Here is a 122771-nt window from a genome sequence, read left to right as displayed (position 1 = left end):
CGGCCGACGTCGCGGCTCCGTCCGACGCCGCGGCTCTGTCCGCGCCCCCCTCCGCCGGCCGGATCCGGCGACCCGGTCCTCTCCGGCGTTCCCCACGCTCCGGCCGACTCCTCCTCCGGCGAACCCAGCCGGTGAACCTCGGTTCGCGCGCCGCCCCGATCCGGATCTGGGAGGTTGACTTTTTCCCCTCGAGATTTCACCAAGTCCCTGAAATTTCCTAGTTCATATGCTCCTGTTCATCGCATCGTAACTCCTCATCCGTAGCTCCGTTTTGGGCATATAGCATATCAAAATGTTCGTCTCAGAGAGTACATCATTTCATTCCATTGCATCATTTTCATTTGAGTTCATCCTGATGCCCGAAATGCTGTTAGAAGAGTGCTACTTGAGATAATTGTCAGATCTGCTACTCCATTTAGATATTTGTCATTTTTGCCATGATTATTGTGTGCATGATATGTCCCTGAGTTCTACATATCTTTTGTTAAGGGTTTTTCCATCTTTCCAGAGGTGCAACCCATGTATTTTTGTGATGTGTGTGGTGACTAGCACAAGTTTGCAAAGTGAGGCACTTGGTAATGCTGATTTCAGGGACTTAGCATTTCCACTAAGTCCTTTACCTGTTTATCTCATATTGCCATATGTTCATGTTGTTTCTTAGTGATCCGTGCCTTTTTTGAGAATGATCAGTAAGGTTGTTTTGTTAATCTTGTAGTGCTCTATCCATCCATGTCTTTGTTTGCAATTATGGAGCACCCTAGCTTGAGTTAATCGAGCTCTACTTTTGCTACTTCGTGAATCTGGGCAGATTCTCTACTTGTTAGCGATTTTGCCGAGGACGTTGTAGTTGATCCGTGCATGATTTGCTATTGTTCTTGCCATGTCTAGCTTGCATTTTGTGTATTCTTGATGGATGTATGCTTAGTTTATCATGACATGCTCTTTAGTGAGTGCATCGAGCTCGTAAACATGTCTACTTGATATCTGTTCTCAGTATGCTCCAGTTTTCACTAAGTCTAAGAACTGATTATGTTTTTGCCATGTTCACATGCTTGCAATTGTATTTTCTGATCCCTTTTGGCTCAAGGTCACTAAGGGACTTTTGTTAAGCTCTTTGAGTAGCTCCATGCCATACTTTACTTTGTCATGTTCAGGTCCTGTATCATATAGTTTTGTTGCTCCGAAGAGTGCTATCTGATCTGAAATTCCAGACAAGTGTTAATTTCACTAAGTCTGAAATCTGTTTGTCATATGCATTTTTGCCATGCTTGTTTGAACCTGTTAATGGATGAATTGGCCGTATCTCAGTGCTAGACTTTTGTTAAGCATCATGAATGCATCCCTGCCATGTATTTTGTTGCCATGTTTGGATGCTGTAGCATGTTCATCTCATTGCATTTAGATGGCTACTTGATGTAAATCGCAGAACGTGGTCATATTTGAATTGCTTGCCATTTCCAAACTGTAACTCTGATTCCGGCGTTCTTTATATCGTTTTCAAGGGATTTCATCTCATCTCTCCAGTGGCACACTTCGATTTCCAAGTTGAGGCCAGGTTCATGCATCCCTTGTCAAATCTTGCATATGCATCCCGCATCGCATCCCGCATAGCATACCATCATTGCATCATATTGTTTGAGCTTTGCACGTGGTTGATTGTGTTCCGTTTGCTTGTTTGTCTTGTTTGGGTAGAGCCGGGAGACGAGTTCGCTAACGAGGAGCCCGTTGAGTTTGCTTTCGAGGATCCAGTCAACTCTGACAACTTTACAGGCAAGATGATCATACCCTCGAAATCACTACTATCTTTGCTATGCTAGATTGCTCGCTCTTTTGCCATGCTAATGCTACGATGCCTACCACTTGCTTTCAAGCCTCCCAAATTTCCATGTCAAACCTCTAACCCACCATGTCCTAGCAAACCATTGTTTGGCTATGTTACCGCTTTGCTCAACCCCTCTTATAGAGTTGCTAGTTGCAGGTGAAGATTGGAGGCCGATCCTTGTTGGAACATTTATTTACTTGTTGGGATATCATTATATTGCCATGTTATCTTAATGCATCTATATACTTGGTAAAGGGTGGAAGGCTCGGCCTCTCGCCTAGTGTTTTGTTCCACTCTTGCCGCCCTAGTTTCTGTCATATCGGTGTTATGTTCCCGGATTTTGCATTCCTTACGCGGTTGGGTTATAATGGGAACCCCTTGATAGTTCGCCTTGATTAAAGCTTTTCCAGCAATGCCCAACCTTGGTTTTACCATTTGCCACCTAGCCTCTTTTTCCCTTGGGTTTCCGAAGCCCGAGGGTCATCTTATTTTAACCCCCCCCCCCGGGCCAGTGCTCCTCTGAGTGTTGGTCCGAACCAAGCAGCCTGCGGGGCCACCTCGGGGAAACTCGAGGGTTGATTTTACTCGTAGCTTGACCTATCTGAGTGTGCCCTGGGAACGAGATATGTGCAGCTCCTATCGGGATTTGTCGGCACATTCGGGAGGTGTTGCTGGTTTTGTTTTAACCTGTCGAAGTGTCTTGAAGAACCGAGATACCGAGTCTGATCGGAACGTCTCGGGAGGAGGTCTATTCCTTCGTTGACCATGAGAGCTTGTCATGGGCTAAGTTGGGACTCCCCTGCAGGGATTTGAACTTTCGAAAGCCGTGCCCGCGGTTATGGGCAGATGGGAATTTGTTAATGTCTGGTTGTAGATAACTTGAACCTTAACTTAATTAAAATGAATCAACAGTGTGAGTTACCGTGATGGCCTCTTCTCGGCGGAGTCCGGGAAGTAGACACGGTGTTGGAGTAATGCTTGCGCATGCTGTCCTCTAGTTTCTCGCTCGCGCTTTGCCTCCTCTTCTCGCTCTCTTTTGCGAACATGATAGCCACCATATATGCTAGTCGCTTGCTGCAGCTCCACACATATTTATCTTGCCTTACCTATAAGCTTAAATAGTCTTGATCGCGAGGGTGCGAGATTGCTGAGTCCCTGTGGCTCACAGATTACTATTACACTAGATGCAGGGCCTGATGATTCCGCTCCAGGTGACGCGCTTGAGCTCAAGTGGGAGTTCGACGAGGACTCTCAACGTTACTATGTTTCCTTTCCTGATGATCAGTAGTGGTGCTCAGTTGGGGGTGATCGGGACCGTGTCGCATGTTGGGTATCTTTTATTTTGGCGCCGTAGTCGGGCCATGAGTGTTTGAATGATGTAATGTTATTTATGTACTTGATTGACGTGGCGAGTGTAAGCCAACTATGTTATCTCCCCTTTTATTATCTATATATTACATGGGATGTTGTGAAGATTGCCTAACTTGCGACATATGCCTTCAATGCGATTATGCCTCTAAGTCGTGCCTCGACACGTGGGAGATATAGTCGCATCGAGGGTGTTATACGAATATAGCCGTCCAATATATCGATCTTTACGTCTCGACCATTTCGAGACTCCTCGTCATGTCCGTGATCTCATCCGGGACTCCGGACAACCTTCGGTGCATCAAATCACATAACTCATAATACAAATCGTCATCGAACGTTAAGCGTGCGGACCCTACGGGTTTGAGAACTATGTAGACATAACCGAGACTCATCTCCGGTCAATAACCAATAAGGGAACCTAGATGCTCATATTGGCTCCTACATATTCTACGAAGATCTTTATAGGTCAAACCGCATAACAACATACGTTGTTCCCTTTGTCATCGGTATGTTACTTGCTCGAGATTCGATCGACGGTATCATCATACCTAGTTCAATCTCGTTACCGGCAAGTCTCTTTACTCGTTCCGTAATGCATCACCCCGTAACTAACTCATTAGTTACATTGTTTGCAAGGCTTATAGTGATGTTTATTACCGAGAGGGCCCAGAGATACCTCTCGGAAACACTGAGTGACAAATCCTGATCTCGATCTATGCCAACTCAACAAACACCATCAGAAACACTTGTAGAGCATCTTTATAATCACCCAGTTATGTTGTGACGTTTTATTGCACACAAGGTGTTCCTCCGGTATTCGGGAGTTGCATAATCTCATAGTCGTAGGAACATGTATAAGTCATGAAAAAGGCAATAGCAATAAACTAAACGATTATAGTGCTAAGCTAACGGATGGATCTTGCCCATCACATCATTCTCTAATGATGTGAACCCGTTCATCAAATGACAACACATGTCCATTGCTAGGAAATTTAACCATCTTTGATTAACGAGTTAGTCAAGTAGAGGCATACTAGGGACACTTTATTTGTCTATGTATCCACACATGTACTAAATTTCCGGTTAATACAATTCTAGCATGAATAATAAACATTTATCATGATATAAGAAAATATAAATAACAACTTTATTATTGCCTCTAGAGCATATTTCCTTTAGTAGTCACTTGTTGAAATCTTTAGAAAGACAAATATTTAGGAAAACGCAGAGAGTATATACTTTTAAAACTTCCCATATACCTAAATAAATTTTCGCATAATATCTTTGCCATCTAGTAGTAAAATAGAAAAAAAGAACTAGGATTCAAACTCAGGTCACTCATGTGGACGCTTGAGGTGCTAGCTAGTGCAGTGGGCAGGTGTATTTGGACAGAGAAGCGTTTATGTCATTTTCGTTCTCGGCAAACGAGTTTCCAAAGCTGATGTGTCTTCTCTCTGTGCTTCAAGATCCGTGCGACACGTCTGATGGCAACGAGCAGGTTCGCCGGAAGGGACGAAAATTCTGACGTTCGCCGGATATGATTTTTATTTTTTTTTCTTTTCCTTTTGAAGTATATATAAAATAATCTCAATGTACTCCCTCTCTTTCAGTTTACCGGGCGTGCGTGTACTTCTAGGTTATCAATTTGACCAACCTAATACAAGTTATATATTATAAAAAATATACCAATATAAACTTTTGATGTTCTATTTTCAAACGGTATAATTTTTTGTTATATACATTATATTAAGATGATAAAATTGACAATCTAGATATACGCACAAGACTTGTAAACTGAAACGGAGATAGTAAGATCAATGATATAGAACTTTAATGTGCAATACTTATGATCTAGATGTGTTTTAGCATAACTGTATAGAATATTTTATTCCTTACACAACTTTTGTGCAACGACGTATAGTAGTACAACTGAGAAAATTTGCAGGAAAAGGAAAACGAGAAAGATTTATGGGAGCACGAAGCGGAGGAGACGAGGAGTAGTCGAGTTCGAACCAGAATCTCGCACCGACTCCGGCGACCCAGGGCAGGGCTCCCCCCGCGACCTCGATTCTAACCATCGCCGAAACCCTCCAAAACCCTCGGAGCGCACGCCGACGCCATGCGTCCGTCTCAGGACCGCCGCCCCTTCCGCCCGCCGGACCGAGTCTCGCCGCCTCCCCACCTGCACCGCCAGCAGCGGCCCCGCCAGCCGCCCCCGCACGCGCGGCAGTTCGCGGTGATCCTCCTCCGCGCGGGCCCCAGCTCCTCCTCCCCGCCGGCCACGGAGGTCGACGCCCTCGTCGCGGGCCTCCAGTCGCCGCCCCCCGACAGCCTATCCGCCTGCTCCTCCGGCCGCCAGGCCGCCCGACTCCTCTTCCGCTCCCTCCCCGCCGCCGCGGCCGCCGCGCGCGAGCTCTGGTCGCTCCGCCTCGACGGCCTCCACCTCCTCACCCCGCACCTCCCCGACGCCGCCCTCGCCTCCCACGCCTACCCCCTCGTCGCCTCCCTCTTCGCCTCCCACGCGTCCCGCCTCCTCGACTCCGGCCTCGTCTCCCGCTCCGCCGCCCGCTCCGCTGAGCTCGCGGTCTCCATCCAGTCTGTGAAACGCCGCCTGCGCGGTCACAATAACTTCCGCGACTTCGATCAGTTCAATCTCCAGAAGAGAACACTGGAGGCTGAGAAGGAATTGATAGATGCCAAAATTGCCGAGTACAAAGCAGCCATGAGTTCGATAAGGCGTGCCATGTTACATGGGACGGATGACGAGGAGGAAGTGGATGAGGAAGAAGGGGTGGATGTGTTTGGGTTGGGGAAGGAGAGGATGTGGACTTTGTGAGGTTGCACATGATGATGCTGCGTGAGTGCAGGAGGCTCAACGAGGGGCTACCAATCTACGCATACCGCAGAAAGATTCTCAATCACATTTTCAATAATCAGGTGACTTATCTGCAGTTCTATTTGTGATGGCATAACAAATTTGCAATGCAGTGCGAGCCATTTGACAATTTATGATTATTCACAAAGTTAAAGAAAACGCTAGGCGTTTGTGCGTTTTGCCACCGCCTTGTGCTTTTCTGACTGTAGCGCACGCTTAATTAGCGTAATAAAGCGCCAGAAGTTTTTCTATAATGTAGGCACGCTTAAGCGCCTGCCTCGGTGTGCATTTTTAGCTATGGATTTGCATGCTTAGAATCAAGGAGAAAGAGCCGTGTCTGTGGAGCTTTGTCATGTGCATGTTATTATATTGCAGTGCACCATTTAGTTTCACTTGTTTATTTGAATTTGTCGGCCGTAACATGCTGATGCAAAAGTCAAGGTTTAATTATACGAGCTTTCTTCTCTACAGGTTATGATCTTAATTGGGGAAACTGGTTCTGGGAAAAGCACACAACTAGTTCAGTTTCTTGCTGACTCGGGTCTTTCTGGTAATGATTCAATTGTCTGTACGCAACCTCGGAAAATTGCTGCTTTATCATTGGCACACAGAGTAGATGAAGAAAGCAAGGGCTGCTATGCGGACAATTTTGTGTCGTCATATTCAAGCTTTTGGAATGATCAAAATTTCAGTTCGAAGATTATATTTTGCACAGATAGTTGTCTTTTATATCACTGTATGAATGATGCGGACCTGAATGGCATTTCCTATATCATTGTTGATGAAGCTCATGAAAGAAGCTTGAACACCGATCTTCTCTTAGCTTTGATCAAAAAGAAGCTGCTTGATAGGTTGGATTTGCGACTCATTATAATGTCTGCCACTGCTGATGCTAATAGACTTGCTGAATACTTTTATGGCTGCCAAACATTCCATGTGAAAGGGAGAAATTTTCCTGTTGAAATTAAATATGTACCTGATGTATCAGTTGATGCTTCTTTCAATATTGTGCCAAACTCTTTGCGTGGTCCTTGTGCTGCTGCTTCTTATGTCAATGATGTTATAAGGCAGGTAAGCATCATCCACAAGAATGAAGAAGAGGGTGCCATCCTTGCTTTCTTGACATCCCAGCTAGAAGTTGAATGGGCCTGTGAAAATTTCACCGATGCAAGTGCGGTGGTACTTCCTATGCATGGAAAGCTTTCCCCTGTGGAACAGAGTCGTGTTTTCAAAAGCTATTCTGGAATGAGAAAAATTATCTTCTGCACCAATATAGCTGAAACATCACTTACTATAAAAGAAGTGAAGTATGTTGTTGATTCTGGACTGGTCAAGGACAGCAGATTTGTGCCTAGCAGTGGTCTTAATGTTCTGAAAGTCAATTGGATTTCCCAAAGTTCAGCTAATCAACGCGCTGGCCAGGCAGGTCGAACGGGAGTGGGGAAGTGTTATAGGCTTTACTCCGAAGCCGACTTCAGTATGATGGAACTGCATCAAGAACCTGAAATCCAAAAAGTTCATCTTGGCACTGCTGTTCTAAGAATACTTGCTTTGGGTGTTAAAGATGCACAGAATTTTGAGTTTGTTGATGCCCCAAATCCAGAAGCGATCAATATGGCTGTGAAGAACCTTGAACAGTTGGGTGCTGTCAAATGTAATTGTAATTGCTATGAGCTGACTGATACTGGACGCCACTTGGTCAAATTGGGAATTCAGCCAAGGCTTGGAAAAATTATGCTTGATTGCTTTGGTTTTGGTTTGAGGAAGGAAGGTGTAGTTTTAGCTGCTGTTATGGCAAATTCTAGCAGCATCTTTTGTAGAGTGGGCACTGATGAGGAGAAACACAAAGCTGACCTTCAGAAAGTCCGTTTGTGTCACCAAGATGGAGATCTGTTCACTCTACTCGCTGTTTATAAGAAATGGGAGGATGGGCATGAGAACAGGAATATGTGGTGTTGGCAGAACAGCATCAATGCCAAAACCATGAGGAGGTGCCAGGAAACTATATCAGAACTTGAAAATTGTCTAAAGCATGAGTTGAAAATTATAATCCCAAGTTATTGGTGTTGGAATCCTGAGGCTCCCAGCGAGCATGATAAGTTGCTAAAAAGAATTATCTTGTCATCTCTTGCAGGTAATCTTGCTATGTTTTTAGGACATGAAAGGTTTGGTTACCAGGTGATTTCAACAGATCAGATTGTGAACCTTCATCCCTCATGCTCATTGCTCAATTATGGTACCAAGCCAGATTGGGTGGTCTTTTCAGAAATCTTATCCGTCCAAATCAATATCTGGTATGCGTAACTGCTGTTGATCATGATGCTTTGTATGCAATTCACCCAATGTCTTCCATTCAGCAACTGGAGAAACATAAATTACAAATAAAGGTGATTAGTGGGCTTGGTAATAACTTGCTGGCAAAATTTGTTGGCAAATCTGGCCAAAATCAGCAGAAGATCATCTCACATCTCAAGGAAGATTGCAAGGATGACCGAGTAACTGTTGAAGTTAACTTTAACAATAACGAAGTCGTGTTATTTGCTACCGCACAGCACATGGAAAAGGTCTTTTGCATTGTTAACAATGCTATGGAATGTGAAGGTAAGTTGATGAGGAACGAGTGCCTTGAGAGAAGTTTATTTCCCGAGAGGTCAGGCAGCTCTCCTATTGCACTATTTGGCTCAGGTGCTGAGGTCAAACATTTAGAACTTGGGAAGAGATATCTGACAGTAGAGGTTCTACATCAAAATGCAAGTGACATCAATGACAAGGAGCTTATTAGCTTGGTGGATAGTCTTGTCTCCGGTATTGCTAATTTTCATAAATCCAGTGGAAATTTCAGGCTAGGCTCAGATGAAACTAAATGGGGGAAGATTACATTCCTCAAACCTGAAAATGCTGAAGATGCTGTGTCAAAATTGAACGGGGTAGAATTTCATGGTTCCTCTCTAAAAATAGTTCCTGTATGTTCTCCTGATAATCAAGGTTTACGATTTCCTTCAGTAAGAGCTAAATTATGTTGGCCACGTAAGGAAAGCAGGGGCCTTGCACTTGTAACATGTGCCAGTGGGGAAGCTCAATCTGTTGTAGATGACTGCTTTGCCTTAGGAATCGATGGAAGGTGAGAGGTCAAAGGTGCTACTAAAAGGGGGCAATGAGATAACAGCTTGAAACAATAGGAGAGAAGTGGTAGCTTCATGTCGGGAGTGCTACTTCAATAACGTCAAAGGTATTAATAATGCTTGTAGCTATAACATACTGTTAAATAAATTATTAAAACAGGTGCAGCAGGCTAGTTATGAAGATTTTTTAATAAGACTTGCATCAGCATACGAAGGTTATCAATTCTATTTGCCAGCATTCATGGACTTCCGTGGTAGAATCTACCGTTCAGGTGTATTGCATTTTCATGAGCGTGATTTGTCAAAAAGTTTATTACTCTTTTCTGCCGATCATCCTCAACCTCCAGCACAAAACCACCTGTCGGAAAAAAAGAATCTCAGTCAACACTTAGCATGTGCTGCAGCCTTTAAGTATCCAAAGTTCTCGAACTTAGATGATGCCCTTAAATGGTATAACGAACACCAGACTGAAATGTTTACTTCGGACGAAAGTTTCATTCAATTTGCTGCGCAAGCTAGTGATCCATTTTTTTTCATAGCCAAGATCCTTTCTCAGGATGAAGGAGTGAGTAATTATCATCAGGTTCCAGTGACCCAAGATGCGAGTGCGAGTGCATATCAAATTATGAGTTATCTCTTGCTTAACTTAGAAATGGGTAGGAGAACGAATCTTCTTCCATCTTAAGACGGTAAAATCCAAGATGTGTACATGTGCTTGCGGGATGAGCTTAATAAATTCTTTATCAGTTGTAGGGTTAGTACGAAGGAGGAGAACTGTGTATTTGTCGAAAGAATTCCATTGCATGTCTCGGAGCGGGAACTATATGATGCTTTTCGCAGCGCAACAACAAGGAGAATCCTTAATATCCGCCTGCTCAGGGTCAAGGAAGCCACTATAGCTAGCCCCTCTGTTTCTGTATGCGAAGAAGTGCTGATTAGAGAAATTTCTCCATTCATGCCAAACAAGAGTTTTCCTGGAAAAAGTTTCCGTGTTGAAGTGTTCCCTCCCGAGGAAAATGACTCGATGATGAGAGCAACTTTAACTTTTGATGGAAATCTTCATCGAGAAGCTGCAAGAGCACTGGACCATCTTGAAGGAAGTATTCTTCCTTGTTGTCAACCTTGGCAGATAATACAGTGCAAGCATGTATTTCATAGCACTATGTCCTGTTCAGTGCGTGTTTACAATGTTATCAGCCAGGAAGTTACTTCTCTGCTTGAGAGCTTCCGAAGCCAAAAAGGTGTGCCTGCATTCCTCATTCGCTAAATGCATTGATTTTTTTCACTGTTCTATTGGTTGAACCTCTCATTCCTCAGTTGCGGTTGCTTTCATATTCCTTTTTGTCTTTCTTTTTTCACTTAGTTTAGTTTTATATGAGGTAGCCAGACTTTGTGAGCCATCTTTTCCGGAAACTCATCTAGGATCCTCATCTCCCTAGGGAGCAACTTACTGCTACTGGTGTTGCAGTGTTTTCTTTTTTGTGAAACTTCAAGATTTTTCATGCCTTTAGTACCTTTCCTTATTTGACACTAGGATAGTGATGACTTCCCTGTTTGACCCTGGAAAAAACTTTTTTTCCCTATTTGGCACCAGATCTTATTTTCATGCCTTTCGTGGCACCGTCAGCCACCCCTAGTATATAAGGTCTAAGACCTGTCATTTTTTGTTGCATGGACGAAACTACCGCTGGCTTTACAATACTAGAAAGGAAGAAAAAAACAGGCCATCGCGTCCAAGTTGCTCTCTCCCTCCCACTCTTTGTCCACTGATCCATCCCCTTCAATTTCTCCCCCAATCCCCACCCAAGATGGACTGAAGCGGTCATTGGTACTGCTGGAAGCAGCCGCCCGTGCCCTATGGCGCAGTGCCTGCACAGCCTCTGCAACCGCCTCCTCTGCCTCTGCGTGCACACACGACCCTGCCCCTGCCCCTGTGTGTCCTTGTCCTTGCTGTCCTCCTCTGCCTCCAGCACGGTCGTCCGCCAGGTGTGCAAACTCATTGAGCGGGAGTGCCAGATCGACAAACAGGAGGTGCAGGTATCGCCGGTCGCGGTCCGTGGCCGTTGGCGGAGGCAGCGGTACTGGTGAAGAGAGGTGGAGGTCCAGGGTCTGGGGGTGGGTGGTGTTGCGTGGAACGGCAGCGCGCTGGTGGTGGTGGTGGTGGTGGTGGTGTGTGGGTGTGTGTGGGTGTGGGGGCGGTGTCGAATGGCTGTCGGTGAGCTCATCTGTGTGGTCGGTCTACGGCGCTGCAGTGTCACAGCGCAGATGTAGGGGACAGCTAGGGCGTCAAGCACGGAGGTGTGCTGTTCCTGGAATGCCAGCTCCGGGTGCTGGTGGATACGCTGCCACGAATCCCAGCGTGTGCCTCCTCCAGCAGCTGTGCCACCACCGTGACCATCGTTCTTGCCGGAAGCGCACGTGTGGGAGATGGAGGAGGAATTAAGCTTCCGCCTTATGGCGCACCTTTGTGCGCACGTTGCAGTCTGGTCGGGGCGTGTAGTCGTGTACTGCTACTAGTGGCCGCCTGGCTGGCATGTAATGTTTGTGTGTACTACCTTTTTTTTAGGGGATGTGTGCGTGTACTACCTAATGTATGTATGCTCCTGCTATTGCGTCCGGACGGCTACTGTCGCTGACAGTGGAGGTGGGGCCCTCCCGCGTGCCGATGGTGCTGATGCCCTAGTCCCGGCTCTGATTCTTCGTCGTGCTGTCCTCACTTCGCGGTGCCGTGGTGAGACGGCGTGGAGGCCTCACGACCGCGTTGGCGCAGGGTGGTGGTTGGTTTGGTGGCGGGATCCGAAGCGCCCGAGGTGCGGGTTGGGATCGGGGGAAACCCCTGTCGGCGTGGCCGACTCCGGCGCGGTGGCGCCTGTGGGTGCCGCCTGTCCTTCCGGGAGGGCGTCGGGGGCTTCTCTTCCTCTCGCCTCGTCGTGTACCGGGGGAAACCCTTGGCAGCAGCGTCGTCATCGTCGCGATCCTTCTTGGAGGTGTTGATTGGTGCCGGCGCTTCGGAGTCTTGGAGCCTAGTGGATGAGCCCGGTGGGCCTAGCGATCGCGAGACTTCTTCGTTTTTGTTGATCCGCCGTTGTCGGCATTTGTTTCTTTTGCTCTTTCTCTGTTGTTTCTTTTGGGCGTGACTGTGCTGCTTCCGCCCCAGCACCTATCCCTGTATGATTCGGTTGGTTGCTTTGTATACAAAGCGGGGGGAAACCCTTTTTCGGGAATGTATGTATGTATCATCTGTCCATGTAACCATGAAAAAATCTAAAGGTCCTCCAAAATTCATCACAGTGCTTTAGTCAAAATTTTGGTCACATACTACATTAGAGGCAAAAGCGTCTTTTCAGGTGTTATTAACACCGTTAGTGGCCAAAATAGACGACAATGTCATAAAAGGCATACAAGTTAGAGGCAGTGTGAAATAGGAAAGTATTTTCTTTCCTGGCCCAAATAGGGAAGCACATTTTAATGTAGTGCCAAATAAGGAATTTCCTCATTAGGTCCCTTAGCTTGAATTCCTTTTACCTGTCCTTTAAGAGTGACAGGATTGATTTTTCTTGTACCGTAATAGACAAGCTCAAAAGAAAGACTAATTATATAAAAACATGACCATTCTTCAAAGAATTTATATTAGCTAATAGAGAATCTATATTAGGGGCAAAGCCATTTTTCTCAATTACATTTTTTCTAAGTCTTTGCTTGCTCCAGGGAGAAAACCATTATGAGTTGTGGCTCATATAAATTTGAACCGGGGAACATGAGTAGTTATATAACTCATTGTCTATTTTATCTCAATATCTTCATGAGAAGCATAAAATCCAGTGGCAGCGCCAGTGACCATTCTTCAAAGAATATATATTAGCTAATAAAGAATCTATATTAGGGGCAAAGCCATTTTTCTCAATTACATTTTTTCTAAGTCTTCGCTTGCTCCAGGGAGAAAACCATTATGAGTTGTGGCTCATATAAATTTGAACCGGGGAACATGAGTAGTTATATAACTCATTGTCTATTTTATCTCAATATCTTCATGAGAGCATAAAATCCAGTGGCAGCGCCAGTGACAAAAAGGCTGTGGGTTCAAGTGCATTAATCTCTCTGAAATTTTCTACTTTTTTGCACACATCTGAATGAAACTAAGAAAAAGCTGTGGGGTCAGCTGATCCCTCAGCTAACATGTGAATCTCCACTGATAAAATCATAACATCATCTGTTTCCGAATATCAATGTAAATTTTGTACCGAATTAATGTGTGTGCTACTTCATTGATGTTTTCAAAACCAGCAAACTCATCAGGTTCCAACTTATGTACAAGAAGAATGTTTAGCACATAATTTTATACCAGCTGGCAAGTTCGAAGTCTTAATCAGTGTACTTTATGCAGGTGTGTCTTACAATTATGAGAAGACCGAGAATGGTATTTTCCGAGTAAAGCTCACTGCAAATGCCACAAAAACAATAGCAGATCTGAGAAGGCCGCTTGAGATTTTGATGAAAGGGAAAACCATAGACCACCCTGATCTGACATTAAGTGCAGTTCAGATGCTCTTATCCCGTGATGGTGTAGCACATTTGAAATCAATTGAACAAGAAACTGGTACTTACATTTTGTATGACAGGCAAAGTCTAAATATTAAAGTCTTTGGACACCAGCATCACATGGCTGAAGCTGAAGCTAAATTGGTCCATGCACTTCCACAGCTCCTTGAGAAGCGGCCTCTTGAAATTTGTCTTCGTGGGCATAACCTCCCTCCAGACTTGATGAAGAAAACAGTAGAAAATTTTGGAGTTGATCTGGAAGGATTCAAGACTGTGATGCCCTCGGTAAAGGTTGAGTTACATAAACACCGCCATATACTTAAAGTTTGGGGCAGTAGAGAGGATAAGCGAAGGGTGGAGGGGATGATCTCTGAGCTGATAACCTCAGTTAAACACAATGTCCCGGTTCAACTTCCGTCAGAGAATGTTGGAGGCAGTAAAGATGATAATCAAAGGGTGGCTGACAATGAGCTTTCAATGGATGCATGCGCTATTTTCTTGTGTGAGACGGAAGATCCTTTTAAGCTTGAATCGTGTGGGCACATATTTTGTCGGGCTTGCTTGGTGGATCAGTGTGAAGTTGCCACAAAATCGTATGATGGGTTCCCTGTTTGTTGCCTCAAAACTGGGTGCAAGAAGCCATTCCTCATTGTTGATCTGAAGCACCTCGTGTCAAATGAGAAGCTGGAGGACCTATTCAGTGCTTCCTTAAGGGCATTTGTTGCATCTAGGGCAGGAATATACCGTTTCTGCCCAACACCGGATTGCCGATCCATCTACCAGGTGGCAGCTCCAGATGCAGAGACCAAACCTTTTGTCTGTGGGGCTTGCTATGTGGAGATCTGCACCAAGTGCCATCTTGAGTATCATCCTTTCATATCCTGTGAGGCTTACAAAGAATACAAGGAAGACCCAGACGCAACACTTCTTGAATGGCGCAAAGGGAAGGAGAATGTGAAGAACTGCCCTTCCTGTGGATACACGATCGAAAAAGCTGAAGGCTGCAACCATGTTGAGTGCAGATGCGGCTGCCACATTTGTTGGGCATGCTTGGCGAACTTCAAGAGCAGCGAAGAGTGTTATGGCCATCTCAGATCTGCGCACCAATCCTTTGTGGACATTGTGTAGAACCTAGGTGTATATTTGTACTGATGGCAGTCCTGCCTCCTGGAAAATCTGTATGTTAGCAAACTGTTGCCAAACCTTGGACATTGACACATTAGGCAAAATACGTGAATTGTTGGTGCTGAAGCATACAGTAATCCTCAAGCTGCGAAGGTATTGCGATTATTAAAACCATAAACTGTGCATGTAGGGGTGCATCCAGGAGGTATCCACGTCTCGCTGAATGCTTCTCTCCTGATTCCCTGCTGATCCACTCTAAGCTGCAAAGGGTGAGTGTTTGTTCCCCAGATGGCTTTGTTGTTTGATGCCATGGTACCATTTTTGGATTCATGCTTATTTCATAGTTCATACAATTTTTGGCTAGTTTGAAGAAAATGTGTGAATGGGAGATGAACGCTCTGAAGAAATAAGGGCACAGTTCCTTTTCAAAACCAGTGAAGCCCTCTTCCAGTATCCCAGCAATGCATAAGCGTTCTAGAGGTTGGATATGTGATTTTGCTTCTGTGAATTCTTTGTTTTTGTTGCTTTGGTGGTGCTTAGGGATGAGCATGCTGGTTTTCTTTTGTGTGGTTTCTGGAATGGTAGCTATCAAGGATACAAATTCTAAAGATGCACTGAGCTCTTCACAGAGAGCATGTAATCAACCCAAATTTGGAATTGTGCAACCTGCTGATTAGTTTGGATTTAATTATTCTGTACTGAAGTTTCTGAATTTAAGTAGGTGCTTTTACCTTTTAAAAAAATCCACCTTAGTATTTATTGCAGCATAGATTTTTTTAAAATGTGTTGCAGAGCGCATTGGAAATAAAAAAGGCAAGTTGTTGAGTTACATGGTAAATGCTTAGCATTTTTTATTTGATCTTACGTTGAGTGTACAGGTTCTAGATTTTGTGTTTTGAACTAGCAAAGTTTTTTGTGTTTTTAACTAGCAAAGTTGTGCACAGGTCTTGGTGCATCTCCAATTACAATTTAATTTAGTTTATTATTTACCGAAGGAGGGCCCTTGGGAGGAAGGAGGGGATGCGGACAATGTGTGGATGAAGATGGCGACTTGCATTCGTAAGGTGGCCTCGGAGGAGTTTGGAGTGTCTAGGGGAAGGAGAAGCGAAGATAAGGATACCTGGTGGTGGAATGATGACGTCCAGAAGGCGATTAAAGAGAAGAAAGATTGCTTCAGACGCCTATACCTGGATAGGAGTGCAGACAACATAGAGAAGTACAAGATGGCGAAGAAGGCTGCAAAGCGAGCTGTTGGTGAAGCAAGGGGTCGGGCATATGAGGACCTCTACCAACGGTTAGGCACGAAGGAAGGTGAAAGGGACATCTATAAGATGGCCAAGATCCGAGAGAGGAAGACGAGGGACATTGGCCAAGTCAAATGCATCAAGGACGGAGCAGGCCAACTCTTGGTGAAGGACGAGGAGATTAAGCATAGATGGCGGGAGTACTTCGACAAGCTGTTCAATGGGGAGAATGAGAGTTCTACCATTGAACTAGACGACTCCTTTGATGAGACCAGCATGCGTTTTGTGCGGCGAATCTAGGAGTCTGAGGTGAAGGAGGCTTTAAAAAGGATGAAAGGAGGCAAGGCGATGGGCCCTGATTGTATCCCCATTGAGGTGTGGAAAGGCCTCGGGGACATAGCAATAGTATGGCTAACCAAGCTTTTCAACCTCATTTTTCGGGCAAACAAGATGCCAGAAGAATGGAGACGGAGTATATTAGTACCAATCTTCAAGAACAAGGGGGATGCCCAGAGTTGTACTAATTACCGTGGAATTAAGCTGATGAGCCATACAATGAAGCTATGGGAGAGAGTCATTGAGCACCGCTTAAGAAGAATGACAAGCGTGACCAAAAATCAGTTTGGTTTCATGCCTGGGAGGTCGACCATGGAAGCCATTTTCTTGGTACGACAACTTATGGAGAGATATAGGGAGCAAAAGAAGGACTTGCATATGGTGTTCATTGACTTGGAGAAGGCCTATGATAAGATACCGCGGAATGTCATGTGGTGGGCCTTGGAGAAACACAAAGTCCCAGCAAAGTACATTACCCTCATTAAGGACATGTACGATAATGTTGTGACAAGTGTTCGAACAAGTGATGTCGACACCGATGACTTCCTGATTGAGATAGGACTGCATCAGGGGTCAGCTTTGAGCCCTTATCTTTTTGCGTTGGTGATGGATGAGGTCACAAGGGATATACAAGGAGATATCCATGGTGTATGCTCTTTGCGGATGATGTGGTGCTAGTTGACGATAGTCGGACGGGGGTAAATAGGAAGTTAGAGTTATGGAGACAAACCTTGGAATCGGAAGGGTTTAGGCTTAGTAGAACTAAAACCGAGTACATGATGTGCGGTTTCAGTACTACTAGGTGTGAGGAGGAGGAGGTTAGCCTTGATGGCCAGGTGGTACCTCGGAAGGACACCTTTCGGTATTTGGGGTCAATGTTGCAGGAGGATGGGGGTATTGATGAAGATGTGAACCATCGAATCAAAGCCGGATGGATGAAGTGGCGCCAAGCTTCTGGCATTCTCTGTGACAAGAGAGTGCCACAAAAGCTAAAAGGCAAGTTCTACAGGACGGCGGTTCGACCCGCAATGTTGTATGGCGCGGAGTGTTGGCCGACTAAAAGGCGACATGTTCAACAGTTAGGTGTGGCGGAGATGCGTATGTTGAGATGGATGTGTGGCCACACGAGGAAGGATCGAGTCCGGAATGATGATATACGAGATAGAGTTGGGGTAGCACCAATTGAGGAGAAGCTTGTCCAACATCGTCTGAGATGGTTTGGGCATATTCAGCGCAGGCCTCCAGAAGCTCCAGTGCATAGCGGACGGCTAAAGCGTGCGGAGAATGTCAAGAGAGGGCGGGGTAGACTGAATTTGACATGGGAGGAGTCCGTTAAGAGAGACCTGAAGGATTGGAGTATCACCAAAGAGCTAGCTATGGACAGGGGTGCGTGGAAGCTTGCTATCCATGTGCCAGAGCCATGAGTTGGTTGCGAGATCTTATGGGTTTCACCTCTAGCCTACCCCAACTTGTTTGGGACTAAAGGCTTTGTTGTTGTTGTTGATTTACCGAAGTATAGGGATTGAAAAGAAGCCAAGCCTAGACCCGGGCATCCTTCCGTTTAAGTATGGTGTTCTTGTATTATGTACATTAGTTATTTTCCCTGACTTCTCCCATTAATTGCTGACTTGATCATATGAACAAGGGGCACATTACAACTTGACCAGTAATATATAGATTACAGGCTTAAAGCTTGGGAGATTAGTCAAATGTTGGTGGATTAGAAAATAAAGATAATGTTAAATACGTAGGGGTTGGTTTCACCTTTTTCTGTCAGTTCTTAGAAACAGTAGTCAAGTTTCTGGCAAGTAAAAGATGGTTAGCTAGTCTTTGGAGTTGCATCTTATGGTATTGTTAAATTGCGTGGTGCTTATTTGATGGACGTGTCTACATATTGGTAGGTTGGGCATTTCTATGTTGATCGGTAGATTCCCCTCAGGTGAACTCAACAGACAATCTTATTTTGCTCATTAGTTCGGAATCTCATGGCCTGCTTTATAGATTGTGGTAATAGATACCCAGAAAGCAGCTTCATATATATGATCTAAAGTAAATAGTTTTGGTACTGTTTTGCAGCCCTAACAGATAAAGGAATTTCAACCGGTCGCTCAAAGATTGAGAATGGGCAGAATGACAGATACAGAATGTATCATCTCTTGGCTCTTATAACTCTGATGCTCTATATCCAGGAAGCAGTTCAGGTGTTAGAAACGTGAGGTGAGATCTAAACGTTCTGTAATGTTTATTTTTTTTGCTTGCTATTGGCAGATTTTTTTAATTAAATGTTGAGCAAGGTCACTAGAACTATGCTGTATTGTGTAGACGTAGGAACGAGGTGTTATGCCCATTCCTCTGATCCTCATTTTCATTGCTGCTATGTTCTTCCCAATTATGTTGTTACTGTTTGAATTGTGTGCTGGATGAATATCCCATCTCATTATTTCTGATAGTTAATTTGTCAATATATAGTTATATACTATAGCTGTGCATATGCATAGTCGTGTGTTGAGATTGCATCATGTACTGAAGAAACTTCTAGGAAATCTGTTAGCTGATTGTCTGCTTGTATGTAGGATTAAGGTAGAGTTATGGCCTGCCTAGCAAATCTGCTAGCTTATACTCTGCTTGTATGTAGGATTCATATTGCAATCCCATTTATGCCAATGGATTACTGCATGTTTATGTTCTTTCACATCAATACTTTGTTTTAGACCATTTGAATGAAAGGACCACAGAATTCTCTTTGACAATCTATGGCAAATTCTGTACTCTCCTGTCCTTTTTACTCTGCATATACTCCCTCCGTTCCTAAATATTTGTCTTTCTAGAGATTTCAAATGGTCACCACATACGGATGTATATAGACATATTTTAGAGTGTAGATTCACTCATTTTGCTCCGTATGTAGTCACCATTTGAAACCTCTAAAAAAACAAATATTTAGGAATGGAGGGAGTACTAAGGTTTGTGTGAAGTCAAACTTTGTAAAGTTTGACCAACTTTATAGAAAAAATACCAACATTCAGAATATGAAATCCATATCATTAGATGCGTGATGAATTTAATTTTCATATTGTATAACTTTAGTATTGTAGATGTTGATATTTTTTTCATATAAATATGGTCAAACTTTATGAAGTTTGACTTCGGACAATTCTTATATACAGAGTAAAAAGGACAGGAGGGAGTACCACAGTTCTGCAGTTCTAAGTCAGGCCTTTTCCCTGGCATGCTTGACTGCTTGATGGCTTGAGGGTGCATGCAGTTGCGGGGATGGACTCTGTGGCGATGATTCACGCTGCAGGTTTTGTTTGCTAGATGGTAAGATTAAATTTGCTCTTCTACAAATGTGGATTATAACAATTTATTTCTGAAGTGAACATTAAATTGTGCTCTCCTTTGACTGTGGGTTATACACATTTGTTTGCTGATCACATTGAAATAAGAAATAAAAACATCACCCCTTCTACAAATTTGTTATTCAGCTCTCTAATACTGATTTTATAATTGAATTTAACTACAATAGTTAAAATTAAGTTTCTAGTTTTGTATGTGTTATACTACCTCTGTTCCTTTATATAAGGTGTATTTGTTTTTTGAAAAGTCAAACAAGTGCAAGTTTGACCGAGTTTTTAGAAAAATATATCAACATTCACATTACGAAATTTATATCATTTCATCCATCATAAGTAGTTTCAGATTTTACTATATACTAGGCATTGCAGATATTGTTATTTTATTCTATAATCTTGGTCAAACATTCACATGGTTGACTTGCACGGAAACCAATACACCTTATATTCTGGAACGGAGGGGGTAATTATAAAGGAGCGTGCAAAGTATGTAGAGATAGTATATGCTTAATTGCCTGGTTACTTTGTTCGAAATCTAATTACTATGGATGGTAAACAGAACTTTTATGCAGCATATCAGTCAAGAAACAAAGGAAGAAGATCTGTCTCAAGGTGCGTCGGGTCGGCGATGGGTCTCTGTTAGGCATGAACTGAGCTATCAATAATTTGTATATGTTTAGTCTGTTTGTACAATTTGCCAGGTTATTTGGAGAAGGGAAACCAGTAGAAACAATTATAATTGATAAAAAATGCATGGTTGCATGTGCTTTCTCTTTACACTAAGCAATGGATAAATATTCCAGCTTTATTTTTCCTTTTGTATTTGCCTTTTTTTTCTTGGTGGCTAATCTATAACTATCCTGTAGTAATCACATTCTCTTTTTACATCAGCAGGATTTAATCGATGGAGTTCCGCTGCTAAAGGACGTGAGAGGCAGTCCCATCATTGGAAGTTTACTGTTTGAATCGCAAGGATCTGGGATTACATAAGCACATACTTTACTGAATTCTATAGTTCTATTCGTTGGCACATCGGTTGATCAATTTTGAGGTAAAGCGAAGTTGTTATCCGAAAAATACTTACCTACTTAAAGAAGGTCCAAATAGAAAAAATGTTGATTTTCAGGTATGCTAGCATTCAAATCTACTTCGGACACCAGATCACACATCAAAATTTTGATACCTGAAATGATAGCTTCAGAAGAAGGGTATCAAAATAGATTCATGGTCTCTTTGCTTAGTTCTATGCTTCTCAAAATGCTTTAGTATATGCCCATAGTATCATAGTACGAATTGTTCTGTGAGCAGTTTCCTTTGTCTACCATCAGGGATAGTAATTCATTCGGTAATCTGATACGTATATGTTCTGCATTTCTGACTGAAATAATGGTAAGTTTGGCTTTGGCAATTGGTGTGTGTAGTTTTTTCAGTTGATATAATTTGATCATGCTGAAGGCAAGATATACATCATGGTTGCTTCACGTAGCTTAAAGGTCCTGGGTCAGTGTTAAATGTGAAATAGCTTCACCGGGCAAGTTGTTTCACTTCTTTACATTCAAGAGTTAAAACCAGGGACGAAGCACAATCAGACACTCTGTTTTTGCAAAATATTTTCTACCTTCCTCTGTCGTTGAAGTGTATTGGCTTTCTTTCTTACAATACAAAACTGAAAAGTATTGTTTAATAAACTATAATAGAATTTTTCTAAGGTGGAGATGAGAAAATTGTGAACAAGATAGAACACAGTCAGTATGGTATCTGTGTTTCTTAATCAAGGTCCTGAATTTAGCTTGATGAACTATCAATTCAAATAGATCAAAGAACAATGGTTATAACTTTTGTAGGGCATTCTGTCCTGGAAATACAATTGTTGATAGATCTGCTTTCCTGCGATCAAGAGACAAAGAAAACTGGAACGAAGCAATCCTGTTACTGAATTTTCGTATATATACGTGCGTCATCCCTCAAGAGGAGAACTCTTAGTCAGAGTCGAACTCTGCATCCTCTCCGCCTTCCCTAACCCCTCTCATAAATATCGTCTTCGGTGGCTTGGGGGAGAGGAGCGGAGTGGGGTGTGGATCCCGTGGATGCGGACGAGAGAAGCAAAACATTGATGTCGGCGGCAAGGGCCTTCCCGAGACTCCGAACGTGCTGCTTGACAGAACCTGGGCATGTGCAACGAAGGCTCGCCGCCGTCGGGATCCGGCCACCACGGGCTCCCAGCGTCGGGTACCGGAACCAATCTTGCAGGCTCCGTTGGTTTCTCTCGGAGCAAGTGACGCCATTGGGATCCGGCTACCACGAGCTCCCCAGGGTTGGATCCGTCTGTCCTGGAGCCGACCCTGCACCCTGTGCTCCTTTCTCTAGGAGCAAGCAAGCGATTGCCGCAGCAGCGGCGCGAGGGAGCGAGCTCTGCCTTGAGGTGCCACTGGGGCAGACAACCACGAGCTCCTCCACCACCATCTGATCCCCTACCCGGGTTCATCTGCTCATCTGCACCGTTATGGCGGCTAGCATCAGTACCTCTCTATCCTCCTCACCAGTTACGTCATACACCGATATCAATAGGGACTGTACCTTGCTTCGTTCCGACGCGTGGAGGCTGGCCTCCTCGCCCACCCCGTACTGCACTGTTGCAAGGTCTGCATTGCTCAAAATTCTCTCTCTACACCTGCTCTCCCTCTATACCTATAGCATCAATAACCTAAACTTCCTTTTCATAATGGCAGGACAAACCAACCCAGGAGGAGGCAAATAATGTTGTCAAGCAAACGCACATAGTACTATAGGGTCTGATCACTTCCTGTGTGTACATTGGTACTGAGTTCAGAATGCATGCCATCCAACTCATGCATCATATATAAGTGATGGCATGCTGTTGCCGAATTGTGAACCATACATCTACAAAGAAAATCATGGGAAACTTCCTTCCGTGTAAATTGTGTTTGTACAGATCAACTGCAGCTGTGGTATGTATTGCAGAGGGTTGTACATACATATTTTCAAGGGGAGTAAAAGGGCAGTTGTTGTCAACCTGCTTGTGCTCTATAACAGACTTGCTTACTAATTATGTTGGAGGATGCCGATGCTGCCATAAACATGTCTATGATTTAATGTTGCATCCCAGCTCAAATCTTGTGCCTTAATTGATTTTGTTGTTTTTGCATAGCTTCTGAAGGTCAATGTAGCCAGTGAGTGTGCCCTCGAAATCAACGTCCTTCATATTAGCATCGTTGAAGGTTGGTCCTGGCAAGACGACGTTCTTAAAGATTGCAGCTTTGACATCAGCTTTTCAAAAAGAATTGAGGGCTTTCGGCTTTTCCAAAATTGGCAGCGTTTGTGAAGTTCGTGCCTGAAAGTATTTCGAAGAGAAGTGTTTATCTCCATGTTCATAATGAAACATGCTTGGAGCAAAATTATATCTCAAAGGGTTTGTATTTGGGAGAAATCACAACAATACACTGGTGAATAAACAAGCATTTTATGTCTGTCTATGATCAATGTAAGGGTACATATGAAAGGGTCAGTATTTGGAAGCAATGAAAACAATGAACAAAATAGTGTGGTATAAAACCAATTAACATGTGTAGTTATGTTTCTGTTACCCTTGAAACATGCACCAACAGCATAGGCCTTTAAAAATGACAACTTCTATCAAGTTCGCACCATCAAACTTTGCGTCCAACATCAAAGCCGTAGATAGAGTCTTGCCTTTCAGATTATCTTTATCGTTTGCGAAATTATAAAAACCGGAGATGGTGCTACACACCTACACCCCAGTTGCCTGACCAACCGTGTGACCATAAGATCCAGCCTCACATCTCTTTGGATTGGTTGATGGTAGAGGCAACCTCCAACAACCATAGCAATCAGGGAATAATGTTGCATCAGAAAAGATTTTCTACTTGACAAACTCATGATCTTTCATATAGTAGCTTGGATGGTTAAATTGGAGCCACAAATTGCTGCCCATCAACTTCAGGTACAACTGTTGTTCAATATTCAGTAGTCTGTATGCATGTTGGTTAAGAAACTGCAGGTTTGATATTTTGTTAGTTTTCTTTCAAATATTACGTGACCAAGTGAAAATGAAACACAATTATACATTTTAATTGGACTCTAGCATTTGCTCAGTAGCGTGTGATACATTTACTGTATTCTCCCGTTGCAACGCACGGGCACTTTTCCTAGTTTATATTCAAAAGGCGGATCGGCAGTCTAGCATTCTGCAGCGAGCAGCACCGGCGTTGCAAGGTAAGCCAGAGAAAGAAACAATATTCGAGGGCACAGGATTTTGTGGCCTGGAGAAGATGGTGTGATGTACGCATTCTAGAGACTAGAGCCAACCAGGGGTGGTGCCTTGATAGTGAGCGTTATTGTACCCACTTCACTTGTGTTGTCAAGAAAATGGAATAGTGCACTCTTGCTCACAGATATCTAGCGGATTTGTGATGACGGCTCACGCTGATCATGTTGTGCTTCGTAGCTGATACTAAAGACTGAAAGGCTATTTGTTCAGGCAATCAGAATTACTAGATAATCTTAAATGTACACTTAGGCCCTGTTCGGGAATCGTCCAACTCCATAGAATACGGGAACCGACGGAGCACCACTTTCACAACTCCCAGAAAATACACCGCAGGCCGCTCCGCTCCGGCCGCTTCAGGAGCGGAGCTGCGGAGCCGGAGAGCTGCCGAACAGGCTATTAATCATAACCCGGTGTTACCAGAACAATTTTTATTCTAGTTTTCACATTTACTGGCAGGAGTTGTGCCGTTGCATTTTATTATAGATTCGAAAAAAAGATGTAACCCCGCAGGAAAAAATGTTTGTGCTGGTGCCAAAACACAAGAGCAAATACAGAAAAAGGACAAAAGCCCTGGCTATACAAGGGATGAGTGAAAGGGCCATGTTTGCGCGATGGACACAACAGATGGTGAATGTTCGCCGGGGAGGATGGTATTTGCGAGTGCATTCACGGGAAGTTCCTTCTCAGTGAACTTTTAAAAAAATTGTCTTCGGCAAATACATTACCAAATACAATAGCGTTATGACATAACCAGACGTGCCGAAAAAACCACAGTAACCCTAAACAAATTACCGGGTGTAATGACTTGTGAAGCCTCCTAGTCCGAGTCTAAAATTATGTGATATACGACTTGGTGGCATAAGTTTAGACAATGCATGTACATCACGCCCATGCATTGTCTAAAATTAACACATCAAAGTAAATAGGTAAGATCTAAGTAAACGTCTATCATTTGGTATTGCGGCCAAAGTAGTAACCCATATTATCTATACAAAAGTAGTAACCCAATGTAGTAACCCAAATTGGTATTGCGGCCAAAGTAGTAACCCATATTATCGTGCTGTGCTTGTTGTATGCTGATACCAGGAGCGAAAGACATGTTCAAGAAATCCTAATTAGATCATCTAAGTTATGCACTTGATCATCACCCGGCGTTACCAGGACATTATTTTTACGTGAATTGGCAGGAGTTGTGCTGTTGCATTATACTCCCTTCGCCCGGAAATACTTGTCGGAGAAATAGATGAATTTAGACGTATTTTAATTATAGATACATTCAATTTTATTCATTTCTTCGATAAGTATTTTATCTATTTCTCCTATAAGTATTTCGGGATGGAAGGAGTACTACCTTCGTCCCAAAATAGTTGCATTAGATTTGTCTAGAGACAAATTTAAAGGCGGCTGCTACAAATAGGCCGACTGATTTCTCGCAGAAATCAGCCGCCTCGCTGGCCGTTCATTCTATTTCGATCTCGCCGTGTTCAACCGTTGGATAAGTGTACCCACTGACTGCTTCGTTCTCCTTGCCTCGCGAGTCGCGACCAAAAGCAGAGAGAAATCCCTTGCAGCTCACTCCCATCACGGTCACGCGGAAAAGTTTAACCCGAGGGCGGCGAGCTCCGGCGAAAATTTCGCAGTGTCCCACGATAGCCTACAGTGCAGCTCGAAGAGCCGCCGGCAATCGCTGCATCACAGACCAGGAGACACGGGGGTGCTGCTCCATAGCAACAGCAAGCGCCACAAAGAAGCTTCAAACGAAGCACAGACGACCCCTCCGGCGGCGAGTGCAGCTCCGACGACGCTTCAGTCCAGCTCCAGCGGCGCTCCATTGCAGCCCCGGACGGCGCTCCAGTGCAATTTGCGTCGGCGGCGAGCAGCGCTGCGTGCTGCACCGCATCACCGGCGGCGAGCGACGCTCCATTGCAACTCCGTCGGCGGCGAGCGGCGCTTCAGTGCAGCTCCGCGTGCTGCACCGCATCACCGGCGGCGAGCGGCGCTCAACTGCACTCCGGCCTCTATGCTGCCTTGCAACACCGGAGGCGAGCAGCCCAACCTCTCATGCGTGCTGCGTTGCAGCACCGGCGCCAACGAGCTTCGCGTTGCAACGACGGCAGCACCGCCGAGTCGTCGGGTCGCAGCACGACAAGGGCTGCGTTACTGCGTCACGGCGCAGGCGTGTGGGTCTTGAGGAGCAGCAAGTGAAGATTGGGAAGCAGGCCATGGCGGTTGGGACTTGGACGGGAGACCATGGGAAAGGGGATCGAGCTCGTTGGATTTTGACTGGTTCGTGTTCCAGCTGAAGAGATAAGGCCGGGCAGGTGGTGGGCGGCCCCCCACCAGGACGCGTGGCGTCCGTAGAGCGCGGCTTAAGAGAGGGAAAATTCATCCGGTAGAAAATAAACGTTTCCCAATTTAAAAGGTTTGTCTACGACACATCTAGATGTACCTTGATTATTGCACATCTAAGTGACACAAGCAAGCATATAAATGAAAAAAAAAATCCACACGAATCTTCATAATGATATAGGACTTAAATGTGCAATATTTATGACACATCTAGATGTGTTTTAACAAAACTGGATTTAAAATGATAATTTAGGATAGAGGGAGTACTAATTATAAGGGGAGACACTTTGCGCGGAAGCACAGGAGCAAAACAGAGAAAAGTGCTGGCTATACAAGCAACGGATGAGTGAAAGGCCACGTTTGCGCGATGGACCAGATGCAGATCAGTTTTCTTTTGTCTTCAGCCAATTGGGAGTAGAACAAACCTAAAACTTCAAATATTTGAAACAAAGGGAGTATAACCAAACGAGCCAGAAAAAAAAACATGGTAACCCCAACCAGATTACCGAGCGTGGTGACTTGTTCACCTGCTAGCCAAGCTCTAAAAATATGCGATTTACAGCATGGTGGCACAATTTTAGACAATGCATGGACATCACCCCGAGCAACCCGTGCTTGGAGAGCCTTATTCATAATTGCTCTTGCATGAACCTAAATTTGTGTAACGTGCAAAAGCCCCTGTCATGATGAACCTTGCAATATATTGGTGATGAGTATATAAAGCAGCTTGAGTAGTAAAGTCTTGTGCTATGAATGCATAAGGAGGTAAAGAGTACATATGTTGAGCTACTAAGGAAGTAATAAACCCTAAAGAAGCTAGAGCAAGACTTAACTGAAAATGAATTGAATTCTTGATTGTGTCATAAAGGCCCTTATGCCCACGCCCTAATCAACCCCCCCGGAGGAGTATGCGCTTCTAAAAGATCTTTAATACCGTGCCCAATTTCGAAGTTAGTTCGATACATGTGACCAGCAATGAGAAAAATAAATGCAATAGCTAAATGATGGTGAGCCATATCGGTCAGGCGCTCTACTTTTATAAAAAGAGTTGATTACAGCACATGTGCCTGAACTTGGCAAGAAAAGTCAGTTTGATGATAAAACTTACGATATACATTGAACTGGTGATAAATTTGATTTGGGTGTGCATCTATGGTACTTATCACGTTTGTATACGCTCCAAGGTGATGACGAGGCGCGCCGACGTGACTTGGGGACCGGAAGGCGGGGACAAGGGTTTGTGGCCTGTTTTTTGTGAAAAACACCTTGGAATTTCTTTCATCGCGAAAAAGCACCTTCATTTTTTCCTTAAAAGACCCGTGCTTGGAGAGCCAAACAATAAGCATTGAATTTCCTGTTCAAAATAGAAGTTGCAACGTGTGTGCCCTAACAGTCCTACTTAATCAAATTATTATTTTGAATATGACACCCTGGTACGAGAAATTTCTTTGATTTAATCAGTAATTTTAGTTTTCATAATTACTCTCGCCTGAACCTAAACTTGTGTATGTATCCTCACATGGAGTGTACTTTTCTTATAAAAAAGGGAGAGTAAATACTGGCCGATGGGTCTTTCTAACAGTAGTACTCCATCCATCCTTTTTCTACTTCACAAATTAGCTTCGTTTTAAGTCAAACTTCTTTGTAGTTTGACCAGAAAAATTATCAACATTCCCAACAACAAATCAAACTGTTATAGAACACGTCAAAAGAAATCCATCATAGAATACTTTTTCATAGTGTATTGTAATATACACTGGTCAAACTTTACTAAGTGTGACTTAAGGCAAAACAAAAGAAGCGGGGAAGTACGTAAATATCATTTGATCATAAATCAGATGGACCCCTAAAAACACATCGAAGTAAAGATAAGATCTAGGTAGCATCTATGATACTGTATGATATACCTACTTGGCATTGTGAGTTTGTGACCCAAACAGTAACCCAAATTGGTGCTGATTCAAGCTGTGGAGCAGAGTTATACCTCAGCCAGACAGAAAGTACGCCCAAACACGAGTTAATGCATTTCTTTTGAGCCAATACACGATATAATGCATGCATTAATTCTCCTGGCCTATTCAGATTTACATCACCAAAAGACGTACAAGTTGAAAGAAAAAGGCCACGACTAGGCAGACACAACAGAAAAGAAGAACAGGATTACACGAAGCAGCCTCTTGACGCACAAATGGACGGCCATCCATATCCCTTGAGTATATCCCGTGTTGGAATAAGCCACGGTATGGGTGGTGATCATGTGCGTATGTGCGCGATGATCGAGCCAGTCGCCGGTCCGTTGCCGTGTCGTGGCCGTGGCAAGGTGTACGTATGGGCGTACGTGTGTATCGTGTGTGCGTGCGCGCGCATGCATAGGGCGTGTAGGTGCACGAGTACGTGCTTGTGTTTGCGTCAAGGTCTAGATCGAGTCCGGACGTTGGTTTGGCCACGTTCGAGGATAGATTAGAGTCAAGCCAGGTTTGTAGCTAGCTCCGTTGTGTAACAACGGCGGGCGCGTGATGGCATCCAGGTCAAGCGGAGGAGTGGGCAGCTCACGTTGGATGACCGGATCGCCAGGAAGCGTACCTTTTTTTTTTTGAAGGCCAGGAAGCGTACCTGGGGTGACCGCGGCGTGCGTGGGCGCTATGTTCCGGTTAGCTACAAATAGGGCTGTATATCGAGTCAGTTGTAACAGTTCGAGCTGGAAAAAATCGTTGTTTGGCAGCGAGGCGTTCGTCGCCACAAAATCTCTGTGTGCTCACTTCTTCTACCTCCGTCCCTAGAGAGCTAGCTAGGGTTAGACCCAACATTTGGTATTCAGAGCCTCGTTGCGGGAGGTGATCGCCGGCGATGTCGATCGTGCCGTACGCCGGCGGGTCGGGGAGCTCGCTACCGACGCCCGTTCCCATGCTCATTGGTGACAATTACACCACGTGGGCAATCAAGGTAGAGGCCAACCTGGACGCGGCCGGGCTGTGGGAAGCGGTGGTCGTGCCAGAGGACGCGGCGGCGGCCGTCATCGCTAAGAAGGACAAGCCCGCGCGCGCCTACCTGCTCGGCGCACTCGCCGAGGACCTGCTGCTGCAGGTATCGTCGAAGAAGACCGCGGCGGAGGTGTGGAGCAGCCTCAAGGCCCGGTTCGTCGGGGTCGATCGTGTCAGGGCGGCGCGGCTGGGCACGTTGCGCAGCGAGTTCGAGCTCTTGCGGATGGACGGCGGTGAGTCGCTGGACGCCTTCGCGGGCAAGATCAGTGGCATGGCGGCGCGCTACGCCGGGCTGGGATCGACCCTCGACGACACGGCGATGGTGAAGAAGCTGCTGGACTGCGTCCCGGATCGCTTGTACGCGGCGGTCGCCGGGATGGAGCAGTTTTGCGACCTCTCGACGCTGATGTTCGAGGACGCGCTGGGACGCCTGAAGGCGTTCGACGAGCGGCTGCGTCGGCGTGGGCAGGCGGGCGGCGAGCGGGCAGGCGGCGAGCTGATGTTCACGGCAGCGCAGTGACGGGCGCGGGAGCGGCAGCAGGGCGGCACACGGGACGACGACGACGGCAGGAGCGTGGCGTCGGGAGGAGGAAGACGCCGCGGCCGGTGCTACAATTGCGGCGTGCCCGGCCACTTCTCGAGGGAGTGCACGAAGCCGAAGAAGGAGAAGAACGAGCAGGCTCTCCTCGCCGACATCGACGCCGAGGGGCCAGCCTTCCTGTAGTTCGTGGCTTAGGAGGAGAGTGTTGTAATAAGCCATGGTATGGGTGGTGATCATGTGCGTATGTGCGTGATGATCGAGCCAGTCGCCGGTCCGTTGCCGTGTCGCGGCCGTGGCAAGGTGTACGTATGGGCATACGTGTGTATTGTGTGTGCGTGCGCGCGCATGCATGGAGCGTGTAGGTGCATGAGTACGTGCTTGTGTTTGCGTCAAGGTCTAGATCGAGTCCGGACGTTGGTTTGGCCACGTTCGAGGATAGATTAGAGTCAAGCCAGGTTTGTAGCTAGCTCCGTTGTGTAACAACAGCGGGCGCGTGATGGCATCCAGGTCAAGCGGAGGAGTGGGCAGCTCACGTTGGATGACCGGATCGCCAGGAAGCGTACGTGGGGTGACCGCGGCGTGCGTGGGCGCTACGTTCCGGTTAGCTACAAATACGGCTATATATCGAGTCAGTTGTAACAGTTCGAGCTGGAAAAAATCGTTGTTTGGCAGCGAGGCGTTCGTCGTCACAAAATCTCTGTGTGCTCACTTCTTCTTCTACCTCCGTCCCTAGAGAGCTAGCTAGGGTTAGACCCAACATCCCGAGCGGTTGTTTCTCACCCAAAGTCCATGGATGCTCGGGCCTCCTCCCGACGAAGTTAGGAGCACGACGTACGGACTCACGGCAACGAAGATTCTCTCCAGGAATCGACCGAGAGGGTTCAAGGACGTTCCCAGCGAAGACGGCGCCCGACTCCTCCTCGATTACAAAGAAGGCAAACGGATGGTCAGCGACGAAATCCACGAGAACCGGCGGTGTTTTCGGTGGAGGACCGCAGCCGCACATTAGATCGGCGGTGACGGCCGCCGCCTCGGTACCGTCCTCGTTCACTTCGATGACAGCCTTGTGGACGACCCCGTTCAGAGCCAACGGCCTGCCAGTGCCGTCGTCCTCCATCATGTTGGACATGTCGGCTTCCGCCATATGGAGTCCCAACCGCTGGAGAATGCCAGATATGTCGGCCGAAAAGGTGAGCTTGAATCTAGGCCGCTTGAAGTCGCCCACCGAGACGAGGCTCGTCGGAAGGTGCGCGCGGATGAAGTTCGGGCTGGACGCGATCCTCTGGACAAGGCCTCGGAGCCCGTCGCGCTCGTCTGGGAGGAAGATGCACATGGAGAAGGACGCCGGCGGCGAAGACCACACGTGCCCTTGCCTGTAGTCGAGCTTGAGCACCTTGAACCCTTGGTGGCAGGCGATGTACTGCTCCTTGCCGCTCGCATGAAGGCGACATCAAAGGCGGTGCCGTCGAGGCGGTAGAACTTGTCGTCCTCGGTGTTGTGGCCGCTGAAGGGGGAGTCCCACATGGCCTTGAAGTAGACGGTGTTGGCGACGATGACATCCGTCTCGGTGGACACCTGCTGCTCGGTGAGCACCGAGTCGATGAGGTTGTTCGTCGCCGCCGCCGCCCAGGCGTTGATCTGCTTCACGGCTTCTCCTGGCTGCAGCGTCGAACACCCACGCGTGATTGGATAGAACTCAGAAAATAACAGTTTTACTAAAGCACATCTAAGTTCTATATCATTGATCTTACATAGAGATTCGTGTGGATTTTTTTTTACTTTTGATGCTTAATTAAATCACTTAAATGCGCAATAATTAGGGCAGATGTGCCCTAGACATTCCCAATAAATAGTTACCACTGCGTGTAAGAAAAAAACATGGCATAGGAAGAAGAAGGCACCGACCTTTTCATGAAGTTGACGGCGCCGGTTTCCGCCTTGTAGGACTGGGCGGCGGCTTCGCGGAAGGATGGCCTGAGCTTCCGGGTCTCGTCGTGCCACATGCCGCACGCGAAGGAGACGCGCGGCTCGCCGCCCAGCGTGCGGTCGGCGAGGGCCTGCTCCGCCATGCCGCGGACGATCTTGGCGAGGTCCTTGCGGGACTTGGCGCCGAGAAGGGCGAGCAGCTGCTGGAGAGTCACGCCCCGGGCGCCGGCGGACGTTAGGGCGAGCGCCGCGTAGATGGACAGCGGCGAGAAGACGAGGTTGCCGGTGCTGGTCGCGCTCGTCAAGGAGAGCTTGCTGATGAGGCGCAGGGCGAACGCCGTCAGGCCGGGGCACGCGAGCGCGGTGGTGCGGGCATTCATCGTGATTCGGGAGATCGAGATCGCGGTATCTTTGTGCGCTGATCTAGGTTACGATCGGTGCCAGGGTGCTCTACTATTTATATTAGCAAAATGCCCGTGCGTTGTCACGGGTTTTTTAATTTGTTTTCATCCGATTGCACCTATGAATATAATGCATATTTTATCTCGTTCCCCACTCTGTCTACCACCCTCCATCTCTATCCTACCCTTCTATTTCCCACCCCCGCTCCCTCTTTTTTTCTAGACCCCTCTATTTCTCCATGACACAATCCCCTAATGACGAAAACGCCCCCTGCTTTATATTATAAAGCAACAATCACTGTATACATCCGATAAGACCGATACAAACACACACCACCACCGCACTCAACACACACCCAAAGCAAGATACAAAGGTGCCGACAAACCACCCCAGCGACTACCAAGCATACTACGAATGAGCAAAGAAGAACCGCTTCTAGCCGACGGACCACCACATGAGTGATCCACCAAGAAGAGGTGAGGCAGCCAACGCCGGAGCGGGGACTCCAAAATGGTGCCTCCAAGAAGGGCAGGACCACTGATAGCCGCCATCATCTGATCCCGTGGATCAAGTTTTCACTTGGAGTAACACAAAGGGACTGAGAGCACCATGGCGGACCCTGCAAGGGGGAAACAACGTCTGCGGACGCCACCGCCGATGGCTAGTACAAAGATTGGGCAAGTGATGTACCCCGGTGCTCCGACCCCCTCCGTCGCACCCCCGCTCTGCCAACCACCCGCATCCATGCCGCCCGAGCAGCCTTGTCTGCTCTCCCGCTCCTGAGCCGCGCAAATCCGCCCAAGATCAACGCGCCTCCCACTGCCAGGGCCGCCACCTTGTACCCAAACCACCCTGAGAACATCAAAGGGGGTGGCTTTCTATAGCTTCTCCAAATCCAACCACCGCCGGAACCGACAACAACCATCCAACCTCAAGCATCGCCAGAAAGCACCAGGCTGACGAAAAGGGGAAGGGGAAGGACCGGCACACGACCATGACCGGCACACCCTACGTCGGCGACAGGCGACTCAACAACAGCAGAGCCCCATCCCTCCTACCGACTTTCCCCTCCCCCCGAAGCACCCCTGCTTCGCCCCACCACGGCTACTAGCGCGGACTGGCGAGAGGCCACCAACAGCCACATGTTCGCCGAAGAGGGGGTAGATCCACCGCCATCACCACCAAAGATGGGCACAAGAGAAGCCCGCCCGCGCCGCACGCTGTCGTCCAGAAGCCGGGGAGGAAGGCCCAACCGAACTCCAGGACGTGCACGCACCTCCACCACCTCAGCCACGCCACCAGCACTGCCCACCGATCCACGCCAGCGCCGGCCGCACACGGCCCTTGTTGGCCTCAGCCCTCGGCCGGACAGGCTGCCAGCACCAGATCTGTCTGGATCAGACCAGATCCATGTTGCACGATTTGCCTGAAGGACGAAGCCCCACCTCCACCGCACAACCACCACTACACTAATATAGCATCGACTGAGAGTATCAGTCATGAGACTGGAGACTGTATCACAATCCCCTAATTACTTCCAAGAAAGAAAAACAAAAAATCAGCATGCAATCCCCTAATGCCGTCAATTTGATTTGATTGAAGCATGGAATCAAAAGAGAAGCGCGCTACAGATAGGAAAGAAATAGAGCAAACAGTTACCGACGACATCACAGTAGAAGAAAACGAAGATATATGCGAAAAGCAGTACAGAGATGCTTGTGCAACTTATCATACGTACCTAGAAGAATATTGTGATCCGCTACAGCACGCCACACTGAGACATACATGCTGAAATGCATTGTTCTCTCTCTTTTTTATAGGAACCGAGACATACATGCTGAAATGCATTGTTCTCTCTCTTTTTTTATAGGAACACATACGTAATTTGGTTACAATTACGAATTTTAATGCTGGTTAGTCAATTCTAGCAGAATAAAAGAATAGGTTTCATGCTATCCTGAGAATTGCTGAATCAATATCGATATATGAGCAGGCTCACACAACTTGTAAATTAAGCTAAGGGGTAGATCCTAAATATACTGTTTTTTTTGCTTTAGCAAATGTGTCTTCCCGTCCTCTTCACCTTTTGAGGAATATGGTACGCAGGGTTTGCTTAAGAACATGACAAAATCAACGTCGACCGAGAGAATTTGGCTGCTGCATATTACCTTCTGATAATTATTATAGGCAAACCAGCATAGGCTGTACAACAAATATATACATGCAGAAATGTGGGCTCTTGGAAAGACGATAGTATAGAATGCCTGGCCATCCAGTGGCTTTATATTTTCAAGATACTCTTAACAACAAACTGACATAATACATGTAGGTTTAGACCAGCAAGCATAATATCATCAGTAACTCATCATTTTCTTACCACCCCATGTCTATCTCCAGCGTATCCTCGTCTTTCCAACAAAGGAAAACATCCTTTGTAAGTGTCAGCGGAGCCCTCTCCAAATTGTCATCAATGAAGCAATTCAGGACAGATCTGGGCAACCCAGTGGAGACTTCGCTGACAATGAAGCTCAAGTAGCTGATCAAGTTCTCAAAGGCACCTCCTGCAGACCTGCACAACCATGTTGACATTTAGTTTCTCACCCTGGCTCCCAGCAAGGCTGTGACTGTAGAAGCTAGTTTTTTTAAACGGAGGCATAAGCATAAGTTGTGAATCTAGAAGATAGTTTTGATGCTTACAACGACAACATTTAATTAGAAAACTAATGCATGTAAAACTAAGGTTGTTATCAAAGTGGTGACATGTTACTTCTTGATAAATATCCGCCGATAAAAGTATTTTGGTAACACAATTGAGTTGAACACATCGTAAATGGAAATAACACAAACTTTAGGCAAAGTAATTACTACAGTTCCTTTGGAATCAAGGACAGAAGAAACACAATAGATGATAACACGAGAAAAGTAATCGCTATTTTTGTTTTAACACTACCGATACACTATAAGATGTTAAGAGTTTTGAGAATCAACATCTTATCGACATAAGTACTTCACTTTTCTCAGGAACATGTGCAATAAGGAGAGCAAAAATATCCAATAGGAAGGAGTTATAGAGCACACACTTCATGCCCAAACAGTCCTAGTCAAGTAACTCAGACAACCATTAATGGTTTCAACCAAATAAAACCAACACATCATAATTCCTGAAACTCCTCGGGGTGCATGCTATATAACCAGATCATCTATTCAAGTGTATATACCCAGCCAATGTTTATTGTTGCAAAATTGTGCACATTGTAAGAAAACAATTGTGAGGAAACCCATAAGATAAGAGAAATAAAGATGGCACCTTCCAACATGTGCCATCAAGAAAATACTAAACCCCCTTCTCTTGTAGGCTAACTACCTTCCGAACCCAAACTCTCCACACTTTGTATTGGTGCAACTGAATAAATTAGTACAGTAAAACGAGTTGTAACACATACAATTAAGAAAAGTCACAGTTTAGGCCTTAGAGAACCTAAATACAACGACCCAGGATTAATGTAGAAGCACACAACAACAAAAAAACACATGTCAGAGGGAAGTGCTACTGCCAGCAGAAGTAGCTGCCCCAGTGGTGGTGATCGAGACTATGCACGGGATTCATGTAGAAGCACCTAAACACAGGATTCATTATTGGCACCTGGAACATGGGTGCAGGCATTCCGGCGAAGTCAGCGATAATGGAAGCTTCGGGTATGGCAAGAACTTGCAAAATTTTAATGAGTGATAAAAGGATCTTATGGAGAAAAAACAGTAAAGAAATGCATATTTCTATTATGCATCATCGATCAAAACGATGGTTAATTGAATGAAGAAAACAAAAAATCACTTTTACTGGGAAAAATTGGTACTGCTGCCTATTTTAATGTTATTAACTCGTTGATGAGAGAGCTGCTCACTTGCAGATCACATAACTCCACGTATTTTCTGTACAAATGTAATTTAATTTGGTAGTGACATTCAGCTATTTCCTTGGAGCTTAAAGGATTACCTACAAATAAAATTAGAGGAAATGCTTGTATTGCTAAATCTCATCAAGTGGTAGCTATCATTTTCATCAAGAAAAAACAACTTGCTCCGTTGGTCATTATGTCAGGCGAACCTTCTCTGCATATTACTGAAAAACACACAATTAGCATTATGTTATGTACTGTTTAAGAACCGTGAAATGATTGATTTGGCTCACCTGCCAGCTTGGTTTCAGACAGAACCAACCCTAAAATCACCTGTCTTGTTGGTGTGGCCGCGGGTGGAGATGGCGGCCAGCGCGCGGCTCCCCAGAAGACGGCCTTCTTCGGCCACCATGCCATCACTGCGCGCATGGGTGATAGCATCCGCACGGCGGCGCCCAGCCCCTCCAGCAGAAGTAGCTGCCCCGGTGGTGGTGATCGAGACTATGCACGAGATTGATGTAAGCACCTAAACACGAGATTGAAAATTGGCACTCTCTTTGGATTGTCAGTCAACTTCCCAATTGTGGCCATTGATTTTCTTGAGTTGAAGCAACGCCTTACAAACCTACTTCACTAAGGAGCTCAAATTGCCGTTGATGGTCTAGACATGCTGCACCGAAATCATTGAAGGCCGAACACTGATAACAATACCATTGTATATCTAGTCATAGTATTCCATTCCAACTATCCCAAGGAAAGAAAGATATCTGAAAGCTGCACTCCAACCTGCAAGGCTGCAACAGTAAGGGGAGAAAATTAGAATACACATAGGCTAGCAAAAATGATTACCATGATCTTAAATAAGCAAGCGATAGAGCAGTGTCGTTCTCACTAAGAAAAACGACAGAGTACAATAGATCGACCATGGATACAAGAAAGGAATTATATTCAATATTTAATAATCTCCTCACTCATCTCTGGTGCTCTGCAAGAAAGGAATTAAACTCAATATTGAATAGTTCTCCATTTTTCATCTTGACTTGATTCTGTTGTTAACTGCATTCCCAAAAAATAATGCTCGTGTTCTGAAATTTGAGTCATCTAGCAAAACGTAGTTCAACCTATAAAGTTGGTGCAGGCATCCACTCTGCCTCTAAACCTCCATTTATCTTTCTGTCATGGTCATATTTGCAGAATTTAGTTTGGACCATCAAGTTAGCATTAATTAACTCACAAGCTTATATGCATCTAGACATTTAAGTTTTACTCAAATCTCTACAGAAAGGTGGAAAAAGATGCAGGAACTAAAACCAGATCGTGAACTTCTAAGATATCTCAAAACTGGCACATGAGGGGACATATCCTAATATTAAACGTAAGTCGACATGAAGATATCCCCTAGATACAAACTTTCTGTAATTTATCATGAAAATTGTCACTGATATAGTCTAAAGTCCAAAATTTCATCATTCTTGATTATTATCAAAAACTTTTGTTTTGATTGATTAAATATACATACCAGACCTGAAGACAATGGTGCATCCCTTGCCGTTTTGAAGTTATAAGAAATTTTCCTGGCCTGAAGTGGAACTTGGTACCCAAATGATAGTTCTTCGTTACATGGACAAGCAACAATGAAATGATTCAGTTGCCTAGTTTACAAAGGTTATTCTGATCTGATCTTATTCCATTAAGTTCAACGAAGCGGGGTGACACTCTGGGAGGCATGGTGAACTTATCTTCAGAGGTGGCTTTACGTTTCTTGCTTTTCAGCTCTGCATTTTGAGCACCACCCAAATATATTTGATAAGAAAATAGTTACAGTACTAAACCTGACCATTCCTTGAGAATACACAACAGGAATCATCAATATGTTCAATAACGATCGGGTTGCCTCTAATCAGAATCACGCATGTTGAGTTTACTTATTGTAGGGGCCCAAGATAAGGTGCCTACAAAATAAATTCCAAACTAAGGTACAGTACGGAAACAAAATATCCAAAATCATATGAAAAAAATACGCTATAAAGCAGCGAGTGCAAACATCAGGAAACAACTTGATCAATGTACCCTTTTTTCAAGGATGCATCTGACCGATGTGCCCTTGATAAGAGGAGCAAACAATGTAAGAAATGAAGTGCGGTTGTAAGGGAGATACCGCCACCGCTCGCCTTAAAGGCGATGTTCACCTTGCTCAGGAGCCACGTCATCACCCCTGTTCGCCTTTCCTCTGCTTGTCCTCCGGTCAAACAGAGCTCGGCTCGGGGTGCGGACATCCTGACAATGATGAGAAGACCATAAAAAACGTTAATGCAGAGGAGTCAAGACTGCAAACTACATAATCTGAAGCACATATAGAGGCCTAGTAAAAATTCACAAAAGGTGTGCACAGTTCAGACGTGCCCAGGCTTGCCCATTGATCTCCAGTAGAAGATGGGGGGCAAATGAGGTTTACCTTGTGCACAGCCATGAGAGAGACGAGGAAGGTGATGAATTGTGGCTCGCCTCCTCCTCGTCACATATGTGCCCAGTGCACCACAGCAGCAAGGGGTTGAGGGTCGCCGTCTCCAAGGCATGGGGTCACCCTGCCCGCTCGTCGAGCTCCTCTCCTCAAGGCCGCCGGCTAGATCCATCATGATGTTAATACATGGGGTTGAAACCGCTCTGCTATACCTATGATTGAAACAGCCCTGCGTTTGAGTTTTCTCCTATCCATACCTCTGGTTGAAACCGCCCTGCGACGCCGATCCAGAACCGTGGCCCCGACGCAAGATCCGGCGGGGTCTTCCGGAGGGGATTGACGGGGTTTTCTGGAGGGGATCGGCGGCGGCGGCTTTATGGAGTTACGGCGGCAGCGAGATCCGGCGGGATCTTCGCGAGGAGATCGACGGCGGTGAGATCGGGCAGGGTCTTCTCTAGGAGATCGGCGACGGTGAGATCCGACAGGGTCTTCTCGAGGAGATCGGCGGCGGTGAGATCCAGCGGGGTCTTGGCGGCGGCGAAGGGATGGAGGGCGGCTGCGAACGAGGGCAGTGAGTCGGGTGTGAGTGGAGGGCAGGAGTCGGGCGTGCGAGTGGAGGGCATGAGAGTCGGGCGTGCGATTGGTTTAGGTTTTTTTCTGGTTAATTTTCGTAGGTTTTTTTCATTGGTTAATTTTCGTAGGTTTTTTTCCTTTGCTTTGTAGATGGGTGCGTGGGGGCGGGTGGGAGCCTCAGTACGAGGATTTTTTGGTTCATGGCGGCTCAGTGTGAGGTGGGAGGAAGTATCAAAGAAGTATCAAAAAAACCGGGTGAGATGGAACGAAAATTAAACCCGGAACGCGACCTATCAACTGAGACATTAGGAGTAGAGATGTCGAATCCAATATGGCGACGTAACGGATTGTTTTCTTTTCCGAGTTCTTCACGCGTATGTTCTCCCGCGTGCCCATCGGTGTAAAGCACAGCTGATGTGGAAGAAAGAAAAAAAAACACAAGCACAGCTACGGAGCTACCTAACAGAAGTTTTTTTTTAAAGAAGACCTAGCAAAACTAACATCGTCCATTTTTCCTCCCGGATTGTGCAAGTGGCAATTAGATCATCACCAGCACATTTCCCATTTCTTTTTGGCAAGTTTCTTTGCATTAGTCAAATTATTGTACTTGTTCACCTGCAAAAAAAAATATTATACTTGCACATGTATGCACAATTGTAGAATGTCCTTACTTGCGCTTATCATTTCCAAGATCACGCAAATGCGGTCATGGAGAAGATTGCCAAGAAGTTTGTCCACGACATAGACTATGAGGGGTGGATCCAGTGTGTAGTCAAGTTTTACGCGGAAGGGGGCGTCAAGTTCTTTGGCTGGCTTGTTCTTTGCAACCGTTGTTGGACCTCTGACATGCTGCGTCGAAGGGGGCTGCCTCATCAGCCCTGCTATCCACTTTGCTTGCAAGAGCCCGAATGCACTGGTCATCTACTCCTACAATGCTCGTTCGTGAGGTCTGTCTGTTTGAAGTTCTTCGATCAAATGCATTGGAGTGCCACTGCCCAGAACAACATGCCATGTTGGTAGAATGCTGGACAGTGGCAACTTCTTCAGCCACAACCCCGATCACAAAGCAATCAACTCTCTAATCATCCTCACATTGCACTGCTTATGGAAAGCACGAAATAGGAGATCTTCAATGCGATCGCTGCTCTTGTCAGCGTGGTCGCAAACATCATCAAGGGAGAATGGCGCCTTTGGTTGTTCGCCTAGCGGCTCAAGCACGACAATGGTAGGACGACCAGCAACCCTGAGTACTCCTATCATGCGAGTTGTAGGTGTATTAAGTAGATGCTCCGTGATATTGGATGCCTTCGGTGTAACCATATTGTACTTTGGTTCTCCTTTCTCTCAATGCAACGACGCACAATTCTCTTTGAGTTCCAAAAAATATACTGCAAAATAAAGCTCCGCAAAAAGGATGCTTACTATTGCCTAGAGGACCGCCACTTAGTTTCTTTCATATGATGTATTTGTGCACTTAGGTGATTCCTAGGTGGTACTGTTATATCATGGAAGTCTTCAAAACAGACTCTGATGGCAACATTTACCAATTATTTTGAAATAATTTCATTATTTGAAGCATCAGGTGAATGCGTATGACTTCGCAGAATGATAAACCACATACAACAGTCATGTGAAATTGGTTCGATAAAGTCGCCCACCATTATGTACGAGGATAATGCGGCATGTGTTGCACAAATGCAAACAAGATAAAAGAGTAATATCACTAAACATATTTCTCCTAAGTGCCCCCCCCCCCAATCTTCAGAAAAGCAGGAAATAAACATCTTGCAAGTTAAATCACGCGACAATCTTGCTGATTATTTACCAAATTCTACATTCCAGAAATATGTTCATGGATTGGTATGTGACGACTTAAGGACTTGCAGGTTTCGGGGGGGGGGGGGAGGGTGTCTCTTCTTGAGATATATTTGTTCAAGACATCACATTATGCTGTCTCTTTGTGAGTTTATATTTCAGGTTCTCATCAAAGATTTCATGAAGAATTTTTTGGAGGAGAATCCTTTGAGATGATAGCACTACCCGGACAATCGAGAGACAATTCTACATGGTGTCGGGGATATACCCCGCGGTATGACCCGACCAGAGATATGACCCGGCTGGGACTTGGCGTTTCATCGGTAACCCGCCTTAAGATTGGCGACTCACTGATGACCCGGTCGGGCCTGGTGACTCATTGGTGACCCGGTAGGCGGGTCAAAGGAGCGACAAGACCCAGCGGCCCAGAAGGCGGCTCATGGGGAGGGCCGACTCATGTTATTGTGGGCCGACTTAAGAGGAAAGGCGTAAAGAATATTTATCTTACAAGGGAAGCAAGAAGCAAGACTAGGATTCCACTTGTAATAGACTAGTCTTAATCCTACTAGGACTCCATATGTAACCCACTCCTCCAACTTATATAAGGAGGGGCAGGGCATCCCAAGAGGGACAAGTTTGACAAGTTTTCAGGCAGATAAACAAGTTAAGACAAACAAGTCAATAGCTCTCGAGGTAGAGGTAGCGAAAGAGCACCCTTATAATCGTGAGCATCACCATGATTAATATCAATGAAGCAGGATGTAGGCTTTTACCTCGGCCGTGAAGGGCCGAACCTGGGTAAAAAGATCGCGTCTCTCGTCCCACTCAACCCCTCTCAAGCTACTATGTAGATTCGTTGGCCTCATGACTAAGTCCTCACGCTAGGATATCTGTAGTGACTAATCCATGACAGTTGGCCCCATCATGGACAAAACTTCATTAAATATTGAATACTTGCATCTTTCACCTAATCGCTTGCATGGGCAGTTTCCGGCGGCATGATCCTTTCAGGTCCTGCGTTAAAAAATTCATAGAAAGAAATTGAACCGATTCCATCCGATAGAGTATTTTTATTTTTGAAACTAGGCAAAAGATTTGTCATTTTCATTAAGAGAGGAATTTAGAGTTCGTGGCCCAAGACCAAATTACAAGACGCTACCCTCGCGGCATTATATTACACAAATGCTTTGCGCCCGCCAGGCTCCAAAGTGAGCATTCATCCTTTATCTTGGCGACCAACACTCCCACCGAAACCATGCTGTTACGAAAAACCCAGGCGGTTTGCTCCTTTCAAATTTCCCAAGAGACAAGCAACATCAAAGGGATAAGTGGTCGACGCGATTGCGTCATGTGTAGCATTACGTCTCCACCAAACCTTAACTGACACCATTGCTATCCAATCCGTTGGTTGGACATCGTGTAGCCCAAGCCAGCTCTTAAGCATGCCCCAAACCCTTACGATGTATCTGCATTGGAAATGGAGGTGGGCCGCCGATTCCTGTACTTGCTTGCATTGCAGGCATAAGTGGCAGTTGGGCCATCCACAACGTTGCAGTCTATCAACCGTCCAAATCCTGTTGTTGATGACCAACCAACCTGAGGGAGTATATAAATTCCTACTATCAACTAAGAAATGATCGTCATCGGACAATCCGATATTACATGCATTTTTATGCATCATCGGCAGCCAATCAAACATGGGAGTAAAAAGGTGTACTACATATTCGTTTTGGCTTAGAAAACAAAAAGGAAAACAAAGCTGGATGGAAACAAATAGGCGGCCCTTGCGGGCAGTTTTTTTTCTGTGAGCCAACCTTATCCTCTGTCTCCCTTGTCTCCTTGGCAATTTTATCTTCTACCTCTCTCCCTAGTCCTCTCATTCTCTTTTACCTGTTCTTCCCCAATTGCTCCCTTCATGAACTCATCCTCACTGACCTCCACTTTTCCCTTCGTTAATGCTCCATGGTTGCCCGCACACGCCCTCCTCTCTGATAGTGTCGTCGGGGGTGCGGGAGTTGCAACCTGCTGTAGGTTGTTCCGTGAGACCAAGCTAAAGCCGCAACCAGCCTTCACAAACGCTGCAACCCGTCAGTGCCCTGCTACAACGGGCGTCAGGTTATACTACAACTATGGATCGGGTGCGAAGGGCAGACTACGGTGGCACTGTTTTTGCTGCACCAACATAGGGAAAAGCTACAATGGAAGTTGCGATTTGCTACAACCATGGCACCGATGCGAAGAGACGCCAAACTTTGTTTGCTGCAATCGCATAGCAGAAAGCTACAACGAGCACCACATATTTGGTACAACAAAAAATGTTGCTTTTGGCTTCAATCGTTTTCATTTTTCTAATCTGCGACCCACAATGATGGAGATACCTTTTTTTGCTGCAACCGTAGTAGATTTTGCTAGGTCCGGCAATAAATTTTGCTACATCCATTTTAGACACAAAATGTTGCAACCTAAAACGGCAAGATACAACCACAGGCTTTCTCGTTGCAACTGTTGTCTCTGTTTCGCTACAATCAACAACAAAATTTTCTACCAGGGAAGGCGAGCAAGATTTGCAACCAGCGAGTGCATCAACGAGTGACTTCCGGCGAAGTGATAGCAGGAGGCGGTGAGAGCGGTTGTATCCAACACGGCGCTAATGAGCAAAAAATAGCAGTCACCAAACAGAAAACATTCAGAGATTTTGTTCATCTTCAACTTCATACTAACCCTCCATCCCAAAATCAGCGTCTCAACTTTATACTAACCCTCCATCCCAAAATCGGAATACATGGTTCTAATGTAGACATCACCTGCTTCCCTTGATTCCAAGCCAAGATCTAACAACTACCGTCTGCAAGCATCAATGGAGAAAACAGTCTTACAAACTGCAACAACTCAATCCCATTGTTACATTCTGAGCATGTATGAAGCCTTCTCAGGGCATGTACACTCTGGACCGTTCGATCGCGCGTCCAAAATACTTTCAGCCGTGCAATTTCTTAATGAGGCGATCCTGGCCGTCGGATCAAACTTGATGTGACAATCAATGAATAGTGCCTGAAGTTTTACCCCCTTTATGTCACCCTCACTCCATGATAGGCGGGGCCCAGTCGGGATGGGCCGTTGTTGTCAGCGATAGTGGAGGTGAGCGTGGCCAATGCTGGTTCTTTTGAGCGCGGGAGGCGTGCCACCGCCTGTAATTTTCGGTGGTCGTCGAGGGTAGTTCAAGGATTTCACTTGGTTGGCCTTGCGTGGCCTTGGATGGCTAGGGGACAGACAAGGGTGAGGACTGGAGGGCTCCCGATTGGTGAGAACCCTAACTCCCCCTCTCTTCTCTCTCACTTCCTCCCGTCGCTCGCGCCGCCACCCTGCCTCCGCCTCTACCGTCGACCATCCTCCCCATCCCATGTATTCTCCTCTCAATCGCTGACTTGCCTCAGCCTCCTCCTCCTCCTGTCCCTCATACATGCCATGGCGTCCGGGATCCAGCTCGCTGACGCGATCCTCTGCCCTTCCTAGCCCGGCAACGAAGGGGGTGGGCGGACATCCCTCTCGACACGGCGACACAGTGGTGGACGAAGGAGGTGCACATATACGGCGAGGTCAACATGCATCCTGTCAGATTCATGCTGGCCGACGGCAATGGCCGTGCAGCAAGGGTGCAATCAATCTCTTGTCAGGTACAACCTGGATGTGATGGCCATTACTAGGTTTGAAGGTGGATGAGGTGACTTTCTGATCCATTGGTCCTCCCTGATGCACTCATCCATTTTGTGTGTTTTCCTCTCTCTTCAATCTGCCTCTTCTGACTACGCTCAGCCAGTGTCGCTTCTTCCATGACCGTGACATGCTGTCTCACCCTATTGTTCTCGCAGGTTGTTGTCCGTGATTGGTTCCCTGGGATCCATCTTATGTGTGGCTGTGTGCAGGCTGCAGGTCCTTCGTTCTCTTTGAGAGGCATCACATAATCGGGGTATAGAAGGGCTCTCGCACCAGGAGGCATCACGGTCTGTACTATATACGTCTCATGATATCTCATAATATTCATCAGTTTGCTGAAGCTAAACAACTAAGCATGTTAAAAGGAGATATCCTTGCAATTCTGTTGCTTTATGGTGAGATAACCTAGAGAAGTATCGACGTGTATCTGCAGTTCATAGCTGTCCTGTTAGTTACTACAAACCTGAAAGCTAGAAATACAGGAGGTTCTTCTGACATGAAAGATTAGTCTCTCTTTTCATTTATTTTAATTCCCATTTCTGCCAGAAACCAAATAATGTACTGAACTGAAGTGTTGTACTGCTAATCCATAGTTCATCAAGCAGTGGTGTGCATTGGCATGCAGTGATGCTTGATTTAAGATGGAAGAAGCAGAGTGTTTATTTAAGTGGATAAATAAACAACCTAATTTTGTGAACTATCATTTTTTGTGCACCTAATTTTGTTACCTCTGTTTCTGAATCAAGTGCATCAGTGTGTGTAGTTAGGTTTAACATTTTATTCTGTTGCTTAGATGCCTCCATGTTTTGGTTCGGTTCTACCGTTATAAACATGATAGATTTTATTAATACAGCACCCTTTATGGTATGTGCAGTTCATTCGCTTTGGATGACGGAAAATATGAGAATGAAAACATGCTCCCAAACAATGCTTCAGATCCTAGGTGCAGGTGCATACTTTTTTGTTGGAACCAAATTGCAAAACATTATTGCATGCACTAGCAGTTTGTTTGAGTCCTTCAGAACATTCCCTGATGTACTTAATCTGCTGTATTAGGTTCTTCAACCAATTTACTGTCAAAGAAGCAACAACACTTGCGTTACAGAGGGTGAACGGCTATGGCCTTGTTTGTCAGGATTAGTCATTTGATCTAATGAAGTACTCCCTCCGTCCCATATTATGAGCGGTTTTGACACTGATATAGTGTTAAGAACATTCTTATATTATATTTCAGAGCTTTGACCATGACTGAATTGGTAAAATTGATAAATCAGAGCTGCGCTATGCTCTTCTCAGTCTGGGTTATTCAGCTTCTAAATTCGACAGGACTGGGGACATGACCAATTTGATGCATGAGGTACGCTCCAATTTTCAAAACATTTGAACTTCTGTGCAGCTCTCAACAAAAAAGACAAATCGTTTGTTTTGAATTTTTGAATTTTTCTAGTATTTATTTTAATTTTTTTGTGAGCGCAGGTGCAGATGAGCTCGGGCACAGATTCGAATTTTCGCAATACATTGAAAATACACATGCCAGGCTTGATGTTTTGATGGGTTAGTCACTTATGCGTTGTGAGTCCACTATGTTCAATATTTGATCGTCTTTTGCTTAATAAGTTATTATGGTTCACTGGCTTAGTAACAGATCTCCTCATGCTGCATTGGCAAAAAAATTGTTGCTTCAGTAGATGATATCCTCATCGTTTCTTTCCTTTCATGGTTTATCAGAGCTTCATATTAATTTTTTATAAAATGAACCTCGTATTTCAAGCAATGTCAGTATGGAACAAAATGAATCACCACCTTGATGATTGTACATTCTGAAGATCTGAATTGTTTCTGACTGTTTTCACTACCTATGGGCACAACTAAATTAAATCTTGAATGCACCCATCTTTCAATCAGCTTTAGCACCCTACAACCTACCTACAATCTACTAAGAGAATGAAAAACGTCAAGGAGAGAAAAGTAAAGAGGCAGCAAAAATAAGATAAAAACTGGGAAATAAGCATGGCTCAGACATCCAAGGAAGGAATTAGCAGCATTAGCTCTCAAGCCTGGCAGGGCGAAAGCTCTTAGGCGGCGTCTGCGAATGTTTTGAGAAACAAGCCTTAGTTCTACCATCATCGCCATTGATTTCCCCAAGAAACTACAAAAAATATTACAATTAAGCATAAGTGTAATCACAAAAAACGGCTCTGTGTACCGACTGAATCACAGCCACAGGTTCCTATCAAATGTGAAAATCTTTGTTGGCGCAATGTAGCATCTCCGGTCAAGGCTTGTGGCTACCTGAGACGTGGCATCGGGCCCAAGAAAACAAAAAAATTGCAAGAGAACTGACATCATAGCCAAGTCCCTCAGAGACCCATTTCAAATCACGCACACAGCTGAATCAAGCCGGTGCAAATGGTATTCCACACCAGAGCAAACCACAGAGGTTATGCAACAGGGATGGACACTTGCAGCAGCACAGAAGCAGCTGCTGTTTACAGTGTCATACGGCACTTCCTGGTCTGAGATCTTCACCGAGACAAGATGATATATTGAAAAAAACTAAAGAACAGCAAAATTAGGCAATGCTCAGTGGAAAGAGAAGTCGTTTTTGGTTTGGAGGCTCACGGTGACAGATGCCACCACTGCCAAAAACCTATATGAATCATCATCGCATCACAAGAACACAAGAGGAAACAGCAACAAAATCGACAGAAGATGATGGAAAGGTAAAGGCTTCAGTGTGTGTAACAACATAATCGATCAATGGCGGACGAATCCGCCTCACCGAAATCCGCTAAGATCCTTTCGGACCTGAATCATCACCAGCCAACCAAATCCAATCCTCTTCACACGAACGAACGAAATAACTAAAACTACTTGCAGTCGAGAAGGAAATGTCTCCAAAACACCTCCACGAGATCACAAGAGCACCTCCCTCGCGGAGGAGATGTTCGGGTTAAATCCATCTCGCAAACGAAGAAATTGCCTCAAAACACGGAAAAGCTTTGGGACAGAGTGAGTTTGCTTTTCTTACACATAGAACTGGCAGAAATTTACACACTGTGCCGACGGAAAGGGCCCGGAAAATCATTGAGTAATCAGATCCAGGTGAGTTGAAAGCCGGCTTGGTGTTCGATCTAGCAAGATGGCAGGACGATTTACCGATTGGCTGGGACCGTGGGTAACGAGATCCAGACAAGAAGCTGACCTTGCAAAACCGCACAACCGAAAAAACATAAATCAAATCGAGAAAAACTACGCAGCGAGAAAGAAATCGAAAGAAGATCGACGAACGCCAAAGAGGGGATTGAGCAAGCTGCGGCGGCGGTGAGGAGGCGGTGCGCCCACGATGGATGGGATTATGTTGTGCGAGGGTCTGGTTATATATAGCCACCGCCCCCGCAGGGTTCGTTGTTAGGGTTTCGGCTTCCGCCGGGCTGACCTGGGCCATGAGATGGGGAACGTGGCCGGACCCAGTTCGGCCCAGGTGTGAAGCCTGAATCGGGCTTCGACCGGGGGAATATTGTGAGTTTTTAAGCAATTCCATTCTCAAAGGATTCTCAAAAATAATAATTCTCAAGTTTGTCTAAAAACAAAAGGTGAGTTTTTAAGAACCCCTCAAAAAAGTTGTGAGTTTTTAAGATTGTTTAAAATTATGTAGCAGTTTTGCAGAGATCTGGAAATAATGCAACACATAGATGATAATAGTAATTAAGTGTAAAACTATTTGAATCAATTTTATAATACAGATCGAGAACACAAGAATAAGCAAATTCAACTTTGAATAGTAGTAGTAACTAATGTAAGAGCCTTTTTATTATTGCCCCACTCCCTACAATCCAGTTCTGCTCTAAAAAAACACAAGCAAAACGGGGTAGCTTTATCTCGTCCCGCTCCATAAAAACACAATCTTTTCTACCATCGAGTTATAAGTTTGTAGTGCTTTGTACCATTCCGAGTTCTGTAGTGAGTTAAACGGCCATTCGTTTGTACTGGACACTGAGATCTAGTGTGAATAGTGTGCACAATATCTATAATATAGTAAAGAAAGTGCTTCCTTGTGTATGTATTACATCCGATGAAAATCATTTTAAATGCATAATTATCAAAAATCTATTATTTTTCATTATCAAATATATAGTCTTAATGCACCGTGTTTATGTGATTATACGATGTAAATAATAATTATAGAAAATACATGTACTCAAACGCAAATAACTATACAAAAAAAATAGTTGGCGTGTGTGGTGGGGAGGGGGCTAGATCCACCAGCCATATCATAAAACTAGGGGATACCATGCGCGTTGCTGCGGGGTTGGTTGATGAAAATTTTGGTTGATAACATGAGAACAAAAATTAAAATACATATGACTTATTATATTTGATTATGTATAGTTGTAACAATATTTACTGAATATAAGTAGAATAGTTGAATGGAAATGATTTTCCAATGCATGCATGTTGTGGTAGGTCTTTTCCCATGCATGATTGTGTGTTGAGATGGGTATTATCTCATTCATAATTTTATGGTAAGGTGGCTTGGTTGCATGTTGAGATAAATAAGTTAGTGAAGACGACTCTTTTAGATATAATATAGGATATGAAAAACCTCTTGATCCTACTTCAACAAATCGTCGATTGGTTAGTATAGGAGGTATCCACTAGCAAAGCCATTCTAATTTCTTGATGTTGGTGGTATTTCTAGCAAACAATACTTCTGGCAATGTATTTATGTGTGTGTATGTACCAAGCCTTTATTTTGAGATAGCACATAGGTGGCCGCACTTCTGTCCATGACCCAGGGTCGGCCCTAGCGCTAAGGAAAAGTCGTGAGGGAACGAGAACATGGGGTGTTAAGTTAGAGCATCTACAGTCGGACTTGACAAATCCGCCCCCTATCGCCCGCCGGCGTGTTCGGGCGCGTTCGTGGCTAGCGCCCGGCCCCTCATATGATGCGTCGCTCATTCACATACGTCAAAAGGCGATCATCAAATCCATGCAATTCATGCACGTCGATAATACAATACAAATTGTCTTAATTCAACAGTTCGAAACAAAGCAAAGAAATCATAGTTCAACAAACCTGACAAAGCCAAAATGAAATCAATGTCCGAGCGTGACGAATGGCTTCGGGTCACTGGTTGGGCGCCTGCTCCGAGCGGAAGGCGTTCTGCTCGAGACGGAATGCGTCCCTCTACGCCTGCATCCGGGTTGCATGCTCCGCCTGCACCCAAGTTCTGGGTGGACTCCTCCACCTGCATCATGGCTGCATGATCCATTGTCGCCCTCGTTGCCTCGTACTCTCTATGGTCGTTCTCCGCCTTGCAAGACAGAGCCGACGAAGGGAGGCCGACAGATGAGGCAGACCGTGTCTCCGTCGAGGCGGCCGGGGACGGGCTGAACAACATCTCCGGCGGTGGATCGGGGTTGGTGGTGAGGATGGGAGCAAGGGAGGAGGACGGTAAGGGCTCAGGCGCGGGAAAGGTTGGAGAGCGGCGGGAGGAGGAGGAGGGTTTGATGGATTTTGTGCAATTTGCGGTGGGGGCGTGTTGTCGAGTCCGATGTGACGGGCGTGCCCGGGCATCCCCATATCCGCCTCATATTTAGGCTGGATATGAGGGGTGCCAGTCAGCCCGGGCATTTAAGGAGCCAGTCTGGGTCAAAATTTTGTGACCGGTCAGTGACCCCCTATTGGGGAACGCAGTATTTCAAAAAAATTCCTACGATCACGCAAGATCTATCCAGGAGATGCATAGCAACGAGAGGGGAGAGTGTGTATACATACCCTCGTAGACCGAAAGCGGAAGCGTTTAGTAACGCGGTTGATGTAGTCGAACGTCTTCGCGATCCAACTGATCAAGTACCGAACGCACGGCACCTCCGTGATCTGCACACGTTCAGCTCGGTGACGTCCCTCGTACTCTTGATCCAACTGAGGTTGAGAATGAGCACCGTCAGCACGACGGCGTGTTGATGGTGATGATGAAGTTACCGTCGTAGGGCTTCGCCTAAGCACTACAACAATATGACCGAGGTGTAAAACTATGGAGGGGGGCACCGCACACGGCTAAAGATCAACTTGTGTGTCTATGGGGTGCCCCCCTCCCCCGTATATAAAGGAGGGGAGGAGGAGGTCGGCCGGCCACAAGGGGCGCGCCCAAGGGAGGGAATCCTACTCCAAGTAGGAATCGGTCCCCCCCTTCCTAGTCCAAGTAGAAGAAGGAAGGACAGGGAGAGGGAGAGGGAAAGAGAGGCCGCGGGGGCCGCGCCCCCCTCCCCTAGTCCTATTCGTACACGCCTTGGGGGGCCACCTCCTGGTTGCTGCCCTCTCTCTCCCCTAAGGCCCACTAAGGCCCATTACTTCCCCGGGGGGTTCCGGTAACCCCTCCGGCACTCCGGTTTTATCCGAAACCATCCGGAACACTTTCGGTGTCCGAATAACATGGTCCAATATATCAATCTTTATGTCTCGACCATTTTGAGACTCCTCATCATGTCCATGATTTCATCCGGGACTCTGAACAACCTTCGGTACATCAAATCACATAACTCATAATATGAATCGTCATCGAACGTTATGCGTGCGGACCCTACGGGTTCGAGAACTATGTAGACATGACCGAGACACATCTCTGGTCAATAACCAATAGCGGAACCTGGATGCTCATATTGGTCCCTACATATTCTACGAATATCTTTATCAGTCAAACCGCATAACAACATACGTTGTTCCCTTTGTCATCGGTATGTTACTTGCCCGAGATTCGATCGTCGGTATCATCATACCTAGTTCAATCTCGTCATCGACACGTCTCTTTACTCATTTCGTAATGCATCATCCCGCAACTAAATCATTAGTCACATTGCTTGCAAGGCTTATAGTGATGTGCATTACCGAGAGGGCCCAGAGATACCTCTCCGACAATCAGAGTGAGAAATCCTAATCTCGATCTATGCCAACTCAACAAACACCACCGGAGACACCTATAGAGCATCTTTATAATCACCCAGTTACGTTGTGACGTTTGATAGCACACTAAGTGTACCTTCGGTGTTCTATAGTCATAGGAACATGTATAAGTCATGAAGAAAGCAATAGCAATAAACTAAACGATCATAGTGCTAAGCTAACGGATGGGTCTAGTCCATCACATCATTCTCTAATGATGTGATCCCGTTCATCAAATGAGAACACATGTCCATCGCTAGGAAACTTAACCATCTTTGATTAACGAGCTAGTCAAGTAGAGGCATACTAGGGACACTCTGTTTGTCTATGTATTCTGCTACCTCTTGAGCATGCGTTGGTTTTCCCTTGAAGAGGAAAGGGTGATGCAACAAAGTAGCATAAGTATTTCCCTCAGTTTTTGAGAACTAAGGTATTAATCCAGTAGGAGGTAACACACAAGTCACTTAGTACCTGCACAAACAAACAAGAACCTCGCAACCAATGCGATAAAGGGGTTGTCAATCCCTTCACGGTCACTTACGAAAGTGAGATATGATAGATATAATAAGATAAATATTTTTGGTATTTTTATGATATAGATTGGAAAGTAAAGATTGCAAAATAAACGGTAATAGAAATAGCAAATTGATATGAAAATAATATGATGGAAGATAGACCCGGGGGCCATAGGTTTCACTAGTGACTTCTCTCAAGATAGCAAATTCTACGGTGGGTGAACAAATTACTGACGAGCAATTGATAGAAAAGCGAATAATTATGAGAATATCTAGGCATGATCATGTATATAGGGACCACGTCTGCGACAAGTAAACCAAAATGATTCTGCATCTACTACTATTACTCCACACATCGACCGCTATCCAGCATGCATCTAGAGTATTAAGTTCATAAGAATAGAGTAACGCATTAGGCAATATGACATGATGTAGAGGGATAAACTCAAGCAATATGATATAAACCCCATCTTTTTATCCTCGATGGAAACAATACAATACGTGCCTTGCTGCCCCTGTTGTCACTGGGAAAGGACACCGCAAGATTGAACCCAAAGCTAAGCACTTCTCCCATTGCAAGAAAGATCAATCTAGTAGGCCAAACCAAACTGATAATTCGAAGAGACTTGTAAATATATTTAAGTCATGCAGAAATATTGTTCATAGATAACCTTGATCATAAACCAACAATTCATCAGATCTTGACAAACACACTGTAAAAAGAATTACATCGAATAGATCTCTAAGAGAATTGAGTAGAACTTTGTATTGAGATCCAAAGAGAGAGAAGAAGCCATCTAGCTAATAACTATGGACCCGAAGGTCTGTGCTAAATTACTCACACATCATCAGAGAGGCTATGGCGTTGATGTAGAAGCCCTTCATGATCGATTCCCCCTCCGGCAGAGCACCGGAAAAGGCCTCAAGATGGGATCTCGCGGGTACAGAAGGTTACGGCGGTGGAAATAGGGTTTCGTGGTGCTCCTGGATGTTTTTGGTGTATGTGGGTATATATAGGAGGAAGAAGTATGTCGGTGGAGCCACGAGGGTGGGGGCACGCCTCCCTGCCTCGTGGCCTCCTCGCTTCTTTCTTGACGCCCACTCCAAGTCTCCTGGATCACGTTTGTTCCAAAAATAACTCTCCCGAAGGTTTCATTCCGTTTGGATTCCATTTGATATTCGTTTTCTGCGAAACACTGAAATAGGCAAAAAAAACAGGAATTTGCACTAGCCCTTTGGTTAGTAGGTTAGTCCCAAGAATAATATAAAAAGGTAAAGCCAAGCCAAGCAATTGTTTCATACTTTTGGTGTTCTCAAACTTTTTAAATCTTCACGCAATACATGAGCGTGAGCCATGGATATAACACTATAGGTGGAATAGAATGGTGGTTGTGGAGAAGACAAAAGGAGATGATAGTCTCACATCAACTAGGCGTATCAACGGGCTATGGAGATGCCCATCAATAGATATCAATGTGAGTGAGTAGGGATTGCCATGCAACGGATGCACTAGAGCTATAAGTGTATGAAAGCTCAAAAAGAAACTAAGTGGGTGTGCATCCAACTCGCTTGCTCACGAAGACCTAGGGAATTTTGAGGAAGCCCATCATGGGAATATACAAGACAAGTTCTATAATGTAAAATTCCCACTAGTATATGAAAGTGACAACATAGGAGACTCTCTATCATGAAGATCATGGTGCTACTTTGAAGCACAAGTGTGGTAAAAGGATAGTAGCATTGTCCCTTCTCTTTTTTTCTCTTTTTTGGGGGCCTTCTCTTTCTTATGCCTTTCCCCTTTTTTCTTTTTTTATTTTCGTCCGGAGTCTCATCCCGACTTGTGGGGGAATCATAGTCTCCATCATCCTTTCCTCACTTGGACAATGCTCTAATAATGATGATCATCACACTTTTATTTACTTACAACTCGATACTAGAACAGAATATGACTCTATGTGAATGCCTCCGGCGGTGTACCGGGATGTGCAATGAATCAAGAGTGACATGTATGAATGAATTACGAAGGGTGGCTTTGCCACAAATACCATGTCAACTACATGATCATGCAAAGCAATATGACAATGATGAAGCGTGTCATAATAAACGGAACAGTGGTAAGTTGCATGGCAATATATCTCGAAATGGCTATGGAAATGCTATAATAGGTAGGTATGGTGGCTGTTTTGAGGAAGGTATAAGGTGGGTGTACGGTACCGGTGAAAGTTGCGCGGTACTAGAGAGGCTAGCAATGGTGGAAGGATGAGAGTGCGTATAATCCATGGACTCAACATTAGTCATAAGAACTCACATACTTATTGCAAAAATCTATTAGTTATCGAAACAAAGTACTACGCGCATGCTCCTAGGGGGATAGATTGGTAGGAAAAGACCATCGCTCGTCCCCGACCGCCACTCATAAGGAAGACAATCAATAAATAAATCATGCTCCGACTTCGTCACATAAACGGTTCACATACGTGCATGCTACGGGAATCACAAACTTTAACAGAAGTATTTCTCAAATTTATAACTACTCAACTAGCATGACTCTAATATCACCATCTTCATATCTCAAAACAATCATCAAGTATCAAACTTCTCATAGTATTCAACGATCTTTTTATGATAGTTTTTATTATACCCATCTTGGATGCCTATCATATTAAGACTAATTTTATAGCCAAAGAAAATTACCATGCTGTTTTATAAGACTCTCAAAATAATATAAGTGAAGCATGAGAGATCAATAATTTCTATAAAATAAAACCACGCCCCTGCTCTAAAAAGATATAAGTGAAGCACTAGAGCAAAATTATCTAACTCAAAAGATATAAGTGGAGCACATAGAGTATTCTAATAAATTCCGATTCATGTGTGTCTCTCCCAAAAGGTGTGTACAGCAAGGATGATTGTGGTAAACTAAAAAGCAAAGACTCAAATCATACAAGACGCTCCAAGCAAAACACATATCATGTGGTGAATAAAAATATAGCCTTAAGTAAAGTCACCGATAGAAGAAGACGAAAGAGGGGATGCCTTCCGGGGCATCCCCAAGCTTAGGCTTTCGGTTGTCCTTGAATTTTACCTTGGGGTGCCTTGGGCATCCCCAAGCTTAGGCTCTTGCCACTCCTTATTCCAAAATTCATCAAATCTTTACCCAAAACTTGAAAACTTCACAACACAAAACTCAACAGAAAATCTCATGAGCTCTGTTAGTATAAGAAAAAAAACCACCACTTCAAGGTACTGTAATGAACTCATTCTTTATTTATATTGGTGTTAAACCTACTGTATTCCAACTTCTCTATGGTTCATACCCCTGATAACCCACAAGTATAGGGGAACGCAACCGTTTTCGAGGGTAGAGTATTCAACCCAAATTTATTGATTCGACACAAGGGGAGCCAAAGAATATTCTCAAGTATTAGCAGCTGAGTTGTCAATTCAACCACACCTGGAAACTTAATATCTGCAGCAAAGTATTTAGTAGCAAAAGTAATATGATAGTAGTGGTAACGGTAGCAAAAGGTAATGATAGCAAAAGTAATATTTTTGGTGTTTTGTAGTGATTGTAACAGTAGCAACGGAAAAGTAAATAAGCGGAGAACAATATATGGAAAGCTCGTAGGCAATGGATCGGTGATAGATAATTATGCCAGATGTGGTTCATCATGTAACAGTCATAACCTAGGCTGACACATAACTAGCTCCCATTCATCAATGTAATGTAGGCATGTATTCCAAATATAGTCATACATGCTTATGGAAAAGAACTTGCATGACATCTTTTGTCCTACCCTCCTGTGGCAGCGGGGTCCTAGCAGAAACTAAGGGATATTAAGGCCTCCTTTTAATAGAGTACCAGACCAAAGCATTAACACATAGTGAATACGTGAACTCCTCAAACTACGGTCATCACCGGGAGTGGTCCTAATTATTGTCACTTCGGGGTTGCCGGATCATAACACATAGTAGGTGACTATAGACTTGCAAGATATGATCAAGAACTATCATATATTGATGAAAACATAATAGGTTCAGATATGAAATCATGGCACTCGGGCCCTAGTGACAAGCATTAAGCATAGCAAAGCCATAGCAACATCAATCTCAGAATATAGTGGATACTAGGGATCAAACCCTAACAAAACTAACTCGATTACATGATAAATCTCATCCAACCCATCACCGTCCAGCAAGCCTACGATGGAATTACTCATGCACGGCGGAGAGCATCATGAAATTGGTGATGGAGGATGGTTGATGATGACGATGGCGATGGATTCCCCTCTCTGGAGCCCCGAACGGACTCCAGATCAGCCCTCCCGAGAGAGTTTAGGGCTTGGCGGCGGCTCTGTATCATAAAAAGCGATGAATCTTTCTCCTTGATTTTTTTCTCCCCGAAAGTGAATATATAGAGTTGGAGGCGGCTCCAGGGGGGCCACGAGGCAGGGGGCGCGCCCAGGGGGCAGGCGCGCCCCCCACCCTCGTGGCTAGGGTGTGGGCCCCTAGCCTTGATTCTTTGCCAGTATTTTTTATTATTTCCAAAAATAATCTGCGTGGAGTTTCAGGTCATTCCCAGAACTTTTGTTTCTGCACATAAATAACACCATGGCAATTCTGCTGAAAACAGCGTCAGTCCGGGTTAGTTCCATTCAAATCATGCAAGTTAGAGTCCAAAACAAGGGCAAAAGTGTTTGGAAAAGTAGATACGACGGAGATGTATCAACTCCCCCAAGCTTAAACCTTTGCTTGTCCTCAAGCAATTCAGTTGGTAAACTGAAAGTGATAAAGAAAAACTTTTACAAACTCTGTTTGCTCTTGTTGTTGTAGATATGTAAAGCCAGCATTCAAGTTTTCAGCAAAGATTATGAACTAACCATATTCACAATAACGCTTAGGTCTCATGTTTACTCATATCAATGGCATAATCAACTAGGGAGCAATAATAATAAATCTCGGATGACAACACTTTCTCAAAACAATCATAATATGATATAACCAAATGGTATCTCGCTAGCCCTTTCTGAGACCACAAAATATAAATGCAGAGCACCTTTAAAGATCAAGGACTGACTAGACATTGTAATTCATGGTAAAAGAGATCCAGTCAAGTCATACTCAATGTAAACTAATCAGTAATGAATGCAAATGACAGAGGTGCTCTCCAGCGGGTGCTTTTTAATAAGAAGGTGATGACTCAACATAAAAGTAAATAGATAGGCCCTTCGTAGAGGGAAGCAGGGATTTGTAGAGGTGCCAGAGCTCGATTTTAAAATAGAGATGAATAATATTTTGAGAGGTATACTTTCATTGTCAACATAACAACCAAGAGATGGCGATATCTTCCATGCTACACACATTATAGGTGGTTCCCAAACAGAATGGTAAAGTTTATTCTCCCCCTCCACCAACAAGCATCAATCCATGGCTTGCTCGAAACAACGAGTGCCTCCAACTAACAACAGTTCCAGGGGGAGTTTTGTTTGCAATTATTTTGATTTGATTGCATAAAGCATGGGACTGGGCATCCCGGTGACCAGCCATTTTCTCGTGAGTGAGGAGCGGAGTCCACTCCTCTTGAGAATAACCCGCCTAACATGGAAGATACGGACAACCCTAGTTGATACATGAGCTATTCGAGCATACAAAACATGATATTTATTTGAAGGTTTAGAGTTTGGCATGTACAAATTTACTTGGAACGGCAGGTAGATACCGTATATAGGAAGGTATAGTAGACTCATATGGCATAACTTTGGGGTTTAAGGAATTGGATGCACAAGCAGTATTTCCACTTAGTACAAGTGAAGCCTAGCAAAAGACTGGGAAGCGACCAGCTAGAGAGCGACAACGGCCATGAACATGCATTAAAGTCAATGAACATTGAGTGCAAGTGAGGGAGTCCTGGATTAGGGGGGGTCTCCGGACAGCCGGACTATATCCTTTGCCCGGACTATTGGACTATGAAGATACAAGATTGAAGACTTCGTCTCGTGTCTGGATGGGACTCTCCTTGGCGTGGAAGGCAAGCTAGGCAATACGGATATGTATATCTCCTCCCTTGTAACCGACCTTGTGTAACCCTAGCCCCCTCCGGTGTCTATATAAACTGGAGGGTTTTAGTCCGTAGGACAACATACAATCATACCATAGGCTAGCTTCTAGGGTTTAGCCTCTACGATCTCGTGGTAGATCAACTCTTGTAATACTCATATCATCAAGAACAATCAAGCAGGACGTAGGGTATTACCACCATCATGAGGGCCCGAACCTAGGTAAACATCGTGTCCCCTACCTCCTGTTACCATCCGCCTTAGACGCACAGTTCGGGACCCCCTACCCGAGATCCGCCGGTTTTGACACCGACATTGTTGCTTTCACTGAGAGTTCCACTATGCCGTCACCATAAGGCTCGATGGCTCCTTCGATCATCGGCAACGATGCGGTCCAGGGTGAGGTTTTCCTCCCCGGACAGATCTCGGCGGCTTCGCACTGCGGGCCAATTCGCTTAGCCATCTGGAGCAGATCGAGAGCTACACCCCTGGCCATCAGGTCAGATTTGGAAACCTGAACTACACGGCCGACATTCGCGGGGACTTGATCTTCAACGGATTTGAGCCCATGTCGGACGCACCGCACAGTCGCGACGAGCATGATGTTACTCTGCCATCGGACAATGTTCGAGAGATCGCATCTACAACTACTCCGACCATCGATCCGGAGGAAATTGCGCCATCCGAGAGCGGAGGGATAGACCCCGCCATGGAGGCCGCACTCTCAGTGGCGATAGAGCCGGATACTGACTTTACCCCTTACGAGAGCCGCGTCGCCGAACCACTGGATTCTTCTCTGGCCACGGGCTCTGAGCCGCCTGCGAGTTCACCTCCGCGGATATCTTTCAGCACTCACCTTTAGTAGATGTGCTAAATTCATTAAGGTCTCTCTCCCTGTCAGGAGAACCTTGGCCGAACTATGTCCAGCTAGAATGGGATGCGGACGACGAAGAATTTCGCTGCCCACCCACCACCCACTTAGTAGCCACTGTCGACGACTTAACCGACATGCTCGACTTCAACTCTGAAGACATCGACGGTATGGACGATGATGCAGGAGATGAACAGGAACCACCGCCCATAGGGCGCCGGACCACCACTTCATCACATGACATATACATGGTGGATACACCCAAAGAGGGCAATGGCGAAGAGACAGCGGAGGATGCCCCCTCCAAGCAACCCAAGCACCGACGTCAGCGGCGCCGCTCTAAGTCCCGCCATAGCAAAAACGGCAATAACAGTCCAGTCAACTCTAGAAGAAATGACGACTGCACCACCCCGGTGGCAGAGCACGATCAAGATGCAAACTGTGAACTCAGTACGAATCCGACGTCCAAACACGGCGACGCCAAGGATAAACCTCATCAAACCCCGTCGAGGGAGGAAAACAGTCCGGACGAAGATGCACACATCATCCCGGAAACGCACTTAGAGCAAGAGAACCTCCACATAAGGCTTATTGCCATAGCGAGGAGCCTGAAGAAACAGAAGCAAAGGCTTAAGGCCGCACAAGATACGCTCAACAACAGGTGGAACAAAGTGCTCGACAAGGAAACAAATTATGGTGGAAGTTACCACACAAATAGCTATCCAAAGCGCAAGCTATTACCGGAAGTCTACGATGAGGCCTTAGAGCCCACACAGCCGAAGAATGATACGGCCAACCGGCCGGATCCACCACCTTGTGAACGTGATAGAGCGGCTAACGAAGTCGCGCATAAGTCAACACACGATCTATGTGAGAACTTGCGCCAAAAATCCGGCGCGACCAGATCCGTCTATGGATCTAGGAAGCGCGCTCCGGTACAAAACCAAAACTGAATACTACAACCATCCGAACACCATGGCATATCCAAATACAGGGGTGCCGCACACCCCTTATGTTTCACTGATGAGGTGGTGGATCACGAATTCCCAGAAGGATTCAAACCGGTGAACATAGAGGCGTACGACGGGACCACAGACCCTGGAGTCTGGATCGAGGACTTTATCCTCCATATTCATATGGCTCGCGGAGACGATCTCCATGCCATTAAATACTTGCCCCTCAAGCTTAAAGGGCCAGCTCAGCACTGGCTGAAAAGCCTCCCTGAAAACTCAATTGGAAGTTGGGAGGAGGTCGAGGATGCTTTTCGGGCTAATTTTCAAGGGACTTATGTCCGACCTCCGGATGCAGATGATATAAGTCATATAATCCAATAGTCCGGAGAGTCCGCCCGAAAGCTTTGGAACAGGTTCCTCACCAAGAAGAACCAAATCATCAACTATCCGGACGCCGAAGCCTTAGCGGCTTTTAAACACAGCGTCCGAGACGAATGGCTCGCCAGACACCTCGGTCAAGAAAAACCGAGAACAATGGCAGCCCTAACAAGCCTCATGACCCGCTTTTGTGCGGGCGAGGACATCTGGTTGGCCCGTAGCAGCACCAGCGACCCAAGCACATCTGAAGTCAGGGATGGCAATGGAAAACCACGGCGCAACAAAAACAAGCGTCGAAATAAAGAAGGTAGCCCAGATAACACGGCGGTAAACGCCGGATTCAGGGGCTCTCGACCAGGTCAGCGGAAAAAGCCTTTCAAAGGCAGCAGAGAAGGACAATCTGGCCTAAACAAAATTCTTGACAAGCTTTGTCAGATTCACGGCACCCCCGACAAACCTGCAAATCATACCCACAGAGAATGTTGGGTATTCAAGCAAGCCGGTAAGCTAAACGCCGAACACAAAGGGGAAGAGACACCAAGCAAAGACGAGGATGAACCTCACCAGCAAAGCACCGGAGGACAGAAAAAGTTCCCACCAGAAGTTAAAACAGTAAACGTGATCCATGTGACGAAGAGGAGAAGCAAGCATGCACTCCGAGACACACGCGGCATAGAGCCCGTCACCCCTAGGTTCAACCCCTGGTTGGCCTGCCCGATCACTTTTGATCGTAGGGATCACGTGACAAATATCCGGCACGAAGAATTGGCGGCCTTGGTGTTAGACCCAATAATAAACGGGTACCATTTCACACGAGTCCTCATGGACGGCGGCAGTGATCTAAATCTGATATATCAAGACACAGTCTGCAAAATGGGGATAGACCCGACACAAATAAGCCACAGTAATGCTACCTTCAAGGGAGTAATACCAGGCCAAGAGGCCCGCTGTACGGGCTCTCTACTGCTAGAGGTGGTATTCGGTTCTCCCGATAACTTCTGAAGCGAAAGGTTAACTTTCCACGTCGCTCCATTCCGAAGTGGTTATCAAGCACTACTCGGAAGAACGGCTTTCGCTCATTTTAACGCAATACTGCATTATGCTTTTCTCAAGCTCAAGATGCTCGGTCCACGTGGCATCATCATAGTTAGCAGAAATACCGGACGTTTTCTACGTACGGAAGAGAATGCAGCGGCTCTAACAACCGCGAACTAGATGGCCTCACCAACCAGAAAAAATGGCAGGTCGTCAAGACCACGGACACGGTTAGACGAGTCCGTCGTTCCATTACATATACATGAGATCGGTTTGATGATCAAACCCTCCTAGACGAGGCTTCCCACGTGTAATCAGGGCCAGCCCGGCTCAAGCTGACTCCTCTTGAAATTTGATAGTTCATTGATAATAACCAATTCATTTTGGCACGGCAACTTTCACCTAAGTTCTTTCCTTTTACAGATGACAATCTTGCTACACCCGTCCAGGACACGGCACAACGGAGACATAGGCACAGACGTGCAGCAGGGACCCGCCCAAAGGTTTCTTTTTAGATTAAGACCCCGCGTAAACCTTTTTTACTGTCTCTTGTTGCTCACATCCTCCGAATACTCCACACAACCGAGAAGGATGCTGGCGTTATTGGCATGTGGCCACGTCAGGATATTGCACGTACCTGGACACATGAGGTTTATTATTAAGGGCATTGTTTAGCCCGGTATATATTATAAAGACCGAACACCTTAGGGAGTGTTCGGCGTCGCGAGTTTGGCCCTATATGCATCAGCTCCGAATCATGTCTTTGGTCAAATATTGGGTTTGCCCGGCTCCCACGTTTTGGTACCTTACGTTCCGTTATATCGGCTAAGGTAGCACTGGGAGAACTACTGCGATTGTGCCTGGTTCATCCGGATGAGCACCTCAGTAGAGAAAGCCGAAAACTGACTGTCATGATATAGCGAGAGACTGGTCAACCACTCGATGACTCAGCGGAATCTTCGGGATTCCTCCGCATTAACGAAGGGCCGTTTCCCGGTCAGGTATGCACGCGCCCCGTATATGGGCGAGGGCAGAAGTACCACGGGCTATATAGTAGCCCCACCGTCAAACTCCTATGGCTAAGTGAAAGTGTTAAAGCAATATAGTCTGATTGCCTCGTTCGCTGCGCTATCACCTCCTTAACGGACCAAGACGTTGGATCAAGTGTGGATATGCGTTTTCTGCAAACACCCCCGCATTATATGCGTGGGGGCGGAAGCCGACGACTGCAAACTTTCAGGTTATATACATATATACATAAACGGCCGCACATGAGGCATCATAGTACTTTCGGGCAAAAGTATAAATACAACCTTGATAATTCAATAAAACATTGTTTTTACAATGGGAATACATGTCACTAGAACATAATATTCTTCGAGCACTGAGCCTCTATCGAACGAGCGCCTTCAAGAACTTCTTCAAAGTAGTGCTCGGCAGCCACTCGGCCTACGGCCGAACCCTGTGTCGCAACAGTGGTGGCCTCCATCTCCGCCCAGTATGTCTTGACACGGGCAAAGGCCATCCGCGCACCCTCTATGCACGCTGATCTCTTTACAGCATCGATGCGTGGCACAACACCAATGAATTGTTGCACTAAACTAAAGTAGCTATTCGGCCTTGGCCCTCCCGGCCACAGGTGATCCACAATGGACCTCATGGCAAGTCCGGACAACCTATGGATCTCGGCCCACTCGGCCATTCGCTCATTCAACAGCAGCGGACGGCCTGGAGCGTGAAACTGTGACCAGAACAGCTTTTCCACTTCGGGATCTTTCTGATCCTTGAATTACTCGGCCACATCAGCAGCACTTGCAGCCAAATCCACGTAGGCGTCCGCAAAACTCCATAGTCGGTCCAGAGGAGCATACTTAGGATCTCCGAACTTAGTCCGCAGCAAGAAGGGCTTCCCAGACACGATATATGCAGCTTGATTCAGCTCCTCCTTCGTCGCTCTAATTTTGGAGCGGGCTTCCTTGGCAGCCACTAGGGCCTTCTCTAGGTCCGTCGCCTTCGCCCGGTTTTCTTCTTCAAGAAGTTGGTAACGGTGAGCGGCATCTTTTAACTCTACAGCCATTTTGGCTATTCTTTCCTTGCTCTCGCAATGCGCGGCCTGTTCGGCCCTCAACTCTTCGGCCGCCTTTAGAGCGACCACATTGCTACTCCTTGCTTGCTCCTTGGCTCGGGCAAGCTCCGCCCGGAGGATCTCCACGGTGGCAGCTCCATCTGCAGTCACAACATATTAAAGATACTGGCATCATGCTCCTCTTATTGTGTGACGATCACCAGAGAAATCACTCACCCTGTGCCTCGTCAAGCCGCTGGTTGACAAGCACCATATCGGCATCGGCCGCATCAAGTTGCCGCCTTAGCTCGGTAAACCCATCAGTTCGTCTAGCCACCGTTGCCTCAGCCACCTGCACATAAAGGCAGTCGGGTTATTACCTGGGAATATGATCCTCGGGTTGCCGCCGTTCTTGACGACAACCAGAGTCTCAGGGGCTACTATCTGCATAGGGCACACCTAACGTGTGCGGTACTATCAAAAACATACACTATTTCACGTACCTCAAAGCCCTTCAGCACACTCATAAAGGCTTCGTGCAAACCGCTTTCAGCGGATGAAATCCTTTCAATTACCGTACCCATTAGCGTATGATGCGCTTCCGAGATGACCGCTTTCCCCAGAAGATCCTTCAGCGCGTCTGGTCGCATACTGTACGGTTCTAGACCCTTGCTGCCGCTCTCCTTAGGAGCCAGATACTGGGGATTCCAGGTAGCCAAAGGGTTATCCTCTGGCCTTGGCGGATCCGGAGATACCCTTCGTGATGACACTTCAAGGTCGCCCGCCTCATGAGATGGGGTGTCAGGGGGAGGAGTTTCACTCTCCATCATCTCCGGAAGGAGATCCCCCGAAGATGAACTCTGTCGAGAAGGGCTACGATCTAGACTACAATTTATAAGCATCGGTTATTGTCTTTGGAAGTAAGGTAGGATATTTTCACTATTGAGTACTTTTCGATTACTTACAGCTCGGTAGAGGGCTGATCCCCGCGAGGACATTGTGCGGCAAGAATACCCTCCGAGGCAGGACCCTCTGACGAAGATTTCTTCTCCCATTTGGAAACCTTAGTTTCTGGATCTTCAGAGGTAGTCCTCTTCCTTCCCCGGGGAGAGAGAATGTCAGATTCTTCCCCTTGGTTATCCTCCCTCGCGGAGGCGCTCATTCCCCCGGTTGGAATAAGTAGCGAGTGAGGCCCGCTTTCGCCCTCTCTATTCCCCCCTTCATCTTCCTTTGAGGGCACTAGATAAGGCGCCGACTCGAGCATCTTATCCAGCACCAGATTGTCCAAGCCCTCAGGAAGGGGGGCCGAACACCTGATCATCTTCGCCTTTGTTATCCAGTCCTGGTCAAAGAGCGACTTTTTAGAATGATGCCATGATAAATAAAAGGACAGTGGGTTCGGCCATGGGATTACTTACTTAGGCAGCAGGGCGGTTGCAGCTCAAACACATGTCCTCGGTGGTGTCCGGACACTCTATTTGGGGTCCTAAGAACGATTTGTACATCTCTTTGAGCGTCATGCCAAGGAAATGCTGAATAGCTCGCGGTCCTTCCGGGTTGAATTCCCACATACGGAGGGGCCGGCATTTGCAAGGCTGGACTCGACGAACTAGCATAACTTGCATTACCATAACCAGACTAAAATCTCTCTCAAAGAGATCTTGGATACGGCTCTGCAGTATTGGCACGTCCTTTGCTGGGCCCTAGCTCAGCCCCCTGCTGATCCATGGCATCAGTTGCAATGGGGGGCCTGAGTAAAAGGTGGGGGCGGCTACCCACTTGGCACTTCGGGGAGCTATGATGTAAAACTATTCCCGCTGCCACAATCTGAACACCTCTGGGAAGGAACCCTCTGGCCATGGAGCATCAGCGATTTCGCTTATTAAGGCACCTCCGCACTTTGCGTGCCGCCCCTCGATCATCTTCGGCTTCACATCGAAGGTCTTGAGCCACAAGCCAAAGTGAGGGGTAATGCGGAGGAAGGCCTCACATACGACAATAAATGACGAGATGTGAAGAAGGGAATCCGGGGCCAGATCATGGAAATCCAGCCCATAATAGAACATAAGACCCCTAACGAAGGGATCCAGAGCGAGGCCTAGTCCTCGAAGGAAGTGGGAGATGAACATGACACTCTCGGTGGGTTCGGGAGTAGGGATGACCTGCCCTCGGGCAGGCAGCCTATGCGAAATTTCAGCGGTCAGATATCTGGCCTCTCTCAACTTCTTGATGTCCTCCTCTGTGATAGAGGAAGGCATCCACCAACCTCGAAGGTTGGATCCGGACATAGTTGAAGGTCCGAATCGCCTAACCTGAGCTTTGGGTGTTAGAACTCGAGGCGGGGGAAGGATTCGATTGAGCACAGGAGGGAAAAAAGAAAAACCTCATCCCCTTTATAAAGAGGGTGAATATCAAGTGTCCTCCTTGTGGCCGTTTGGGACTTACCTAAGATCTAGGAGTCATACCAACAGGCACGGTTGGGTTACCCACGTCTGTATTGATGAGAATCCCGTGATAAGGGGAACACGATCTCTGCTTTGACAAGACGTATCAAGAAAACCGCCTCGTGTTATGTGCAGTGCTGGTTGAGAAAAACGGTTTGAATAATGACCGGGTCGTGGCGTGATGTCATGTTGTCAAGACGTGTCAGCGGATTAGATTTGTGGAAATATTATTCTCTCTACGCTGGTGTGGGGAACTTGTTTTGCAGGGCCGGACACTATCCTTGTTTTCAAGCTCTTCCATGGAGTATTCGGAGGAGGAACCCGCCTTGCAATGCCGAAGACAATACTGCGCGCCGGAATCATCGTCATTGAAGCCTGGTTCAGGGGCTACTGAGGGAGTCCTGGATTAGGGGGTCTCCGGATAGCCGGACTATATCCTTTGGCCGGACTGTTGGACTATGAAGATACAAGATTGAAGACTTCGTCTCGTGTCCGGATGGGACTCTCCTTGGCGTGGAAGGCAAGCTAGGCAATACGGATATGTATATCTCCTCCCTTGTAACCGACCTTGTGTAACCCTAGCCCCCTCTGATGTCTATATAAACCGGAGGGTTTTAGTCCGTAGGACAACATAGAATCATACCATAGGCTAGCTTCTAGGGTTTAGCCTCTACGATCTCGTGGTAGATCAACTCTTGTAATACTCATATCATCAAGAACAATCAAGCAGGACGTACGGCATTACCTCCATCAAGAGGGCCCGAACCTGGGTAAACATCGTGTCCCCTGCCTCCTGTTACCATCCGCCTTAGATGTACAGTTCGGGACACCCTACCCGAGATCCGCCGGTTTTGACACCGACAGCAAGCATGAGTAGGGTATAATCCACCATGAACATAAATATCGTGAAGGCTATGTTGATTTTGTTTCAACTACATGTGTGAACATGTGCCAAGTCAAGTCACTTAAATCATTCAAAAGAGGATACCACCCTATCATACCACATCACAACCATTTTAATAACATGTTGGCACGCAAGGTAAATCATTATAAGCTCCTAGCTAATTAAGCATGGCATAAGAAACTATGATCTCTAATTGTCATTGCAAACATGTTTATTCATAATAGGCTGAATCAGGAATGATGAACTAATCATATTTACAAAAACAAGAGAGGTCGAGTTCATACCAGCTTCTCCCATCTCAATCAGTCCATCATATATCGTCATAATTGCCTTTCACTTGCACGACCGAACAATGTGAATAATGATAATAGTGCACGTGCATTGGACTAAGCTGGAATCTGCAAGCATTCAATAAACAGGAGAAGACAAGGTAATATGGGCTCTTTTGTCAGATCAACAACAATGCATATAAGAGCCACTTTAACAATTTAATTATGGTCTTCTCCTATCGACCCCCAAAGGAAAGGAAAGAAATGAAACTATTTACATGGGAAGGCTCCCAACAAGCAAAAGAAGAATAGGAAATATTTTTGGGTTTTCTTTTTAATTACTACTACAAGCATGGAAAGTAAACTAGCTAAAAGCTACAACTATTTTTTTTGTTTTTCTTAAGGTTTATCAAGCACACAAGAAGAAAGCATAAAAAGGAAATAAACAAGCATGGATATTACAGTGAAAAAGTATGAGCACCGACATCTAGCAATGAGTGTGTGAACATAAATGTAATGTCGGTGGGAAATACGTACTCCCCAAGCTTAGGCTTTTGGCCTAAGTTGGTCTATTACCACGGCTGGCCTGGCGGATATCCAAAGTTGTAACTGGGGTCGTACTGCGAAGAAGCCTCGGATTGCCACTAGTTGGCAATCACCTCTGGGTCCCACTGATAATCAGACTGTCGTGGAGGATCAAATTGTGATTCCGGCTCTGGCTCTATAGCTGCTGTAGGGTTCGGGTAGGCATGAATGGTCTCCAACGGAACAAGGCACTTGCCTGCAAATAAATCAAACAAGGAAGGAGCAGGCAAGGTAATAATCTCACGATGATTTTTACCAAATGTTAATTTGTACTTAAGCGCCTTTTCCCTTTTCTTAACAATAAAATCATGTGCTACCATACTCTTATAATCTAAATAAACAGGAGGCAACAATTTTTCTTCCTTCTCATAATGCCTAATAGGTAGGCTAAAATGTGCAGGTAGGCGCGAGGCGAAGATGCCTCCAAAGACGGAGCCCTTAGTACGGTTAAGATTTAACCGCTTTGCAATAATAGCACCCATGTTGAATGTATCATCACGAAATAAGGCATGGCACAAAATAACAATATCAGGGGCACTCAGGTTTCCACAGTTTCCGCGCCCAATTAAGCATTTACTAGCAAATATAGCAAAGTAACATAGAACAGGAAAGTGTATGCTAGTAATTCGTGCTTGAGCTGGTTAATGGTGTTTGTGGGAGGAAGAAGGAGTGTGTGGGTGCAGGAATAAGTGGAGGGGAGCCACTATGGGCCCATGAGGCAGGGGCGCGCCCAGGGGGTGGGCGCGCCCTGGGCCCTCGTGGCCAGGTGCTAGCTCCCCTGATGTGTTCTTAGTGCCAAATATTCTCAAATATTATAGAAAAAATCATATTTAAATTTCAGGGCATTTGGAGAACTTCTATTTTCGGGGTATTTTTTATATTGCACGGATAAATGAGAAAACAGACATAAATTACTATTTTTGCTTTATTTAATATAAATAACAGAAAGTAAAAGGAGGGTACAGAAGGTTGTGCTTTCTAGCTTCATCCATATCATGCTCATCAAAAGGAATCCACTAACAAGGTTGATCAAGTCTTGTTAACAAACTCATTTCGAATAACATGGAACCAGAGAAATTTCGAATAACACTATGTTACCTCAATGGGGATATGCACATCCCCAACAATAAGAATATCATATTTCTTCTTGACAGTAGGTAGAGGAAATTCAAAGCCTCCAAGGATAATTGATGGAATTTTTCCAATAGAATTGATAATGTGGACTTGAGGTTGTTTCCTCGGAAAGTGTACTGTATGCTCATTACCATTAACATGAAAAGTGACATTGCCTTTGTTGCAATCAATAACAGCCCCTGCAGTATTCAAAAAGGGTCTTCCAAGAATAATAGACAAACTATCGTCCTCAGGAATATCAAGAATAACAAAGTCCGTTAAAATAGTAACATTTGCAACCACAACAGGCGCATCCTCACAAATACCGATAGGTGTAGCAGTTGATTTATCATCCATTTGAAAAAGATATTTCAGTAGGTGTCAACTTATTCAAGTCAAGTCTATGATATAAAGAGAGAGGCATAACACTAACACCGGCTCCAAGATCACATAAAGCAGTTTTAACATAGTTTCTTTCAATGGAGCATGGTATAGTGGGTACTCCTGGATCTCCTAACTTCTTTGGTATTCCACCCTTAAAAGTATAATTAGCAAGCATGGTGGAAATTTCAGCTTCCGGTATCTTTCTTTTATTTGTAACAATTTCTTTCATATACTTAGCATAAGGATTCATTTTGAGCATATCAGTTAGTTGGGGAACGTAGTAATTTCAAAAAAAATCCTATGCACACGCAGGATCATGGTGATGCATAGCAACAAGAGGGGAGAGTGTTGTCTACATACCCTCGTAGACCGTAAGCGGAAGCGTTTATCAACGCGGTTGATGTAGTCGTACACCTTCACGATCCGTCCCGATCAAGTACCGAATATACGACACCTCCGTGTTCAGCACACGTTCAGCTCAATGACGTCCTCTCCTTCTCGATCCAGCAAGAGGGGCGAAGTAGTAGATGAGTTCCGGCAGCACGACGGCGTGGTGACGGTGTTGGTGAAGAACAATCTCCGCAGGGCTTCGCCTAAGCACTACGAAAACTATGACGAAGGATAAGCTAGAGGGGACGGGGTAGCTGGCACACGGCTTGGTGTTTCTTGATCTGTCTTGGGTGCTAGCCCTACCCCTCTATTTATATGTTGAGCCTTGGGGTCGAAACTTGGAGTAAAAGCCTCCACAAAGTCGGTTTCACCCGAAAGGCAAGAGTCCTTCTCGGACTCCAGGGCCAGACGCCAGGGACCCTGGCGTCTGGCCCCTGGACTCCGCAAAACTTCCTTTTGCGCTTTCCAAAAACCTTGTGGGCTTTCCCCTTTGGAACAAATAAAGTGTTTTCGTACCCAAACATTTCGGGAAACATCCGGAACCCCTTCCGGTGAATTCCGGAACCCTTCCGGAGTCCAAACACTATTATCCCATATATCAATCTTTAACTCCGGACCATTCCGGAGTTCCTCGTCATGTCCGTGATCTTATCCGGAACTCCGAACAACATTCGGTCACCAACATACATAACTCATAGTACTATATCGTCAAGGAATGTTAAGCGTGCAGACCCTGCGGGTTCGAGAACTATGTAGACATGACCGAGACACCTCTCTAGTCAGTAACCAATAGCGGGACCTAGATGCCCATATTGGCTCCTACATATTCTATGAAGATCTTTATCGGTCAGACCGCATAACAACATATGTTGTTCCCTTTGTCATCAGTATGTTACTTGCCCGAGATTCGATCGTCTGTATCTCAATACCTAGTTCAATCTCGTTACCGGCAAGTCTCTTTACTCGTTCTGTAATACATCATCCCGCAACTAACTCATTATTTGCAATGCTTGCAAGGCTTATAGTGATGTGCATTACCGAGTGGGCCCAGAGATACCTCTCCGACAATCGGAGTGACAAATCCTAATCTCGAAATACGCCAATACAACAAGTACCTTCGGAGACACCTGTAGAGCACCTTTATAATCACCCAGTTACGTTGTGACGTTTGGTGGCACACAAAGTGTTCATCCAATAAACAGGAGTTGCATAATCTCATAGTCATAGGAACATGTATAAGTCATGAAGAAAGCAGTAGCAACTAACTAAACGATCAAGTGCTAAGCTAACACAATGGGTCAAGTCAATCACATCATTCTCCTAATGATGTGGTCCCGTTAATCAAATGACAACTGATGTCTATGGTTAGGAAACTTAACCATCTTTGATCAACGAGCTAGTCAAGTAGAGGCATACTAGTGACACTCTGTTTGTCTATGTATTCACACATGTATTATGTTTCCGGTTAATACAATTCTAGCATGAATAATAAACATTTATCATGAAATAAGGAAATAAATAATAACTTTATTATTGCCTCTAGGGCATATTTCCTTCAGTCTCCCACTTGCACTAGAGTCAATAATCTAGATCACATCGCCATGTGATTTAACATCAATAGTTCACATCACCATGTGATTAACACCCATAGTTCACATCGTCATGTGACCAACACCTTGAACTTGTCGAAAACCTTTTTGCGACAATTCTAGCTTTGTAGATAGTAACACTACTATCATCATCTGTCTTCCTCTTGAAGATCCATTTAATCTCAATGGCTCGCCAATCATTGGGAAAGTCAATCAAAGTCCATACTTTGTTCTCATACATGGATCTCATCTTAGATTTCATGGCCTCAAGCCATTTCATGGAATCTGGGCTCATCGTCGCTTCCTCATAGTTCGTAGGTTTGTCATGGTCAAGTAACATGACCTCCAGAACAGGATTACCATACCACTCTGGTGCAGATCACTCTGGTTTACCTACGAGGTTTGGTGGTAACTTGATCTGAAGTTACATGATCATCATCATTAGCTTCCTCGCTAATTGGTGTAGTAGTCACGGGAACAGATTTCTGTGATGAACTACTTTCCAATAAGGGAGCAGGTATAGTTACCTCATCAAGTTCTACTTTCCTCCCACTCACTTCTTTCGAGAGAAACTCCTTCTCTAGAAAGGATTCATTCTCAGCAATGAATATCTTGCCTTCGGATCTGTGATAGAAGGTGTACCCAACATTTTCTTTTGGGTATCCTATGAAGACGCACTTCTTCGATTTGGGTCTGAGCTGATCAGGTTGAAATTTTTTCACATAAGCATTGCAACCTCAAACTTTAAGAACGACAGCTTAGGTTTCTTGCCAAACCATAGTTCATACGGTGTCGTCTCAACGGATTTAGATTGTGCCCTATTTAATGTGAATGTAGTTGTCTCTAATGCATAACCCCAAAACAATAGTGGTAAATCAGTAAGAGACATCATAGGTCGCACCATATCTAATAAAGTACGATTACGACGTTCGGACACACCATTACACTGTGGTGTTCCAGGTGGCGTGAGTAGTGAAACTATTTCACATTGTTTTAACTGAAGGCCAAACTCGTAACTCAAATATTTTACTTCTGTGATCATATCGTAGAAACTTTTATTTTTGTTACGATGATTCTCCACTTCACTCTGAAATTCTTTGAACTTTTTAAATGTTTCAGATTTGTGTTTCATCAAGTAGATATACTCATATCTGCTCAAATCATCTGTGAAGATCAGAAAATAATGATACCTGCCGCGAGCTTCAATATTCATCGGACCACATACATCAGTATGTATGATTTCCAACAAATTTGTTGCTCGCTCCATTGTTCCGGAGAACAGAATCTTAGTCATCTTGCCCATGAGGCATGGTTCGCAAGCATCAACTGATTCATAATAAAGTGATTCCAAAAGCCCATCAACATGGATTTTCTTCATGCGCTTTACACCAATATGACCTAAACGGCAGTGCCACAAATAAGTTGCACTATCATTATTAACTTTGCATCTTTTGGCTTCAATATTATGAAAATGTGTATCACCACGATCGAGATCCAACAAACCATTTTCATTGGGTGTATGACCATAGAAGGTTTTATTCATGTAAACAGAACAACAATTATTCTCTAACTTACATGAACAACCGTATTGCAATAAACATGATCCAATCATATTCATGCTCAACGCAAACACTATATAACATTTATTTTAGGTTTAACACTAATCCCGAAAGTATAGGGAGTGTGCGATGATGATCATATCAATCTTGGAATCATTTCCAATACACATCGTCACTTCACCCTTAACTAGTCTCTGTTCATTCTGCAACTCCCGTTTCGAGTTACTATTCTTAGCAACTGAACTAGTATCAAATACTGAGGGGTTGCTATAAACACTAGTAAAGTACACATCAATAACATGTATATCAAATATACCTATGTTCACTTTTCCATCCTTCTTATCCGCCAATTACTTGGGGTAGTTCCGCTTCGAGTGACCAGTCCCTTTGCAGTAGAAGCACTCAGTTTCAGGCTTAGATCCAGACTTGGGTTTTTTCACTTGAGCAGCAACTTGCTTGCCGTTCTTCTTGAAGTTCCCCTTTCTTCCCTTTGTCCCTTTACTTGAAACTAGTGGTTTTGTCAACCATCAACACTTGATGCTTTTTCTTGATTTCTACCTTCATCGATTTCATCATCATGAAAAGCTCGGGAATCGTTGATGTCTACTACACAACCTTCTTCTTGTAGACGTTGTTGGGCCTCCAAGTGCAGAGGTTTGTAGGACAGTAGCAAATTTCCCCCAAGTGGATGACCTAAGGTTTATCAATCCGTAAGAGGCGCAGGATGAAAATGGTCTCTCTCAAGGAACCCTGCAACCAAATAACAAAGAGTCTCTTGTGTCCCCAACACACCCAATACAATGGTAAATTGTATAGGTGCACTAGTTCGGTGAAGAGATGGTGATACAAGTGCAATATGGATAGTAGATAATGGTTTTTGTAATATGAAAATATAAAAACAGCAAGGTAACTAATGATAAAAGTGAGCACAAACGGTATTGCAATGCTAGGAAACAAGGCCTAGGGTTCATACTTTCATTGGTGCAAGTTCTCTCAACAATAATAACATAATTGGATCATATAACTATCCCTCAACATGCAACAAAGAGTCACTCCAAAGTCACTAATAGCAGAGAACGAACGAAGAGATTATGGTAGGGTACGAAACCACCTCAAAGTTATTCTTTCCAATCAATCCGTTGGGCTATTCCTATAAGTGTCACAAACAGCCCTAGAGTTCGTACCAGAATAACACCTTAAGACACAAATCAACCAAAACCCTAATGTCACCTAGATACTCCAATGTCACCTCAAGTATCCGTGGGTATGATTATACGATATGCATCACACAATCTTAGATTCATCTATTCAACCAACACATAGAACCTCAAAGAGTGCCCCAAAGTTTCTACCGGAGAATCACGACGAAAACGTGTGCCAACCCCTATGCATAGGTTCATGGGCGGAACCCGCAAGTTGATCACCAAAACATACATCAAATGAATCACGTGATATCCCATTGTCACCACAGATACGCACGGCAAGACATACATCAAGTGTTCTCAAATCTTTAAAGACTCAATCCGATAAGATAACTTCAAAGGGGAAACTCAATCCATTACAAGAGAGTAGAGGGGGAGGAGAAACATAAGATCCAACTATAATAGCAAAGCTCGCGATACATCAAGATCGTGCCAAATCAAGAACACGAGAGAGAGAGAGAGATCAAACACATAGCTACTGGTACATACCCTCAGCCCCGAGGGAGAACTACTCCCTCCTCGTCATGGAGAGCACCGGGATGATGAAGATGGCCACCGGAGAGGGATTCCCCCTCCGGCAGGGTGCCGGAACGGGTCTAGATTGGCTTTCGGTGGCTATAGAGGCTTCTGGCGGCGGAACTCCCGATCTATTGTGTTCCCCGGTAGTTTTAGGGTATATGGAGATATATAGGCGGAAGAAGTACATCAGGGGGGCCACGAGGGGCCCACGAGGGTGGAGGGCGCGCCCCTACCTCGTGGCTTCCTTGAAGCTCCCTTGACGTGGACTCCAAGTCTCCCGGGTTGCTTTCCTTCCAAAAATAAGTTCCATGAAGTTTCAGGTCAACTGGACTCCGTTTGATTTTCCTTTTCTTCGAAACCCTAAAATAGGCAAAAAAACAGAAACTGGCACTGGGCTCTGGGTTAATAGATTAGTCCCAAAAATCATATAAAATAGCATATAAATGCATATAAAACATCGAAGGTTGATAATATAATAGCATGGAACAATAAAAAAATTATAGATACGTTGGAGACGTATCAATCGTTTTCGTCATCCCTTGCATACTATAGTTCATCACGAAGTTCTACTAACTTGGTGATGGTGAGTAGAGAATTATGTTAATCACTATTTTATCTGGAAGATTAACTCCCACTTGATTCAAGCGATTGTAGTACCCAGACAATCTGAGCACATGCTCACTGCTTGAGCTATTCTCCTCCATATTTTAGCTATAGAACTTGTTGGAGACTTCATATCTCTCAACTCGGGTATTTGCTTGAAATATTAACTTCAACTCCTGGAACATCTCATATGATCCATGACGTTCAAAATGTCTTTGAAGTCTCGATTCTAAGTTGTTAAGCATGGTGCACTAAACTATCAAGTAGTCATCATATTGAGCTAGCCAAACGTTCATAACGCCTGCATCTGCTCTTGCAGTGGGTCTGTCACCTAGCGGTGCATCAAGGACATAATTATTATGTGCAGCAATGAGGATAATCCTCAGATCACGGATCCAATCCACGTCATTGCTACTAACATCTTTCAACTTAGTTTTCTCTAGGAACATATCAAAAATAAAGCAGAGGAGCTAAACGCGAGCTATTGATCTAGAACATAGATATGCTAATACTACCAGGACTAAGTTCATGATAAATTTAAGTTCAAGTAATCATATTACTTAAGAACTCCCACTTAGTTAGACATCCCTCTAATCCTCTAAATGATCACGTGATCCATATCAACTAAACCATGTCCGATCATCACGTGAGATGGAGTAGTTTCAATGGTGAACATCACTATGTTGATCATATCTACTATATGATTCACGCTCGACCTTTCGGTCTCAGTGTTCCGAGGCCATATCTGTTATATGCTAGGCTCGTCAAGTTTAACCTGAGTATTCCGCATGTGCAACTGTTTTGCACCCGTTGTATTTGAACGTAGAGCCTATCACACCTGATCATCACGTGGTGTCTCAGCACGAAGAACTTTCGCAACGGTGCATACTGAGGGAGAACACTTATACCTTGATAATTTAGTGAGAGATCATCTTATAATGCTATCGTCAATCAAAGCAAGATAATATGCATAAAAGATAAACATCAGATGCAATCAATATAAGTGATATGATATGGCCATCATCATCTTATGCTTGTGATCTCCATCTCCGAAGCACCGTCATGATCACCATCGTCACCGGCGCGACACCTTGATATCCATCATAGCATCGTTGTCGTATTGCCAACTTATGCTTCTACGACTATCGCTACCGCTTAGTGATAAAGCAAAGCATTACAGGGCGTTTGCATTGCATACAATAAAGCGACAACCATATGGCTCCTGCCAGTTGCCGATAACTCGATTACAAAACATGATCATCTCATACAATAAAATTTAGCACCATGCCTTGACCATATCACATCACAACATGCCCTGCAAAAACAAGTTAGACGTCCTCTACTTTGTTGTTGCAAGTTTTACGTGGCTGCTACGGGCTGAGCAAGAACCATTCTTACCTACGCATGAAAACCACAACGATAGTTCGTCAAGCTAGTGTTGTTTTAACCTTCTCAAGGACTGGGCGTAGCCACACTCGGTTCAACTAAAGTTGGAGAAACTGACACCCGCCAGCCACCTGTGTGCAAAGCACGTCGGTAGAACCAGTCTCGCGTAAGCGTACGCGTAATGTCGGTCCGGGCCGCTTCATCCAACAATACTGCCGAACCAAAGTATGACATGCTGGTAAGCAGTATGACTTGTCTCGCCCACAACTCACTTGTGTTCTACTCGTGCATATAACATCAACGCATAAAACCTGGCTCTGATACCACTGTTGGGGAACGTAGTAATTTCAAAAAAAAATCCTACGCACACCCAGGATCATTGTGATGCATAGCAAGAGGGGAGAGTGTTGTCTACGTACCCTCGTAGAACGTAAGCAGAAGCGTTTATCAATGCGGTTGATGTAGTCGTACACCTTCACGATCCGTCCCGATCAAGTACCGAGCGTACGGCACCTCCGTGTTCAGCACACGTTCAGCTCGATGATGTCCTCGCATTCTCGATACAGCAAGAGGGGCGAAGTAGTAGATGAGTTCCGGCAGCATGACAGCATGGTGACGGTGTTGGTGAAGAACAATCTCCGCAGGGCTTCGCCTAAGCACTACAAAAACTATGACGGAAGGTAAACTAGAGGGGACGGGGTAGCTGGCACACGGCTTGGTGTTTCTTGATCTGTCTTGGGTGCTAGCCCTACCCCTCTATTTATATGTTGATCCTTGGGGTCGAAACTTGGAGTAAAAGCCTCCACAAAGTCGGTTTCACCCGAAAGATAAGAGTCGTTCTCGGACTCCAGGGCCAGACACCAGGGTTCCCGGCGTCTGGACCCAGACGCCAGGGACCCTGGCGTCTGGCCCCCCGGACTCCGCAAAACTTCCTTTTGCGCTTTCCAAAAACCTTGTGGGCTTTCCCCTTTGGCCCAAATAAAGTGTTCTCGTACCCAAACATTTTAGGAAACATCCGGAACCCCTTCTGGTGAATTCCGGAACCCTTCCGGAGTACAAACACTATTATCCCATATATCAATCTTTATCTCCGGACCATTCCAGAGTTCCTCGTCATGTCCGTGATCTTATCCGGAACTCCGAACAACATTCGGTGACCAACATACATAACTCATAGTACTATATCGTCAACGAACGTTAAGCGTGTGGACCCTATGGGTTCGAGAACTATGTAGACATGACCGAGACACCTCTCTGGTCAATAACCAATAGCGGGACCTGGATGCCCATATTGGCTCCTACATATTCTACGAAGATCTTTATCGGTCAGACCGCATAACAACATACGTTGTTCCCTTTGTCATCGGTATGTTACTTGCCCGAGATTCGATTATGGGTATCTCAATACCTAGTTCAATCTCGTTACCGCCAAGTCTCTTTATTCGTTCCGTAATATATCATCCCGCAACTAACTCATTAGTTGAAATGCTTGCAAGGCTTATAGTGATGTGCATTACCGAGTGGGCCCAGAGATACCTCTCCGACAATAGAAGTGACAAATCCTAATCTTGAAATACGCCAACCCAACAAGTACCTTCGGAGACACCTGTAGAGCACCTTTATAATCACCCAGTTACGTTGTGACGTTTGGTGGCAAACAAAGTGTTCCTCCGGTAAATGGGAGTTGCATAATCTCATAGTCATAGGAACATGTATAAATCATGAAGAAAGCAATAGCAACAAACTAAATGATCAAGTGCTAAGCTAACGGAATGGGTCAAGTCAATCACATCATTCTCCTAATGATGTGATCCTGTTAATCAAATGACAACTCATGTCTATGGTTAGGAAACTTAACCATCTTTGATCAACGAGCTAGTCAAGTAGAGGCATACTAGTGACACTCTATTTGTCTATGTATTCACACATGTATTATGTTTCCGGTTAATACAATTCTAGCATGAATAATAAACATTTATCATGAAATAAGGAAATAAATAATAACTTTATTATTGCCTCTAGGGCATATTTCGTTCACAGTTAATCGCATACGCAAAAAGATAGGTCTAATCATTTTAGCAAAGCGCTCAAAATCCTCATCATCCTTTTTCTTGGATGGTTTGGGAGGAAAAGCCATGGGTTTCTGAACCCATGGTTCTCTTTCTTTATCATGTTTCCTAGCAACAAAGTCGCTCTTATCATAACATTGATTCTTTGATTGTGGGTTATCAAGATCAACAGCAGGTTCAATTTCTATATCATTATCATTACTAGGTTGAGCATCAACATGAACATTATCATTAATATTTTCATTAGGTTCATGTTCATTACCAGATTGTGTTTCAGCATCAGAAATAGAAATATCATTGGGATTCTAAGGTGTTTCAGCAATAGGTTCACTAGAAGCATGCAAAGTCCTATCATTTTTCTTTTTCTTCCTTTTAGAAGGACTAGGTGCATCTATATTATTTCTCTGAGAATCTTGCTCAATTCTTTTAGGGTGACCTTCAGGATACAAAGGTTCCTGAGTCATTCTACCAGTTCTAGTAGCCACTCTAACAACATAGTCATTATTCTTACTATTCAATTCATTGAGAAAATTATTTTGAGCTTTAAGTACTTGTTCTACTTGAGTGGTAACCATAGAAGCATGCTTACTAATAAGTTTAAGTTCACCTTTAACATTAGCCATATAATCACCCAAGTGATCAAGCATATCAACACTGCGTTTTAATTGTCTACCAAAATAAGCATTGAAGTCTTCTTGCTTGACCATAAAGTTATCAAGCTCATCCAAACATTGGCTAGCAAACTTAATAGGAGGGATTTAAGCTTTATCATATCTATAGAGAGAATTCACCTTTACTACCTGTGTCGGGTTATCAAGACCATGTGTTTCTTCAATAGTTGATGGATTAAGACCATATATTTCTTCAACAGGCGGTAAATTAAGACCATGTATTTCTTCAATAGGAGGTAAATTCTTAACATCTTCAGCTTTAATACCTTTTTCTTTCATAGATTCCTTTGCCTCTTGCATATCTTCAGGACTGAGAAATAGAACACCTCTTTTCTTCGGAGTTGGTTTAGGAATAGGCTCAGTAGCTGGCTCAGGAAGTGTCCAATTATTTTCATTTGTCAACATATTATTCAATATAATTTCAGCTTCATCCGGTGTTCTTTCCCTGAAAACAGAACAAGCACAACTATCCAGGTAATCTCTGGAAGCATCGGTTAGTCCATTATAAAAGATATTGAGTATTTCATTTTTCTTAAGAGGATGATCAGGCAAAGCATTAAGTAATTGGAGAAGCCTCCCCCAAGCTTGTGTGAGACTCTCTTCTTCAATTTGCACAAAATTATATATATCCCTTAAGGCAGCTTGTTTCTTATGAGCAGGGAAATATTTAGCAGAGAAGTAATAAATCATATCCTGGGGACTATGCACACAACCATGATCAAGAGAATGAAACCATATCTTAGCATCACCCTTTAATGAGAATGGAAATATTTTAAGGATATAAAAGTAGCGAGTTCTTTCATCATTAGCGAACAGGGTGGCTATATCATTTAATTTAGTAAGATGTGCCACAACAGATTCAAATTCACAGCCATAAAAAGGATGAGATTCAACCAAAGTAATTATATCAGGATCAATAGAGAATTCATAATCCTTATCAGTAACAAAGATAGGTGGAGTAGCATAAGCGGGATCATATTTCATTCTAGCATTCAGAGTTTTTTGTTTAAGCTTAGCTAATAATTTCTTAAGATCACTCCTATCATTGCAAGCAAGAAAGTTACTTTTAGTTTCTTCATCCATAACATAGCCCTCAGGCACAACGGGTAATTCATATTTATTAGGAGAGCCTTCATAATCACTTTCATCAATATTATCAATTTCAATAATTTCATTCTCTCTAGCCCTAGCAAGTTGTTCATCAAGAAATTCACCCATTGGCACAGTAGTATCAAGCATAGAAGTAGTTTCATCATAAGTATCATGCATAGCAGAAGTGGCATCATCAATAATATGCGACATATCAGAATTAATAGCAGAAGCAGGTTTAGGTCTCGCAAGCTTACTCAAAACAGAAGGTGAATCAAGTGCAGAGCTAGATGGCAGTTCCTTACCTCCCCTCGTAGTTGAGGGATAAATCTTGGTTCTTGGATCTTTCAAGTTCTTCATAATGATAAGCAAATATAAATCCCAAGTGACTCAAAGAATAGAGCTATGCTCCCTGGCAACGGCGCCAGAAAATAGTCTTGATAACCCACAAGTATAGGGGATCGCAACAGTTTTCAAGGGTAGAGTATTCAACCTAAATTTATTGACTCGACACAAGGGGAGCCAAAGAATATTCTCAAGTATTAGCAGCTGAGTTGTCAATTCAACCACAACTGGAAACTTAATATCTGTAGCAAAGTATTTAGTAGCAAAGTAATATGATAGTAGTGGTAACGGTAGCAAAAGGTAACGATAGCAAAAGTAATATTTTTTGGTGTTTTGTAGTGATTGTAACAGTAGCAACAAAAAAGTAAATAAGCGGAGAACAATATATGGAAAGCTCGTAGGCAATGGATCGGTGATAGATAATTATATCGGATATGGTTCATCATGTAACAATCATAACCTAGGGTGACACAGAACTAGCTCCAATTCATCAATGTAATGTTGGCATGTATTCCGAATATAGTCATACGTGCTTATGGAAAAGAACTTGCATGACATCTTTTGTCCTACCCTCCCGTGGCAGCGGGGTCCTAGCGGAAACTAAGGGATATTAAGGCCTCCTTTTAATAGAGTACCATACCAAAGCATTAACACATAGTGAATACGTGAACTCCTCAAACTACGGTCATCACCGGGAGTGGTCCTGATTATTGTCACTTCGGGGTTGCCGGATCATAACACATATTAGGTGACTATAGACTTGCAAGATAGGACCAAGAACTCTCATATATTGATGAAAACATAATAGGTTCAGATCTGAAATCATGGCACTCGGGCCCTAGTGACAAGCATTAAGCATAGAAAAGTCATAGCAACATCAAACTCAGAACATAGTGGATACTAGGGATCAAACCCTAACAAAACTAACTCGATTAGATGATAAATCTCATCCAACTCATCACCGTCCAGCAAGCCTACGATGGAATTACTCACGCACGGCGGTGAGCATCATGAAATTGGTGATGGAGGATGGTTGATGATGACGATGGCGACGAATTCCCCTCTCCGGAGCCCCGAACGGACTCCAGATCAGCCCTCCGAGAGAGTTTAGGGCTTGGCGACGGCTCCGTATCGTAAAATGCGATGAATCTTTCTCCTTGTTTTTTTCTCCCCGAAAGTGAATATATAGAGTTGGAGTTATGGTCGGAGGAGCTCCAGGGGGGCCACGAGGCAGGGGGCGCGCCCCCACCCTTGTGGCTAGGGCGTGGGCCCCCTGGCCTTGATTCTTTGCTGGTATTTTTATTATTTCCAAAAATAATCTCCGTGGAGTTTCAGGTCATTCCGAGAACTTTTGTTCGTACACATAAATAACGCCATGGCAATTCTGCTGAAAACAGCGTCAGTCCGGGCTAGTTCCATTCAAATCATGCAAGTTAGAGTCCAAACAAGGGAAAAAGTGTTTGGAAAAGTAGATACGACGGAGACGTAACAACCCCCCGATACTAGCCATAGATTCATCAAAATAAGCAAACAACACACGAAAAACAGAATCTGTCAAAAACAGAACAATCTGTAGTAATCTATAGGTTTCGAATACTTGTGTAACCCCAAAAATTCTGAAATAAATTGGTTGACGTGAGGAATTTTTCTATTAATCATCTGCAAAAATAATCAGCTAAATCGCACTCTCCAGTGAAAAATGGCAGAAAATCTCGTGAGCGCTAAAGTTTCTGTTTTTTACAGCAAGATCGCAAAGACTTCCCCCAAGTCTTCCCAAAGGTTCTACTTGGCACAAACACTAATTAAAAGCATAAAACCACATCTAAACAGAAGCTAGATGAACTATTTATTACTAAACAGGGGAAAAAAACAAGAAACAAAAATAAAATTGGGTTGACTCCCAACAAGCGCTATGGTTTAACACCCCTAGCTAGGCATAAAAATAAGAATAGATCTAGGTATTGTCATCTTTGGAATGCAATCCATAAGTGGCTATCATAATAGATTCATAAGGTAATTTAATTTTCTTCCTAGGAAAGTGTTTCATGCCTTTCCTTAATGGAAATTGGAATCTAATATTTCCTTCTTTCATATCAATAATTGCACCAATCATTCTAAGGAAAGGTCTACCAAGAATAATAGGACATGTAGGATTGCAATCAATATCAAGAACAATGAAATCTATGGGCACATAATTCCTATTTGCAACAATAATAACATCATTAATCCTTCCCATAGGTTTCTTAATCGTGGAATCCGCATGATGCAAATTTAAAGAACAATAATCAAATTCACGGAAACCTAACACATCACACAAAGTTTTTGAAATCGTGGAAACACTAGCACCCAAATCACATAAAGCAAAGCATTCATGATCTTTAATCTTAATTTTAATAGTAGGTTCTCACTCATCATAAAGTTTTCTAGGAATAGAAACTTCTAATTGAAGCTTTTCTTCATAAGATTGCATTAAAGCATCAACGATATGTTTGGTAAAAGCTTTATTTTGACTATAAGCATGAGGAGAATTTAACACAGATTGCAACAAGGAAATACGATCTATCAAAGAGCAATTATCATAATTAAATTCCTTGAAATCCAAAATAGTGGGTTCATTGATATGTAAAATTTTGACCTCTTCAATCCCACTTTTACCAACTTTTGCATCAAGATCTAAAAACTCCGAATCATTGGGATGCCTTTTAACTAAAGTTGACTCATCTCCAGTCCCATCATTATCAAGATTCATATTGCAAAACAAAGATTTAATAGGATACACATCAATCACTTTTAGATCTTCATCCTTATTATCATGGAAACTAGAAGAACATGCTTTTATAAAGCAATCTTTTTTAGCACGCATCCTAGTGGTTCTTTCTTTGCACTCATCAATGGAAATTCTCATGGCTTTGAGAGACTCATTGATATCATGCTTAGGTGGAATAGATCTAAGTTTCAAAGAATCAACATCAAGAGAAATTCTATCCACGTTCCTAGCCAACTCATCAATTTTAGGCAATTTTTCTTCAAGCAAAGCATTAAAATTCTTTTGTGAAATCATAAATTCTTTAACACTAGTCTCAAAATCAGAGGGCATCTTATTAAAATTTCCATAAGGGTTGTTGTAGGAATTACCATAATTATTAGAGCAATTACTAGGGAACGGCCTAGGATTAAAGTTTCCTCTATACGCGTTGTTACCAAAATTGTTCCTACCAACAAAATTCACACCCATAGATTCATTATTATTCTTAATCAAAGTAGACAAATGCATATCATTAGGATTAGAAGAAACACTCTTATTAGCTAACAATTTCATAAGTTCATCCATCTTTCCACTCAAAACATTAATTTCTTCTATAGCATGAACCTTTTTACTAGTAGATCTTTTGGTGTGCCATTGAGAATAATTAACCATAATATTATCTAGGAGTTTAGTAGCTTCTCCTAAAGTGATTTCCATAAAAGTGCCTCCCGCGACCGAATCTAAAAGATTTCTAGAAGCAAAATTCAATCCAGCATAAAAAATTTGTATGATCATCCACAGATACAAACCATGTGTAGGGCAATTAGTATCCTTAATTTCATCCTCTCCCAAGCTTGTGCAACATGCTCATGATCAAGTTGCTTAAAATTCATAATATCATTTCTAAGAGAGATGATCTTAGCGGGAGGAAAATGCTTAGAGATAAAAGCATCTTTGCACTATTCCATGAATCAATACTATTTTTAGGCAAAGAGGAAAACCAAGTTTTAGCACATTCTCTAATCGAAAATGGGAATAGCTTCAATTTAACAATATCATTATCCACATCTTTCTTCTTTTGCATATCACACAAATTAACAAAGCTGTTTAGATGGGTAGCAGCATCTTCACTAGGAAGGCCAGAAAACGGATCTTTCATGACAAGATTCAGCAAAGCAGTATTAATTTCACAAGATTCAACATCAGTAAGAGAAGCAATCGGAGTGCTAATAAAATCATTATTGTTGGTATTGGAAAAGTCACAAAATTTAGTATTATCTTGAGCCATCGTGACAAACAATCCAACACACAAGCAAGCAAGAGGCAAGCGAAAAGAGGCGAGCGGAAAAGAGGGTGAATAAAATGGCAAGGGTGAAGTGTGGGAGAGGAAAATGGCAAATAATGTAATGCGAGGGATAAGAGTTTGTGATGGGTACTTGGTATGTCTTGACTTGATGCAACCTCCCCGACAACGGCGCCAGAAATCCTTCTTGCTACCTCTTGAGCATGCATTGGTTTTCCCTTGAAGAGGAAAGGGTGATGCAACATAGCAGAGTAAGTATTTCCCTCGGTTTTTGAGAACCAAGGTATCAATCCAGTAGGAGGTAACTGATACGTCTCCAACGTATCTATAATTTTTGATTGCTCCATGCTATATTATCTTCTATTTTGGGCATTATTGGGCATTATTATTCACTTTTATCTTATTTTTGGGACTAACCTATTAACCGGAGGCCCAACCTAGAATTGTTGTTTTTTGCCTATTTCAGAGTTCCGCAGAAAAAGAATATCAAACGGAGTCCAAACGGAATGAAACCTTCGGGAACATGATTTTCGGAATGAACATGATCCAGGAGACTTCGACCCTACGTCAAGCAACCAATAGGGAAGCCATGAGGTAGGGGGCGCGCCTACCCCCCAGGCGCGCCCTCCACCCTCGTGGGCCCCCTGTTGCTCCACCGACGTACTTCTTCCTCCTATATATACCTACGTACCCCCAAACGATCAAACACGGAGCCAAAACCCTAATTCCACTGCTGTAACTTTCTGTATCCACGAGATCCCATCTTGGGGCCTGTTTCGGAGCTCCCTCGGAGGGGGCATCGATCATGAAGGGCTTCTACATCAACACCATAGCCCTTCCGATGAAGTGTGAGTAGTTTACCTCAGACCTTCGGGTCCATAGTTATTAGCTAGATGGCTTCTTCTCTCTTTTTGGATCTCAATACAAAGTTCTCCCCCTCTCTCGTGGAGATCTATTCGATGTAATCTTCTTTCGCGGTGTGTTTGTTGAGACCGATGAATTGTGGATTTATGATCAAGTTTATCTATGAACAATATTTGAATCTTCTCTGAATTCTTTTATGTATGATTGGTTATCTTTGCAAGTCTCTTCGAATTATCAGTTTGGTTTGGCCTACTAGATTGATCTTTCTTGCAATGGGAGAAGTGCTTAGCTTTGGGTTCAATCTTGCGGTATCCTTTCCCAGTGATTGTAGGGGCAGCAAGGCACGTATTGTATTTTTTCCATCGAGGATAACAAGATGGTTTTTTTTATCATATTGCATGAATTTATCCATCTACATCATGTCATCTTGCTTAAAGCGTTATTCTGTTCTTATGAACTTAATACTCTAGATGCATGCTGGATAGCGGTCGATGTGTGGAGTAATAGTAGTAGATGCAGGCAGGAGTCGGTCTACTTGTCTCGGACGTGATGCCTATATACATGATCATACCTAGATATTCTCATAACTATGCTCAATTCTGTCAATTGCTCAACAGTAATTTGTTCACCCACCGTAAAATACTTATGCTCTTGAGAGAAGCCACTAGTGAAACATATGGCCCCCGGGTCTATCTTCATCATATTAATCTTCCAACACTTAGTTATTTTCGTTGCCTTTTATTTTACTTTGCATCTTTATCATAAAAATACCAAAAATATTATCTTATCATATCTATCAGATCTACTCTCGTAAGTGACCGTGTAGGGATTGACAACCCCTTATCGTGTTGGTTGCGAGGATTTATTTGTTTTGTGTAGGTGCGAGGGACTCACGCGTAGCCTCCTACTGGATTGATACCTTGGTTCTCAAAAACTGAGGGAAATACTTATGCTACTTTGTTGCATCACCCTTTCCTCTTCAAGGGAAAACCAAAGCAGTGCTCAAGAGGTTGCAGTAACACACGAGTCACCTAGTACCTGCACAAACAAACAAGAACCTCGCCACCAACGTGATAAAGGGGTTGTCAATCCCTTCAGGGTCACCTATGAAAGTGAGATCTGATAAAGATAATAAGATAAATATTTTTGGTATTTTTATGATATAGATTGGTAGTAAAGATTGCAAAATAAACGGTAATAGAAATAGCAAATTTATATGAAAATAATATGATGGAAGATAGACCCGGGGGCCATAGGTTTCACTAGTGACTTCTCTCAAGATAGGAAATTCTACGATGGGTGAACAAATTACTTTCGAGCAATTGATAGAAAAGCGAATAATTATGAGAATATCTAGAGATGATCATGTATATAGGCATCACGTCCACGACAAGTAGACTAAAACGGTTCTGCATCTACTACTATTACTCCACACATCGGCCGCTATCCAGCATGCATCTAGAGTATTAAGTTCATAAGAACAGAGTAACGCATTAGGCAAGATGACATGATGTAAAGGGATAAACTCAAGCAATATGATATAAACCCCATCTTTTTATCCTCGATGGAAACAATACAATACGTGCCTTGCTGCCCCTGCTGTCACTGGGAAAGGACACCGCAAGATTGAACCCAAAGCTAAGACTTCTCCCATTGCAAGAAAGATCAATCTAGTAGGCCAAACCAAACTGATAATTCAAAGAGACTTGCAAAGATATTTAAGTCATGCATAAAAGATTTCAAAGAAGAATCAAATATTGTTCATAGATAATCTTGATCGTAAACCCACAATTCATCGGATCTCGACAAACACACTAGAAAAAGAATTACATCGAATAGATCCCCAAGAGAATCGAGGAGAACTTTGTATTGAGATCCAAAGAGAGAGAAGAAGCCATCTAGCTAATAACTATGGACCCGAAGGTCTGTGGTAAACTACTCACACATCATCGGAGAGGCTATTGCATTGATGTAGAAGCCCTCCGTGATCGATTCCCCCTCTGTCAGAGCGCCGAAAAAGGCCCCAAGATGGGATCTCATGGGTACAGAAGGTTGCGGCGGTGGAAATAGGGTTTCATGGTGCTCCTGGATGTTTTCGGGGTATATGGGTATATATAGGAGGAAGAAGTACGTCGGTGGAGCTGCGAGGGGCCCACGAGGGTGGGGGTGCACCTCCCTACCTCGTGGCCTCCTCGCTTCTTTCTTGATGCCCACTCCAAGTCTCGTGGATCACATTTGTTCCAAAAATAACTCTCCCGAAGGTTTCATTCCGTTTGGATTCCGTTTGATATTCCTTTTCTGCGAAACACTGAAATAGGCAAAAAAACATCAATTTGCACTGTGCCTTTGGTTAGTAGGTTAGTCCCAAAAATAATATAAAAAGGTAAATTAAAGCCCATTAAACATCCAAAACAAACAATATAATAGCATGGAACAAAAAAAATTATAGATACGTTGGAGACGTATCATATTCACACATGTACTAAGTTTCCGGTTAATACAATTCTAGCATGAATAATAAACATTTATCATGATATAAGAAAATTTAAATAACAACTTTATTATTGCATCTAGGGCATATTTCCTTCAATCTCCCACTTGCACTTGAGTCAATAATCTAGATTACACACTAATGATTCTAACACCCATGGAGTCTTGGGGCTGATCATGTTTTGCTCGTGAGAGAGGCTTAGTCAACGGGTCTGCAACATCCAGATCCGTATGTATCTTGCAAATCTCTATGTCTCCCTCCTTGACTTGATCGCGGATGGAATTGAAGCGTCTCTTGATGTGCTTGGTTCTCTTGTGAAATCTGGATTCCTTTGCCAAGGCAATTGCACCAGTATTGTCACAAAAGATTTTCATTGGACTCAATGCACTAGGTATTACACCTAGATCGGATATGAACTCCTTCATCCAGACTCCTTCATTTGCTGCTTCCGAAGCAGCTATGTATTCCGCTTCACACGTACATCCTACCATGATGCTCTGTTTAGAACTGCACCAACTGATAGCTCCACCATTCAATAAAAATATGTATCCGGTTTGTGACTTAGAGTCATCCGGATTAGTGTCAAAGCTTGCATCAACGTAACCGTTTACTACGAGCTCTTTGTCACCTCCACAAACGAGAAACATATCCTTAGTCCTTTTCAGGTATTTCAGGATGTTCTTGACCGCTATTCAGTGATCTACTCCTGGATCACTATTGTACCCCTTTGCCAAACTCATGGCAAGGTACACAATAGGTCTAGTATACAGCATGGCATACTTTATAGAACCTATGGCCGAGGCATTGGGAATGACTTTCATTCTCTCTCTATCTTTTGTCGTGGTCGGGTTTTGAGTCTTACTCAACTTCTTACCTTACAACTTAGGCAAGAACTCCTTCTTTAACCGATCCATTTTGAACTCCTTCAAAATCTTATCAAGGTATGTACTCATCGAAAGTCTTATCAAGTGTCTTGATCTATCTTTATAGATCTTGATGCCCAATATGTAAGTAACTTCACCAAGGTATTTCCTTGAAAAACTCCTTTCAAACACTCCTTTATGCTTTCCAGAAAATTCTACATCATTTCCGATCAATAATATGTCATTCACATATACCTATCAGAAAGGCTGTAGTGCTCCCACTCACTTTCTTGTAAATACAGGCTTCACCGCAAGTCTGTATAAAACCATATGCTTTAATCACACTATCAAAGCGTATATTCCAACTCCGAGATGCTTGCACCAGTCCATAAATGGATCGCTGGAGCTTGCACACTTTGTTAGCACCTTTTGGATCGACAAAACCTTCCAGTTGCATCATATACAACTCTTATTTAAGATATCCATTAAGGAATGCAGTTTTGACATCCATTTGCCAAATTTCATAATCATAAAATGCGGCAATTGTTAACATGATTCAGACGGACTTAAGCATCGCTACGGGTCAACTCCTTAGTCAACTCCTTGAACTTGTCGATCGTAGTCAACTCCTTGAACTAGTCGAAAACCTTTTGCAACAAGCGGAGAATTGTAAACAGTAACATTACCGTCAGTGTCAGTCTTCTTCTTGAAGATTCATTTATTCTCTATGGCTTGCCGATCATCGGGCAAGTCAACCAAAGTCCATACTTTGTTCTCATACATGGATCCCATCTCAGATTTCATGGACTCAAGCCATTTTGCGGCATCTGGGCTCATCATCGCTTCCTCATAGTTCGTAGGTTCATCATGGTCAAGTAACATGACCTCCAAAACAGGATTACCGTACCACTCTGGTGTGGATCTTACTCTGGTTAACCTACGAGGTTCGGTAGTAACTTGATCAGAAGTTTCATTATCATCATCATTAACTTCCTCACTAATTGGTGTAGGAATCACTGGAACTGATTTCTGTGATGAACTACTTTCCAATAAGGGAGACGGTATAGTTACCTCATCAAGTTCTACTTTCCTCCCACTCACTTCTTTCGAGAGAAACTCCTTCTCTAGAAAGGATCCATTCTTAGCTACGAATATCTCACCTTTCGGATCTGTGATAGAAGGTGTACCCAACAGTTTCCTTTGGGTATCCTTTGAGGACACATTTCTCCGATTTGGGTTCAAGCTTATCAGGTTGAAGCTTTTTCACATAAGCATCGCAGCCCCAAACTTTAAGAAACGACAACTTGGGTTTCTTGCCACAACCACATTTCATATGGTGTCGTCTCAACGGATTTTGATGGTGCCCTATTTAACATGAATGCAGCCGTCCATAAAGCATAACCCCAAAACGATAGCGGTAAATCAGTAAGAGACATCATAAATCGCACCATATCTAATAAAGTGCGGTTACGACGTTCAGACACACCATTACGCTGTGGTGTTCCAGGTGGCGTGAGTTGCGAAACTATTTCACATTGTTTCAAATGAAGACCAAACTCATAACTCAAATATTCACCTCCATGATCAGATCATAGAAACTTAATTTTCTTGTTACGATGATTTTCCACTTCACTATGAAATTCTTTGAACTTTTCAAGTAGATATACCCATATCTGCTCAAATCATCTGCGAAGGTCAGAAAATAACGATACCCGCCACGAGCATCAACACTCATCGGACCATATACATCAGTATGTATTATTTCCAATAAGTCTGTTGCTCGTTCCATTGTTCCGGAGAACGGAGTCTTAGTCATCTTGCCCATGAGGCATTGTTCGCAAGCATCAAGTGATTCCAAAAGCCCATCAGCATGGAGTTTCTTCATGCGCTTTACACCAATATGACCTAAACGGCAGTGCCACAAATAAGTTGCACTATCATTATTAAACTTATATGTTTTGGCTTCAATACTATGAATATGTGTATCACTACTATCGAGATTCAACAGAAATAGACCACTCATCAAGGGTGCATGAACATAAAAGATATTACTCATATAAATAGAACAACTATTATTCTCAGGTTTAAATGAATAACAGTCTCGCATCAAACAAGATCCAGATATAATGTTCATGCTTAATGCTAGCACCAAATAACAATTATTCAGGTCTAATACTAATCTCGAAGGTAGATGTAGAGGTAGCGTGCCGACCGCGATCACATCGACTTTGGAACCATTTCCGACGCGCATCGTCACCTCGTCCTTAGCCAATCTTCTCTTAATCTGTAGCCCCTATTTCGAGTTGCAAATATGAGCAACAGAACCAGTATCAAATCCCCAGGCGCTACTGCGAGCATTAGTAAGGTACACATCAATAACATGTATATCAAATATATCTTTCACTTTGCCATCCTTCTTATCCGCCCAATACTTGGGGCAGTTCCGCTTCCAGTGACCAGTCCCTTTGCAGTAGAAGCACTCAGTCTCAGGCTTAGGTCCATACTTGGGCTTCTTCACTTGAGTAGCAACTTGTTTGCCGTTCTTCTTGAAGTTCCCCCTCTTCCCTTTGCCCTTCTTCTTGAAACCAGTGGTCTTGTTGACCATCAACACTTGATGCTCCTTCTTGATTTCTACCTCCGCAGCTTTTAGCATTGCGAAGAGCTCGGGAATTGTCTTATCCATCCCTTGCATATTATAGTTCATCACGAAGCTTTGTAGCTTGGTGGCAGTGATTGAAGAACTCTGTCAATGACACTACCATCAGGAAGATTAACTCCCAATTGAGTCAAGTGGTTGTGGTACCCAGACATTTTGAGTATATGTTCACTGACAGAACTATTCTCCTCCATCTTGCAGCTATAGAACATATTGGAGACTTCTTATCTCTCAATTCAGGCATTTGCTTGAAATATTAACTTCAACTCCTGGAACATCTCATATGCTCCATGATGTTCAAAATGTCGTTGAAGTCCCGATTCTAAGCCGTAAAGCATGGCACACTGAACTATTGAGTAGTCATCTGCTTTGCTCTGCCAGACATTCATAACATATGGTGTTGGTCTGCCAGCGAGCTTTGCACCTAGTGGTGCTTCCAGGACATAATTCTTATGTGCAGCAATGAGGATAATCCACAAGTTACGGACCCAGTCCGTGTAGTTGCTACCATCATCTTTCAACTTAGCTTTCTCTAGGAACGCATTAAAATTCAAAGGAATAGTAGCACCGGCCATTAACCTACAACAACCTAGACATGCAAAATACTATCAGGTACTAAGTTCATGATAAATTAAAGTTCAATTAATCATATTACTTAAGAACTCCCACTTAGATAGACATCCCTCTAGTCATCTAAATGATCACATGATCCATATCAACTAAACCATGTCCGATCATCACGTGAGATGGAGAAGTTTCCAATGGTGAACATCACTATGTTGATCATATGTACTATATGATTCACGCTTGACCTTTTGGTCTCAGTGTTCCGAGGCCATATCTGCATATGCTAGGCTCGTCAAGTTTAACCTGAGTATTCTGCTTGTGCAAAATTGGCTTGCACCCGTTGTATGCGAACGTTGAGCTTATCACACCCGATCATCACTTGGTGTCTCGGCACGACGAACTGTAGCAATGGTGCATACTCAGGGAGAACACTTATACCTTGAAATTTAGTGAGAGATCATCTTATAATGATATCGTCGTACTAAGCAAAATAAGATACATAAAAGATAAACATCACATACAATCAATATAAGTGATATGATATGGCCATCATTATCTTGTGCCTTTGATCTCCATCTCCAAAGCACCGTCATGATCACCATCGTCACCGGCTTGACACCTTGATCTCCATTGTAGCATCGTTGTCGTCTCGCCAACTGATACGTCTCCAATGTATCTATAATTTTTGATTGCTCCATGCTATATTATCTTCTGTTTTGGACATTATTGGGCTTTATTATTCACTTTTATATTATTTTTGGGACTAACCTATTAACCGGAGGCCCAGCCCAGAATTACTGTTTTTTTGCCTATTTCAGAGTTTCACAAAAAAAGAATATCAAACGGAGTCCAAACGGAATGAAACCTTCGGGAACATGATTTTTGGAACAAACAAGATCCAGGAGACTTGGACCCTACGTCAAGCAACCAACAGGGAGGCCATGAGGTAGGGGGGCACGCCTACCCCCCAGGCGCGCCCTCCACCCTCGTGGCCCCCCTGTTGCTCCACCGACGTACTCCTTCCTCCTATATATATATATACCTACGTACCCCCAAACGATCAGATACGGAGCCAAAACCCTAATTCCACAGCCGTAACTTTCTGTATCCACGAGATCCCATCTTGGGGCCTGTTCCAGAGCTCCGCCGGAGGGGGCATCGATCACGGAGGGCTTCTACATCAACACCATAGCCTCTCCGATGATGTGTGAGTAGTTTACCTCAGACCTTCGGGTCCATAGTTATTAGCTAGATGGCTTCTTCTCTCTTTTTGGATCTCAATACAATGTTCTCCCCCTCTCTCGTGGAGATCTATTCGATGTAATCTTCTTTTGTGGTGTGTTTGTTGAGACCGATGAATTGTGGGTTTATGATCAAGTTTATCTATGAACAATATTTGAATCTTCTCTGAATTCTTTTATGTATGATTGGTTATCTTTGCAAGTCTCTTCGAATTATCAGTTTGGTTTGGCCTACTAGATTGATCTTTCTTGCAATGGGAGAAGTGCTTAGCTTTGGGTTCAATCTTGCGGTGTCCTTTCCCAGTGACAGTAGGGGCAGCAAGGCACATATTGTATTGTTTCCATCGAGGATAATAATATGGTTTTTTAATCATATTGCATGAATTTATCCCTCTACATCATGTCATCTTGCTTAAAGTGTTACTCTGTTCTTATGAACTTAATACTCTAGATGCATGCTGGAAAGTGGTCGATGTGTGGAGTAACAGTAGTAGATGCAGGCAGGAGTCGGTCTACTTGTCTCAGACATGATGCCTATATACATGATCATACCTAGATATTCTCATAACTATGCTCAATTCTGTCAATTGCTCAACAGTAATTTGTTCACCCACCGTAAAATACTTATGCTCTTGAGAGAAGCCACTAGTGAAACCTATGGCCCCCGGGTCTATCTTCATCATATTAATCTTCCAACACTTAGTTATTTTCATTGCCTTTTTTACTTTGCATCTTTATCATAAAAATACCAAAAAAATTATCTTATCATATCTATCACATCTCACTCTCGTAAGTGACCGTGTAGGGATTGACAACCCCTTATCGAGTTGGTTGCGAGGATTTATTTGTTTTGTGTAGGTGCGAGGGACTCGCGCGTAGCCTCCTACTGGATTGATACCTTGGTTCTCAAAAACTGAGGGAAATACTTACGCTACTTTGCTGCATCACCCTTTCCTCTTCAAGGGAAAACCAACACAGTGCTCAAGAGGTAGCAAGAAGGATTTCTGGCATCGTTGCCGGGGAGGTCTATGCAAAAGTCAACATACCAAGTACCCATTACAAACCCTTATCTCCCGCATTACATTATTTTCCATTTGCCTCTCGTTTTCCTCTCCCCCACTTCACCCTTGCCATTTTATTCGCCCTCTCTCTCTATCCTCCCTCTCTTTCTCTATTTACCTCCTTTTTGCCTGTTCCTCATTTGCTTGTGTGTTGGATTGCTTGCTTGTCACGATGGCTCTTCCCCGATTTGGTGATCTTCACCTTAAAAGGTTAGAAGAAATCGAAAGCAACATTAGGAGTTTTATGCTCTTACAATTTGAGCATAATAATTTCTTTAGAAACGAGCTTAAGGAACAAAAAAGCTTTATGACTTATATGAATAAAGAGCTCGATGATATGTCTAAAGAATTTGATGGTTTGAGATCCCAAATTGCTTGTCTTGAGAAGTTAATAGCTGAAGTTTCGGATAAGCAGGCTACCTTAGTTAATAAAATGTCGCTAAACCGGAAAACTATGAAAATAAAGATGAAGATCTAAAAGTTATTGATGTGTCCTCTATTAAATCTTTGTTTTGCAATATGAATCTTGATAATGATGGGATTGAATATGATCCTCCTTTACCTAGAAGGCGTTCCAAAAATTCGGAGTTTTTAGATCTTGATGCTAAATTTGATAAAAGTGGGATTGAAGAGATCAAAACTCTAGATGTTAATGAACCTACTATTTTGGATTTCAAGGAATTTAATTATGATAGCTGCTCTTTGATAGATTGTATTTCCTTGTTGCAATCCGTGCTAAAATCTCCCCATGCTTATAACCAAAATAAAGCTTTTACGAAACATATCGTTGATGCTTTGATGCAATCTTATGAAGAAAAACTTGAGTTGGAAGTTTCTATCCCTAGAGAACTTTATGATGAGTGGGAACCAACTATTATAATTAAAATTAAAAATCATGAATGCTATGCTTTGTGTGATTTGGGTGCCAGTGTTTCCACGATTCCAAAGACTTTGTGTGATTTGTTAGGTTTCCGTGATTTTGATGATTGCTCTTTAAACTTGCACCTTGCGGATTCCACTATTAAGAAACCTATGGGAAGAATTAATGATGTTCTTATTATTGCAAATAGGAACTATGTGCCCATAGATTTTATTGTTCTTGACATAGATTGCAATCCTTCATGTCCTATTATTCTTGGTAGACCTTTCCTTAGAATGATTGGTGCAATTATTGATAAGAAGGAAGGAAATATTAGATTCCAATTTCCATTAAGGAAAGGAATGGAACACTTTCCTAGAAATAAAATTAAATTACCTTATGAATCTATTATGAGAGCCACTTATGGATTGCCTACCAAAGATGGCAATACCTAGATCTATCCTTGCTTTTTATGCCTAGCTAGGGGCGTTAAACGATAGCGTTTGTTGGGAGGCAACCCAATTTTATTTTTATTCCTTGCTTTTTTCTCATGTTTAGTAATAAATAATTTATCTAGCCTCTGTTTTGGTTGTGTTTTTTGTGTTTAATTAGTGTTTGTGCCAACTAGAACCGTTGGGAAGACTTGGGGAAAGTCTTGTTAATCTTGCTGTAAAAAACAGAAACTTTAGTGCTCACGAGAACTGCTACCATTTTTATTTGGAAAGTGATATTTAGTTAATTCTTTTTGAAGATGATTAATAGATAAATTCCTCACGTCCAGAAATTTATTTTAGAATTTTTGGTGTTCCAGATATTGCGCTAGCTACATATTACTATAGACTGTTCTGTTTTTGACAGATTCTGTTTTTCGTGTGTTGTTTGCTTATTTTGATGAATCTATGGATAGTAAAATAGTTTATAAACCATAGAGAAGTTGGAATATAGTAGGTTTAACACCAATATAAATAAAGAATGAGTTTATTACAGTACCTTGAAGTGGTCTTTTGTTTTCTTTCGCTAACGGAGCTCACGAGATTTTCTACTTTAAGTTTTGTGTTGTGAAGTTTTCAAGTTTTGGGTAAGGATTTGATGGATTATGGAACAAGGAGTGGCAAGAGCCTAAGCTTGGAGATGCCCATGTCACCCCCAAGATAATCTAAGGACACCAAAAAGGCAAAGCTTGGGGATGCCCCGGAAGGCATCCCCTCTTTCGTCTACTTCCATCGGTAACTTTACTTGGAGCTATATTTTTATTCACCACATGATATATGTTTTGCTTGGAGCGTCTTGTATGATTGAGTCTTTTCTTTTTAGTTACAAAAATCATCTTTGCTGTACACACCTTTTGAGAGAGACACACATGATTCGGAAATTATTAGAATACTCTATGTGCTTCACTTATATCTTTTGAGTTATATAGTTTTGCTCTAGTACTTCACTTATATCTTTTAGAGCACGGTGGTGGATTTGTTTTATAGAAACTATTGATATCTCATGCTTCACTTAGATTACTTTGAGAGTCTTAAATAGCATGGTAATTTGCTTAAATAATCCTAATATGCTAGATATTCAAGATTAGTAAAAACTTTCTTATGAGTGTTTTGAACACTAAGAGAAGTTTGATGCTTGATGATTGTTTTGAGATATGGAGGTAGTGATATTAAAGTTGTGCTAGTTGAGTAGTTGTGAATTTGAGAAATACTTGTGTTGAAGTTTGCAAGTCCCTAGCATGCACATATGGTAAACGTTATGTAACAAATTTGAAACATGAGGTGTTCTTTGATTGTCCTCCTTATGAGTGGCGGTCGGGGACGAGTGATGGTCTTTTCCTACCAATCTACCCCCCTAGGAGCATGCGCGTAGTGCTTGGTTTTTGATGACTTGTAGATTTTTGCAATAAGTACGTGAGTTCTTTATGACTAATGTTGAGTCCATGGATTATACGCACTCTCACCTTTCCATCATTGCTAGTCTCTTCGGTACCGTGCATTGCCCTTTCTCACATTGAGAGTTGGTGCAAACTTCGCCAGTGCATCCAAACCCTGTGATATGATACGCTCTTTCACAGATAAACCTCCTTATATCTTCCTCAAAACAGCCACCATACCTACCTATTATGGCATTTCCATAGCCATTCCGAGATATATTGCCATGCAACTTTCCACCATCCCGTTTATCATGACACGTTCATCATTGTCATATTGTCTAGCATGATCATGTAGTTGACATAGTATTTGTGGCAAAGCCACCGTTCATAATTCTTTCATTCATGTCGCTCTTGGTTCATTGCATATCCCGGTACACCGCCGGAGGCATTCATATAGAGTCATACCATGTTCTAGTATCGAGTTATAATCATTGAGTTGTAAATAAATAAAAGTGTGATGATCATCATTTAATAGAGCATTGTCCCAATAAAAAAGAGAAAGGCCAAAAAAAGGAAGGCCCATAAAAAAGGTAAAAAATAAGAAGAAAAAAGGGACAATGCTACTATCTTTTTTCCACACTTGTGCTTCAAAGTAGCACCATGATCTTCATGATAGAGAGTCTCTTGTTTTGTCACTTTCATTTACTAGTGGGAATTTTTCATTATATAATTTGGCTTGTATATTCCAACATTGGGCCTCCTCAAGTGCCCTAGGTCTTCGTGAGCAAGCAAGTTGGATGCACACCCACTAGTTTCTTTTTGAGCTTTCATACATTTATAGCTCTAGTGCATCTGTTGCATGGCAATCCCTACTCCTTACATTAACATCAATGGATGGGCATCTCCATAGCTCATTGATTAGCCTCGTTGATGTGAGATTTTCTCCTTTTTTGTCTTCTCCACATAACCCCCATCATTATACTCTATTCCACACATAGTGCTATATCCAAGGCTCACGCTCATGTATTGCATGAAGGTTTATAAAGTTTGAGATTATTAAAGTATGAAACAATTGCTTGGCTTGTCATCGGGGTTGTGCATGATGAGAGCATTCTTGTGTGACGAAAATGGAGCATGACTAAACTATATGATTTTGTAGGGATGAACTTTCTTTGGCCATGTTAGTTTGAGAAGACATAATTGCTTAGTTAGTATGCTTGAAGTATTATTATTTCTATGTCAATATTACACGTTTATCTTGAATCTTTCGGATCTGAATATTCATGCCACAATTAAGAAGAATTACATTGAAATTATGCCTACTAGCATTCCACATCAAAAATTCTGTTTTTATCATTTACCTACTCGAGGACGAGCAAGAATTAAGCTTGGGGATGCTTGATACGTCTCCAACATATCTATAATTTTTGATTGCTCCATGCTATATTATCTTCTATTTTGGACATTATTCGGCTTTATTATTCATTTTTATATTATTTTTGGGACTAACCTATTAACCGGAGGCCCAGCCCAGAATTACTGTTTTTTTGCCTATTTCAGAGTTTCACAGAAAAAGAATATCAAACGGAGTCCAAACAGAATGAAACCTTCGGAAACGTGATTTTTGGAACAAACAAGATCCAGGGGACTTGGACCCTACGTCAAGCAACCAACAGGGAGGCCACGAGGTAGGGGGCGTGCCTATCCCCCCCAGGCGCGCCCTCCACCCTCGTGGGCCCCCTGTTGCTCCACCGACGTACTCCTTTCTCCTATATATACCTACGTACCCCCAAACGATCAGATACGGAGCCAAAACCCTAATTCCACCGCCGTAACTTTTTGTATCCACGAGATCCCATCTTGGGGCCTGTTCCGGAGCTCCGCCTGAGGGGGCCTCAATCACATAGGGCTTTTACATCAACACCATAGCCTCTCCGATGATGTGTGAGTAGTTTACCTCAGACTTTCGGGTCCATAGTTATTAGCTAGATGGCTTCTTCTCTCTTTTTGGATCTCAATACAATGTTCTCCCCCTCTCTCGTGGAGATCTACTCGATGTAATCTTCTTTTGCGGTGTGTTTGTTGATACCGGTGAATTGTGTGTTTATGATCAAGTTTATCTATGAACAATATTTGAATCTTCTCTGAATTCTTTTATGTATGACTGGTTATCTTTGCAAGTCTCTTTGAATTATCAGTTTGGTTTGGCCTACTAGATTGATCTTTCTTGCAATGGGAGAAGTGCTTAGCTTTGGGTTCAATCTTGCGGTGTCCTTTTCCAGTGACAGTAGGGGAAGCAAGGCACGTATTGTATTGTTGCCATCGAGGATAACAAGATGTGGTTTTTATCATATTGCATGAATTTATCCCTCTACATCATATCATCTTGCTTAAAGCGTTACTCTGTTCTTATGAACTTAATACTCTAGATGCATGCTGGATAGCGGTCGATGTGTGGAATAATAGTAGTAGATGCAGCCAGGAGTCAGTCTACTTGTCTCGGATGTGATGCCTATATACATAATCATACCTAGATATTCTCATAACTATGCTCAATTCTGTCAATTGCTCAACAGTAATTTGTTCACCCACCGTAAAATACTTATGCTCTTGAGAGAAGCCACTAGTGAAACATATGGCCCCGGGTCTATCTTCATCATATTAATCTTCCAACACTTAGTTATTTTCATTGCCTTTTATTTTACTTTGCATCTTTATCATAAAAATACCAAAAATATTATCTTATCATATCTATCAGATCTCACTCTCGTAAGTGACCGTGTAGGGATTGACAACCCCTTATCGCGTTGGTTGCGTGGATTTATTTGTTTTGTGTAGGTGCGAGGGACTTGTGCGTAGCCTCCTACTGGATTGATACCTTGGTTCTCAAAAACTGAGGGAAATACTTACGCTACTTTGCTGCATCACCCTTTCCTCTTCAAGGGAAAACCAACGCAGTGCTCAAGAGGTAGCACCAACTATTGCTTCTACGACTATCGCTAGCGCTTAGTGATAAAGTAAAGCAATTACATGGCTATTGCATTTCATACAATAAAGTGACAACTATATGGCTCCAGCCAGTTGCCGATAACTTTGTTACAAAACATGATCATCTCATACAACAATTTATATAATCACGTCTTGACCATATTTCATCACAACATGCCCTGGAAAAACAAGTTAGACATCCTCTACTTTGTTTGTTGCAAGTTTTACGTGGCTGCTACGGGCTTAGCAAGAACCGTTGTTACTTACGCATCAAAAACCACAACGATTTTTCGACAAGTGTGTTGTTTTAACCATCAACAAGGACCGGGCGTAGTCACACTCGATTCGACTAAAGTTGGAGAAACAGACACCCACTAGCCACCTGTGTGCGAAGCATGTCGGTAGAACCAGTCTCATGAACGCGGTCATGTAATGTCGGTCTGGGCCGCTTCATCCAAGAATACCGCCAAATCTAAATACGACATACTGGTAAGAAGTATGACTATATATTATCACCCACAAATCTTTGTGTTCTACTTGTGCATATAACATCTACGCATAGACCTGGATGTGATACCACAGTTGAAGTAAATATGCCCTAGAGGCAATAATAAATTTATTATTTATTTCCTTATATCATGATAAATGTTTATTATTCATGCTAGAATTGTATTAATCGGAAACATAATACATGTGTGAATACATAGACAAACAGAGTGTCACTAGTATGCCTCTACTTGACTAGCTCGTTGATCAAAGATGGTTATGTTTCCTAACCATAGACATGAGTTGTCATTTGATTAACGGGATCCCATCATTAGGAGAATGATGTGATTGACTTGACCCATTCCGTTAGCTTAGCACTTGATCATTTAGTTTGTTGCTATTGCTTTCTTCATGACTTATACATGTTCCTATGACTATGAGATTATGCAACTCCCGTTTAACGGAGGAACACTTTGTGTGCTACCAAACGTCACAACGTAACTGGGTGATTATAAAGGTGCTCTACAGGTGTCTCCGAAGGTACTTGTTGGGTTGGCGTATTTCGAGATTAGGATTTGTCACTCCAATTGTCGGAGAGGTATCTCTGGGCCCTCTCGGTAATACACATCACTTAAGCCTTGCAAGCAATGCAACTAATAAGTTAGTTGCAAGATGATGTATTACGGAACGAGTAAAGAGACTTGCCGGTAACGAGATTGAACTAGGTATTGAGATACCGAGATCGAATGTCGGGCAAGTAACATACCAATGACAAAGGGAACAACGTATGTTGTTATGCGGTCTGACCGATAAAGATCTTCGTAGAATATGTAGGAGCCAATATGAGCATCCAGGTTCCGCTATTGGTTATTGACCGGAGACGTGTCTCGGTCATGTCTACATTGTTCTTGAACCTGTAGGGTCCGCACGCTTAACGTTACGATGATAGTTTCATTATGAGTTTATATATTTTGATTTACCGAAGGTTGTTCGGAGTCCCGGATGTGATCACGGATTTGACGAGGAGTCTCGAAATGGTCGAGACATAAAGATCGATATATTGGACGACTATATTTGGACACCGGAAAGGTTCCGGGTAAGATTGGGACAACACCGGATCACCGGGAGGTTATCGAAACCCCCCGGGAGTTATATGGGCCTTATTGGGCCTTAGTGGAAAGGAGGGGAAAGGAGCAAGGGAGGGGGCACGCCCCCCCAAGCCCAATCCGAATTGGGAGGGGGCCGGCCCCCCTTTCCTTCCTCCCTCCTTCCTCTTCCTCCCCTCTCCTACTCCTAATAGGAAAAAGGGGAGTCCTACTCCCGGTGGGAGTTGGACTTCCCCCCTTGGGCGCGCCACCCTCCTTGGCCAGTCCCCTCCTCCACTCCTTTATATACGGGGGCAGGGGGCACCCCAGAGACACAACAATTGATCATTGATCTCTTAGCCGTGTGCGGTGCCCCCTCTACCATAATCCTCGATAATATTGTAGTGGTGCTTAGGCGAAGCCGTGCGATGGTAGAACATCAAGATCGTCACCACGCCGTCATGCTAACGGAACTCATCCCCGACACTTTGCTGGATCGGAGTCCGGGGATCGTCATCGAACTGAACGTGTGCAAAAACTCGGAGGTGCCATAGTTTCGGTGCTTGATCGGTCGGGCTGTGAAGACGTACGAGTACATCAACCGCGTTGTTATAACGCTTCCGCTTCTAGTCTACGAGGGTACGTAGACAACACTCTCCCCTCTCGTTGCTGTGCATCACCATGATCTTGCGTGTGCGTAGGAATTTTTTTGAAATTACTACGTTCCCCAACAGTGGCATCCGAGCCTAGGTTTTATGTGTTGATGTTATATGCACGAGTAGAACACAAGTGAGTTGTGGGCGATATAAGTCATACCGCTTACCAGCATGTCATACTTTGGTTTGGCGGCATTGTTGGATGAAGCGGCCCGGACCGACATTACGCGTACGCTTACGCGAGACTGGTTCTACCGACGTGCTTTGCACATAGGTGGCTGGCGGGTGTCAGTTTCTCCAACTTTAGTTGAACCGAGTGTGGCTACGCCCGGTCCTTGCGAAGGTTAAAACAACCCCAACTTGACAAACTATCGTTGTGGTTTTTGATGCGTAGGTAAGATTGGTTCTTGCTAAGCCCGTAGCAGCTACGTAAAACTTGCAACAAACAAAGTAGAGGACGTCTAACTTGTTTTTGCAGGGCATGTTGTGATGTGATATGGTAGGCATGATGCTAAATTTTATTGTATGAGATGATCATGTTTTTTAACCGAGTTATCGGCAACTAGCAGGAGCCATATGGTTGTCGCTTTATTGTATGCAATGCAATTGCGCTGTAATGCTTTACTTTATCACTAAGCGGTAGCGATAGTCGTGGAAGCATAAGATTGGCGAGACGACAACGATGCTACGATGGTGATCAAGGTGTCGCGCCGGTGACGATGGTGATCATGACGGTGCTACGGAGATGGAGATCACAAGCACAAGATGATGATGGCCATATCATATCACTTATACTGATTGCATGTGATGTTTATCTTTTATGCATCTTATCTTGCTTTGATTGACGGTAGAATTATAAGATGATCTCTCACTAAATTTCAAGATAAAAGTGTTCTCCCTGAGTATGCACCGTTGCCAAAGTTCGTCGTGCCCAGACACCATGTGATGATCGGGTGTGATAAGCTCTACGTCCATCTACAACGGGTGCAAGCCAGTTTTGCACACGCAGAATACTCAGGTTAAACTTGACGAGCCTAGCATATGCAGATATGGCCTCGGAACACTGAGACCGAAAGGTCGAGCGTGAATCATATAGTAGATATGATCAACATATTGATGTTCACCATTGAAAGCTACTCCATTTCACGTGATGATCGGTTATGGTTTAGTTGATTTGGATCACGTGATTACTTAGAAGATTAGAGGGATGTCTTTCTAAGTGGGAGTTCTTAAGTAATATGATTAATTGAACTTTAATTTATCATGTACTTAGTCCTGGTAGTATTAGCATATCTATGTTGTAGATCAATAGCTCGCGATATTGCTCCCAGTTTATTGTGTTCCTAGAGAAAAATTATGTTGAAAAATGTTAGTAGCAATGATGCAGATTGGATCCGTGATATAAGGATTATCCTCATTACTGCACAGAAGAATTATGTCCTTAATGCACCGCTAGGTGACAGGCCTATTGCAGGGGCAGATGTAGACGTTATGAACGTTTGGCTAGCTCAACATGATGACTACTTGATAGTTTAATGCATCATGCTTAAACGGCTTAGAATCGGGACTTCAAAGACGTTTTGAACGTCATGGACCATATGAGATGTTCCAGGAGTTGAAGTTAATATTTCAAGCAAATACCTGAGTTGAGAGATATGAAGTCTCCAACAAGTTCTATAGCTAAAAGATGGAGGAGAATAGCTCAAGCAGTGAGCATGTGCTCAGATTGTCTGGGTACTACAATCGCTTGAATCAAGTGGGAGTTAATCTTCTAGATAAGATAGTGATTGACAGAATTCTCTAGTCACCATCACCTAGTAGAACTTCGTGATGAACTATGATATACAAGGGATAACGGAAACGATTCCCAAGCTCTTCGTAATGCTGAAATCAACGAAGGTAGAAATCAAGAAAAATATCAAGTGTTGATGGTAGACAAGACCACTAGTTTCAAGAAAAGGGCAAAGGGAAGAAGGGGAACTTCAAGAAGAACGACAAGCAAGTTGCTGCTCAAGTGAAGAAGCCCAAGTCTGGTCCTAAGCCTGAGACTAAGTGCTTCTACTGCAAGGGGACTGGTCACTGGAAGCGGAACTGCCCCAAGTATTTGGCGGATAAGAAGGATGGCAAAATGAACAAAGGTATATTTGATATACGGATTATTGATGTGTATTTTACTAGTGTTCGTAGCAACCCCCCGGTATTTGATACTAGTTCAGTTTCTAAGAGTAGTAACTCGAAACGGGGAGTTGCAGAATGAACAGAGACTAGTTAAGGGTGAAGTGACGATGTGTGTTGGAAGTGGTTCCAAGATTGATATGATCATAATCGCACACTCCCTATACTTTCGGGATTAGTGTTGAACCTAAATAAGTGTTATTTGGTGTTTGCATTGAGCATGAATATGATTTGATCATGTTTATTGCAATACAGTTATTCATTTAAGTAAGAGAATAAATTGTTGTTCTATTTACATATATGGTTACACTCCAATGAAAATGGTTTGTTGGATCTCGATCGTAGTGATACACATATTCATAATATTGAAACCAAAAGATGCAAAGTTAATAATGATAGTGCAACTTATTTGTGGCACTGCCATTTAGGTCATATTGGTGTAAAGCGCATGAAGAAACTCCGTGCTGATGGACTTTTAGAATCACTTGATTATGAATCAGTTGATGCTTGCGAACCATGCCTCATGGGCAAGATGACTAAGACTCCGTTCTCCGGAACAATGCAGCAAGCAACAAATTTGTTGGAAATCATGCATACTGATGTATGTGGTCTGATGAATATTGAAGCTCGCGGCAGGTATCATTATTTTCTGATCTTCACAGATGATTTGAGCAGATATGAGTATATCTGCTTGATGAAACACATGTCTGAAACATTTGAAAAGTTCAAAGAATTTCAGAGTGAAGTGGAGAATCATCGTAACAAAATAAAAAGTTTCTACGATATGATCGCAGAAGTAAAATATTTGAGTTACGAGTTTGGCCTTCAGTTAAAACAATGTGAAATAGTTTCACTACTCACGCCACCTGGAACACCACGGTGTAATGGTGTGTCTGAACGTCGTAACCGTGCTTTATTAGATATGGTGTGATCTATGACGTCTCTTACTGATTTACCGCTATCGTTTTGGGGTTATGCATTAGAGACAGCTACATTCACGTTAAATAGGGCACCATCTAAATCCGTTGAGATGACACCGTATGAACTATGGTTTGGCAAGAAACCTAAGCTGTCGTTTCTTAAAGTTTGAGGTTGCAATGCTTATGTGAAAAAGTTTCAACCTGATAAGCTCAAACCCAAATCGGAGAAGTGCGTCTTCATAGGATACCCAAAAGAAATTGTTGGGTACACCTTCTAACACAGATCAGAAGGCAAGATATTCGTTGCTGAGAATGGATCCTTTCTAGAGAAGGAGTTTCTCTCGAAAGAAGTGAGTGGGAGTAAAGTAGAATTTGATGAGGTAACTGTACCTGCTCCCTTATTGGAAAGTAGTTCATCACAGAAATCTGTTCCTGTGACTACTACACCAATTAGTGAGGAAGCTAATGATGATGATCATGTAACTTCAGATCAAGTTACTACCGAACCTTGTAGGTAAACCAGAGTATGATCCGCACCAGAGTGGTACGCTAATCCTGTTCTGGGGGTCATGTTACTTGACCATGACGAACCTACGAACTATGAGGAAGCGATGATGAGCCCAGATTCCACGAAATGGCTTGAGGCCATGAAATCTGAGATGAGATCCATGTATGAGAACAAAGTATGGACTTTGATTGACTTGCCCATTGATCGGCGAGCCATTGATATTAAATGGATCTTCAAGAGGAAGACGGACGCTGATAGTAGTATCATTATCTACAAAGCTAGAATTGTCGCAAAAAGGTTTTCGACAAGTTCAAGGTGTTGACTACGATGAGAGGTTCTCACTCGTATCTATGCTTAAGTCTGTCCGAATCATATTAGCAATTGTCGCATTTTATGAAATCTGGCAAGTGGATAAACAAAACTGCATTCCTTAATGGATTTATTAAAGAAGAGTTGTATATGATGCAACCAGAAGGTTTTGTCAATCCTAAAGGTACTAACAAAATATGCAAGCTCCAGCGATCCATCTATGGACTGGTGCAAGCATCTCGGAGTTCGAATATATGCTTTGATAAGTTGATCAAAGCATATAGTTTTATACAGACTTGCGGTGAAGCCTGTATTTACAAGAAAGTGAGTGGGAGCACTACAACATTTCTGATAAGTATATGTGAATGACATATTGTTGATTAGAGATAATGTAGAATTATTCTGCAAAGCATAAAGGAATGTTTGAAAGGAGTTTTTCAAAGAAATACCTCGGTGAAGCTGCTTACATATTGAGCATCAAGATCTATAGAGATAGATCAAGACGCTTGATATGTTTTTCAATGAGTACATACCTTGACAAGATTTTGAAGTAGTTCAAAATGGAACGGTCAAAAACGAGTTCTTGCCTGTGTTACAAGGTGTGAAGTTGAGTAAGACTCAAAACCCGACCACGGCAGAAGATAGAGAGAGAATGAAAGTCATTCCCTATGCCTCAGCCATAGGTTCTATAAAGTATGTCATGCTGTATACCAGACCTATTGCATACCCTGCCCAGAGTTTGGCAAGGGATTACAATAGTGATCTAGGAGTAGATCACTGGACATTGGTCAAAATTATCCTTAGTGGAATAAGGATATGTTTCTCGATTATGGAGGTAACAAAAGGTTCATCGTAAAGGGTTATGTCGATGCAAGTTTTGACACTGATCCAGATGACTCTAAGTCTCAATCTGGATACATATTGAAAAGTGGGAGCAATTAGCTAGAGTAGCTCCATGCAGAGCATTGTTGACATAGAAATTTGCAAAATATGTACGGATCTGAATGTGGCAGACCCATTGACTAAACTTCTCTCACAAGCAAAACATGATCACACCTTAGTACTCTTTGGGTGTTAATCACATAGCGATGTGAACTAGATTATTGACTCTAGTAAACCCTTTGGGTGTTGGTCACATGTCGATGTGAACTATGGGTGTTAATCACATGGTGATGTGAACTACTGGTATTAAATCACATGGCGATGTGAACTAGATTATTGACTCTAGTGCAAGTGGGAGACTGAAGGAAATATGCCCTAGAGGCAATAATAAAGTTATTATTTATTTCCTTATATCATGATAAATGTTTATTGTTCATGCTAGAATTGTATTTACCGGAAACATAATACATGTGTGAATACATAGACAAACAGAGTGTCACTAGTATGCCTCTACTTGACTAGCTCGTTGATCAAAGATGGTTATGTTTCCTAACCATAGACATGAGTTGTCATTTGATTAACGGGATCACATCATTAGGAGAATGATGTGATTGACTTGACCCATTCCGTTAGCTTAGCACTTGATTGTTTAGTTTGTTGCTATTGCTTTCTTCATGACTTATACATGTTCCTATGACTATGAGATTATGCAACTCCCGTTTACCGGAGGAACACTTTGTGTGCTACCAAACGTCACAACATAACTGGGTGATTATAAAGGTGTTCTACAAGTGTCTCCGAAGGTACTTGTTGGGTTGGCGTATTTCGAGATTAGGATTTGTCACTCCGATTGTTGGAGAGGTATCTCTAGGCCCTCTCGATAATACACATCACTTAAGCCTTGCAAGCAATGCAACTAATAAGTTAGTTGCAAGATGATGTATTACGGAACGAGTAAAGAGACTTGCCGGTAACGAGATTGAACTAGGTATTGAGATACTGACGATCGAATCTCGGGCAAGTAACATACCGATGACAAAGGGAACAACGTATGTTGTTATGCGGTGTGACCGATAAAGATCTTCGTAGAATATGTAGGAGCCAATATGGGCATCCAGGTTTCGCTATTGGTTATTGACCGGAGACGTGTCTCGGTCATGTCTACATTGTTCTCGAACCCTAGGGTCCGCACGCTTAACGTTACGATGACAGTTTCATTATGAGTTTATATATTTTGATGTACTGAAGGTTGTTCCGAGTCCCGGATGTGATCACGGACTTGACGAGGAGTCTCGAAATGGTCGAGACATAAAGATCGATATATTGGATGACTATATTTGGACACCGGAAAGGTTCCGGGTAAGATTGGGACAATACCGGATCACCGGGAGGTTATCGGAACCCCCCGGGTGGTATATGGGCCTTATTGGGCCTTAGTGGAAAGGAGGGGAAAGGAGCAAGGGAGGGGGCGCCCCCCCAAGCCCAATCCGAATTGGTAGGGGGGCCGGGCCCCCCTTTCCTTCCTCCCTCCTTCCTCTTCTTTCCCTCTCCTACTCCTAATAGTAAAAAGGGGAGTCCTACTCCCGGTGGGAGTTGGACTCCCCCCCTTGGGCACGCCACCCTCCTTGGTCGGCCCCCTCCTCCACTCCTTTATATATAGGGGCAGGGGGGCACCCCAGAGACACAACAATTGATCATTGATCTCTTAGCCGTGTGCGGTGCCCCCTCCACCATAATCCTCGATAATATTGTAGTGGTGCTTAGGCGAAGCCCTGCGACGGTAGAACATCAAGATCATCACCACGCCGTCGTGCTAACAGAACTCATCCCAACACTTTGCTGGATCGGAGTCCGGGGATCGTCATCGAGTTGAACGTGTGCAAAAACTCGGAGGTGCCGTAGTTTCGGTGCTTGATCAGTCGGGCCGTGAAGACGTACGACTACATCAACCGCGTTGTTATAACGCTTCCGCTTCTGGTCTACGAGGGTACATAGACAACACTCTCCCCTCTCGTTGTTGTGCATCACCATGATCTTGCGTGTGCGTAGGAATTTTTTTGAAATTACTACGTTCCCCAACAACAGTTGGGGAATGCAATATTTCAAAAAAAATCCTACGATCACGCAAGATCTATCTAGGAGATGCATAGCAGCGAGAGGGGAGAGTGTGACTACCTACCCTCGCAGACCTAAAGCGGAAGCTTTTAGTAACGCGGTTGAGGTAGTCGAACGTATTCGCGATCCAACCGATCAAGTACCGAACGCACGACACCTCCGCGATCTGCACACGTTCAGCTCGGTGACGTCCCTCGTACTCTTAATCCAGCTAAGGCCGAGGGTGAGTTCCGTCAGCACGGCGGCGTGTTGACGGTGATGATGAAGTTACCGTCGCAGGGCTTCGCCTAAGCACTACGACAATATGACCGAGGTGTAAAACTGTGGAGGGGGCATCGCACACGGCTAAAGATCAACTTGTGTGTCTATGGGGTGCCCCCCTCCCCCGTATATAAAGGAGGGGAGGAGGAGGCTGGCCGGCCACAAGGGGGGCGCCCAAGGGCGGGGGGAATCCTACTCCAAGTAGGAATCGGTCCCCCCCTTTCCTAGTCCAAGTAGGAGAAGAAGGAAGGAGAGGGAGAGGGAGAGGGAGAGGGAAAGAGGGGCCGCGCCCCCTCCCCTAGTCCTATTCAGACCTCCCTTGGGGGGGGGGCGCCACCTCCCGGCTGCTGCCCTCTCTCTCCCCTAAGGCCCACTAAGGCCCATTACTTCCCCGGGGGGTTCCGGTAACCCCTCCGGCACTCCGGTTTTATCCGAAACCATCCGAAACACTTCCGGTGATCGAATAACATGGTCCAATATATCAATCTTTATGTATCGACCATTTCGAGACTCCTCGTCATGTCCGTGATCTTGACTCCAAACAACCTTCGGTACATCAAATCACATAACTCATAATACAAATCGCCATTGAACGTTAAGCGTGCGGACCCTACGGGTTCGAGAACTATGTAGACATGACCGAGACACATCTCCGGTCAATAACCAATAGTAGAACCTGGGTGCTCGTATTGGTTCCTACATATTCTATGAAGTTCTTTATCGGTCAAACCACATAACAACATACGTTGTTCCCTTTGTCATCTGTATGTTACTTGCCCGAGATTCGATCATCGGTATCATCATACCTAGTTCAATCTCGTCACCGGCAAGTCTCTTTACTCGTTCTGTAATGCATCATCCCGCAACTAACTCATTAGTCACATTGCTTGCAAGGCTTATAGTGATGTGCATTACCGAGAGGGCCCAGAGATACCTCTCCGACAATCGGAGTGACAAATCCTAATCTCAGTCTATGCCAACTCAACAAACACCATCGGAGACACCTGTAGAGCATCTTTATAATCACCCAGTTGTGTTGTGATGTTTGATAGCACACTAAGTGCTCCTCCGGTATTCGGGAGTTCCATACTCTCATAGTCATAGGAACATGTATAAGTCATGAAGAAAGCAATAGCAATAAACTAAACGATTATAGTGGTAAGCTAACAGATGGGTCTAGTCCATCACATCATTCTCTAATGATGTGATCCCGTTCATCAAATGAAAACACATGTCCATGGCTAGGAAACTTAACCATCTTTGATTAACGAGCTAGTCAAGCAGAGGCATACTAGGGACACTCTGTTTGTCTATGTATTCACACATGTACTAAGTTTTCAGTTAATACAATTCTAGCATGAATGATAAAAATTTATCATGATATAAGGAAATATAAATAACAACTCTATTATTGCCTCTATGGCATATTTCCTTCACCCCCAGTCGTATGAGGTGGTTTTGAGGCGCCTGGTTGTAGATGCTCTTAGGATGGATGTGTATGTGAGCATTTAAACAGTTTAGAGAGGTGGGAATTGGTACGATTGACTTGACTTTAAAAAGCTCCCATTAGCAAAAGAAGATTCATCTATAATGTTGCCATGTTATTCTCATTTGATAACAAACAAAGAGAGAATTGAGACTAAACCGCGGTCTATTTTTTGGGGTAAAATCACAAATTTATTTACTCTAAGTTTCTTTTCCAAATCCCAAACTTGCGTTCCCTCCCCTAACCATGAAGAACCTCTGCTACTGCTACTCACGATGGAGTTGTTGGAATTCCCTGAAGAGGTAGTGTGATGTAGCACATCAGCAGAAAGTATTTCCCTGAGTTAAGAACCAAGATTTATCGAACCAATAGGAGACACACTGAGCTAGTAACGTTGGCAATACATACACACAAACGAATAAATTGTTTGCACCTAACAAAGGGAAGAGGGTTAACAATCCCCTTGTTCTTGCTAGCTACAAAATTAAACACAAATAGTGATAGGGCAAAGCGGCAAGAAAGTAAAAGAGCAATTTGAGCATTTGTAGGAGTATTCTATTGATGAAAGATAGACCCGGGTGTCGGTGCCAAAACTGGCAGATCTCGGGTAGGCGGTCCCGAACTGTGCGTCTAAGGTTGATGGTAACAGGAAATAGGGGACACGAAGCATTACCCAGGTTCGGGCCCTCTTGGGAGGTAATACCCTACGTCCTGCTTGATTGATATTGATGAATACGAGTATTACAAGAGTTGATCTACCACGAGATTGTAATGGCTAAACCCTAGAAGTCTAGCCTATATGACTAAGGTATTGAGTATCCCCTATCCGGGCTAAATCCTCCGGTTTATATAGACACTTGGGGGATCTAGGGTTACATAGAGTTGGTTACATAATATGGAATCTTCATAGTTGTTCGCCAAACTTGCCTTCCACGCCAAGGAGAGTCCCATTCGGACACGGGTACAATCTTGGTCTTCATATCTTCACAGCCCATCAGTCCGTCCCATAGATAACAGGTCGGACGCCCGAGGACCCCCTTAGTCTAGGACTCCCTCACCGGGGGCCATATGTTCACTAGTGACATCTCTCTTGAAGGCATGTAGTGGCATAGTAGACAAATTACTCTTGGGCAACTGACAGAATAGCATAAATTATAACCATGATCATTCATGGCATGATCTCACATAGGCATTACGTCTATGATAAATAGACCATGATCCAACTGTATCTACTACTATTACTCCACCCCAAGACCTCTATCCAACATGCAAATTGAAGTATTAAGTTCATAAGAAACAGAATAGCACAATAATCAATACGGCATAATGCAGACATGAAGAGATCAATCAATATGACAAAACCCCATCATTTTATCTGTAGTGGCAACAACACAATACATATCTTTGTCCTTTCTGTCACTAGACAAGAACACCGCAAGATTGTGCCCACTACAAAGAACCTCTCCCATTGGAGATAAATCAATCAAATTTGACCAAAGTAGACTGATAGATCGAAGATAAATACAAAACTATAAAATTACACAACAAATAAACTTCAAAAGATTCATATAAATTCAATGAAGAATCTTATCATAAATTCACAATGCATCGGATCCCAACAAACGCTCAACAAAAATTACATCAGATGGTTTTCCGAAGAGATAATTGTAACGCCCCGGACACACCTGCCGGTGGTGGTTACTCCTGGCGGGATCTAGATTGGCCCACAGATCAATACTAGTCTTTTCTGCGCACTTTGTCCTCACTCGTGCGCACCCGGGAGCAACTGATACGTCTCCAACGTATCTATAATTTTTTATTGTTCCATGCTATTATATTATCTGTTTTGCATGTTAATGGGCTCTATTTTACACTTTTATATTATTTTTGGGACTAACCTATTAACCGGAGGCCCAACCCAAATTGTTGTTTTTTTGCCTATTTTCGTGTTTCGTAGAAAAGGAATATCAAACGGAGTCCAAACGAAATGAAACCTTTGGAAACGTGATTTTTTGGACCAGACGTGATCCAGAGGACTTGGAGTGGATGTCAAGCAATCAACGAGACGGCCATGAGGCAGGGGGCGCGCCTACCCCCCTGGGCACGCCCTCCCCCTTGTGGGCCCCTAATTGCTCCACCGACCTACTTCTTCCTCCTATATATATTGACATACCCCGCAAACATCCAGGAGCACCACGAAACGCTATTTCAACTGCCGCAACCTTCTGTACCCAAGAGATCCCATCTTGGGGCCTTTTCCGAAGCTCCGACGAAGGGTGCATCGATCATGGAGGGCCTCTACATCAACTCCATGGCCCCTCCGATGATGTGTGAGTAGTTTACTTCAGACCTTCGGGTCCATAGCTAGTATCTAGATGGTTTCTTCTCTCTCTTTGGATCTCAATACAAAGTTCTCCTCGATTCTCTTGGAGATCTATTCGATGTAATCTTCTTTTGCGGTGTGTTTGTCGAGATCCGATGAATTGTGGGTTTATGATCAAGTTTATCTATGAACAATATTTGAATATTCTCTGAATTCTTTTATGTATGATTGGTTTATATTTTCAAGTCTCTTCGAATTATCAGTTTGGTTTGGCCTACTAGATTGATCTTTCTTGCAATGGGAGAAGTGCTTAGCTTTGGGTTCAATCTTGCAGTGCTCGATCCCAGTGATAGAAAGGGAAACGACATGTATTGTATTGTTGCCATCGAGGATAAAATACGGGGTTTATATCATATTGCATGAGTTTACCCCTCTACATCATGTCATCTTGCTTAAGGCGTTACTCTTTTCTTATGAACTTAATACTCTAGATGCATGCTGGATAGCGGTTGATGTGTGGAGTAATAGTAGTAGATGCAGGCAGGAGTCGGTCTACTTGTCACGGACATGATGCCTATATACATGATCATGCCTAGATATTCTCATAATTATTCGCTTTTCTATCAATTGCCCGACAGTAATTCTGCACCCATCGTAATACTTATGCTATCTTGAGAGAAGCCACTAGTGAAACCTATGCCCCCTGGGTCTATTCTCCATCATATAAGTTTCCAATCTATTTTATTTTGCAATCTTTACTTTCAATCTATATCATAAAAATACCAAAAATATTTATCTTATTATTATCATCTCTATCATATCTCACTCTTGCAAGTGGTCGTGAAGGGATTGACAACCCCTTTATCGTGTTGGTTGCGAGGTTCTTATTTGTGTGTGTAGGTACGAGGTGACTCGCGCGTGGTCTCCTACTGGATTGGTACCTTGGTTCTCAAAAACTGAGGGAAATACTTACGCTGCTTTACTGCACCACCCTTTCCTCTTCAAGGGAAAATCAACGCAGTGCTCAAGAGGTAGCAAGAAGGATTTCTGGCGCCGTTGTCGGGGAGATCTACGCCAAGTCAAGACATACCAAGTACCCATCACAACTCTTATCCTTCGCATTACATTATTTGCCATTTGCCTCTCGTTTTCCTCTCCCCCACTTCACCCTTGTCGTTTTATTCGCCCCTTTTCTTCGCCTTCTTCCCGTATGTTTCTTTGTTTGTGTTTCCATGTGCCTTCCATTTGCTTGCATCTTTGCTTGCTAAAATCTATTGATATGGATCCACTTAAAGTGTTCTACTTGGATCATATTCTATCCTTATGCGCTCGTGCTGAAACCCCAACTAGCCTAGTTGATGGGAAATCTTTAGATGAGCATGCTCATTTTGTGCGTCACCGTTTGTCTGAAAAAGGGACACTCTTATGGGATCAATTAAACAGATTGTTATGTTATGCTTGGAATCTTTGTGAAATTTGTGATCCTACTTGTTGCTCTAAGAACCCTAAAAAACACATCCCCTACCTATGTGAGTTTAATGATAATGAGATCTTATCTTATTATGCAAAGGGTGTTTATAGTTACTACGATATCGAACAAATTGAAGAATTTGTTGCTTTTAAGGGTGCTTATGAAGTTGCTTCTTTGTTTGAAAAGTATGATATTACTCTCTACGAATCTGAAAATCTTGACAGACTTAAATATTGCTATGAAAACTATGCTCATAATGTCTATGTCAAAGAATTTATTGAAAGAATGGCCGCTGCTTCGGAAGAAAATAATGATATGCATGAATCTATAGATAATTATGATTCCAATGATTTGATTGAAATATCCCTTGATGAACATGATGCTTGCTATTCTTGTGGCCATGATGCCAATATTTATGAAGATGAATTTGCTATAGTTCCTTATGTTAAACATGAGATCGTTGCTATTGCACCCATACTTGATAGTTCCTTCGATGAAAAGCATGATTGCAATGATGTTATTATAAATTCTCTTAATGTCAATTGTGTTAATGATATGCAAAACCTAAGGCTTGGGGATGCTGGTTTTGCTATGACATCTATTTGTTGCAATGATCATGATTGGGGTGATTCTTCTTTTGATCTTGAAAATTTATTTAAGCCCCATGATGAATATGCGATTGATAATAGTGTTTGCAATATTACTGAGAGTGGGTTTGGAGAGGTCATGACTTTAGTTAATGTTAATCCCACTATTTTGGAAGAGTGTCAACTTTGCATACATGTGGATCTTGTTAAGAATATGTTTTGTGATAGCTATATTGTTGAATTTGCTTATGATCCTACATGTAATTATTATGAGAGAGGAAAATATGGTTGTAGAAATTTTCATGTTACTAAATTACCTCTTGTTATGTTGAGATTGATATTGTTTCTTTCCGCTTCCTTGCATATGCTAGTTTTTGCTTGCCTTGATAATTTGTTTGCCTATAAGATGCCTATGCATAGGAAGTATGTTAGACTTAGATGTGTTTGTCACATGTTTTATATGAAGGAAATATGCCCTAGAGGCAATAATTAAGTTATTATTTATTTCCTTATATCATGATAAATGTTTATATTCATGCTAGAATTGTATTAACCGGAAACATAATACATGTGTGAATACATAGACAAACAGAGTGTCACTAGTATGCCTCTACTTGACTAGCTCGTTGATCAAAGATGGTTATGTTTCCTAACCATAGACATGAGTTGTCATTTGATTAATGGGATCACATCATTAGGAGAATGATGTGATTGACTTGACCCATTCCGTTAGCTTAGCACTTGATCGTTTAGTTTGTTTCTATTGCTTTCTTCATGACTTATACATGTTCCTATGACTATGAGATTATGCAACTCCCGTTTACCAGAGGAACACTTTGTGTGCTACCAAACGTCACAATGTAACTGGGTGATTATAAAGGTGTTCTACAGGTGTCTCCGAAGGTACTTGTTGGGTTGGCGTATTTCGAGATTAGGATTTGTCACTCCGATTGTCGGAGAGGTATCTCTGGGCCCTCTCGGTAATGCACATCACTTAAGCCTTGCAAGCATTGCAACTAATGAGTTAGTTACGGGATGATGTATTACGGAACGAGTAAAGAGACTTGCCGGTAATGAGATTGAACTAGGTATTGAGATACCGACGATCGAATCTCGGGCAAGTAACATACCGATGACAAAGGGAACAACGTATGTTGTTATGCGGTCTGACCGATAAAGATCTTCGTAGAATATGTGGGAGCCAATATGAGCATCCAGGTTCTGCTATTGGTTATTGACCGGAGACATGTCTCGGTCACGTCTACATAGTTCTCGAACCTGTAGGGTCCGCACGCTTAAAGTTTCGGTGACGATTGTATTATGAGTTTGTGTGATTTGATGTACCGAAGGTAGTTCGGAGTCCAGGATGAGATCGGGGACATGACGAGGAGTCTCGAAATGGTCGAGACGTACAGATCAATATATTGGACGACTATATTCGGACATCGGAAAGGTTCCGAGTGATTCGGGTATTTTCAGGGGTACCGGGGAGTTACGGGAATACGAGGAAGAAGTAATGGGCCTCATGGGCCAAGTGGTGGAAGAGAGGAGGAAGGAAGCGCGCCCCCCTAGCCCAAACCGAATTGGACTAGGGGGTCGGGCCCCCTTTCCTCCTTTTCCTCCTTCTCCTTCCTTCTCCTTCTCCTCCTTCCTTTCCTCCTCCTAGTAGGAGTAGGAAAGGGGAGTCCTACTCCTACTAGGAGGAGGACTCCTCCTCCTGGCGCGCCCATAGAGGGCCGGCCGGCCTCCCCCCTTGCTCCTTTATATACAGGGGCAGGGGGGCACCTCTAGACACACAAGTTGATCAGTTGATCTCTCCCAGCCGTGTGCGGTGCCCCCCTCCGCCATATTCCACCTCGGTCATATCGTAGCGGTGCTTAGGCGAAGCCCTGCGTCGGTAGCAACATCATCACCGTCACTGCGCCGTCGCGCTGACGGAACTCTCCCGTGAAGCTCTGCTGGATCAGAGTTCGCGGGACGTCATCGAGCTGAACGTTTGCTGTACTCGGAGGTGACGTGCGTTCGGTACTTGGATCAGTCGGATCGTGAAGACGTACAACTAAATCAACCGTGTTGTGCTAACGCTTCCGCTTTCGGTCTATGAAGGTACGTGGACAACACTCTCCCCTCTCGTTTCTATGCATCACCATGATCTTGCGTGTGCGTAGGAAAATTTTGAAATTACTACGTTCCCCAACAGTGGCATCCAAGCCAGGTTTTATGTGTAGATGTCATATGCACGAGTAGAACACAAGTGAGTTGTGGGCGATATAAGTCATACTGCTTACCAGCATGTCACACTTTGGTTCGGCGGTATTGTTGGATGAAGCGGCCCGGACCGACGTTATGCGTACGCTTACGCGAGACTGGTTTTACCGTCGTGCTATGCACATAGGTGACTAGCGGGTGTCAGTTTCTCCAACTTTAGTTGAATCGAGTGTGGCTACGCCCGGTCCTTGAGAAGGTTAAAACATCACGAACTTGACAAACTATCGTTGTGGTTTTCAATGCGTAGGTAAGAACGGTTCTTGCTCAGCCCGTAGCAGCCATGTAAAACTTGCAACAACAAAGTAGAGGACGTCTAACTTGTTTTTGCAGGGCATGTTGTGATGTGATATGGTCAAGACGTGATGAGATATAAGTTGTTGTATAAGATGATCATGTTTTGTTGAAGTTATCGGCAACTGGCAGAAGCCTTATGGTTGTCTCTTTATTGCATAAGATGCAAGCGCCAAATAATTGCTTTACAATTATCGCTATGCGATAGCAATAGTTGCAAGAGCAATAGTTGGCGAGACGACCATGTGACGACACATTGATATAGATCAAGATGATGGAGATCATGGTGTCATGCCGGTGACGATGGAAATCATGACGATGTTTTGGAGATGGAGATCAAAGGCACAAGATGATGATGGCCATATCATGTCACATATTTTGATTGCATGTGATGTTTATCTTTTATGCATCTTATCTTGCTTTAATTGACAGTAGCATTATAAGATGATCTCTCACTAAATTTCAAGATAAAAGTGTTCTCCCTGAGTATGCACCGTTGCCAAAGTTCGTCGTGCCCAGACACCACGTGATGATTAGGTGTGATAAGCTCTACGTCCATCTACAACAGGTGCAAGCCAGTTTTGCACACACAGAATACTCAGGTTAAACTTGACGAGCCTAGCATATGCAGATATGGCCTCGGAACACTGAGACTGAAAGGTCGAGTGTGAATTATCTAGTAGATATGATCAACATAATGATGTTCACCATTGAAAACTACTCCATTTCACGTGATGATCGGTTATGGTTTAGTTGATTTGGATCACGTGATCACTTAGAAGATTAGAGGGATGTCTTTCTAAGTGGGAGTTCTTAAGTAATATGATTAATTGAACTTAAATTTATCATGAACTTAGTCCTGGTAGTATTTACATATCTATGTTGTAGATCAATAGCTCGCGTTTAGCTCCCCTGTTTTATTTTTGATATGTTCCTAGAGAAAACTAAGTTGAAAGATGTTAGTAGCAATGATGCGGATTGGATCCGTGATATGAGGTTTATCCTCATTGCTGCACAGAAGAATTATGTCCTTAATGCACCGCTAGGTGACAGACCTATTGCAGGAGCAGATGCAGATGTCATGAATGTTTGGCTAGCTCAATATGATGACTACTTGATAGTTTAGTGCACCATGCTTAACAGCTTAGAATCGGGACTTCAAAGACGTTTTGAACGTCATGGATCATATGGATGTTCCAGGAGTTGAAGTTAATATTTCAAGCAAATACCCGAGTTGAGAGATATGAAGTCTCCAACAAGTTCTATAGCTAAAAGATGGAGGAGAATAGCTCAAGCAGCGAGCATGTGTTCAGATTGTCTGGGTACTACAATCGCTTGAATCAAGTGGGAGTTAATCTTCTAGATAAAATAGTGATTGGCAGAATTCTCTAGTCACCATCACCAAGTCAGTAGAACTTCGTAATGAACTATAGTATGCAAGGGATGATGAAAATTATTCTCGAGCTTTTCATGATGATGAAATCGATGAAGGTAGAAATCAAGAAAGAGCATCAAGTGTTGATGATTAACAATACCACTAGTTTTAAGAAAAGGGAAAAGGGAAAGAAAGGGAACTTCAAGAAGAACGGCAAGCAAGTTGGTGCTCAAGTGAAGAAGCCCAAGTCTGGTCCTAAGCCTGAGACTAAGTGCTTCTACTGCAAAGGGACTGGTCACTGGAAGCGGGACTGCCCCAAGTATTTGGCGGATAAGAAGGATGGCAAAGTGAACAAAGGTATATTGGATATACAGATTATTGATGTGTATTTTACTAGTGTTCGTAGCAACCCCTTGGTATTTGATACTAGTTCAGTTGCTAAGAGTAGTAACTCGAAACGGGAGTTGCAAAATGAACAGAGACTAGTTAAGGGTGAAGTGACGATGTGTGTTGGAAGTGGTTCCAAGATTGATATGATCATCATCGCACACTCCCTATACTTTCGGGATTAGTGTTGAACCTAAATAAGTGTTATTTGGTGTTTGCGTTGAGCATGAATATGATTTGATCATGTTTATTGCAACATGGTTATTCATTTAAGTAAGAGAATAAATTGTTGTTCTGTTTACATGAATAAAACCTTCTATGGTCATACACCCAATGAAAATGTTTGTTGGATCTCGATTGTGGTGATACACATTCTCATAATATTGAAGCCAAAAGATGCAAAGTTAATAATGATAGTGCAACTTATTTGTGGCCCTGCCGTTTAGGTCATATTGGTGTAAAGCGCATGGAGAAAATCCATGCTGATGGGCTTTTGGAATCACTTGATTATGAATCAGTTGATGCTTGCGAACCGTGCCTCATGGGCAAGATGACTAAGACTCCGTTCTCCGGAACAATGGAGCAAGCAACTGACTTATTGGAAATAATACATACTGATGTATGCAGTCCGATGAATGTTGAGGCTCGCGGCGGGTATTGTTATTTTCTGACCTTCACAGATGATTTGAGCAGATATGGGTATATCTACTTGATGAAACATAAGTCTAAAACATTTGAAAAGTTAAAAAACTTCAGAGTGAAGTGGAAAATCATCGTGACAAGAAAATAAAGTTTCTATGATCTGATCGCAGAGACAAATATTTGAGTTATGAGTTTGGTCTTCAATTAAAACAATGTGGAATAGTTTCACAAAATCGTGCCACCTGGAACACCACAGCATAATGGTGTGTCCGAACGTCATAACCGTACTATTATTGGATATAGTGCAATCTATGATGTTTCTTACCAATTAACCACTATAGTTTTGAGGTTTGCATTAGAGACAGCTACATTCACGTTAAATAGGGCACCATCTAAATCCGTTGAGACGACACCGTATGAACTATGGTTTGGCAAGAAACCTAAGCTGTCGTTTCTTAAAGTTTGAGGTTGCAATGCTTATGTGAAAAAGTTTCAACCTGATAAGCTCAAACCCAAATCGAAGAAGTGCGTCTTCATAGGATACCCAAAAGAAAATGTTGGGTACACCTTCTATCACAGATCCGAAGGCAAGATATTCATTGTTGAGAATGGATCCTTTCTAGAGAAGGAGTTTCTCTCGAAAGAACTGAGTGGGAGAAAAGTAGAACTTGATGAGGTAACTGTATCTGCTCCCTTATTGGAAAGTAGTTCATCACAGAAATCTGTTCCTATGACTACTACACCAATTAGTGAGGAAGCTAATGATGATGATCATGTAACTTTAGATCAAGTTACTACCGAACCTCGTAGGTAAACCAGAGTGAGATCCGCACCAGAGTGGTACGATAATCCTGTTCTGGAGGTCATGTTACTTGACCATGACAAACCTACAAACTATGAGGAAGCGATGATGAGCCCAGATTCCGCGAAATGGCTTGAGGCCACGAAATCTGAGATGAGATCCATGTATAAGAACAAAGTATGGACTTTGATTGACTTGCCCAAAGATCGGCAAGCCATTGAGATTAAATGGATCTTCAAGAGGAAGACGGACGCTGATAGTAGTGTTACTATCTACAAAGCTAGAATTGTCGCAAAAAGGTTTTCGACAAGTTCAAGGTGTTGACCACGATGAGAATTTCTCACTCGTATCTATGCTTAAGTTTGTCCGAATCATGTTAGCTATTGCCGCATTTTATGAAATCTGGCAAATGGATAAACAAAACTGCATTCCTTAATATGATTTATTAAAGAAGAGTTGTATATGATGCAACCAGAAGGTTTTGTCAATCCTAAAGGTACTAACAAAATATGCAAGCTCCAGCGATCCATCTATGGACTGGTGCAAGCATCTCGGAGTTGGAATATACGCTTTGATAAGTTGATCAAAGCATATAGTTTTATACAGACTTGCGGTGAAGCCTGTATTTACAAGAAAGTGAGTGGGAGCACTACAACATTTCTGATAAGTATATGTATGACATATTGTTGATCGGAGATGATGTAGAATTATTCTGCAAAGCATAAAGGAATGTTTGAAAGGAGTTTTTTTTCAAATAAAGACCTCAGTGAAGCTGCTTACATATTGAGCATCAAGATCTATAGAGATAGATCAAGACGCTTGATAAGTTTTTCAATGAGTACATACCTTCACAAGATTTTGAAGTAGTTCAAAATGGAACGGTCAAAAACGAGTTCTTGCCTGTGTTACAAGGTGTGAAGTTGAGTAAGACTCAAAACCCGACCACGGCAGAAGATAGTGAGAGAATGAAAGTCATTCCTATGCCTCAGCCATAGGTTCTATAAAGTATGCCATGCTGTGTACCAGATCTATTGTATACCCTGCACTGAGTTTGGCAAAGGAGTACAATAGTGATATAGGAGTAGATCACTGGACATTGGTCAAATTATCCTTAGTGGAATAAGGATATGTTTCTCGATTATGGAAGTGACAAAAGGTTCGTCGTAAAGGGTTACGTCGATGTAAATTTTGACACTGATCCAGATGACTCTAAATCTCAATCTGGATACATATTGAAAGTGTGAGCAATTAGCTAGAGTAGCTCTATGCAGAGCATTGTTGACATAGAAATTTGCAAAATACTTACGGATCTGAATGTGGCAGACCCGTTGACTAAACTTCTCTCACAAGCAAAACATGATCACACCTTAGTACTCTTTGGGTGTTAATCACATAGCGATGTGAACTAGATTATTGACTCTAGTAAACCCTTTGGGTGTTTGTCACATGTCGATGTGAACTATGGGTGTTAATCACATGGTGATATAAACTATTGGTATTAAATCACATGGCGATGTGAACTAGATTATTGACTCTAGTGCA

General features: G+C 43.5%; 4 long non-coding RNA genes, 4 other non-coding genes and 3 pseudogenes across 12 annotated transcripts; 3 read left to right on the top strand and 8 right to left on the bottom strand.

Moving 5' to 3' along the window:
- The first annotated feature begins 5073 nt into the window (after positions 1–5073).
- Positions 5074–15327, top strand: LOC119271976 (annotated as a pseudogene).
- A 3012-nt stretch (positions 15328–18339) lies between these two features.
- On the top strand, positions 18340–19749 carry LOC119271261. Its single transcript, XR_005134461.1, has 3 exons — positions 18340–18373; positions 18511–18651; positions 19602–19749. It is a non-coding gene; the product is annotated as an uncharacterized LOC119271261 (long non-coding RNA).
- A 559-nt stretch (positions 19750–20308) lies between these two features.
- LOC119271259 lies at positions 20309–23041 on the top strand. Its single transcript, XR_005134460.1, has 3 exons — positions 20309–20399; positions 20682–22427; positions 22517–23041. It is a non-coding gene; the product is annotated as an uncharacterized LOC119271259 (long non-coding RNA).
- A 5488-nt stretch (positions 23042–28529) lies between these two features.
- On the bottom strand, positions 28530–32273 carry LOC119271258 (annotated as a pseudogene).
- A 2177-nt stretch (positions 32274–34450) lies between these two features.
- On the bottom strand, positions 34451–39253 carry LOC119267244. 5 transcript variants are annotated; one of them, XR_005132351.1, is made up of 7 exons: positions 38910–39253; positions 38647–38814; positions 38350–38468; positions 37711–38143; positions 36485–36985; positions 36290–36415; positions 34451–34864 (listed from the first exon to the last, which is right to left on the bottom strand). It is a non-coding gene; the product is annotated as an uncharacterized LOC119267244 (long non-coding RNA). The 5 variants fall into 5 exon arrangements; XR_005132353.1 differs by having other exon boundaries at positions 36294–36415; XR_005132354.1 differs by having other exon boundaries at positions 37711–37966.
- A 7315-nt stretch (positions 39254–46568) lies between these two features.
- LOC119267243 lies at positions 46569–48088 on the bottom strand. The gene is made up of 2 exons (XR_005132350.1): positions 47786–48088; positions 46569–46903 (listed from the first exon to the last, which is right to left on the bottom strand). It is a non-coding gene; the product is annotated as an uncharacterized LOC119267243 (long non-coding RNA).
- On the bottom strand, positions 46766–46886 carry LOC119273786. Its single transcript, XR_005134978.1, has one exon. It is a non-coding gene; the product is annotated as a small nucleolar RNA SNORD14 (small nucleolar RNA).
- LOC119273912 lies at positions 46930–47066 on the bottom strand (annotated as a pseudogene).
- LOC119273880 lies at positions 47110–47289 on the bottom strand. Its single transcript, XR_005135015.1, has one exon. It is a non-coding gene; the product is annotated as a small nucleolar RNA Z112 (small nucleolar RNA).
- On the bottom strand, positions 47333–47426 carry LOC119273885. Its single transcript, XR_005135020.1, has one exon. It is a non-coding gene; the product is annotated as a small nucleolar RNA Z152/R70/R12 (small nucleolar RNA).
- On the bottom strand, positions 47482–47580 carry LOC119273884. Its single transcript, XR_005135019.1, has one exon. It is a non-coding gene; the product is annotated as a small nucleolar RNA R11/Z151 (small nucleolar RNA).
- Positions 48089–122771: the final 74683 nt, after the last annotated feature.

This window comes from Triticum dicoccoides, chromosome 3A, assembly GCF_002162155.2.
Source record: "Triticum dicoccoides isolate Atlit2015 ecotype Zavitan chromosome 3A, WEW_v2.0, whole genome shotgun sequence".
Lineage (NCBI taxonomy): Eukaryota > Viridiplantae > Streptophyta > Magnoliopsida > Poales > Poaceae > Triticum > Triticum dicoccoides.
This window is presented reverse-complemented; position numbering and strand designations above follow the sequence as displayed.